Source organism: Hypanus sabinus, chromosome 12 (genome assembly GCF_030144855.1).
Source record: "Hypanus sabinus isolate sHypSab1 chromosome 12, sHypSab1.hap1, whole genome shotgun sequence".
In the NCBI taxonomy this organism is placed as follows: Eukaryota; Metazoa; Chordata; class Chondrichthyes; order Myliobatiformes; family Dasyatidae; genus Hypanus; species Hypanus sabinus.
The window spans coordinates 4,690,696-4,796,878 of NC_082717.1; the positions used below are offsets into that span (position 1 = coordinate 4,690,696).

A 106,183-nucleotide genomic window follows, 5' to 3' on the forward strand; every position below is an offset into this window, starting at 1 on the left:
GCCTGAGGATATTCTCGGGGCAGCCCAGAAGTGTTGCCACGATTCTGGTGCCAACGTAGCTTGGCCACAACTTACTAATTCTAACCCATAAGTCGTTGGATGTGGAAGGAAACCAGAGCACCCCGAGGAATCCCACACAGTCACGTGGAGAATGTGCAAATTCCTTACAGACACTGGCCAGATTTGAAGCTGGATCTCTGGTGCTGTGATGGCATTGGGCTATTACACCACAATGACAGCCCATCTCACAGGTCAAGCTTTGCCTGTCCATCTTAAAGTGAATGGGAGGAAATTATCCCCTTCATCCCTCCACACTGACCATAAATCCTCAGTAAGAACATTAGAGGTACAGCATCACTAGAGTGTGACCATTCCAGAGCACACTGGATACTAGAGAAGTCACAGAGTAGGCAGGCCTTCCTAGTACAAGAGGGCAAATCTCTCTGTGCTGGATACTAGAGAAGTCACAGAGTAGGCAGGCCTTCCCAGTACAAGAGGGCAAATCTCTCTGTGCGATGAAGCTTCAATTAACAGCATACTGACCCAGTATCAGGAAGCAAATGGGACAAACTGTATTCACCCCGGGGCCTGAAATGTTTCTGCAAATTACTTGCAAGAGCAGCAATTATCATGTCTCCATGGCAACTAGGACTTGGGGACTTGTGGACGATCACACATGACTGAGTTACTAGAGGTCACACAAGAGCAGCATTTTAAAAGTGAAATTGTCACCTGATTTATCTCCACTGCTTCCAGCTACGTAGAGAGAGAGAGAATGTGTGTGTGTGTGAAAGAGAGAGATGGAATCTTACAGCACAGACAAAGCTCAGTGAGACCTCATAGAAACATACAGCATTGAAACAGGTCCTTCAGCCCATCAAGACTATAACTACCATCAGGTGTCCATCTACACTGATCCTGATGGCCAGATCTGAAGGAAGGAATCCACAGAAGTTCTCAACTAAATCACCAACGATTCTTTATTGAAAAGAAATGTACATTCTTAGAAAAAGGTTTTCTCCAGAAAGTTGTTGAGGAACATTCCCAAAGGATCCAGCTTCTCACGAATGGAGCAGAAATTCTGGAAAGCGGGATACATCTGTTCAAAGTCCTTGTGGGCACAGCTGTTGGCCTGGATAGTTAACAAAGAGCAGAGATTAGAACTAACACGGCAAATTCTGTAATTAGCCAGCAGGTCAGGCAGCATCTGTGGAGGGAAGAGCAGAATTATCCCCCCAAATTGATCAGCTTCCCTTTTGGAGGTTTTGACTGACTTAAGGGGCATTTGATAGAAATATACAAGATTATGAGGGGCACAGATAAGGTAAATGCAAGCAAACTGTTTCCACTCAGGTTGGGTGAGATTACAACTGGAGGTCATGGGTTAAGGTGAAGGATGAGGGGAACATGAGGGGAGCTTCTTCACTCAGAGGTTGGTGGGAGTATGGAATGAGCTGCCAGGAGGAAGTGGTGGATGTGGGTTCGATTTCCACGTTTAAGAGAAATTTGGATGGATATGGAGGGCTATGCTCTGAATGCTGGCCGATGGGACTAAGCTGATTAATGGTTCAGCATGGGCTAGATGGGCCAAAGGGCCTGTTTCAGTGCTGCAGTGTTCTATATCTGTACCATGTGTCTGCACATGTCTATTTCTCTCCAGTCCCTAACTGTTCATGTGGCTGTATAAATGCCTCTTAAATGCCACCATCATATCTGTCTCCACCACCAACCCTGGCAGCAGGTTTCAGGCACCCACCCCTCTCAGTGCAAAACTAAATCTAGCCCCACATTTCTCTTTTAAACTTTCCTCTTTCATCTTAAAGCTAAGCCCTTTGGTATTTGACTCGCAGAAAAAGACTGTCTCTCTGCTCTATCTATGCCTTGAATAACTGTTTTTATTATTAATTGTGTGTATGTTATGAATGAATAAATTTTTGAAGTTTGTAAAAAGAGTGGATTTTTGTAGGGAATGTTTCTTCTGTGTTGACCTGTCTGCTTTGAGCCTGGCATCAACCAATTCTTCTCCCTTGGGATATGTGAACAGCATCACTCACCTTGGCCCAGTGAGGTCTCCCCCCATTCTTTCTCATGATCTCTTCATATATCGCCCAATACCGTTTTCGGGGCACCTCCTTCCCATAGGGTCTGAGGAAGAGAGAGAATGTGATCATGCTGGTCATCAGGACAGTGGGTAGCACAGTCATCCCACACTCTGGGAACACAATATCCTAAGTGTTGGCTCTGCCCCTTGTCAGAACTATTACCAGTCTATAGATCACTAACTCTTCATCTCTCTACCTCTATCTGTCATTCTCTCTCTGTCTCTCTCTCTCTGCCTCTATCAATCACCCTCTCTCTGTTTCTGTCTGTCTGTCTGTCTCCCTCTCCTTTTCTCTCTGTCCGTCTCCCTCTCTGCCTCTCGCACACACAGACACACACACACACACACACACACACTCACACATATACACACACTTGCTCAGAATATACAGTGTCTGACCGACCAGGACACAGATGCACGGACAGCCCCAGATATAGTATCCTGCTGGTGGGGCTGATCTGCCATTTGCTCCCTGTGGCTGCTGCCTCTCCCAATACCTGTACATGATAATGTTGATGAAACAGCTGTCTCGCTTGTAGCACGGGCTGAGGAAAATCTCATCGGCACGAGCGAACCGGATCTCAACCGGGAAATGGACGCGCACCTCGGGGTTCCTGTCCAGCCACTCCTTCAGCTGCCCCAGCACTGCACCCGTCTTCTCACTGTAACCAACAAAGTGTGCATCAGACTCGGGCTGACGGGATGCCCTGGGAATACCGCATCCAAGTCTCCTCAGACAAAGTCTGGATGTAACAGGAGGCAAATACAGACAGGGATGGGTGTGACAGGGGAGAAGGGATGTGGCAGAGAGGTTAAGCTGATCTTTGTATATGGCTTCACAATATAATACAGCAAAATCACAGGGTGGTGGAGGGCCTGATAGGAAACCTATCGAATGCTGAAAGGCCCCAATAGAGTGTAGCAGATGTTTCCATTGGTGGGGGCATATGAGACCAGAGGACAGAGCCTCAGGGTAGATGGGTGGCCTTTTAGATGGAGATGAGGAGATCTTTAGCCAGACAGTGGTGAATCTGTGGAACTTGTTGCAGCAGGCAGCTGTGGAGGACTAGTCATTTAAAGCAGAGCTTGATAGATTCTTGATTGGTCAGCACATGAAAGGACACGGATTGGGGCTGAGAGAAAAAATGGATCAACCATGATGTAATGACAGAGAAAACTCAATAGACGATAGGTGCAGGAGTAGGCCATTCGGCCCTTCAAGCCAGCACTGCCATTCAATGTGATCATGACTGATCATCCTCAATCAGTACCCCGTTCCTGCTTCTCCCCATATCCCTTGACTCCGCTATCTTTAAGAGCTCTATCTAACTCTTTCTTGAAAGCATCCAGAGAATTGGCCTCCATTGCCTTCTGAGGGAGAGCATTCCACAGATAGGCCAATAGGCCAAATGAGTTAATTCTGCTCTCATACCTTATGGTCTTGTGACACATGTACACCTCAGTGACCCACATTCTATACTGACCTCAGATGCTTTCTCTGTGGAGTTTGCACGTTCTCCTGTGACTAAGTTGCTCCAGTAGAACAGTATAGCATTACCTTTGGCCCACAGTGTTGTGTTGACCATTGAACATACTAACTCTTCCACCCCACATAGCCGTTCATTTTTCCTTCATCCAGGCATCTATCTCAGATTTTCTTAAATGTCCCTAATGTATCTGCCTCTACCACCACCCTCAGTAGAGCATTACACGCACCCACCACACTCTGCGTAAAAAAACCATCTCTGACATCCTCCCTGTTCTTTTCTCCAAACACCTCAAGCAAATGCCTTCTCATATTAGCCATTTCTGACTTGGGAAAAAGTCTCTGGCTGTCCACTTGATCTACGCCTTTTATCAACTTGTACAACTCTATTAAGTCAGCTCTTTCCCTCTTTCGCTCCACAGAGAAAATCATAGTTCACAGTTGTGTAAGAAGCATTGTTACATAGATCGGCTCATTTCACTGTGTGAAAGATACAGACTGCAGACTTATGGAATCTGCAGTAATCAGGAGCTAAACTCATGGAGAAATAGAGCAGAAGGAATTTACTGAAGCTGTCTGGCGCATGCCTCTTATCATCTTGTACACCTCTGTCAAGTGACCTTTCATCTTCCTTCATTCCAAAGAGAAAAGCCATAACTCACTTTGTCTTTCCTCATAAGACTTGCTCTCTATTCCAGGCAATATCCTGAGAAATCCCAGAAATGTGTTTTTTTTGGTGTAATCGGTCTCCGAGAATTCCCCCTAGTGTCTGGATGAATACTTGATGGAATGAAAGATTTATCATAGAAGGTGTCTGATAGTCAGTGTGGAGTTGTGGGAGTTGTAGCAGCCAGAGGAAGCCCCCACAATCACAGGGAGAATGTATTAACTCGTTACAGACAGCAGTTCAAATCGAAAGGGAGAGGGAGGGAATTACCAGAAGTTGCAGAATTCAATGTTCATGCACACCTCATATACCGTCTGGGTAGTCTCCAGCCCCTTGGCATGAACTTTGAATTCTCCAACTTCCAGTAATTCCCTCCCTCTCCCTTCCCCCATCCCAGTTTCACTCTGCCTCCTCCTCCAGCTGCCTATCACCTCTCTCATGATTCTGCCTTCTTCTACTACCCATAGTGCTTTCCCCTTACATTCCTTCTTAACTTCTCCTGCCTATGCCCTCCCTGCTTCCCCTTCCCCACCCCTTGATCTTTCCTCTGATTGGTTTTTCACCTGGCACCCACCAGCCTTCTCCTTCCCACCCTCCCCCAACCTTCTTTATAGGGCCCCTGCCCCCTCCCTCCAGTCCTGACCAAAGTGTCTCAGCCCGAAACATTGACTGTTCATTTCCACGGTTGCTGCCCGACCTGCTGAGTTTCTCCAATTTGTTTGTGCATGTCACTTTGACCACAGCATCTGCAGTGTACTTTGTGATTAAATTGGGAGATTGCTAGCCAGTATGACTCGAAAGGCTGGAGTGCCTTTTCTGCACGGTATCTTAATAAATAAATAAAGTGAGTGAGAGATCCGAGGGAAAGATGGATAGGAGTCACTTGGCCTGAGAGCTGGTACCACTCAGTGGTAAGAAGGAAAGAGGATGGGAAGGGACTGAGCGAGGCGCAGGCAAGGCAGAAACATGCTGCCGCAGATGGGTCTGGATACTTACATGGGGACAGCCCAGTCCGATACGTGCTGCTTGAAGAGACACTCGAAGTTGAAAGCTTTGTCACTCCGTTTGACCTGTGTGACCTTTGCTGAATAGACCAACCAATAGAAGAAGCGGATGATCCAGGGTACCAGGCGGGGGAAGAAGGTGCTGCAAGAGAAGGTCAGAGGTCAGTGATTAGGGTTTGACCCAGGCACCCTGCTGAATCCACAGCCTGTGGGTTGGAAACCAAAAGGTAACAGAGGGCATTCTCATTTAAAATGGATACATTAGCTTTATTTGATACTTGAACATTGAAAAACTGTCATTAGCATCAATCTAACCCATCCCTCCCTCCAGTTTTATGTCATCCATGTAACAATCTAAAAACCTCCTAAATATCTCTAATATATCTGCCTTTATCGCCACCACAAGTAGCACATTCCACATACCTACTGCTCTGTAAAAATATAACTTACCTCTGACATCCCCCTATACTTTCCGATAATCACCTTAAAATTATGCTTTTTCTTTTAAGCCATTTCCACCACAAGAAAAGTCTCTGGTTGTCCACTTGATCAATGCCAATTATCGCTTTGACTTTATCAAGTCACTTTTCATCCTTCTTCCTTCCAAAGAGGAAAGCCCTGGCTCACACGACCTATCCACATAAGACATTTTCTGTAATCCAGGTAGAATCCTGGTAAATCTCCTTTGCATTCTCTAAAGCTTCCATATCCTTCCTATAATGATGTGACTGAGACCGGACACAATACTCTAAGTGTGATTTAACCTGGGTTTTATAGAACTCTAACATTATCTTGCAGCTCTTGAACTGAGTCCCCTGCCTAAAGACGGCCAACAGTGCATAGGCCTTCTCATCAACTTGTGCAGCAACTTTGAGAGAAGTATGTGAATCTGGGCTCATTGTGATGTGACCTGTCAGGTGGAGCCCTGGAAAATGACAGGGAGGGGTCCGTGATCTTTGACCCGGGGGACCTGGTGAGTAAAGGAATGGCCGCTGACCTCTGAGACCATGCAATGGCTTGGGCAGCGTCGAACTGACCTGATCCACAACAGCAGTTCCAGCAGGTAGTAGCCGATAATGTAGTCCTTCAGCCAGTTTGAGGTGGTCTTGACTGGCTGAAAAACACAGGGCACACAGTTAGAGCAGCAATTATGGAAATGTGGAGGGAACTGATGCCCATATCCAGTTCATCCCTGACGCTGGCATTGGCGTTGAAAGAATTGAGTTACCCGAAGGTGGGTTTACCTGCTGAGTAATTATGTGACTGGGTGTTTTTGGCCCCTCTACAGAAGTTCAAAGTAAATGTACTATCAAAGCAGTTAGTGTGATGGTAATGCTGCCGGGGGCATCGGAGTTCGGAGTTCAATTCCGGCACGATCTGTTATCAAGTTTGTACATTCTCACCATGGTGCTCTGGATTTGTCCCACAGTCCAAAGATGTACAGGTTATGGTCGTTATAAATTCTGCTGGGATTGGGCTAGGGTGAAATTGGTGGGTTGCTGAGTGGTGTGGCTCATTGAGCTGGAAGAGCCTGTCCACATTATATCTTTAAATGAATAAAGAAGTACAAGCATATATGGCACCATTTCCTACCCCAAGGTTCATTTTCTTGTGGGCATTTACAGTCAGGTCCCTTTACTACAGGTGATACAGAAACTCACAGAACAAAAGCACAACACACTGCACCTTGTCTGTGCGGTCTCCGTAGAAAACAGCTGTCTTGTCCGTGTGAGGGAACCAGAAAAAGCGGAAGTACTCCGATCGATGCAGGTGGCTGTCCAGGTCATTCAGAACCTGCAGAAATTCAATGAGAGTCATTCTCATCTACAATGAGACTCTGCATTCAGGATGAATTAATGAGTCAATATTTACACAATACCTGGCACTGTTGAATAGAGTTCCACTCATCAGCTTCATTGCTCCTTGTAGGAATTCATAGAGTGCAGAACAGTACAGCACAATGCAGGCCCTTCGGGTTACACTGACCTTTTAAACGATTCAAATTCTTCCCACCCACATAGCCCTTCTTTTTTTAATCATCCATCTACCTATCTAGGAGTCTCTTAAATGTCCCTAATGCATCTACCTCTATCTACTACCACTCTTGGCAGGGCTTTCCACGTACCCAACGCTCTGTGTGAAGAACTTAACTCTGACATCCCCTCTGTACTTTCCTCTAATTACATTGAAATTGTGATCCGCCCCCATATTAGTCATTCCACTATCTGAGTAAGTCTCTGTCCACTCGATTTGTACCTCTTATCAACTTGTTCACCTCTATCAAGTCACATCTCTTCCTCCTTCACCGCAAAGAGATGCTACACAACATTGCAGGGCTGTCTATACAAGAGGATCACTCCATGCCTGATTGATGTCCTGTGACTGAAGAAAAACTGTGGGATGAAATGTTCTCTTCTCGTTGCTGATGAAATTTCACACCTCATCTACCAGTCAGGGTCAGGTTTAGTATCTCTGGCATACATCATTGCAGCACTACATTGCAATACATAAGAAAGCACTGTAAATTACAATAAGAAATATATATATATTTATATATGAAATTAAATAAGTAGTGCAAAAAGAATGTAAAAGAGAAAAATGAAAGAATGATGCAGTGTTCATGGGTGCATTGTCCATTCAGAAATCTGATGGCAGTGGAGAAGAAGTTGTTCCTAAAATGTGGAGTATGTGTCTTTTGGCTCCTATACCTTGATGGCAGCAATGAGAAGAGTAGGTGATGAGGATCCTTAATGTCAAATGCTGCATTTTTGAGGCATCGTCTTTTGTGGATGTCCTCAATGCAAGGGAAGCTAGTATACATGTTGAAGATGGCTGCGTCTATAACCCTTTGCAGCATTTTCCGACCCTGTGTAACGCACCCCCCAGCCCCATACCAGACGCTGATGCAACCAGTTAGAATGCTCTCCACAATACATCTGTAGAAATCTGTGAGGGTGTTGAGTGCCATACCAAATCTCCTCAAACTACTAATCAAATATAGTCACCGTTGTGCCCTTGTAATTGTATCAATTTGTTGGGCCCAGGATAGATCATCAGAGGTATTGACTTGAAACTTGAGACAGTTCACCCTCCAGCACCAGCACACAGTGGCTGCAGTGTGCGCCTTCTACAAAACACACTACAGCCAATCACCTAGGCATCTCCCAAACCTGGATCTCCACCACTTGGGAAGAAGCCAACATCAGATGGGGGTACAGAAGTCTTTAGACCCATGCTACTAGGTTCAGGAAAATCTGTTCCCCTCAACCATTCAGTTCAACCTGAATCTCTACAGTTCAGCAACAGTATGAACCAAAGAAGGGTCTTGGACCAAAGTGTCGACTGTTTTTTTATTTCCATAGATGATGCTTCCTGACCTGCTGAGTTCCTCCAGTGTTTTGTGTGTGTTGCTTTGGATTTCCAGCATCTGCAGACTCTCTCATGAGTGTTACCATGATTATTGCAAACTCTGATGCCCCACAAATTTATATCCTCATTTCCCCCCCCCCCCCCATATGCTCACAACTGCATGGCCAGAACTTTATCTACAAGTTTGCAGATGACACCACTATAGTGGGCCACATCTCAAAGGAGTCAGAGTACAGGAAGGAGATTGAGAACTTAGTGACATGATCACAACCATTCCCTTGATGTCAGCAAAAACAAAAGAGCTGTCACTGACATCAGGAAGAGCTGCACATGCACACTAATGGTGTTAAGGCTAAAAGGGTTGAGAGCTTCATGCCCTAGGAGAGAACATCATCTCTCTATTGATAGGCCTTGATAGAGCGGGTGTGGAGAGTTTCCTATAGTGACAGGGTCCAGGACCAGAGGGCACAGCTTCAGAATACAAAGGTGTCCCTTTAGAACAGAAATAAGGAGGAACTTCTTTAGCCAGAGGGTGGTGAATCTGTGGAATTTGTTGCCACAGGCAGCTGTGGAGCACAGGTCACTGGGTGCATTTAATGTGGAGGTTGATGGGTTCTTCATTAGTCAGGGCGTGAAAGCTTATGGGGAGAAGGCAGGACAATGGGGTTGAGAGGGAAGTGGATCAGCCATGAATAAAAGGTGGAGCACTCGATGGGCTGTTCCTTTGTATTATTGTCTTATGGTCATTCTACAAGTGTGCAGTTAAAAAGCATCGGAACGAACTACATCACTACATGGTACAGAAACTGCGTTGCAATGGATAGGAAGGTTCTACTCTCCAGTAGAACTCTCCAGTACCACTCTATCCACCATATATACAGAAATGTGCTGGAAAAGAGCCAGTAACATCATGAACTTCCTACCCACTGTTTGCTCCACTCCCATCAGGGAAGAGGCTATGTAGAATCGACACTAGGGCCACCAGGTTCAGAAATAGTTACTTTCCCCAAGCAGTAAGTCTGATCAACACCTCCAGCCACTAACCCAACCCTTCACACTCCCAATCACCACTAATTTATCATTTCCTGTCAGTCACCTTATGTACGGATGCCTCTGATGTCCAGCGTCACTTACGGGCATACAATCAATTTTCGTATTTAAACGATCTGACGTATTTACCTTCACCGTGATTTTTTTATTATTATTAATGTGCTGCATCAGATCTGGAGTAACAATTATTTTGTTGTCTTTAAACACTTGTGTACCAGAAATGACTTTAAACAATGTTGAATCTTCTTTTATTTAACTGATGCTGTCTCTGGTAGAAATCATGTATAATTCATGTCTAATGTGTGTTTTTCATGTGAATACTACTTATCTGATGCTCTGTGCCTCTGATGCTGCTGCAGGTAAGTTCTTCATTGCCAATGTGCAGACCCAAACTTGTGCACAATGAAAATAAGTTTGACTTTGATGTTGACTTTCAGCTCTGATAGATAGAGGATGAAAGGAACATGTCCATGGGAATACCTGCAAGTGTACCATCATCCCAACTTGAAAATATATCCCCTTTCCTCTATATTTGTGGGTCTGAACCCTGGATCTCCCTGGTGTGCCAGGGTAGTGTAGCAGATAGCATGATGTTATTACAGCTCAGGGCATCAGTTCCCTTGCTGTCTGTAAGAAGTTGGTATGCTCTTTTTGTGAAGTGTGTGGGTTTCCTCAGAGTGCTCCGGTTTCCTTTCACATTCCAGAGGTGTAACAGTTAGTATGTTAATTGTTCTTTTTAAACTGCTCTGTAACCAGGCTAGGGTCAAATAGTGCTGCTGGGTGGTGAAGTTCATTGGGCTGCAAGCATCTGTTCCTCACTGTATCTCAGAATACAGTACCTCCTCAAGTCAAAGCCTCTTCACAGAAATTCTGTTGTGGTTCATCATCACTTTTTGGAGCCCAGTCACTAGAGGATAATGAGAAATGGACATGCCAGTGATGCCTGCAAATCAGAAGTGACGGGAGGGTGTACAGGAGTGAGATATGTCAGCTGGTTGAGTGGTGTTGCAGTAATAACCCTGTACTCAGCGTCAGTAAGACCAAAGAACTGATTGTGGACTTCAGAAAGGATTAGACAAGGGGACACACACCAGTCCTCACAGAAGGATCAGAAGCAGAAAGGGAGAGCAATTTCAAGTTCCTGGGTGTTAACATCTCTGAGGGTTTATCCTGGACCCAACATATCGAATCAGCTACAAAGAAGGCATGAGTGGGGCAATATTTCAACAGCAGGAGTTTGAGGAGACTTTGTGTGTCACCAAAGACACAAATTTCTACAGATGTACCATGGAGAGCATACTAATTGGGTGCATCACCATCTGGTATGGGGGGCGGTGGGTGGTGTGGAGATGCTACCTGCACAGGTTTGAAATAAGCTGCAGAGTTGTAAACTTAGTCAACTCCATCATGAGCACTAGCTTACACAGTATCCAGGACATCTTCAAGGAGTGATGCCTCAAAAAAGTAGAGTCCATTATGAAGTCCATTACTAAGGACACCATCACTCACGTCATGCCTTGTTCTCATCACTATCATCATAGTGTTTGCTCCACTCCCACACCCTGAAAGCACACACTCAATGATTCAGGAACAACTTCTTCCCCTCTGCCATCCGATTCCTAAGTGGACATTGAACTCATGAACACTACTTTTTTTAATTTCTACTTTTGCACTACTTATTTAATTTCACTATTTAATATATTTCTATACTTACTGTAATTCACACATTTTTCTACATTATCATGTATTGCACTGTACTGCTGCTGCAAAGACAACAAATTTCATGATACATGCTATGGATATTAAACCTGATTTTGATTCTAACGTACTTCAGAAGCCAGAGCCCATTCCCCACATTTGGGAAGTCAAGAACTAGACATGGGCTCAACATGAGATGGATATGGTTACGAGGACCTGAGAGGTAATGTTTTCACACAGAGAGTAGTTGCCACAATGAGCTACCAGAGGAGGTGGTGGAGACTGGAATGGTAACAAGATTTAAGAGGCATCTGTTCAGGTGTGTGAATAAGCAAGGCAGAGAGGGATCTACAAAGCATGCAGGCAGATGGGATCACTATAGAAATTTATAATGGTCAGCATGGAGGTGATGGGCCAAATGGCCTGTTTCTGTGCTGTACAGATCTGCTGGGCTGGGCGGTGGCAAGGTCTGTCACACAGTGATGAGTCGCTGTGTTAGAACATCGAACAGCACAGTACAGGCACAATGTTGTTCTGATCTTTTCACCTGCTCTCAGAGCAATCTAGCCCTTCTCTCCCACATAGCCTTCTATTTTTCTCTCATCCATGTGCCTGTCTATGAGCTCTTTAGATGTCCCGGTTGTATCTGTTTGTACCACCACCCCTGGCAGGGCATTCCATGCATCCACCACTCTCTGTGTGAAATTTCTACCTCAGGCTGCACCCCCCTCCCTTTTTCCAATCAGTTTAAAGTTATGTACCCTCGTATTAGCCACTTCCACCCTGTGAAAAGTTCTCTGGCTGTGCACTCTATCTTTGCCTCTTATCGTCTTGTACACCTCTATCAAGTCATCATTCACCCTCCTTTGCTCCACAGAGAAAATCAAAGCTGACTGAAGGATAAAGACTGCAGACTTCTGCAATCTGCAGTAACCAGGGGCTAAACTTGCAGAGAAATAGAGCGGAAGTGATTCAGTGAAGCTGCGTGGTGCAGACTGAGACCTCTCCTCATGTGGGTCACTCTCCTCAGGCAGACATGGTTGTAATATATACACACACACTCACGCTCTCACACAGGCAGACAGACAGAAACACACACACACACACTCCCTGCACCACCACTATCCTCAGGAGACAGGATCCGGCACCCAGCACTCCTCTGTGTTTATAAATACACCCCGCACATTTCTGTTAAACTTCTTCCCCTCACCTGAGTCATTGGTTGCTGTGTGACATACCGAATCAGGAACAGTGGGTTGGAACTGAGGCCAATCTCACACTTGCGTGATTCATCATTGACTGTTCCCTCAGATTTTCCCAGCTCTTCTGAGATCCCCACCTCCAGGGACTGGACTGTGCCCCACCCTATCACACCCCCAGAAATGGTAGGTTGGTGAGGGTTCCCACAGGCAGCTTTGGGGACATCATTTGCACTGGATGGGGGTGGGAAGAGCTCTGAAACCAGTTTTGGGTTACATAGCAAGCGATTTAGATCAGGCAGCTCTTCCCACAGGAGTTGGGGAGGCCAGGCTGCTAAGGATATCCTTTGAGAGCTGAATCCAGCACAACCTGAGACTGTGCTGGCCATTAATGAAACAATGCATTGATATACATGTGACAAATAAAGCTATTCTTTATTTAATCGTTATACTTTGGGAGGAACTGGGTAAGTTCCTAAATCAAACATCCACAGGATATGAGGACAGAGCAGAAAGATGGTTGTTAACTATGCTTTTATCAGCCTGAGTTTTATGACATCTGGTCATCGTCGGGACACTACTCATTGTGGGACACTGGTCCCTGCTGGTCACGCTGCTCGCTTTTGGGACACACTGGTCATTATTTGGAACCCTGATCACGTTTAGGAACCCTGGTTATTGTTGACAACATTCTGGTCACTGTCTCTGCTATAGAGATTTGATCTCCATACTGAGGTGTAAACTCCCGGCTGCTGTGGTGATATTCCGACTCCTGTCCCAGGACTGTCGGACTGGGACTGTGAATCCCTGTGCAGTACCCACCACCACAAAACCCTATCTCTATTTATCTATCCCTCCCTCTCTCATTCTATTTCTCATTTTTTCTCTCCTATTCTCATTCTCTCTCTCTCTCTCTCTCTCTCTCTCTCACACACACTCTTCGAATTCTCTCTCTCACAATCTCTCTCCTTCTCTCTCCCCCACTCTCTCTCCCTCCCTCTGTCTCTCAGTCTATCCCTCCCTCTCAACTCTGGCCCTTGACTGCAGATATTAGTGAAAGGTTGTCTTGGTCTGGGGTTCAGGTAAACGGATGTCCACACAAGAGCTTGGGACAGTTCCTCTCTTCCCAGCACAGAGAGGCTCTACCAGACCGAATGTGGCCATTCTACATAGAGTTGGGACAGGTGTACATGAACATAGTGTCTTCAAAGTGCAGGTCCAGTGAAAACTCCTGGTGTTCATTAGCAGAGGCTTAAAGAACGGAAGCAATGCAGTGTTTTGTGCAGAAACTGGATACATCAGAGCTGGAACAGAGTGTCCGGTTCTGATAAGACCATAAGCCCATAAGACAGAGGAGCAGAGTTAGGCCATTCTGCCCAGCAGTTCTGTTCTATGGTTCCATCTTGGCCCATTTTCCTGCCTTCTCCCTGTAACCTTTGACACCCTGATAATGAAGAACTAATCAACTTATCGCTTTAAATACACCCAATGATTAGTACCCCACAGGCATCCATGGTAATGAATTCCAGAGATTCATCATTCTTTAACTAAAGAAATTCCTTCTCATCTCTGTTCTACAGGGACATCCTTGTATTCTAAGACTGTGCTCTCTGGTCCTAAACTCCCCCACAATAGGAAACATCTTCTGCATATCCACTGTCGAGTGAATGTTGGAGAGGGTGCAGAGTAAATTTACCAGTTAGGGCCAGGGCGAGGGACTTCAGCCACAGCAAGAGCTGGTTGTCCTGCTTGGAGCACAGGAGCCTGGGGGAAGACATGTCAGAGAGATGGATTCACAGTGCGAAGCTGTGAGGTGTGAGCAAATGCAAGGGAAAGCTTACCTGAAATGTGAGGATGATTCTGTCACAGCTGGAGTTTGTGTAATTTGTGGGAATGTGGGGTAAAAGAGGGGAAATGGATCTGGCAAGATTAGTCTAGCAGGGGTCAGAATATACTGAATGGTCCTCAGCTATAACAGTGCAGAAAGAAACTGCCAGTACCAAGTGATAATTAGCAATGGTGCCAGAGGAAGATGATTGTTATGTAATGAATGGATTTCTTTCTCTCTCCCTCTCTCTACACACATCTCTCGCTCTGTCTCTCTCTTTCTCTCTTTCGCTCTCTCTTTCTCATGCCTGAAATCTACTCTGTTTAAACCACGATTAATTCACCTTCTTATTCTTCAAGAACCATTGTTATCTATTGTGAGGAAATGTAATTTGTTTTTTTCATTTAGAGATTACAATTGATCTTGCAGATGTGGTATTTAATTCCTCCTGTAAACCTTTGCTTTGTTACAGTTGAGCTGTGAGGTTAAGATTTATTGATTGTGATCTTTGCTGCCCACAGGCCCATTGATCTGAGGAGGAATTTAGTTTTCTCATTCATTTTCAGGAACCTGACCCACTGACAGCACCAGTGTTTGTCGCCTTTTGTGCCTCCAGTTTCTGAATTCACTCCTTGTTTAGAAAATAGTCTCCATCTTTATTCCTTCTAACAAAGTGCAGGAAATCATGTTACAGCTGGGTAAGGCTGAACTTAGAGAATTGTGGGCATTTCTGGTCACCCTGTGCAGAAAGGGTGTGAATGATTTGGAGAGGGCGCAGGAGAATTTCAAACAGTTCCCAGAAGGACTGGGACTGATTAGGGGAATGAGCAAGGAAGTGGAAAATGGAATACAGCATAGGAAAAGGTATAGCATATGGTCATGCATTTTGGTGCAAAGGGTCCAGGGTGGTGGCAGGTACAACAGGGATGTTTGAGAGGTTTTAGCTAACATATGAAGGGATTGGAGTTTATGGATACAGGTGGAAGGGATTAATTTAATTTCCAAGTTTGAAGTAAATTTATTAGCAAAATACATATATGTTACCATATACTATTGTGAGATTCATTTTCTTGTGGGCATTCCAAATTAATGCATCAAAAAACCCCAATATAATTAATGAAAATACACCCAAAGACAGACAAGCAATCAATATGCAAATGGAGACAAACTGCAAACACAAAAAAAAATAATTAATAACATCAGGAGCATGCGCTGTCCTTGAAAGTGAATGCATAAGTTGTAGAATCAATTTAGAGCTGAGGTGAAAAAAGTTAATGCAGACAAGTGTGAGGTGTTACACCACCAACCAAGAAAGATCGAAATAAGACTGGAAGAGAGCAGAGGAGAATGTACAAGGTTGATGCTGGGACTTGAGGACCTAAGTTCATGGGAAAGGTTGAATAGGTTAGGACTTTATTCCTGGGAGTGTAGTAGATTGAGGGGTGATTTGATAGAAGTAGACAAAATTATGGGGGGTATAGACAGAATAAAAACAAACAGGCTTTTAAAATTGAAGCTGGGTGAGACTAGAACTGGAGCTCATGGGTTAAGGCTGAAAGGTGAATTGTTCAAGCGAAACCTGCAGGGTCTCGGCCCAAAACGTCGACAGTGCTTCTCCTATAGATGCTGCCTGACCTGCTGTGTTCCACCAGCATTTTGTGTGTGTTGTTGAGGAAACTTTTCTTAGAGGATAGTAGAATGAGCTGTCAGCATAAGTGGTTTGATTTCAACTTTTAAGAGAAATTTGATAGGTAAGTGGATGGGAGATTATATATAGAGTGCTAAGATCTGGCTACAGGTCAATAGGGCAAAGCAGATTAATGGTTTAGCATGGACTAAATGGGCTGAATGGCCTGTTTCTGAGTGGTAGATTTCAATTACTCTATGGTTCTGGTTCAGGAGCCTGATGGTTGAACTGTTCCTAAACCCGGTGATGCAGGTCCTGAGGCTCCTGTACCTCCTAGATGGCAGCAGTGAGAAAGAGCATGACCTGATGGTTGGGGTCCCTGATGATGGATGCTGCTTCCTTGTGGTCGTGCTCCTTGTAGATGTGCTCAATGGTTGGGAAGGCTTTTCCGGTGATGGACTGGGCTGCATCCACTACTTTTTGTAGGCAGAGACATGCTGGGCCAATGGTTCTGCCTATGCTGTATTCTTCTTTACCTTCTGTGGGAACACACTTCGTCAGTCCATCCATTCTTCCTTCATCCTGTCTCTCCATCATTACCTGTCATCTCCAACAAACAATGGCCAACCCAAAAGGAATTATCCCCCTTCTCAATCTGAGAAATCCTTAGGGGCCATTAGAGAATGGTGCAAGTCTGGAGTTTCACTTGCCTGTGGCTACACTTTTTAACAGAGCGGTAAGCTAGAGAAACTAGGCTAGCTGTCTTTCCAGACGCTCATCAGTATTGCCAGGGCCTGAGTTATAGGGAAAGGATGAAAAGGTCAGGATTTCAATCCTCCAGAGCGTAAGAGAATGACGGGAGATTTGACAGAGGTATACAAAATTATGAGGTGCATGGATAAGGTAAATTCAAGCTGGATTTTTCCATTGAAGTTGGATGAGACTAGATATAGAGATCATGGGTTAAGGGTGAAAAGTGAACTATTTAAGGGAAACATGAGGTAGAACCTTAATGCTTAGAGGACAGTGAGAGTGGAATGAGCTGGAAGCAGGTTTGATTTTGACGTTTATGACATGTCTGGATAAGTCCATGGATGGGAGGGGTATGGAGGGTTAAGGAGCCAGTGCAGGTTGATGGCCGTAGGCAGAGGATCAAGCTGTCATCTGATGGGCTGGATGGCCTGTCTCTGTGCAGGACTGCTCCCTGACTCTGTTTATGAACACAGAATATACAGTGAATCACTAGAGCACAGTACAGGCCCTTCAGCCCATGATGTTGTGCCAATCTTTAAATCTACTCTAACATCAACCTAACCCTTCCCTCTCACATATCCCTCCATTTTCTGTACCTACCTAAGAGTCTCTTACATGCCACTAATGTATCTGCCTCTAGCACCACCCCATGCACCCACTGCTCTCTGTGTAAAAATCCTACTTCTGATACCCTCTCTGCACTTTTCTCCAATCACCTTAACATTCGGTTCCCTCATATTAGTAATTTCTGTCCTTGGAACAAGTCTCCGACTGTCCACTTGATCAATGACTCTTATGAAAATGCAAGTGGTTTTGTTCCCTAATAGGACAGTTCACCCAGTGGGGTCACTCCACAATATCACCCAACTGATTCCAGCCCTGTGTCAGAATTATGACCCTGGTCACCCATACATGATCACAGCACACTGCTGTCCTTGGTACCATACCTCTGTCAGAGTCTGTGGGAACTGCTGCAGTTCTATGTGGAAGGCAGGCACACACTGGATGGTGACGGTTAGAACCACACCCAACGCACCAAGGTGCAGCCTGGCGGCCTGGAATATCTCCCGGTTTACTGACTCCGAGCATTCGAGGACCTCGCCGGCAGCTGTCATTAGGGTCAGAGACACCACCTGGGGATGCAAAGCCAAATTAATGGTTTACGAGCTGTATAGATAAGGTAAATGCAAGCTGGCTTTTTCCATTGAAGTCGGGTGAGACTGGATCTAGAAATCATGGGTTAAGAGTAAAAGGTGAAATATTTAAGGGAAACATGAGCTGGAACTTGTACACTCAGAGGGTGGTGAGATTGTGGAATGATGCAGGTTTGATTTTAACATTTATGACAAGTCCATGGATGGGAGGGGTATGGAGGGCTATGGACCCAGTGCAGGTAGACAGGAGCGTGAAGTCCCTGGGACTTTATGTCAACAGCCCAGCGCTGGTAGCAATGGAGGAGCTGCCACTGCCATCCTGGTCAAGGAGCTGTACCAGCCAGAGCTGGTCATTGACTTCAGGAAGGGGGCAGTGAGCACGCTCCTGTCTCCATCTATGGTGCTGAGGTAGAAAGGGTTGAAAGCGTCCTGAGAGTGAACATCTCCAGTACTGTCCTGGTCCAACCCTGTAGATGACACAGCCAACATGGCTCACCAACACCTGAGGCTCAGGAAAATTGGCATGACTCTGCGGGTCCATTGACACAATGTAGTGAACAGCCGAGCCAGATGCATCACAGCTTAATATGGTAACTGCTCTACACATGACCACAAGAAACTGCAGAGAGCTGTGGACACAGCTCAGCGGATCACTGAAAACATCCTCCCCTCCATGGACTCTGACCTCACTTCTCACTGACTCAGTAAAGCAGCCAGCATCATCAAACCATTCACGTTCTGACATGTTGGTCCATGGCACCCTCAGGGTGGCAGAGAAACACCTTATATTCATTCTGGTTCACCTCCGGCCTTTTGGCATGAATATCAGTTTCTCTTTCTGGTAAAAAATGTATTCCACCCCCTTCCCTCTTCTTCTATTTCTCACTCTGGACTTTTACTTCTTCTCACCTGCCTAACACACCCCCCAGGTCCCTTTCTTCTATGATCCACTTTCTCCTCCCATCAGATTCCTTCCTCTCCAACCGATTACCTTTCCCACCCACTTGGTTTCACCGATCACTTTCTAGCTAGTCCTCCTTCCCCTCCCTGCATCTCTTTATTCTGGCATCTTTCCCCCTTCCTTTCCAGTCCTAAAGCAGTCTCAGCCTGAAATGTCGACAGTTTATTCATTTCCATAGATGCTGCCTGACCTGCTGACTTTCTCCAGCACTTTGTGTGTGTTGCAGTGTAATCAAAGACCGTACTCCCCCTGCCCATCAGGAGGAGGATACAAAAATCGGAATGCATATATCCTGCCCAGGACTGCTTCTACCCTTTTATTGTAAGACTTTTGATTACTTCCCTATACAATAAGGTGGGCCCTTGACGTCACAATCTACCTCGCTACGATCTGCACTTTATCAGTTACTGCTGCACTCTCTCTGCAACTGTAACACTCTATTCTGTTACTCATTTCCCTTGTACTCCCTCGGTGCAGAGACATGAGGAAATTATCTGTACAAAACAAAGCTTTTCTCTGTAGCTGGGTACATGTGACAATAGCACAGCAACTGACAGCATGCCTGGACTCTGGTGGGTCAGCAGGACTGAGTACAACTAGACCCCGAATCCTCCTAACCTGCACTCGTGGCAATATCGCTGGACAACCAAGATTGTTTCCTGAATACTTCTAAGTGTATTTTATTGATTTTGAGCTGCTGATCATGAAAGTCATCATGAAATTTCCCTCTCACACACCTTTTTTGAAATAACCTACATTTGATATTTCAATTCATAATTCAAGTCAGAATATGAGGGGTGATTGATAAGTTTGTGGCCTAAGGTAGAAGGAGTCAATTTTAGAAAACCTACCACATTTATTTTTCCTACATTTACACACTTAGTCCAGCGGTCGTGGAGCATACGGATCCCTTCTTTGTAAAAGTCAGCGTCTTGGACCTTCAGAAGAGGTCCACGGCAGGGGTGATTGTTAAGGTCGTGGCCTAAGGTAGAAGGAGATGAGTTATTAACTTCAAACTTTCTGCATTTTCACTCAAAGAGTTGAACTGCATGTGCATGTAATGAGAGCTGTATAACTCATCTCCTTCTACCTTAGGCCACAAACTTATCAATTACCCCTGCTGTGGACCACCTGGATGTTCAAGACGCTGTTACATGCATCTAAATGATAATGCAGAAAGTTTGAAGTTAATAACTCATCTCCTTCTACCTTAGGCTACAAACTTATCAATCACCCCTGCTGTGGACTACACCCGTATGCTACACGACCACTGGACTAAGTCTGTACATGTAGGAGGGGACTATGTTGAAAAATAAATGTGCTAGGCTTTCTAAAATTGACTCCTTCTACCTTAGGCCACGAACTTATCAATCACCCCTTGTAACTGATGCTAGGATTATGGAAGGTATTTTAGTTGGTCCAGAAATCAGACAGGCCATTAATGACAGAAAATTAAATGATTTTCTAGTGGAACTGGAGAAAATCACATGAAGGCATTCAAGGGAGTTGTTGAAAAGTTTCTTGGCAACTACAGAGCACCAAACTACATGCAAAACCTTTAAGCACAGCATGTCACTAAAAGTTCATTTTCTGTATTTTCATTTAGACTTCATCCCTGTGACTCGTAGCACTATCAGTGATGAGCAAGGTGGAAGCCTTCACTGTGGTCATGGAGAAACCATATCAGGGCAGCTAGAATCCTTCAATGTTGTCTGATTATTGTTGGACACTTAAGCAAGAAGCCTCAGGGACTAAGAACAAATGAAATCATCAACAAAGCATTTAGCTTAGTAAAACTATTGCTAAGTATCAGCACCATTATGCAATTAAAATTACATTCAATAAAAGTTAATTGGTTTCTCCAAATTCCAACATGATAAAAGTAGTCTGAACTTTTATTTTTGTTCAGTTTTAAATGTTCTATTATAAACAAAAACATTCTGAGGAAGCAACACTTTTGAAAAACCTTGTCCAGTGTGGTCACTCATCTCCGTGAGGCTTGGACTCACAGAGATGTGGAAACCTCCGGTGACTGAGTTGGTCCTGAGCAACCAGCATCACCAGCTGTTTCTCCCTCTACAGCCACTGCTCAGCCTGCTGTGTGCTTTCAGCATTTGCAGCCTTGGCTTTCAGAGACCTCATTGCAGAAAGAGAGAGTGAGATGGGTAAATATTGTGGTGGTATCTGGACTATGTTGCTGATCAATTGCCCTTGGGCAGAGCCAGTACCTGGGTTGCCAGAATGCCATGCTTGATGCCAGTGTTGTGGGTTCCAGTTCCAATCACTCCAGCGACAGACACATCTGACACCGCGCCAATACTACGGGGTAAAGACATGGTGTTAGTGTAAATACAGGCACAGTCTCACAGCACACTCACACAGAGTAAGCACACAACGCCTTAAAGCACACAGAACATACATGGACAGAGCAAATGCACAGTACATAAACAGCACACACAAGCACAGAACAGACAACTGCATTAGGCAAGGTCCATAGATACATCTCACACAATAGACAGATACTGTACACACAGAATGTACATACCAGACACACTTGTATACACACATACGCAAAACACACAAGCATGCAGACATTGGACATCCCTACACCTATACACAAACATCAGTAAACATATACATATATAGCACCACATCCTACACACGCACGCGTACACACTCACTCTCTCTCTCTCTCTCTCCCCCCCCCCCCCCCCGCTGATCTTGTCCGTGTATAATCACCCTGTTTATGTGAAAACTCTGCTGAAAAGCCCACTTATCAAGACTGATCAGCACTCAAGGATTTTAATGAATCCTCAGGAGAGCAGAAGTTGATTCTTGTCAGACTGTATTTCAGATCTTGTTCGAAAGTCTTTGTGCTGTTTCATGAGCTGTCAATTAACTCAGGGATGAGAGAGGGATGGGGGCAGGGCTCCTGGCCGGTTGTCATCCGGGGCTGGCAGGTTAGATTAATAATGTGCTTTACTTGTCGGATGTACATCGAAACATGCAGTGAAATGCACCATTTGCGTCAAATCAAATCAGTGACAATTATGAGGTCACTGCAATTCCGGCACCAATGTAGCATTGCATGGACCTTTAACCCTAACCTGTACGTCTTTGGGCCGTGAGAGAAAACCCACACGGTCACGGGTAGAGCATACAAACTACTTGCAGCCAGCGGATAGAATTGAGTTGTGGCACTGCACCAACCGTTGCACTACAGTACCAGACTGCTCCGCAGTCACTCTCACCTCCTGACAGCCAGACTCTTGTGTGTCCCTCTCACTGGTCCTCTATGTTTCCATCTGGATTTACCCCTCACCTTCTCCGTTTACCCTCTTTATCTTCCGCCCTCTGTCTTATTTAAGACAAATAATGACAGGCCAGCCCCACCTCTGTGTGATACGTTAGTGCCAATGTCCCCTATCTATACCCTCCGCTACTTCTCTCCCCCACTCCCCATCTGAACTGCTCTGCCATTCCATCATGGCTGATTTATTATTCCTCTCAACCTTATTTTCCTGCCTTTTCTCTGGAGCCTTCGACACTCTGACTAATCAAGAAGTTATCAACCTCTGTTTTAAATGCACCCAAAGGCTTGGCATCCACATCTGTGGCAATTCTTTCCAGAAATTCACTGCTCTCTAGCTAAGGAAATTGTTCCTCATCTCTGTTCTAAATGGACATCCCTTTATTCTGAGGCTGTCGTAGACTCCCCCTCTATAGGAAACATCCTCTCTATCTAGGCCTTTCAACATTTGATACGTGTCAGTGGGATTCCACCGTCATTCTAAACACCAGCAAATACAGGCCCAAAGCCAGCAAACGCTGCTCATATGTTAACTCTTCAATTGCCAGAATTATTCTCGTCAATCTCCTCGGACCGTCTCCAAATGCAATGTATTTTTTCACAGGTAAGGGGCCCAAAGCTGCTCACAGTATTCCAAATGTGACCTGATGAAATAAAGTGTAGGGAGGGAGATTTATAATCTGGGCAAACATAAGGAAATCTGCAGATGCTGGAAATTAAAGCAACACACACAAAATGCTGGTGGAACTCAGCAGGTCAGGCAGCAACTATAGGGAGAAGCACTGTCAACATTTCGGGCCGAGACTCTTCATCAGGGCTAACTGAAAGGAAAGATAGTAAGAGCTTTTGAAACTAGGGGGAGGGGAAAATGTGAAATGATAGGAGAAGACTGGAGGGGGTGGGATGAAGCTGAGAGCTGGAAAGGTGATTAGCAAAAGGGATACAGAGCTAGAGAAGGGAAAGGATCATGGGATGGGAGGCCTAGGGAGAAAGAAAGGGGGAGGGGAGCTCCAGAGGGAGATGGAGAGCAGGCAGAGTGATGGGCAGAAAGAGAAAAAAAAAGGAGGGGGGAAGAAACGAAATATATCAGGGATGGGGTAAGATGGGGAGGAGAGGCATTAACGGAATTAGAGAAGTCAATGTTCATGCCATCAGGTTGGAGGCTACCCAGCCGGTATATAAGGTGTTGTTCCTCCAACCTGAGTGTGGCTTCATCTTGACAGCAGAGGAAGCCATGGATAGACATATCAGAATGGGAATGGGACGTGGAATTAAAATGTGTGGCCACTGGGAGATCCTGCTTTCTCTGGCAGACCGAGCATAGATGTTCAGCGAAACGGTCTCCCAGTCGTCGGGTCTCACCAATATATAGAAGGCCACACCGGACGCAGTATACCACACCAGCCGACTCACAGGTGATGTGTCACCTCACCTGGAAGGACTGTCTGGGGCCCTGAATGGTGATGAGGGAAGAAGTGTAAGGGCAGGTGTAGCACTTGTTCCGCTTACAAAGGTAAGTGCCAGGAGGGAGATTGGTGGGAAGGGATATGGGGGACAAATGGACAAGAAAGTCGCATAGGGAGCGATCCCTGCAGAAAGCAGGAAGAAGAGGGGGAGGGAAAGATATGCTTGGTAGTGGAATCCCGTTGGAGGAGGCGGAAGTTAAGGAGAGTTATACGTTGGACCCAGTGGCTGGTGGGGTAGTAGGTGAGGACAAGGGGAACCCTATCCCGAGTGGGGTGGTGGGCAGATGGGGTGAGGGCAGATGTGCGGGAAATGGGAGAGACGCGTTTGAGAGCAGAGTTGATGGTGGAAGAAGGGAAGTCCCTTTGTTTAAAAAAGGAAGACACCTCCTTCGTCCCGGAATGAAAAGCCTCATCCTGAGAGCAGATGTGGCGGGGACGGAGGAATTGTGAGAAGGGGATAACATTTTTGCAAGAGACAGGGTGGGAAGAGGAATAGTCCAGGTAGCTGTGAGAGTCTGTAGGCTTATAGTAGATATCAGTAGATAAGCCGTCTCCAGAGATGGAGACAGAAAGATCAAGAAAGGGGAGGGAGGTGTCAGAAACGGACCAGGTAAATTTGAGGGCAGGGTGAAATTTGGAGTCAAAGTTAATGAAGTCAACGAGCTCAGCATGCGTGCAGGAGGCAGCGCCAGTGCAGTTGTCGATGTAGTGAAGGAGAAGAGTGAGATGGATACCGGTGTAGGTTTGGAACATGGACTGTTCCACAAAGCCAACAAAAAGGCAAGCATAACTGGGACCCACACGGGTGCCTACGGCTACACCTTTGGTTTGGAGGAAGTGGGAGGAGCCAAAGGAGGAATTATTGACAGTAAGAACTAATTCCGCAGACAGAGTAGAGTGGTGGTAGAATAGAACTGGTTAGGTCTGGAATCCAGAAAGTAGCTGAGAGCTTTGAGACCTTCCTGGTGGGGGATGGAAGTATATAGGGACTGGACGTCCATGGTGAAAATAAGGCGGTAGGGGCCAGGGAACTTAAAATGATTGAAAAAGTTCAAAGCGTGAGAAGTGTCACGAACATAGGTGGGAAGGGATTGAACAAGGGGGGATAAAACAGTGTCAAGGTATGCAGAAATGAGTTTGGTGGGGCAGGAGCAAGCTGAGACAATGGGTCTACCTGGACAGGCAGGTTTGTGGATCCTGGGTAGGAGGTAAAAATGGGAAGTGCAGGGTGTGGGAACTATGAGGTTGGTGGCAGTGGATGGGAGATCCCCAGAGCTGGTAAGGTTGGTGATGGTATAGGAGACAATGGCCTGGTGCTCCTTAGTGGGGTCATGATCAAGGGGTAAGTAAGAGGAGGTATCAGAGAGTTGTCGCTGTGCCTCGGCCAGGTAGACGTCAGTACGCCAGACAACAACAGCTCCCCCCTTAGTAGCGGGTTTTATAGTGAGGTTGGGATTGGTGCGGAGGGAGTGGAGAGCAGAGTGTTCAGAAGGAGGGAGGTTGGAATTGGAACAGGGTGTGGTGAAGTCAAGATGGTTGATGTCCCGTTGGCAATTAGCAATAAAGAGATCCAGAGCAGGCAGAAGACCAGAGCGGGGTGTCCATGAAGAGGAGGAGGGTTGAAGATGGGAGAAGGGATCATCGGTGAGGGTAGGAGAGTCCTTGCCAAAGAAGTAAGCTCAGAGACGGAACCAGCGGAAGAAGGGTTCAGCATCATGGCATAAGCAGAACTCACTGAGGTGTGGGCAAAGGGGGACAAAGGTGAGGCCCTTACAGTTGAAGGTTGGAGGGAATGGTAAAGACCCAGCACGGGATGGGATCAGAGGCGTGGAGAGGCTGGTGGTGTCGGTGGAGAGGGGAGTGTTGGGGCAAGAGGAAGATGGAGTCTCTGAGGGCCCAGGAGCTGACAATGGGATCTGAGGGAGAGGGGGTTGCAGAGTGGTGGTGGGGGAAGTGGAGACGGGAGTCACAATTGCAGCATGTGAAGACCCAGCCTGGAGTTCAAGGCTGGAGTCGCAGTTGGAGGCTGTGCAATCGCTTTGAAGCTGTCCATGGTCATTGGAACCCGTGTTGATGGTGCTGGAGTCTGGGTTTTGAATATGCCCTGGGTTGCTGGGGCAGTCGAGATCGACGGCCAGGCCCGGGGTCGCGATACGAAGTCCATGCCTGTTAGTGGTGGAGCCAGCAGGCTCTGGGGTCTACAGATGGAAGATCTTGCAATCCTTGCAAGATGTGATAAAGTGAAAGAAACTGCAATTGCAGGCATGGATCCAATGGAGGATGAAATAACGGAGGATCCAATGGAGGATGAAATTGCAAATCTGGGGATAGGTTCTTCCCACAGAATGGGTGGTATCTGCAACTCCCCTTCGATAGAATGAGTGGAATCAGATACAGTCAATACCTTTAAGAGGCATTTGCATGGGCACTTCAGTGGGCAAGGAACTGTGGTCCAACAGAATTAGTGTAGATGGAGAAAGTTAGAATGGATTTTGTGGGCCGAAGGAGCTGTTTCTCTGCTGGACAACTCTATTACTCTATAACAACAACCCCTCAGGTGTGACATGGAGGCTGGTGAAAGGACAAACGTTCTCCAGTGCATCAGATTACAAGCTATGTGAGCAGAATTAGGCCATTTTGCCCATCAAATCTGCTCCACCATTTCATCATGGCTGATTCAATTTTCCTCCCCCCCTCAATCTTCTGACTTCTCCCTGTATAGCTTCCTGCCCTGACCAGTCAAGAATCTATCAACCTCTGCCTCAAATATACATAAAGACTCGGCCTCCACAGCTGCCTGTGGCAAACAATTCCACCACTTCACCACTCTGGCAAAAAAAAATCCCTCCTCCTCTCCATTCTAAAAGGATGGCCCTCTATTCTGAGGCTGGGTCCTCTGGTCCTTGCCTCTCCCTGTGCATGTTTACTTGTCTGTGAGAGTGTCTGGTGACCTGCCCCTGGAGTTAGTTGGAACTCAGTGGTAAATAATGTATAAATTGCTTGTACTCCGTCACTGAATTCTTGCAGGTAAGTGACCTTACTGCACAGTGAGTGAGTGATTAACGTGTGTCATGTAGTGAACCTGGTGATTACAAATGAGGAAACACTTGTGAGGTTAACAGCAGTGGAACCGACAGTACCCCGTGGTACTGTACCAAGCCCTCTTATTCATCAACTTGTGATTTTGCAGAAATCTCACAGCGGGCAGACAATAAACAACCTTTATTTAATAACCTCACTGTTAAATATTGATAGTTGCTGAATGCAGTTTTGTTGCGTGCTGTGATAATTAATTTGCAGAGTTTCACTGTGCTGTTAACCTCACAAGTGTTTCCTCATTTCTAATCACCAGGTTCACTACATGACACACGTTAATCACTCACTCACTGTGTAGTAAGGTCACTTACCTGCAAGAATTCAGTGACGGAGTACAAGCAATTTATACATTATTTACCACTGAGTACTGACTTGATCCTGCTCAACCTCCAGTTTGATCACCACAGTTCTGGTCACCACATTAAGGAAAGAGGGTGCAGAGCAGATTTACCAGGATGCTGCATGGAGTATGTCTTATACTCTGCATGGAGTATGCAAGAGAGCATGTCTTATAAGGATAGGTTGAGTGAGCTAGAGTGTTTCTCTTTGGAGTGAAGGAGGATGAGAAGTGTCTTGGTAGAGGTGTGCAAGATGATGAGAGGCATAGATAGAGTGGACAGCCAGAGACTTTTTCCCAGGGCAGAGATGGCTAATACTAGGGAGCATCATTTTAAGGTAGCTGGAGGATATCAGAGGTAAGTTATTTTACACAGAGAATGGCGGGTACATGGAACACCTTGCCAGAGGTGGTGGTACAGGCAGATACCTTAGTGGTTTGTAGAAACTCTTAGGTAAGCACATGGATGAAAGAAAAATGGAGGGCTGTGTGGAAGGGAAGGGTTAGATTGATGTTAGAGCTGGTTCAAAGGTTAGCACAACATTGTAAGCTGAACAGCCTGTACTGTACCGTAATGTTCACTTTATTTATTTATAAATTTATGTGTTTATATATTTATTGAGATACAATGGAGCTGGTGGTGGGGGGGGTCGATGCTTTGCTGCTGCTTCTGCGTGGGAGGGAGGAGCTGGGGGGGACTTTGGGGTTCTAACATTTAACTGTCATTCATTCTTTGGGGCCCTGTTTTCGTGGATGTTTGTGACAAAAAGGAATTTCAGGATATATATTGTATACATTTCTCTGACATTAAATGTACCTATTGAATAGACTCTTCTGTCCCTTCGAGCCACGCCGCCCCGACATAATCCCAGCCTGCTTGCAGGGCAACTTACAACGACATCTTTGGATTGTGAAATGCAATCAGAGTACCTGTAGAAAACACACCCATTTCACGGGGAAGACATACAGACTCCTTTCAGATGACATCGGGATTGAACTCTGAAATCCGACACCCTGAGCTGTAATAGTACCCCGCTAACTGCTGTATTACTTGCACCCACTGAACGTTCTGTGTTCTCAGGGAGAGTATGTCCCTAGGCTGCGTCATGCGGTTGCTTGAACTCTGAACTCTCACCCCAAACTTAAATGCATGTAAACATGACATGGGTCAGCATGTTCAGATATCTGTGAGTCCAGGTCAGGAAATGGAGTTTGACGACTCATTAAGTCTGGGACCAGGGATTGGAGCTCTGAGGCTTGGGGGGGTGTGCAAGCAGGTCGGGAAAAGGGTTTGCTTTTCAGTTGTTACTTATTTTGTTGCTCCCGTTGTTTGTGCCATTCTGTTGAACATTGTGGCCATGCTATGTTGGCGCCAAGCTGGAATGTGTGGCAACAGTTGCGGGCTCCCCCCAGCACACCCTTGGTCGTTGAAACAGACAATGCATCTATATTAATGATTTGGATGAGGGAATTAAATGCAGCATCTCCAAGTTTGCGGATGACACGAAGCTGGGCGGCGGTGTTAGCTTTGAGGAGGATGCTAAGAGCATGCAGGGTGACTTGGATAGGTTAGGTGAGTGGGCAAATTCATGGCAGATGCAATTTAATGTGGATAAATGTAAGGTTATCCCCTTTGGTGGCAAGAACAGGAAAGCAGATTATTGTCTGAATGGTGGCCGATTAGGAAAAGCGGAGGTGCAACGAGACCTGGGCGTCATTGTACACCAGTCATTGAAAGTGGGCATGCAGGTACAGCAGGCTGTGAAAAAGACGAATGGTATGTTGGCATTAATAGCAAGAGGATTTGAGTACAGGAGCAGGGAGGTTCTACTGCAGTTATACAAGACCTTGGTGAGACCACACCTAGAGTATTGTGTGCAGTTTTGGTCCCCTAATCTGAGGAAAGACATTCTTGCCATAGAGGGAGTACAGAGAAGGTTCTCCAGATTGATTCCTGGGATGGCAGGACTTTCATATGAAGAAAGAGCAGATCGACTGTGCTTATACTTGCTGGAATTTAGGTTGAGGGGGGATCTTATTGAAACGTATAAAATTCTAAAGGGGTTGGACAGGCTAGATGCAGGAAGATTGTATCCGATGTTGGAGAAGTCCAGAATGAGGGGTCACAGTTTAAGGATAAAGGGGAAGCCTTTTAGGACCAAGATGAGGAGAAACTTCTTCACACAGAGAGTGGTGAATCTGTGGAATTCTCTGCCACAGGAAACAGTTGAGGCGGTTCATTGGCTATATTTAAGAGGGAGTTAGATATGGCCCTTGTGGCTAAAGGGATAGGGGGTATGGAGAGAAGGCAGGTGCAGGGTTCTGAGTTGGATGATCAGCCATGATCAAAATGAATGGCAGTGCAGACTCGAAGGGCCAAATGGTCTACTCCTGCACCTACTTTCTATGTTTCTATGTTTCTATTTCTCTGTATGTTTCGATGCACTCTGACCAGCTGCATCACCATCTAGTACGGAGGGACCACCGCACAGGATCAGAAAAGGCTGCAGGAAGTTGCAAAGCTCAGCCAGCTCCATAACAGACACTAGCCTCTCCAGTATCGAGGACACCTTCAAAAAGCAATGCCTCAAAAATGTGGCATCCATCATTAAGGACCCCCATCACCCAGGACATGCCCTCTGCTCACTGCTACCATCAGGAAGGAGGTACACAGTGAACGATTCAGGAGAATGCTCCTTCCCTTCTGCCATCCGATTTCTGAATGGACATTGAACCCATGAACACTGCCTCACTACTTTTGCTCTCTTTCTGCACTACTTACTAATTTTTTATATTTCTTTTTGTAATACACTCAGTGACCACTTCATTAGCTACACCTGTACACCTGCTCAGTGATGCAAATGTCTTATCTAGTCACATAGCAGCAACTCAATGCATAAAAGCATGCTGACATGGTCAGAGCTTCAGTTGCTGTTCAGACCGAACTTCAGAATGGGGAAGAAATTCCACAGACAGTGACCTTGACTCTGGAATGATTGCTGGTGCCAGATGGGGTTGTTTAAGAAGCTGCCGACTCCTGGGATTTTCGCACATAGCAGTTTCTAGAGCTTATAGAGAATGGTGCAAAATAAAAAAAAAATCCAGTGAGTGTCAGTTCCGTGGGCAATAATGTCCTGTTGATGAACGAGGTCAGAGGAGAATGGCCAGACTGATTTAAACTGACTGAAAAGTGACAGTAACTCAAATAACCACATATTGCAACAGTGGTGTGAAGAGGGGAATCTCTGAATGCATGGCACATTGAGGCTTCAAGTGGATGGACTTAAGCAGCAGAAGTCTACCAACAGACAACTAGTGGCCACTTTAGATCCCTAGTAAAGTGGCCACTGAGTGTATATTTTATGTATTGAATTGTACTGCTGCTGCAAAACAACTCATTTCTCAAAATATGTCAGTGGTAACAAGCTGGGCTCTGAGCCTGATGAATAAGTGAATCTGACTCTGCCCAGCCACCCTGCTGCCTCAACCGAGTGGTGTTGGAAACCAGGCAGCTCAAATGGTTGGAGCAGGTTGCTGGGAAGGTGTGTGGGGTGAGTGTGCAAGTTAACCCTCCAGCCCCGGATGCACACTCACTTAGACAGAGCCAGTCCGAGCGATGCCAACTCTTCATTCAGGTCAGTCAACTTCATCCCTGCCTCCACCGTCACCTGCAGCTTCTTTTTATCCACCTGCCAAGAAAGGACCATTGGACTATAAAACACAGGGTTGGAGTTAGGCAACTTGGTCCATTGAGTCTGCTCTGCCATTCCATCATGGCTAATTTATGTTCCCTCTCAATCCCATTCTCCTGCCTTTTCTCCATAACCTTGATGCCTTGTCTAGTCCAGAGCCTATCGGCCACCAAAGATGTCCACTGCAGTCTGTGGCAATTAATTCCACACATTCACCATTCTTCTGATAAAGAAGTTCCTCCCTCATCTGTGTTCTAAACGGACGTCTCTCTATATTAAGGCTGTGCCCTCTGGCCTAGACACCCTCATTATTGGAAGGATCCTCTTCACATCCACTCTAGCTAGATCTTGCAATATTCAATAGGTTTAATACGATCCTCCCCCATTTTTCTAAACTTCAGACCCAAAGCCATCAAATTCTCTGCACCCTTTCATTCTCAGACACAGATCAGTTCTCTCAGAAGGCTAAAGAAATTGGGGATATCCCCACCAATCCTTGGTTATCTATATTGAGAAACCATACTACATTGATACACACAGCTTGGTAAGGCAACCACTCTGCCTGTAACCATAAGAAACAGCAGAAAGTTGTGGACACAGCTCGGCACATCATGGAAACCGGCTTCCCCTCCACGGACTCTGCCTACACTGCTCACTGACTCAGTAAAGCTGCCAACATGGTCAAATACACAAGTAGTCTTTTCAAAGTCTTCAAGTTCCCTGGCCCAGATTGACTCATTTTCACAATGGATGGCCAGTCCCTATACACTTACATCTCCTATCAGGAGGGCTTTCTGGACATCAGACCAAACCAGTTCCTCTTCCACCAGCATTCTATTCCATCAAGCAGAATTTCTCCTCCGGCTCCTCCGACATCCTTCAAACAGAAGACGTAGCCATGGATGCTCGCATGGGTCCCAGCCTTTCCTGCCATTTAGTTGGCAATGTGGAACAGTCAATGTTCCAAGCTTACACTGGTATCAGTCCCCAACTTTTACTGTGCTGAATCGATGCTGAGCTCGTCGACTTCATCAACCTTGCCTCCAACATTTACCCTGTCCTCAAATTTACTTTGTCCATTTCTGACACCACCGTCCCCTTTCTGATCTCTCTGACTCTCTCTTTGGAGACAGTTTATCTACCTATAACTTTTATAAACCCACTGATTCTCACAGCTACCTGGACTATCCTCTTCCCACTCTGTCACTTGTAAAACTTCCATCCCCTTTTCTCAGTTCCTCTGTCTCTGCCACATCTGCTCTCAGGATGAGGTTTTTCATTCCAAAACTAATGAGGTATCCTCCTTTTCAAAGAACGGAGTTTCTCTCCACTGCCATGAACGCTGTCCTCACCCACATCTCTTCCATTTTGCCTTCACCCCACCACTCCAGCAGGGATAGGTTTCCTCATGTCCTCACCATCTTCCCCATCCAACACATAATTCTCTATAGCTTCTTCTATCTCCGACAGGATCCCACCACCACCTACGTCTTTCCTTCCCCCCCCACTTTCCACTTTCCACAGGAATCACTCCCTATGTGACTCCCCTGTCCATTCACCCCTTTGCACCATTTCCCTCCTGGCACTTATCGTTGCAAGCAGAACAAGTGCCCCTACACCTCCTCCCTCACCACCACTCAGGGCCCCAAACAGTCCTGCAGGTGAGGCGACACTTCACCTGTGAGTCTGTTGGGGTGATATAATGTGTCCGGTGCTCCCGGTGTGGCCTCATGTACATCAGTGAGACCCGACGCAGATTGGGAGACTGTTTGCCAGGAAAAGCACTATCTTCTGGTATCCACTGTTACAATTCTACTTCCCATTCCCATTCTGACTTGTCAGTCCACTGCCACGATGAGGCCACACTCAGAATGAGGAGCAACTCGGACTTGATGGCATGATCATCAATTTCTAGAACTTCTGGTAATTGACCCTCCCCTTTTCGCCATTCCCCATTCCTGCTTCCAGCTTTCACCTTATCTCCTTACCTGCACATCACCTCCCTCTGATGCTCCTTCTCCTTCCTTATTCTCCATGGTCTCCATGGTCCTATCAGATTTTCTCTCCTCCAGCCCTTTATCTCATTCACCAATCAACTTCCCAGCTTTTTACGTCACCTCCTCCCCTTCTCTCAGTTTCACCTATCATCTCACACCTTGTACTTCTCCCTCCCCTCTCCCCACCTTTTACTCTGACTTCATCTTTCTTTCCCAGTCCTGATGAAGGGCCTCAGCCTAAAACATCAACTCTGTACTCTTTTCAACTATTTACTCAATTCTGTAATATTTTTTTATCTTACTCTAGCTCAGTGCATGAGTAATGGTCTGATCTGTATGAACAGTATGTAAGACCGTATCTTGGTACATGCGACAAATATCAAGCAATTCCCAATTCCTCCCCATAGCTGGGTAAATGATGGACAGCAACACAAGGGCATAGCCCACACAAAATAGTCACAGGACAAGGCCACAGCCTCTCCCACCAACTCTATCGCTCAGTGAGAACAAGATGGAGCTGCCAGCCCAGTAACAGTTCTTGCCTTATTCAACAATACAAGGTTTCAAGATTGTTTGATGTCATTTCTTGTACACAAATGTAAGGAGAATGAAATAACTGTTACTTTGGATGCCACGCAGCACAAAACACACACACATACACACACACACACACACACACACAAACATAATAATAACACAGAGTAAATATAAATACATCCAAACATTTGTAGATTGATTGGATGTCCATAAAATGACGGTAGGCTACACACAAGGTGACTGACAGGAAATAATAAAGTAGTGGTGATTGGAGGTGTAGTGGTGTCAATCAGGCTTACTTCATAAGGAAAGAAAGCGTCTTTGTGTTTGGTGGGCCTGATGCGGATGCTTCGTAGCCTCCTCGCTGATGGAGTGAGACAAGCAGTCCATGAGCAGAGTGGCTGTGACCCTTCAAGGCCCCTGTCCAATACCTTTCTGTATATAAGTCCTTGATGTCAGGTGGTGCTGGTGGTGTGTTGGGCAGTTTTGTCTACCCACTGTCGCGTCTTCCTGCCCACCCCAGTGCAGTTACCACACCATACAGTGATGCAGTTTCTTAGGCGCCCTCTGCTGCACATCTGTAGAATGACGTGAGTATGGATGTGCAAAGTCCCCTCTCTTCAAATGAAGGGACGTTGGAATGCTTCCTCGAATGCATATCCCCATAAACCTGCATTCCCCAAGCACCCAGAAGTTCACCAAACAGAGACCTCATTGCAGTTCAGTTCAGGAATTGAACTGGACTCACCTTACTTAAGAAAGAGTTGAATATGTTGGGGTTCACATTCAAAGATCTCTCAAGTTTGGAGTGGAAATTGATGGGGTAGTTAAGAAGGCTTATGTTGTGTTGGCCTTCGTTAGTCAGGGGATTGAGTTCTAGAGCCACAAGGTAATGTTACAGCTTTATAAAATGCTGGTTAGACTACCCTTGGAGTTCAGTTCAGTTCTGGTCGCTTCATCCTTTGAAGGATGTGGAAGCTTCAGAAAGGGTGCAGAGGAGATATACCAGGATGCTGCCTGGATTAGAGAGCATGCCTTATGAGGATAAATGAGTGAGGTAGGCCTTTTCTCTCTGGAGTGAAGCAGGATGAGAGGCAATTTGACTGATATGTACAAGATGATAGAGTGGACAGACAGAGACTTCTTCCCAGGGTGGAAAGGTTTATATAGGAGGCCACGTGGTAAATGTTGAGGTGATTGGACGAAAGTGTAGAGGTAACCCAGAAAATGGTAGATGCATGCAACCTGCTGTGTGGTGGTGGTGGAGGCAGATACATTGGAGACATTTAAGAGACTCTTCATGGATGAAAGGAAAGTTGAGGGCCATGTGGGAGGGTAGGATTAGATTAATCTTATAGTAGGTTAAAAGGTCGACACACTATCTTAGGGTGAAGGGCCTGTACCGTACTGTGATGTTCTCTGTCCTATGGTCCATGCCAACAAAGATCTATCTAATCTGGTCCCATTCGCATGCATTTGGCCCATATCCCTCTGACCCTTTCCTATCCATGGACCTTTTAAGTGCTGCTAATGTAGTGTACCTGTCACAACCACTTTCTCTTGCACTTATTCCGTATATTGACCAACCTCTGCATTAAGAAGATGACTCTCAGATAGCTTTTAAATCCCTCTCCCCTTACCTTAAACCTGTGCCCTCTAGTTCTTGATTCCACAATCTTGGGAAAAAGACAGGACACATTCACCCTTTTTCTTGCCCTCATGATTCTGTATCCTAAACTCCAATGAAGAAAATCCCAATTTGCTCAACTTCTCCCTATCACTCAGTCTCTAGTGTCCCATCTATGTCCTTGTAAATCTCCTCTGCACTTTCTACAGTTTCGAGACACCTTTCCTGTAGTATCCTTGCTCCCATCATCAGAGATCCTTGGACTGACCATCTATCTATCTGTCTGTCTGGGTTTCTACTTATCTGTCTATCTATCCATCTATCCACCTATCTGTCGATCTGTTTATCTATCTATCTGTCTATCTATCATCTATATATCTATCTGGCTATTTATTCATGGATACGGCATGAAATAAACATGGCTGGCCTTTGAAACGCATTGCCTCCAATCCTTCAATTTACCCCTAACCTAATCACAGAATAATTTACAATGACCAATTAACTTCTCTGTTGCATCTTTGGACTTGGGAGAAAACCGGAATGCCCGGAGGACCCCTACACATTCCATGCAGAGTTTGTACAAACTCCTCGCAGAGGATGCGGGGACCGAACTCTGAACGCCACCCCCTCTCTCAAGCTGTAATACAATTGCACTAACTGCTACACTACCACAAAAAAAATATATTTTGTAACTTATAGTAATTTTTATATCAAGCTGCCACAAAACAACAAAGTTCATTGATAATAATTCTGATTCTGATTCTGATCCTGATCTGATATAATCTGTCCCTCAGCATACCTCTCACCGTTCACTGTTTAAATTCTATATATATCTGATTTCTCCAACATGCATTACTTGACATTTCCAAAGAGCAGGTTCCATCTGCCCTCCCTGCCCATTTTCTGAGGGTAATCTGGACATGAGGAATAAGGTTCATCTGCCATGAAACCTTACCTTGAGCAGCTTGTTGAGATGGTTGAGCCTTATGAGGTAGCCGTCAGTGCAGACAATATCTGAGGGTGAATGCCCACAACCCACAATCTTCACTCGCTTGCTGCGTTGCTTGGCCAGTTCCAGGATCTACAGGGAGTAAGACACAGGCAGCATGATGGGCAACTGTCTTATTCTTCCAGGGACCTGGAGCAGGACCTTGTCTATCCAGGGGATACACACTCTCTCCCTCACTGTCCCAATGTGTACACATTCTCCATCACTGTCCCAGTGTGTACACACTTTCTCTGTCACTGTCCCAGTGTGTACACATTCTCCATCACTGTCCCAGTGTGTACACACTCTCTCCCTCACTGTCCCAGTGTGCACACACTCTCTCTGTCACTGTCCCAGTGTGTACACATTCTCCATCACTGTCCCAGTGTGTACACACTCTCTCCCTCACTGTCCCAGTGTGTACACGTTCTCCATCACCGTCCCAGTGTGTACACACTCTCTCTGTTGGTGTCCCAGTGTGTACACATTCTCCATCACTGTCCCAGAGTGTACACATTCTCCATCACTGTCCCAGTGTGCACACACTCTCTCTGTCACTGTCCCAAAGTGTACACATTCTCCATCACTGTCCCAGTGTGCACACACTCTCTCTGTCACTGTCCCAAAGTGTACACATTCTCCATCACTGTCCCAGTGTGTACACACTCTCTCTGTCAGTGGCCCAGTGTGTACACACTCTCTCCCTCACTGTCCCAAAGTGTACACATTCTCCATCACCGTCCCAGTGTGTACACGTTCTCCATCACCGTCCCAGTGTGTACACACTCTCTCTGTCAGTGGCCCAGTGTGCACACACTCTCTCTGTCACTGTCCCAAAGTGTACACATTCTCCATCACCGTCCCAGTGTGTACACGTTCTCCATCACCGTCCCAGTGTGTACACACTCTCTCTGTTGGTGTCCCAGTGTGCACACACTCTCTCTGTCACTTTCCCACTTTCCCAGTGTGTACACATTCTCCATCACTGTCCCAGTTTGTACACACGCTCTCTGTCAGTGTCCCAGTTTGTACACATTCTCCATCACTGGCCTAGTGTGTACACACTCTCTCCCTCACTGTCCCAGTGTGCACACACTCTCTCTGTCACTGTCCCAGTGTGTACACATTCTCCATCACCGTCCCAATGTGTACACACTCTCTCTGTTGGTGTCCCAGTGTGCACACACTCTCTCTGTCACTGTCCCAAAGTGTACACATTCTCCATCACTGTATAGTGTGTACACACTCTCTCTGTCAGTGGCCCAGTGTGTACACGTTCTCCATCACCGTCCCAATGTGTACACACTCTCTCTGTCACTTTCCCACTTTCCCAGTGTGTACACATTCTCCATCACTGCCCCAGTTTGTACACACGCTCTCTGTCAGTGCCCCAGTGTGTACACACTCTCCATCACTGGCCTAGTGTGTACACATTCTACATCACTGTCCCAGTGTGCACACACTCTCCATCACTGTCCCAGTGTGTACACATTCTCCATCACTGTCCCAGTGTGTACACATTCTCCATCACTGTCCCAGTGTGCACACACTCTCTCTGTCACTGTCCCAATGTGTACACATTCTCCATCACTGTCCCAGTTTGTACACACACTCTCTGTCAGTGCCCCAGTGTGTACACACTGTCCATCACTGGCCTAGTGTGTACACATTCTACATCACTGTCCCAGTGTGCACACACTCTCTCTGTCACTGTCCCAATGTGTACACATTCTCCATCACTGTCCCAGTGTGCACATTCTCTCCATCACTGTCCCAGTGTGCACACGCTCTCCATCACCGTCCCAGTGTGTACACACTCTCTCTGTTGGTGTCCCAGTGTGCACACACTCTCTCTGTCACTTTCCCACTTTCCCAGTGTGTACACATTCTCCATCACTGTCCCAGTTTGTACACACGCTCCCTGTCAGTGTCCCAGTTTGTACACATTCTCTATCACTGGCCTAGTGTGTACACACTCTCTCCCTCACTGTCCCAGTGTGCACACACACTCTCTCTGTCACTGTCCCAGTGTGTACACATTCTCCATCACTGTCCCAGAGTGTACACATTCTCCATCACTGTCCCAGTGTGCACACACTCTCTCTGTCACTGTCCCAAAGTGTACACATTCTCCATCACTGTCCCAGTGTGTACACACTCTCTCTGTCAGTGGCCCAGTGTGTACACGTTCTCCATCACCGTCCCAATGTGTACACACTCTCTCTGTCACTTTCCCACTTTCCCAGTGTGTACACATTCTCCATCACTGCCCCAGTTTGTACACACGCTCTCTGTCAGTGCCCCAGTGTATACACACTCTCCATCACTGGCCTAGTGTGTACACATTCTACATCACTGTCCCAGTGTGCACACACTCTCCATCACTGTCCCAGTGTGTACACATTCTCCATCACAGTCCCAGTGTGCACACACTCTCTCTCTGTCACTGCCCCAGTGTGTACACATTCTCCATCACTGTCCCTGTGTGTACACATTCTCCATCACTGTCCCAGTGTGCACACACTCTCTCTGTCACTGTCCCAATGTGTACACATTCTCCATCACTGTCCCAGTTTGTACACACACTCTCTGTCAGTGCCCCAGTGTGTACACACTGTCCATCACTGGCCTAGTGTGTACACATTCTACATCACTGTCCCAGTGTGCACACACTCTCTCTGTCACTGTCCCAATGTGTACACATTCTACATCACTGTCCCAGTGTGCACACACGCTCCATCACTGTCCCAGTGTGTACACACTCTCTCCATCAGTGTCCCAGTTTGTACACATTCTCCATCACTGGCCTAGTGTGTACACACTCTCTCCCTCACTGTCCCAGTGTGCACACACTCTCTCTGTCACTGTCCCAGTGTGTACACATTCTCCATCACTGTCCTAGTGTGCACACACTCTCTCTGTCAGTGTCCCAGTGTGTACACATTCTCCATCACTGTCCCAGTGTGTACACACTTTCTCTGTCAGTGTCCCAGTGTGTACACATTCTCCATCACTGTCCCAGTGTGTACACACTCTCTCCCTCACTGTCCCAGTGTGCACACACTCTCTCTGTCAGTGTCCCAGTGTGCACATATTCTCCATCACTGTCCCTGTGTGTACACATTCTCCATCACTGTCCCAGTGTGCACACACTCTCTCTGTCAGTGTCCCAGTGTGTACACATTCTCCATCACTGTCCCAGTGTGTACACACTTTCTCTGTCACTGTCCCAGTGTGTACACACTTTCTCTGTCAGTGTCCCAGTGTGCACACATTCTCCATCACTGTCCCTGTGTGTACACATTCTCCATCACTGTCCCAGTGTGCACACACTCTCTCTGTCAGTGTCCCAGTGTGTACACATCCGCCATCATTGTCCCCGTGTGTACACATTCTCCATCACTGTCCCAGTGTGTACACACGCGCTCTGTCAGTGCCCCAGTGTGTACACATTCTCTCCATCACTGTCCCAGTGTGCACACACTCTCCATCACCGTCCCAGTGTGTACACACTCTCTCTGTCACTGCCCCAGTGTGTACACATTCTCCATCACTGTCCCAGTGTGTACACACTTTCTCTGTCACTGTCCCAGTGTGTACACACTTTCTCTGTCAGTGTCCCAGTGTGCACACATTCTCCATCACTGTCCCTGTGTGTACACATTCTCCATCACTGTCCCAGTGTGCACACACTCTCTCTGTCAGTGTCCCAGTGTGTACACATCCGCCATCATTGTCCCCGTGTGTACACATTCTCCATCACTGTCCCAGTGTGTACACACGCGCTCTGTCAGTGCCCCAGTGTGTACACATTCTCTCCATCACTGTCCCAGTGTGCACACACTCTCCATCACCGTCCCAGTGTGTACACACTCTCTCTGTTGGTGTCCCAGTGTGCACACACTCTCTCTGTCACTTTCCCACTTTCCCAGTGTGTACACATTCTCCATCACTGTCCCAGTTTGTACACACGCTCCCTGTCAGTGTCCCAGTTTGTACACATTCTCCATCACTGGCCTAGTGTGTACACACTCTCTCCCTCACTGTCCCAGTGTGCACACACTCTCTCTGTCACTGTCCCAGTGTGTACACATTCTCCATCACTGTCCCAGAGTGTACACATTCTCCATCACTGTCCCAGTGTGCACACACTCTCTCTGTCACTGTCCCAAAGTGTACACATTCTCCATCACTGTCCCAGTGTGTACACACTCTCTCTGTCAGTGGCCCAGTGTGTACACGTTCTCCATCACCGTCCCAATGTGTACACACTCTCTCTGTCACTTTCCCACTTTCCCAGTGTGTACACATTCTCCATCACTGCCCCAGTTTGTACACACGCTCTCTGTCAGTGCCCCAGTGTATACACACTCTCCATCACTGGCCTAGTGTGTACACATTCTACATCACTGTCCCAGTGTGCACACACTCTCCATCACTGTCCCAGTGTGTACACATTCTCCATCACAGTCCCAGTGTGCACACACTCTCTCTCTGTCACTGCCCCAGTGTGTACACATTCTCCATCACTGTCCCAGTGTGCACACACTCTCCATCACTGTCCCAGTGTGTACACACTCTCTCCATCAGTGTCCCAGTTTGTACACATTCTCCATCACTGGCCTAGTGTGTACACACTCTCTCCCTCACTGTCCCAGTGTGCACACACTCTCTCTGTCACTGTCCCAGTGTGTACACATTCTCCATCACTGTCCTAGTGTGCACACACTCTCTCTGTCAGTGTCCCAGTGTGTACACATTCTCCATCACTGTCCCAGTGTGTACACACTTTCTCTGTCAGTGTCCCAGTGTGTACACATTCTCCATCACTGTCCCAGTGTGTACACACTCTCTCCCTCACTGTCCCAGTGTGCACACACTCTCTCTGTCAGTGTCCCAGTGTGCACATATTCTCCATCACTGTCCCTGTGTGTACACATTCTCCATCACTGTCCCAGTGTGCACACACTCTCTCTGTCAGTGTCCCAGTGTGTACACATTCTCCATCACTGTCCCAGTGTGTACACACTTTCTCTGTCACTGTCCCAGTGTGTACACACTTTCTCTGTCAGTGTCCCAGTGTGCACACATTCTCCATCACTGTCCCTGTGTGTACACATTCTCCATCACTGTCCCAGTGTGCACACACTCTCTCTGTCAGTGTCCCAGTGTGTACACATCCGCCATCATTGTCCCCGTGTGTACACATTCTCCATCACTGTCCCAGTGTGTACACACGCGCTCTGTCAGTGCCCCAGTGTGTACACATTCTCTCCATCACTGTCCCAGTGTGCACACACTCTCCATCACCGTCCCAGTGTGTACACACTCTCTCTGTCACTGCCCCAGTGTGTACACATTCTCCATCACTGTCCCAGTGTGTACACACTTTCTCTGTCACTGTCCCAGTGTGTACACACTTTCTCTGTCAGTGTCCCAGTGTGCACACATTCTCCATCACTGTCCCTGTGTGTACACATTCTCCATCACTGTCCCAGTGTGCACACACTCTCTCTGTCAGTGTCCCAGTGTGTACACATCCGCCATCATTGTCCCCGTGTGTACACATTCTCCATCACTGTCCCAGTGTGTACACACGCGCTCTGTCAGTGCCCCAGTGTGTACACATTCTCTCCATCACTGTCCCAGTGTGCACACACTCTCCATCACCGTCCCAGTGTGTACACACTCTCTCTGTTGGTGTCCCAGTGTGCACACACTCTCTCTGTCACTTTCCCACTTTCCCAGTGTGTACACATTCTCCATCACTGTCCCAGTTTGTACACACGCTCCCTGTCAGTGTCCCAGTTTGTACACATTCTCCATCACTGGCCTAGTGTGTACACACTCTCTCCCTCACTGTCCCAGTGTGCACACACTCTCTCTGTCACTGTCCCAGTGTGTACACATTCTCCATCACTGTCCCAGAGTGTACACATTCTCCATCACTGTCCCAGTGTGCACACACTCTCTCTGTCACTGTCCCAAAGTGTACACATTCTCCATCACTGTCCCAGTGTGTACACACTCTCTCTGTCAGTGGCCCAGTGTGTACACGTTCTCCATCACCGTCCCAATGTGTACACACTCTCTCTGTCACTTTCCCACTTTCCCAGTGTGTACACATTCTCCATCACTGCCCCAGTTTGTACACACGCTCTCTGTCAGTGCCCCAGTGTATACACACTCTCCATCACTGGCCTAGTGTGTACACATTCTACATCACTGTCCCAGTGTGCACACACTCTCCATCACTGTCCCAGTGTGTACACATTCTCCATCACAGTCCCAGTGTGCACACACTCTCTCTCTGTCACTGCCCCAGTGTGTACACATTCTCCATCACTGTCCCAGTGTGTACACATTCTCCATCACTGTCCCAGTGTGCACACACTCTCTCTGTCACTGTCCCAATGTGTACACATTCTCCATCACTGTCCCAGTTTGTACACACACTCTCTGTCAGTGCCCCAGTGTGTACACACTGTCCATCACTGGCCTAGTGTGTACACATTCTACATCACTGTCCCAGTGTGCACACACTCTCTCTGTCACTGTCCCAATGTGTACACATTCTACATCACTGTCCCAGTGTGTACACACTCTCTCCATCAGTGTCCCAGTTTGTACACATTCTCCATCACTGGCCTAGTGTGTACACACTCTCTCCCTCACTGTCCCAGTGTGCACACACTCTCTCTGTCACTGTCCCAGTGTGTACACATTCTCCATCACTGTCCCTGTGTGTACACATTCTCCATCACTGTCCCAGTGTGCACACACTCTCTCTGTCACTGTCCCAGTGTGTACACACTCTCCATCACTGTCCCAGTGTGTACACATTCTCCATCACTGTCCCAGTGTGTACACATTCTCCATCACTGTCCCAGTGTGCACACACTCTCTCTGTCAGTGTCCCAGTGTGTACACATTCTCCATCACTGTCCCAGTGTGTACACACTTTCTCTGTCAGTGTCCCAGTGTGCACACATTCTCCATCACTGTCCCTGTGTGTACACATTCTCCATCACTGTCCCAGTGTGCACACACTCTCTCTGTCAGTGTCCCAGTGTGTACACATCCGCCATCATTGTCCCCGTGTGTACACATTCTCCATCACTGTCCCAGTGTGTACACACGCGCTCTGTCAGTGCCCCAGTGTGTACACATTCTCTCCATCACTGTCCCAGTGTGCACACACTCTCCATCACCGTCCCAGTGTGTACACACTCTCTCTGTTGGTGTCCCAGTGTGCACACACTCTCTCTGTCACTTTCCCACTTTCCCAGTGTGTACACATTCTCCATCACTGTCCCAGTTTGTACACACGCTCTCTGTCAGTGCCCCAGTGTATACACACTCTCCATCACTGGCCTAGTGTGTACACATTCTACATCACTGTCCCAGTGTGTACACACTCTCTCCATCAGTGTCCCAGTTTGTACACATTCTCCATCACTGGCCTAGTGTGTACACACTCTCTCCCTCACTGTCCCAGTGTGCACACACTCTCTCTGTCACTGTCCCAGTGTGTACACATTCTCCATCACTGTCCCTGTGTGTACACATTCTCCATCACTGTCCCAGTGTGCACACACTCTCTCTGTCACTGTCCCAGTGTGTACACACTCTCCATCACTGTCCCAGTGTGTACACATTCTCCATCACTGTCCCAGTGTGTACACATTCTCCATCACTGTCCCAGTGTGCACACACTCTCTCTGTCAGTGTCCCAGTGTGTACACATTCTCCATCACTGTCCCAGTGTGTACACACTTTCTCTGTCAGTGTCCCAGTGTGCACACATTCTCCATCACTGTCCCTGTGTGTACACATTCTCCATCACTGTCCCAGTGTGCACACACTCTCTCTGTCAGTGTCCCAGTGTGTACACATCCGCCATCATTGTCCCCGTGTGTACACATTCTCCATCACTGTCCCAGTGTGTACACACGCGCTCTGTCAGTGCCCCAGTGTGTACACATTCTCTCCATCACTGTCCCAGTGTGCACACACTCTCCATCACCGTCCCAGTGTGTACACACTCTCTCTGTTGGTGTCCCAGTGTGCACACACTCTCTCTGTCACTTTCCCACTTTCCCAGTGTGTACACATTCTCCATCACTGTCCCAGTTTGTACACACGCTCCCTGTCAGTGTCCCAGTTTGTACACATTCTCCATCACTGGCCTAGTGTGTACACACTCTCTCCCTCACTGTCCCAGTGTGCACACACTCTCTCTGTCACTGTCCCAGTGTGTACACATTCTCCATCACTGTCCCAGAGTGTACACATTCTCCATCACTGTCCCAGTGTGCACACACTCTCTCTGTCACTGTCCCAAAGTGTACACATTCTCCATCACTGTATAGTGTGTACACACTCTCTCTGTCAGTGGCCCAGTGTGTACACGTTCTCCATCACCGTCCCAATGTGTACACACTCTCTCTGTCACTTTCCCACTTTCCCAGTGTGTACACATTCTCCATCACTGCCCCAGTTTGTACACACGCTCTCTGTCAGTGCCCCAGTGTATACACACTCTCCATCACTGGCCTAGTGTGTACACATTCTACATCACTGTCCCAGTGTGCACACACTCTCCATCACTGTCCCAGTGTGTACACATTCTCCATCACTGTCCCAGTGTGCACACACTCTCTCTGTCACTGTCCCAATGTGTACACATTCTCCATCACTGTCCCAGTTTGTACACACACTCTCTGTCAGTGCCCCAGTGTGTACACACTGTCCATCACTGGCCTAGTGTGTACACATTCTACATCACTGTCCCAGTGTGCACACACTCTCTCTGTCACTGTCCCAATGTGTACACATTCTACATCACTGTCCCAGTGTGCACACACTCTCCATCACTGTCCCAGTGTGTACACACTCTCTCCATCAGTGTCCCAGTTTGTACACATTCTCCATCACTGGCCTAGTGTGTACACACTCTCTCCCTCACTGTCCCAGTGTGCACACACTCTCTCTGTCACTGTCCCAGTGTGTACACATTCTCCATCACTGTCCCTGTGTGTACACATTCTCCATCACTGTCCCAGTGTGCACACACTCTCTCTGTCAGTGTCCCAGTGTGTACACACTCTCCATCACTGTCCCAGTGTGTACACATTCTCCATCACTGTCCCTGTGTGTACACATTCTCCATCACTGTCCCAGTGTGCACACACTCTCTCTGTCAGTGTCCCAGTGTGTACACATTCTCCATCACTGTCCCAGTGTGTACACACTTTCTCTGTCACTGTCCCAGTGTGTACACACTTTCTCTGTCAGTGTCCCAGTGTGCACACATTCTCCATCACTGTCCCTGTGTGTACACATTCTCCATCACTGTCCCAGTGTGCACACACTCTCTCTGTCAGTGTCCCAGTGTGTACACATCCGTCATCATTGTCCCCGTGTGTACACATTCTCCATCACTGTCCCAGTGTGTACACACGCGCTCTGTCAGTGCCCCAGTGTGTACACATTCTCTCCATCACTGTCCCAGTGTGCACACACCCTCTCTGTCACTGTCCCAGTGTGTACACACTCTCTCTGTCAGTGTCTCAGAATCTACACATTCTCCATCACTGGCCTAGTGTGTACACACTCTGTCTGTCACTGCCCAATGTGTACACCTTGTCCATCACCAAAACAGTGTGTACACATTCTCTATCACAGTCCCAGTGTGTACACATTCTCCGTCAGTGTCCCAGTGTGTACACATTCTCCATCAGTGTCCCAGTGTGTTCACATTCTCCATTACTGTCCCAGTGTGTACACCTTGTCCATCACCAAAACAATGTATACACCCTCTCCCATGTGCGTGCATGCTCTCTGACTGTTTCAGTGTGTGCTCGGTGTACTGCCTCTCCTCCCCTCTCCACTGCCCTTTCCCTCTAGTGCTGCCCCTGTGTGGCACTATTGCTATGCACAGTGTATGGACAGTGGTCTCCAGGTCACTCACCAGTCGAACCTCCTCCATGGAGTTGGGTTCGAAGTATAACTCCGGCTGGCAGGCATATGTCTCAGCCCAGTTCCAGAACTTGTAGCCTTCAATGCCTTGGACCTGAACATAGTGACAGATAGAAGCTGAGTCTTCGAGCCAGACACATCAGGCAGCCATAAACAACCCAGGCTGAATTTGGCCAGAGCCCGCACTGTGCTCACATCACTGATGGACCTGCCCTGGGTCCCAGCCGTGGAGAAACACACCAAGTTGAGTGGAACTCTGCAGAATGAGCTGATGAATTGGGGGGTGGGGGCAAGTAATTGTTAGCATTTCAGGTCGAAGATCTCCATCAAGGGTTTCAACAGTTGACTTAGGGAGGGTGTGTGTCTATAACAGTGGTCCTGAGGACAATAAGGTAAAGAGGTTCAAGGACTTTGGAGAAAAAGTCACCAACAGCCTGTCCTGTTCCAACCATACTGATGTCTCAACCAAGAAAACTGACCAGCAGCTCTACTTCCTCAGAAGGCTAAAGAAATTTAGTATGTCTACTCCAATTTTTCTCAATACACTATGGAACGTGTCCTGTCCAGCAACTGCTCTGTCCGAAACCACGAGAAACTGCAGAGAAATATGATGCAACTGAGCACATCACTGAAGCTAGTTTCCTCCCCACAGACTCTGTCTATCCTTGGCTCTGCCTCGTAAAGCAGCCAGCATAATCAAAGACCCCATCTGCCTGGACATTCTTTCTTCTCCTCTTTCCCGTCGAGCACAAGGTACAAAGCTTGAAAAGCACATAGCAGCAGGCTCAAGGACCACTCCTACCCTTCTGTGATCAGACTTTGAAACGGTTCCCAGGTACAATAAGATGGACCCTTGACCTCACAAACTTCATTATGGCCTTGCACCTTATTGTCTGCCTACACTACCCTTTCTCTGTAACAGTAACACTTTATTTTGCATTCTGTTATGGTTTTCTATTGTTCCATAGCGTATACAATACCCCAAGTCAACTATTGAAACCCTCGATGGGGATCTTCAATTTATTTATATATATATATGCATTGTTTCTCTCTGTTATTATGCATTGCATAGTACTGAGGCCACAAAGACAACAGATTTCATGACAGCATACACAAGATGCTGGAGGAACTCAGCATGTTTTATGCTAAGGCCCTTCATCAGGACTGAGACCCTTTCTGCTATGGACCACGCTCCTCTCCTATATGGTTCTTCCTATTCCAGTCTTGACTTTTCCCCCACCTAGCCTCACCTATCACCTTTTTGCTATTGTTCTTCCCCTCCCCCACCTTTTAATTCAGGCATCTACCCCCCTCCCCTTTGCTCTATAACATTTCAAGCTTCATCAACTGTTCATTTATTTCCATAAATGCACCCTTACTTGCCGAGTCCCTCCAGCATTTTGTGTGCATTGGTTTAGATTTCCAGCATCTGCATATTTTCTCGTGTTTGAAATTTCATGACATAAACTGGTGATATTAAACATGCTTTTGATTCTGACTAATAATAATAAGCATCCAATTCAATTACTTCACATTTCCCTGGACTAGCTTCCAATTGCTCAACTTTCCATTTAATCAAAAACGCAAGAGTGCAGGTGCTGGAAGTCCAGAATAACACACACAAATTGCTGGTGGGACTCAGCAGGTCAGGCAGCATCTATGGAGGGGAATAGATTTTGCCTAAGTTGCCATTCCACCTAACCTATGTCCTGCTGTATCATTGGATATCCTTCTTCACAATCCAAAGGCTTCCAATTTTTTGTGCTATCCGTAAACACACAGAAACCAGCCTTCTTCCCACAGTAGGGCACCGCACTAGCATAGTGAGCTGCTGCAGTAGCAAAGCAGTTAGCGTGACACTACTGCAGATCGGAGAATTGGAGTTCAGAGTTCAAATCCGCCGCTATCTTTAAAGAGGTTCTACATTCTCGCTGTGGCCACCTGAGATTCCTTCAGGTGCTCTGCTTTCTTCCCACATTCCAAACATGCAGAGTTTAGTGGGTTAATTGGTCACGTGGGTGTAATTGGGTGGCGTGGGATCATGGGCAGGAAGAGCCTGTTGCCGACCTGTCTCTCTGAATCAATAAATACATACATAGAAGGATAGGTATGGGTGACATGCTAGCATAGTGGTTAGCACAACACCGTACAGTACTGGTGACCCTGGTTTCATTTCTCAACATGATTACAGCTTGGGCTATCAGAGTTTCGAGTTCAATTGCGACATCACCAGTAAGGAGTCTGTATGTCTTCCCGGTGGAATGTGTGGGTTTCCTCCAGGTGCTCTGGTTTCCTCCCACTGTCCAAAGATGTACTGGTTGCTGGGTTAATTAATCATTGTAAATTGTCCTGTGATTACACTAGAGTTAAATCAAGGTTTGCTGGGTGGTGCAGTTTGAAGGGCTGGAAGTGCCTAATCTCTACGGTGTCTCAGTATGAACAAAATACACGCATACCACTTACGTATTGCACTGTACTGCTACAACAAAACAACAAATTTCATCACTTATGTCAATGACAATAAACCCTGATTCCAATTCTGCTATAAGGGAAGATGTTAACAGGGGAAAGCAAAAGGTATCCTTATCAGCATTTCTAAACTTTTGGAGATGTAATGAGCTTCAGCTGAAGAGTGCTTCTTGGGACTGCGTTCTTGGATCCAGTCCCAGCAGTAAGAGCAATGTGCTCCATTTACTGGACAGAATGATGAGTGCTTCTGAGAGTCTGTGCAGGAAATGAAAGATCAGAAACTGGAAGTGTTTTTTTTCTCAGTTTATAAATCACACTTGGCACCTGATCCATCTTCAGAGATGTGATTAAATGACAGGGAGCTCCTTGGGTGGCCGCTTGCTCAAGTTCATTTCACAAATGTTTCCTCTGCTAAGGTTATAGAAATCTGGGGCAGTATTCACCAGTGCATCTGAGCGATACAGAAAGCAATCCCAATGCACTGAAGCTTGTTCAGTTAGAACTAATCAGACTCAGTATTCACGGAGAATAAAATAATTCAAAACTCAAAACTGGGTATCAAAGTAGAAAAATCTCAACTAAGAAAAGTGACACACAAAATGCTATTGAAAACAGGTCCTGTCGAAGGGCCGAAGACCGACGCAGCAACTGCACTCTTCTCCATTGACTCTGTCTGTTCTGCTGAGCCCCCCCAGTGTTTTGTATGTGTTGCTTGGATTTCCAGCATCTGCCGATTTTCTCTTGTATGTGGTAAGAAAAGTGATGCTGTCCGGTTGCACATTTCCCGGACAAAATTAAGTACCCTTTCTACATCGTTCCAACACTCACCCCCAGGAACAGACACAGAGTGAAGCTCCCTCTCTAGTCTACACTGTCCCATCACAAATGCCTCTGCCGGAGGGAGTTGACCCCAAGTTCTCCTGTTCCTTCCAGAACCTTGGAACTTGGTTCACCCAGACCAATGGTTGCATTAACCCACTCTTCACTGCCATATGCATTAAGTCTCACCCTCCGCCACACAAGTTCTTGAGCACTTACCATGATTAATGAAGGTGCTGTGAGAGCAGAGATCACGTCCGTCATAGGAAGGAGAGAGACAAACAGTGATGCACAGTCCGTGATGTGTATGAGATATACGTGCAAGAGGTATGTGACTGAAATTCCTGTTGGTGATAATGGGGGTAATGATTAACTAGTCTGCTTAATCCAGTACTGGGATTTTGTCTCGAATTTGATAACCAGTTTTAAAGAAGTGAAGGCTGAGCATGTTTGAGCAGGATGGGTAGTTGAGCCCTGTCACGCATGTAAGTCTGTCTTAAAGCTCTGATCTTGTCATCTGTAGCAACAATTTGGATGAGAATACAGGGCTGTAGGCTCAACCATCTTCATCATGGGTACAACCCTCCCCACCATTGATGACATCTTCAAAAGGTGGTGTCTCGAGAAGGTGGCATTTATTACTAAAGACACACACCTTCTGAGAGCAGCGCTTTTCTCATTACTACCAACAGCAAGGAGGTACAGCAGCCCTAGACTCACACTCAATGTTTAGGAACAGCTTCTTCCTCTCCCCCATCAGATTTCTGAATGGACAATGAATCCATGAACACAATCTCACTACTTTGTTCTATTTTTGCAATATATATATTGATCTTTATATTTCTTATTGTAATGTATAGTATTTTATGTATTGTAATGTATAGATTTTTATGTATTGCAAGGTACTGTACTGTATGTCTTGCACTGCACTCCTGCTGCAAAGCGACAAATTTTATGACATATATCAGCAATGGTAAACCTGATTCTGAGAGCTTGTTTAGTAAGTGAAATTCATTTCAATACATGCTGCTGATCTGCTGACCACCTCCAGCATTTTGTGCTTGTTTTTTAGTAAGTTTGCTGATGAAGCTAAAGCAGTTGATATAGTGGACAGTGAAGAATATTATTAAAAAATTACAGGAAGATTTGTATCAGCTGGTGAAATGGGCTGAGGAATGGCAAATGGAGTTAATTTTGGATTTATGAAATGCTGCATTTTGCAAATTCAAATCCATTTAGGGCCTTCATAGAGAATGGTCTGGAGAAGAACAGAGGGATCTTGGTGTACAAATACATGGTTAATCGAAAGTGTGATGTGTGATGAAGAAGTCTTTTGGTGTACTAGCCTTCATAAGACACGGCATTGAGCTAGAAGCTAGAAGGTCTGTAGTGATTGTACAGGATGCATTTGGAGTATTGCATTCCACTTCGGTCGCCCTGAAACAGGAAAGAAGTGATGAAACTGGAAAGAGCGCAGAAAAGATTTACAATGATGTTGCCACGACTTGAGGGTATGGAGAGTTTGAACAGACTCGGACTTTATTCTTTAGAGCATAGGAGACTGACAGGTGCCCTTATGGAGATGTATAAAATAATGAGGGGGGTAGATATAGTGAATGCACTCAGTTTGTGTCCCAGGGTTGGGGAATCATGAACCAGAGGACAGAGGTTTAAGGTGAGAGGGGAAAGATTTTATTGAAAGTTCAGGATTAATTTTGTACACCAAGGGTGGTATCTATGTGAAATTAGATGTCTGAAGAAGTGGGTGAGCCAGACACAATAACAACTGTTTTAAAGATTAAAGAGCAGCTTTATTTGTCAAATGGCCACCGAAACTTACAGTGAAATACGCCATTTACTCACTGGAGTTTAGAAAAATAAGAATATTGAAAGGGATTGATAGGGTGGATGTGGAAAGGATGTTTCAAATCATGGGAAGGCTCTGACCAGAAAAATGTCCCTTTAGAACAGTGATGAGAAGGAGTTTCTTTAGCTAGAGTGTGGTGAATCTGTAGAATTCATTTCCACAGATGACCCTAGAATCCAAATCATTGGGTATATTTAAAGTGGAGATTGCTAGATTCTTGATGAGTTAGATACAAAGGTTACAGGGAGAAGGCAGGAGAATGAGGTTGAGAGGGTAAATGATCAACCGTGATGGAATGGTAAAGCAGACACAATGGGTTGAATGGCCTAATTTGCCCATTTACTCTTATATCTTATGGTCCTGTGGTCTTAATTGCACATACACACACACACACACACACACACACACACACACACACACACACACACACACACACACACACACACACACACACACAGTTTAGTTTAATTTGTTATTCATACATCTAAGCATTGAAAGATACAGTGAAATGTATCATTTGCACCAAATCAAATGAGGGTTGTGCTGGCAGCTGGTGTGTTGCCCAGCTCACTAAACAGAGGGCTGAATCCAGACGAAGGCATAGATGACCAGTGTGAGGAACAAGCCAGTACCTGGGTGCCAGGAAGTCTGAGTCACTGCAGCCTGGCATGGTGAGGGCACACTGGATTGTTGCGTTTAATTTTGGTTCCCCTACAATAGGGAACATGTCACTAAATGGGAAAGAGTGCAGTGGACATCTTCAAGGATGCTGCCAGAACTTGTGGGACTGTATTATGGAGGAAGGTTGGGCAGTTTAGAACTTTATTCCTTAGAGTGTAGGAAATTAAGCAGTTATCTTATAGACGTGTATAAAATGGTGAGAGCATGTTAGGGTGAATGCAGTCAGGACTGGAGAATGAAGAAACTGTGGGTACGGGCAAGAAGTGAGAGAGTTGCTTTAAGCAGTCCTTGATTCCTCCTCGGAACTTTGCTGATATGTCTGGGTCCTGCCGCAATCTGGGGTGAGATCTGGCTCACAGACAGTGAATCAACTGTGATGCCAATTCAGTTGTGATGCACATTCACAATGAGAAAAGCACACCCTCAGTCCCCATGTACACCCCCACTTTTACACACACACTCACTCCACTCCACTCCATCATGTAATCCACACCTGTAATCTCTCCCTGCAGGTGCCTGGGGTCCTGGTTCCCTTTTGGCACCAAGTTAACTCAGAATTGCTCTTATTGTGTAACAACAAACAGAAGGGGAATTAAAGTGAGAGTTACTATATAACTGCAGTAACTCTATCAGAGGGTTATTGTATAACTACCAAGCCATGTTTTCCCTGAATCACCTCGGACACTTTAACCAGCCATAAGCACAGGCAGAATACCTCCCTTCCATCTGCTGTCCAAAGAGAGAGGGTCAGAATCAGAATCACTTTAATGCCAGTGTGTGACACAAGCTAGAATTGATTGTGGTTCGGTGCCAAGAATAAAATGCAGGACATTACCTTAACAGACAACACAACAGCAGCCAACAATTTACAGGACAACAGTGCAAACAGCCATGAGCAAGCAACAACACAAAATACTGGAGGAACTCAGCACTCCAGGCAGCATGTATGGTAAATTCAACATTTCAGACTGACACCCCTTTTCAGTATCTTCTGTTCCACAGATGCTGTCTGACCTGCTGAGTTCCTCCAGCATTTTCTGTGTGTGGCTCTGTGTTTTCAGTATCTGCAGAACCTCTTGTGTTTATTCATTTCCACAGATGCTGCCTGACCTACTGAGTTCCTCCAGCATTTTGTGTGAATGGCTCTGTGTTTTTAGTATCTGCAGAACCTCTTGTGTTTATTCATTTCCACAGATGCTGCCTGACCTACTGAGTTCCTTCAGCATTTTCTGTGTGTTATTCTGAGTTTCCAGCATTTCCAGAGTCTCTTGTTCCAGGTTTCCTTGTAGCTTCAGAAACCTCTGATTGGGCTACGCCTGGAGTATTGCATTCAGTTCTGGTGCCCAGTACAGGGAGGATGAGGGTGAAGAAGAGGTTCACCTTAGGGGCATGTGCTGCTCAAGAGGTTTGACAAATGTGGGTTGTTTTCTCTGGAGTAGCAGAGAATGAGGGGAGACCTGACAGAGGTGTATAAGATTATGAGAGGCATAGATAGAGTAGACAGACTATATTGTTTTCCCAGGATTGAAATGTCTAGTAGTAGAGGAAATGCATTTAAAGTGAGAGGGATAAGTTCAAAGGAGATATTAGGTTCATTAGTAGAGATATGGCGGACTATGGTTGGGTGTAGGCAGTTTAAATGGTTTTTGGTATGGACTAGATGGGCCAAAAGGCCTATTTCCTGAGCTGTATTTCTCTATAACTTCATGACTCTTTTACATCTTTTTTCTTCCAAATATGGTTCTGGTACTGTTTGAGCCTGTGATGTACATTTTGGTGGTGTGTTTTTCAGGTCGATTGAGCGATCTGGTGCTTTGCTCTTTCTGAGGATGTTTTGAGTGAAGCGTGAGGCCTTGTAGCCACAAAGCCTGGAAGCAGCGCAGAGGCCCAAGACCGACTCTGTGACTCGACTAGAGCCCTGAAGTAAGTGTGTGTGTGTGTGTGTGTGTCTCTCTCTCTCACCCCCCCCCCCGCCCCCCTCTGTTGCTATCAGAGGATGATGCTGGAGTTCTGGGTCTTGGGCAAGGTTTAATCTACACAAATTATGGATTGAACTCTGTAATTCATATTGTGACATGTTTCAGGGTTCTGCGTGATCATTGCTTTTCCCTGTAACTTTGAGCAATTTTGATTTGGGCCAGCCTGAAGAAACAAACACTGAGATGAACTAAATACAGACTCTTTCAATTTTGTGTTTTAAATTCTATGTTTTTTGCTTTCTCTTGTTGCTGTTTGCATGATTTTTTTTGTGCATGGGGCATTTGAAGTTTCTCTTCTAATGGGTTCCATAGTTTACTTTGTTTTGTGGCTGTCTGTGTGGAAGATAGATCTTTGAATCAGGACTGGAGATACTTAGCTACAGTATAAGGCAAGACCTGCTATTCCCTGGAATGAAGGAGGTTGAGAGGTGACCTTATAGAGGTTAATAAATCATGAGTTTGATGGTCATTATCTTTACCCGAGGGGACTGGAGTTGAACTAGAGGGTTTAAAGTGAGAGCTGAAATGATTCAGAGGGATCTTGAGAGGTAGGTTTTTCAGACAGAGGGTAGAAGGTATGTCATGATGTGCACTGGCAATAGCAGAACCCAAATGCAGAGGAAAGGCTGACTCTGATGTAGAGCCAGCAACCAGAATTTATTCAGAACCATTCCAGCTGAGCAACACCGCGAGAAGAAACACTCGCAAAACTGGGACCCCATGATCGGTGCTCGTCGAACATCTGCCCAAGTCATACAAGTAACACAGAATCCCCCAGCCGATCAAAATAAACTTAACAAGCTTAAACAGATAGCAACAGGAGACGGCATTGCAACGAGGAAGTTCCTCAGGAAGGACAAAATGAACTCTAAACGATTAACAACTCGCGTTAAACAGCAGCTAACCAACTATGGCTCTAAAAGCCTTAGTGCCCAATGTTATTCGGTGTTCCACGCAGGCCTGAAGAGCTCATTACAGTTGGAGTGGGTACAATTACAAATTATAAAAGACATTTAGACAGGTACATGGATAGAAAGAGTTTAGAGTGATATCGGCCAATGGGACTAACTTAGGTAGACATGTTGGTCAGCACAGATGAGTTAGGCCCTTCTCCGTCCCTGACTTCACTTCAGGAGGGAGAAGCAAGCAAGGTCACAGAGAGAGGAACCCCACCCACCCAGTGAGACTGGCAGAACAGCCCCTATCGGTTCACAGAGTGAAGGCTATTCTATGGAACTTTATGGAGAGAGGAGTATTATTCAGGACTAGTCTGTCCTTTTTGAAAGTCACAGTGCCCAGCCACCCAACCCGGGGAAAATCAGAGCTTGAATCAGAATCAGGTTTAATATCACTGACACAAGTTATGAAATTTGTTGTTTTGCAGCATCAGTACAACACACTACATAAAAATTACCAAAAATTACAGTAATAAATGTATAGATACATAAAATTATAAATAAGTGATGCAAAAAGAGCAGAAGTAGTGAGACAATGTACATGGGTTCATTGTGCGTTCAGAAATCAGATGGTGACGGGGAAAGCGCTGTGTGTCTTCAGGCTCCTGTACCTCCTCCCTGATCATAGCAATAAGAAGAGAGCACCCTAGGTAATAGGATGCTGCCTTTTTGAGGCATTATTGCTTGAAGGTCCCCTCGACCCTGGGAGGCTAGTTCTCCTGTTGGAGCTGGCTGTGTTTATAATTTTCAGCAGCTTTTTCCAGTCCGGTGCAGTTCCCCCTCCCCCTCCCTCACTTCACACCAGACGACAATGCAACTATTTAGAATGGTTTCCCTGGTCATCTGTCCAAATTTGGTAACCTACCAAATCTCCTCAAACTCCTGAAGCGTAGCCACTGGTGTCCTCTTCGTGATTGCGTCAATGTGTTGAGATTGAGGTGGAGTGGGCACAACTGTGGGTCTGGTTCCTGGACCTCTCCTCTGGATGGAAATCAACCGGTGGGCCGTTGTCGATGGACAATGTAACTACAGTGGTCTATCTGTATCCAGCTATTCCCAACACCCTGGGGAGTGAAGACTGCACTGAGATTGGGGAGGGGTGGTATTAGTGAATAGGGTGAGGAGATGGATACTGGGGAGGAGAAGCACAGAAGACTCCTTGCAAAGGATAAGTGGCCCCTTAACCAGCTGGTTAATGTTCTTTGCCCAATGACCTTACAGGATAAATAATTAAGCTTTGCTTTCTTTCAACTTTGGAATCAATTGAGGTAGAAGATATGGACATCTCCAACAAACCAAGTCACTGATTAAACCTGCTCTGTTCTCAATATGTGACCTACATAGAAAATGGAAAACAGCCATCCGAGAGGGAGCTGCATAACTCACATGTATCAGTATCACAGTAGAATAAAGGGAATTACAGAGGCATGAAAGAGGAGTTTGCCCAGAAAGATTGGAAGGGGATACTGGTGGGAATGACAGCAGAGCAGAGGTGGCTGACGTTTCTGGGAGTAGTCACAAAGCGCAGGATAGATATGTCCCACAGAGGAAGAACTTCTCAAATGGCAAGGGTAGGCAACCGTGGCTGACAAAGGAAGTTAAGGACTGCATAAAAGCCAAGGAAAGGGTATGTGAGGTGGCAAAAGTGAATGGGAAGTTGGATGATTGGGAAGCTTTTAAAATCCAACAAAAGGCAACTAAATGCTAAAAGAAGGGAAAAGATTAAATATGAAGGCAGACTAGCCATTAATATAAAACAGGATACCAATTTTTTTTCAGTTATATAAAGAATAAAAGGGAGGCAAAAGTTGATATTGGACCACTGGAAAATGATGCTGGTAAGGGAGTAATGGGGAACAAAGAAATGGCAGATGAACTTAATGGGTGCTTTGCATCTGTCTTCACCATGGAAGACACAGCAGTGTACCAGTGACCGTGAATGTCAGGGATCAGGAGAGAATGTCTTTGCTATTACAAAGGGACAAGTGTGAAGCAAACTCAAAGGTGCTAAGATGTATAAGTCACCTGCACCAGATGGGCTACATCCCAGTGTCCTGAGAGAGCTTGCTGAAGAGATAACAGATGCATTGGTCATGATCTTTCAAGAATCACTTGATTCTGGCTCGGTGCCAGAGGACTGGTAGATTGTAAGTGTTGCTTCACTCTTTAAGAAGGGAGGAAGGCAAAAGAAAGGAAATTATAGACCAGTTAGCCTGACCTCAGTGGTTGGGAAAATGTTGGATGCTATTATTTAAGATCAAGTTTCAAGGTTCTTGGAGACTAATGATAAAATAAGTCAAACAGCATGGTTTCTGTGACTGGGGATCTCACCTGACAGATTTGTTAGAGTTCTTCAAGGAAGTAATAAGCAGTGTGGACTAAAGAGAGGCAGTGGATGTCCTTTACCTGGATGTTCAGAAGACATTTGATAAGGTGTTATATATGAGGCTGCTTACAAGATCAAATTTGATGGCACTACAGGGAAGATACTGGCATCAATAACAGAATGGCTGACAGGCAGGAGGCAGTGAGTGGGAATAAAAGGGTTTCTGGTTGGCTGCCAGTGACTAGTGGTGTTCCTCAGGTGTCAGTATTGGGACCGCTACTTTTCACATTGTTTGTCATTGATCTGGATAATGGAATTGATGGCTTTGTGGCAAAGTTTTGTGGATGATACAAAAATTGCTGAAGGGGTGGGTAGTGCTGAGGAAGCAATACAAATATAGCAGGACTTAGACAAATTGGAAGAATGGGCAAAAAAGTGGCAGATTGAATACAGTGTTGGAAAATGTATGATTATGCATTTTGGTAAAAGGAACAAGAATGCAGACTATCATCTATATGGGGAGAAAGTTCAAAGATTAGATGCAGAGGGACTTAGGAGTCCTTGTGCAAGACTCCCAGAAGGTTAATTTACAGGTTGCGTCTGTGGTAAAGAAAGCAACTGCAATGTTGGCATTTATTTCAAGGGGAATAGAATAGAAAAGCAAGGAGAAAATGCTGAGCCTTTATAAGACACTTGTTAACTGTTTTGGGCCCCATATCTCAGAAAGGATGTGTCATAATTGGAGAGGTTCACAGGATGATTCTGAGAATGAAGGGGTTAACATATGAGGAGCATTTGGCAGCTTTAGGCTTGTACTGATTGAGATTTAGAAGAATGCAGGGAGATCTCATTGAATATTGAATGGACTCGATAGGGTGGATGTGGAGAGGATGCTTCCTATGGTTTGGGGTATCCAGAACTGGAGGGCACATTCTCAAAATTGAGGGGCAACCCTTTAGAACAGAGATAAGGAGGAAGTTTCTTTAGCCAGAGAATAGTAAATCTGTGGAATGCTCTGCCACAGACTGCGGTGGAGGCCAAGTATAGTTAAGGGGGAAAATTGATCATTCTCTGATTGGTCACGGCATCAAAGGATGTGGTGAGAAGCTCAAACAGCAGAAAATCTGCAGGTGCTGGAAATCTGAAAAACACACGGAAGATGCTGGAGGAACTCACCAGGCAAGGCAGAAACTAAGAAAAAGAGTACAGTCAACATTTCGGGCCAAAACCCAAAGTCCTGCCAAAGGGTTTTCACAGTTGTAGCCACCAGGGACACTGGATGTCTCCCTACCTTCCACATCCCGCAAGAGGAGCACTCCACTATCCGGCCTGGCATCTCTGATGTCCTAGCTGAGCTGAGCGGATATAAAGAAGGGAAGGAAAAAGATAACCTAGAGTTTTTCTTTCCTTTGCTTTCTCTGACTGAAGCTTTGCAGAGAGGGAGAGACACAAAGGAAAGGAGATAGTAAGCCAGTTAGTCTGACCTCACCTCAAAGAGAACAAAAGCTTTGTCATGATTTGGAGGCTTGCATACTTCAATGATTTGGAGAGCTAAGTTGACTGAAATCAGGGCTTTATGCTTTGGTGCTTTGTAGGGGTACCCATGCCAAACAAATCAAAGGGTAGAGGACAGACTAAGAGTGCTCCACCAGTCCTCCAGGTTCAGGGCTAACAACCCTGACTGGTGAAACTAAAATTTTACAGCAACAGTAATGAAGAATCTAGTCTTGACTGTCAGCAAGGTGGAGATGTTATTAGCAATCCTCACAGATTGTGGTCTTCTGGTATGGAAGTTGAGGATTCAATTTCAGAGAGAGGTACAGAGGCCCAGGTTCTGCAGCTTTTCGATCAGGACTGTAGGAACGGTGGTGTTAAATGCTGAGTTACAGTCAATGAACATTATCCTGAGATTGATGTTTGTATTGCCCAGGTGATTTAACACCGTGAGGAGTCATTGAGATCATGTCCACCGTAGACCTATTGTGGCAACAAGTAAATTGCAGTGGGACCAGTTCCTTGCTGAGGTAGCAGTTGATTCTAGCCATGACCAACCTTTCAAAGGACTTCATCACTGTAGATGTGAGTGCTACAGGATGATAGTCGTGAAGAGAGCTCACCCTGCTCTCTTGGGCATTGGTCTAATTGTTTCCCCTTTGAAGCAGGTGGGAACTTCAGACTGTAGCAGTGAGGGATTGAAAATGTCTCTGACCTGTTGGTTGGCACAACTTTTCAGAGGCTTACCAGGTACTTCCCTTTGAGCAGCCACTTTGTGAAGTTTTACCCTCCTGAAAGACAGGCTGACATCAGTCTTTGAGACAGACAGGGTCACTGAGTGCTGCAGGGATCCTCATGGCTGTAGCTTTATTCTCTCTTTCAAAGCGAGCGTAAAAGGAGTTGAGCTCATCTAGTACTGAAGCATCACCGTCATTCATGATGTTGGGCTTCACTTTGCAGGGAGTTACATCTTGCGAACTCTGCCAGATTAGATGTGCATCCAATGTTGCCTCCAACCTCACTTGGAATTGTTTCTTTACTCTTGGTGTTTGATAAGGTGCTGCATAAACGACTTATCCAGAAGATAAAGATACATAGATTTGGGGTGATGGATTATCATGGGTAGAGGATTGGTTAACTAATAGAAAGCAGAGAGTAGGGATACATGGGTGTTACTCTCGTTGGCAATCAGTGGTGAGCGGAGTGGTACAGGGGTTGGTGCTGAGCCCACAACTGTTCACGATATACATTAATAATCTGGAAGAGGGGACTGAGTGTTGTGTATCTAAATTTGCTGATAATTCTTAATGGAGTGGAAAAGCAAATTGTGCAGAGATACAGAAAGAATGCAGAGAGATATAGATAGATTAAGTGAATGGGCAAGGGTCTGGCAGATGGAGTACAATGTTGGTAAATGCAAGGTCATCCTATTTGGAAGGAAAAATCAGATTTTTTTTAAAAGGTAAAAAATTGCAGCATGCTGCACTGCAGAGGGACTTAGGAGTGCTTGTGCATGAATCACAAAAGCTTGATTTATAGGTGCAGCAGGCTATCAAGAAGGCAATGGGAAGATATCCTTCCTTGCTAGAGAGATTGAATTTAAGAACAGGGAGGTTAAGCTGAAACTGTACAGGGCACTGGTGAGGCTGCACCTGCAGTACTGTGTGCAGTTCTGGTCTCCTTACTTGAGGAAGAATATACTGGCTTTGGAGGCAGTGCAGAGGAGGTTCACGAGGTTGATTCCTGAGACGAGGGGTTAGATTATGAGGAGAGATTGAGTCGCCTGGGACTGTACTCACTGGAATTCTGAAGAATGAGAGATCTTGTAGAAACATATAAAATTATGAAAGAGATAGATAAGGTAGAGGCAGGAAAGTTGTTTCCATTGGTGGGTGAGATTAGAACTAGGGGACATAGCCTCAAGATTCAGGGGAGTAGATTTAGGACAGAGATTAGGAGGAATTGCTTTTCCCAGAGAATCTATGGAATTCCCTGCCCAATGAAGCAGTGGAGGCTACCTCAGTAAATATATTTAAGTTAAGGTTAGATAGATTTTTGTGAAGCAGGAGAATTGAGGGTTTTGGGGAAAAGGCAGGTAGTTAGAGTTGAGTCCATGGCCAGATCAGCCATGATCTTATTGAATGGCGGAGCAGGCTCGATGGGCCAGATGGCCGACTCCTGATCCTACTTCTTATTAAGTTCTTATGAAATAGCTCTCTGCGCGTCATGCCTGGTTTTCTTGTATAAGCCTGGGTCACCTCTGGAAAACTAGCACACCTCAGGGATGTGAGCTTAGCCCACTGCTCTATTCTCTCTAAACCCATGATTGCGTGGCTAGGTATAGCTCAAATGCCATCTATAAACTTGCTGATGATGCAATCATTGTTGGCAGAATCTCAGATGGAGATGAGAGGGTGTACAGGAGCAGGATATACTAGCTAGTTGAGTGGATTGGCTGCAGAAACCTTGCAATCAACATCAGTAAGACCAAAGAGCTGACTGTGGATTTCAGAAAGGGTAGGATGAGGTATAACAACCCAATCCTCATAGAGGGATCAGAAGTAGAGAAAGTGAGGAAAGTTCATGGGGGTAAAGCAGTGGATGTTGTCTATATGGACTTCAGTAAGGTCTTTACAAGGTTCTGCACGGAAAGTTAGTTAGGAAAGTTCAATCGTTAGGTATTAATATTGAAGTAGTAAAATGGATTCAACAGTGGCTGGATGGGAGATGCCAGAGAGTAGTGGTGGATAACTGTTTGTCAGGTTGGAGGCCGGTGACTAGTGTGTGCCTCAGGGATCTGTATTGGGTCCAATGTTGTTTTAATGATCTGGATGATGGGGTGGTAAATTGGATTAGTAAGTATGCAGATGATACTAAGGTAGGTGGCATTGTGGATAATGAAGTAGGTTTTCAAAGCTTGCAGAGAGATTTAGGCTGGTTAGAAGAGTGGGCTGAACGATGACAGATGGAGTTTAATGCTGATAAGTGTGAGGTGCTACATTTTGGAAGGAATAATCCAAATAGGACATACATGGTAAATGGTAGGGCATTGAGGAATGCAGTAGAACAGAGTGATCTAGGAATAATGGTGCATAGTTCCTTGAAGGTGGAATCTCATGTGGATAGGGTGGTGAAGAAAGCTTTTGGTATGTTGGTCTTTATAAATCAGAGCATTAAGTATAGGAGTTGGGATGTTATGTTAGAATTGTACAAGGCATTGGTACGGCTGAATTTGAAATATTATGTACAGTTCTGGTAACCGAATCACAGGAAAGATATCAACAAAATAGAGAGAGTACAAAGAAGATTTACTAGAATGTTACCTGGTTTCAGCACTTAAGTTACAGAGAAAGATTGAACAAGTTAGGTCTTTATTCTCTGGAGCGTAGAAGGTTGAGGGGGGACTTGATAGAGGTATTTAAAATTATGAGGGGGATGGATAGAGTTGACATGGATAGGCTTTTTCCATTGAGAGTAGGGGAGATTCAAACAAGAGGACATGAGTTGAGAGTTAGGGGCAAAAGTTTAGGGGTAACACAAAGAAGGCAAGGCGGTGGGTATATTTCATTAGGAGTTTGAGGAAATTTGGTTTTTCATCTACAACATTCAAAATCTTCTACAGATGTACTGTGGAGAGCATTCTAGCTGGCTGCATCACCGTCTGGGATGGTGGGGAGGGGTGCAGTGACAGCACAGGATTAAAGTAAACTGCAGGGAGTAGCAAATATAGCCAGCTTCATCAGGCATGAGCCTCCATAATATCTAAGAGATCTTCAAGAATCCGTGCCTCACAAAGGTGGTGTCCATCATTAAAAACCTCAACCAACCAGGACATGCCCTTTTCTCACTGTTACCACCAGGCAGGAGGTACAGAAGCCCGAAGGCACACACTCAGTGATTCAGGAACAGCTTCTTCCCCTCTGCCATCCAATTCCTAAATGGGCACTGAACTTGTGAACATGACCTCAATACATGTTTTTAAATTTCTGTTTTTGGACTACTTACATTATTTTAACTATATATTATAAATATGTTATCTTACTGAAATTCAATTTTTTATCTGTACAATCAGGTATTGCATTGTACTGGTGTTGCAAAGTTAACAAATTTCATGACACATGCTAGTGATATTAAACCTGATTCTGATTCTGAAGAATCTGAGTGGCCAAGGACAGGGAGATGTAAAGGACCTTCATTACTGCCCTAAACTCCAGCGGCCTAACAGGTAGGAAGTAACTAAGTAAGTTAATCTGACCTCAGTGGTTAGGAAAATGGTTGAGTCAATTATTAAGAATGTGGTTTTGGATGTACTTGGAGGCACTTGATAAAATAGGCCATAGTCAGCATGGTTTCCTTAAGGGAAAATCTTGCCTGGCAAATCTGTTCAAATTCTTTGAAGAAATAACATGCAAGATAGACAGAATAGAATAGGTGGGTGCCGGGTAATTGGATTTTCAGAAGGCCTTTGACAATGTGTTATATGAGGCTAACAAGTTAAGAGACCATAGTAATACAGAAAAGATGTTAGCATGGTGTGGTAAACTATGTATACCAGTCTGGACAGGCCCCCCCGCCCCCCGCTGACTGCTCCTGTGGCTCCTCCCACAGACCCCTGTATAAAGGCGATTGGGGGCACTGCTCCTCCCTCAGTCTCGACATGGTCGTGGTCCCTTTTCGCTGTTAATAAAAGCCTATCATTCACTTCCAGTTATTGATGGTGCATCACATGGATGAAGCATTGGCTGATTGGCAGGATGTTTCTTTTGGTGCAGGAGTCTATGATCAGAGGACACAACCCCCGAATAGAGATGAGGAGGAATTTCTTTAGCCAGAGAATGGTGAATCTGTGGAATTGGTTGCCACAGCTAGCTGTGGAAGCCAAGTCATTGGTATATTTATGGTCTCTCAGACAACGGACACTGCGCTGATGTTTGCTGTCCTTGCCTCTGCCTTCCTTTAATTTGTGTTTGCTTATTAAACTCAAGCACAAATTGGTCACTGGTCAAAGCTCTATTACACTGCCATGACTACTGCTGCCTTTTCCTTCACCGGCATTTATAGGGAAAAGCTGAATGCAGCAGGATTTGTTTTCCCCGCAGTGTAGGTTGAGGGGAGCACTGATAGAGATGTACAAAATTATGAGGGGTGTATATATAAATATAGGGTTAACAAAAGCAGGCTTTTTTCAGTGAGTTTGGCTAAGACGAGAACTAGAGGTCATGGGTTTAGGGTGAAAGGTGAAATATTAAAGAGCAAGTGTGGAACAAGCTCCAACTTGAAGGGATGGATGTGGATTCTGTAACATTTAAGAGAAGTTTGGAAAAGTACTTGGATGCGAGGGGAAGAGATCCGGGGGCAGATTGATTGGACTAGGCAGAGTAACAGTTCAGCCTGCATTAGATGGGATGAAGGGATTGTTTCTGTGCTGTAGTGCTCTAACGACTCTCTGACTGTTCACATCACTGCATGTTCCAGTTGACAGTATTAATTACATACTATGGTTCTGAGCAGCCTGTCACGGTCTGTTGAAGCATGGCGATTAATCAGCTCCTCAGTTTATTTATATTTTGTTCCCATCCCTGTTCCTGATCATTGTAACCAGCACTGAGCTCAGGGCCTCCAGGGCTCTCAAGCATGTCTCCCTGAAGTCACGGGTCAAGGAATCTGCCTCCTGTCACTTCTTATCCATCACTGCTGTAGTTCTGTCATTTCGAACACTTTGACAACTGACGGGACTAATTTAACCATCAATTTGACAAACTAGATCTCTTGGTTACTAGCCTTTTTCATTTCCATTCCCTCCCCCCACCAGAACCCACCATTTCCCACAGTAGCATAAGATCAAAAGATGTAAGAGTAGAATTTGGCCATTTGGTCCATCACATCTGCTCCGCCATTTCATCATGTGTGATCCAATTTTTCTCCCTGCCCCAATCTCCTGCCATCTCCCCGTCTCCTTTCATGCTCTAACCATGTCTACCCTCAGTCTCCTTTACCAGCAAGGTGAGGCCAAGCACAAACTAGAGGACAATACCTCATAGTCTGCAGCCTGACTGCACAGCAATGAATTCTCAAATTCTCCAAGGAAATGGTGGATAACCCTCCACAATCTTCACTGGAGAAGACACTAACAGTATACCAGAAATTTGAGAGTGAGTGTCAGGGGGCAGAAGTGAGTGAAGTTGCTATTTTTATTGTGAACGTGCTTAGGAAGCCGAGAAGTCTGAAGTTCAAAGGTCAATGTACATTTATCATCAAAGTATGTATACGATACTCAACCTTGGACCTGTCTCCTTACAGGCAGCCACCAAGCAAAGAAACCCGATAGAACCAGTTACAAACAAGAACTGGCAAACATCCAGTGTGCAGAGAAACCAAACAAATTGTGCAAACAATGAAAGTAAGCAAATAACATTCAGAACTGAAGTTTATGAAAGTGAATGCACAGGCATGAAGCTGGTCACCAGAGCAGCCGATCCAGCCATTAGTTGCAGACCACACCCTCAGTTCAGCTCAGAGACGAGTAAGCCTCAGAGCAGTGAGCTAAACACCAGCCTGTCCCTCTCCTCTAACCCCAACACTCTGATCTTCTCAACCTGGGCTGCTGTTAAATTGAGTCATTTCTTGCTCTTAGACCCAGACCCTGTTGCTTTGATACACTCTCAGCGCTGGGCCCCATCAGCCTGTACCCAACTTTTCCAATTTTCCCAGTGCTTAAATTAGCAAAAACAGCAGGTAGTTTCTCAAACTCAGGCTCATCCCCCGTCACCACGACTCTGCAGCACCTTGCCTCAGTACTACTGCTTCAAATCGCGCTCCAACAGAGCCCAATTATTGGTTCAATATCCACTCTCAGGCCTGGGCCCCACCACCTTGATTTGTTCCGTACCTACCATGCTGTGACAATCCTGTGCCTTTGACCAGTGAGAATGGCTCAGGGACTGGGTTTTGTTAGCATACAGTTAGACCAGTGAGAATGGCTCAGGGACTGGGCTTTGTTAGGGTACAGTTAGACCAGTGAGAATGGCCCAGGGACTGGGCTTTGTTAGGGTACAGTTAGACCAGTGAGATGGCTCAGGGGCTGGGTTATACACTTCGTGTGACATATGGGAATTCTGGGAGACCTACTGTATCCCTGGCAACCACATCTGCATCAGTTGGGCTGATCTGCAGTTCCTCAGAGAACGTGTTAAGGAACAGGAACTGCAGCTCAATTCCCTTTATCTTATACGAGAGACTGATAAAATGTTAGATAGGAGCTATAGAGAAGTATTCACCCCTTTGTTGCAGAAATTAAGAGTGCTGAAGAGGACTTTATTAATGGTAGGAGATTCCACAGTTAGTGGAATAGAAAACATATTCTGTAGACATGATATGAACATCCAGATGGTCTGTTGCTTCCCAGATGTCTGGCTCAGGAAAGACTTGGATCAAGTCCATGGCATTCTAATGGGGGAGGGTAAGAAGTCTTGGCAATGTAAGAGGCAGACAGAATCAAAAAGGGTGATGAATACAGGACTGAATGTGTTAAACTTAAAGGCATGTGGTATACAGAATATGGGAGATGAAGTAGCACAGTTAGAGATTGGCAGGTATGATGTTGTGGCCATCACTGAGTCATGGTTGAAAGATAATTATATCTGGGAGCGTAACATCCAAGGATACACATTGTATCAAAAGGGCAGGTAGGTAAGCAGAAGGGATAGTGTGGCACTGTTGATAAAAAATGAAATTAAATCCTTAGAAGCAGGAGACATAGGATCGAAAGATATAGAATCATGGGTAGAGCAAAGAAACTGCAAGGGTAAACAGAGCAGCTTGAGGTTTTGCCCATGAGGGCATCACCTATTCTGGATTAGGTGTTGTGCAAGGAACCAAAATAGATCAAAGAGCTTAAGGTAAAGGAACCCTTAAGAGACACTAATCAGAACATGATAGAATTTACCCTGAAATTTGAAAGGCAGAAAAGTCAGATGCTTCACTATTACAGTGAAGTAAAGGAAATGACAGAGACTGGAAAGAGGAGTTGGCCAAAAGTTGATTACAGTATAAGGGAACACTAGCAGGAATTATGGCAGAGCTGCAGTACTGGAATTTCTGAGAGTAATTCACGACGAGCAGGATAGATACATCTCGAAGAAGTAGTATTTTAAATGCAGCATGATGCAACTGTGGCTGACAAGAAAATTCAAAGACAACATAAAATTCAAAGAGAGGGAGATAGAGGACTGGGAAGCTTTTAAAATCCAACAGAAGTCAACTCAAAAAGACATAAAGATGGAATACAAAGGTAAGCTAGTTATTAACATTAAGAAGGATACCATAAGTATTTTCGGGTACATAAAGAATAAAAAAGAGATGAGAGTAGATACTGGACTGCTGGAAAATGATGCTGGAGCAGTAGTAATGGGGGACAAAGAAATGGTGGGTGAACCAAATAAGTAATTTGCATCAGTCTTCACTGTGGAAGACAGAAGCACTGTTCCAGAAGTTTGAGAGTGTCAGAGGGCAGATGTGAGTGAAGTTGTCATTAATAAGGGGAAAGTGCTTGAGAAAATGAAATCTCTGAAGGTTGATAAGTCAGCTGGACCAGATAGCGTACACCACAGGCGTCTGAAATAGGAGGCCAAAGAGATTGTAGAGGCATTAATGATCTCTTAAGAATCCATAGATTCTCGCATGGTTCCAGAGGGCTGGAAACTTGCAAATGTCACTCTACCTTTCAAGAAAGGAGAGAGGCAGAAGAAAGTAAATTATAGATCAGTTAGTCTCACCACAATTGTTGGGAAGATGTTCGAGTCGATTGTTAAGGATGTGGTTTTGGGGTACTTTCAGACAGATGATAAAATAGGGTTTCAAAGCTGTTGCAAACCTCTATGCTGAGAGAGTTTGGTATGACTGAGAGATCATATCTGACTGGTGGTTTTGCTCATTTTACGTTCCTAACCCTAAGCTTTATTTTGGCCAATAGCAGTTGATGATCAGTATCACAGTCAGCTCCCCGACATGTCCTACACTTCAGAATATTTGATTTCCATCTTGTGTTGGTGAGGATATAGTCAATCTGGTTCCTGGTTTTACCATCAGAGGCTGTCCATGTGTATTTGCACCGAGGAAGTTGATCAAACATTGTGTTCATTATACAGAGATGGTTTTCTTGACAGAACTCAACTAGCCAAGTCTCCCATTCATTTGATCTTCCTAAACCATTGTTTCCCATGGCTTCCTTATTCAGAGATATTTGACCTACTTTTGCATTGAAATCACCTAAAATGAGCACATCAGTACTCGGAGTATCATCAATGAGGCCTTGTAGGTTGCTGTAGTGTCCCTCAAGCTCTTCCTCCTCTGCATCGCTAGTTGGTGAGTAGTCGACGATGAGTGTGATTGGGAAAGGCTTGCATTGTATGTGGATGGACATTGGTCGTTCGTTCAGTGGGTCGTAGCCTAGTACTGCGCAACACCTGCTCTCCCTCCTTTCTCAGATCCAGGGAGTAGCTGTTCTTTGTTGTAAAGTGACTCTGTCAGACCATCTGATCTCTGTTATTCCAATGATATCAGCCGATTCTGCCGATTTCATCGATGAGAAGGTGAAGTTTCCTTGTGCTTCTCAGAGAGCAAACATTCCAAGTGTCAATATTGATGTAATATTTGTTAAGTCTGAGTGTCTTCATTCCAGCACTCTTTGTGTCAGATTCTGGGGTTCCTGGAGGAGAATTTCCCCCAGAGTTGTCATTATGACCAGAGGTACAGAAGTGCTGTCAGCCTCTTCCCCAGTAGCATTGATACCATGATACAGCCTGTGGGTCCCTCTGGCCACGGAAAGGTTTTTGCCATTCATTAGTCCCGTCATAGAGTGAAAGTGGCTGTCCTGGAGGAAAGAGGATTTTCTGAGTAGTCCCTCATGCCCTTCTCACAGCACAGTGGTCGCTCGCTGACCAAATTGCCCAGCAGTTGATGCCATTATGCCATTATGCCATGATGCCATTCTTCCACCTGCGCAGTTGACATTATTGCCGTTGACCTGCTGAGTTCCTCTGCCGGTGCTGTCATCCAACACCCTGCTGCCAGTGTCTTCACCGTAACCCTGGTAAGGGAGGCTGACAGGTGCTAGTCCTTGCCCAAGGGACACCTAGGAGTACCAGCAATGGTTAAGAAGCATTCCATCATCCTCATAGCCTTTGCGGACACCTACACCTGGATGCAGTCTTACGTCTTGCCCAGGACATAAAATAGGAGGAAGAACCATCTGTAACTTGAGATACACAGATAACACAGCCCTGCTAGCCACAACAGAAGATGACCTACAAGCACTACTCAACAATGTTGCAAAAGTCTCTGCTGAATTTGGATTGCTGATAAATGGCAAAGACCAAATGGTGATAAGCAAAACTGCAATTCAAGCTGACATCTACATTGGAAGCAACAAGATCAAACAAGTGTCCTCCTTTCTATACCTTGGTGCAGAACTAAATGACAAAAATAAATGCAGCAAGAAAATAAGTTGAAGGCTAGCAATGACACGCACAAGCACTACCAAACTCTGAAACATCTGGAAAGATTGATCTGTGAGCACTGACACAAAGATACGCCTCCTCAAGAATCTCAGCTGGCCAGTAGCTCTATATGGCTGTGAAACATGGACCCTAAAAGCAGCTGATGAAAAGAAGTTGACAGCATTTGAGATGTGGACATACAGATGGATCCTCAGGGTATGATACATCAGAAGGAGATCCAACAATTTCATCCTAGAAAAGATTGGCGCAAAACCAATACTTCTAGAAACGGTTATCCAAAGGAAACTTCGCTATTTTGGACACATCTCAAGAATTGATGACACACTGTGCTTGAAAGTAGAAAGAAGCTGCTTCTGAGGCAGACAGAACAACCTGGATTGACAGCATCAAGAAGTGGACCAGCCTCACCGCCACAGATGCAAGAGGTTTGACTGCTGACAGATCGCAGTGGAAGTAAGTGGTCGCCGAGGCTCTGGCAGAGTGTGGCACATGATGATGATGATGATGATAAAATAGGCAAAAGTCCACATAGTTTCCATCAGAGAAAATCTTGCCTGACAAACCTGTTGCAATTCTGGTTGCCTTATCTGGTTGGCTGCTGGTGACTAGTGGCGTTCCACAGGGGTCTGTGTTGGGGCAGATTGTTTTAATGCTTTTTGATTAACAAAATCTTTTTGTCAAAGATTTGGATGATTGAATTAATAACTTTGTGGCCAGAGTTGTGGAAAATTTGAAGATGTTTGGAGAGGCGGGCAGTTTTGAGGAAACAATGAGATTTCAGAAGGACACAGATTTGGAGAATGTACAAAGAAATGGCAGTTGGAATACAATGTGGGGAGACTTAATAAGGCACTGATGATGCCTATTCTGAAGTATTATGTACAGTTTCGGACCCCTTATCTAAGAAAGAATATGCTGACTGAAGAGGGTTCAGAGCAGGTTCATGAGAATGATTTTAGGAATGAAGAGGTTACCATACAATTGATGGCTCTGGGCCTGTACTCACTGGAATTCAGAAGAATGAGGAGTGACCTCATTGAAATGTATTGAATGGTGCAAGGCCTTAATAGAGTAGCTGTGGAGAGGATGTTCCCTCTGGTGGGTGAATCTAAGACCAGAAGGCACAGCCTCAGAATAGAGGGACAACAATTTAGAATGGAGATGAGGAGGAATTTCTTTAGCCAGAGTGGTGAACTTGTGGAACTGTTGCCACAGGCAGTTGTGAAGGCCAAGTCATTGGGGACATTTAAGGCAGAGAATGAGAGATTCTTGATTTGTCAGGCCATGAAGGGTTATGGTGGGGGGGAGGGGGTGGAAGAGAGGGAAGGTAGGAGATTGAGGCTGAAGGAGAAATAGATTGGCCATGATGAAATGGTGGAGCAGCCCGGATGGGCCAAATGGCCTAATTCTGTTCCTATATTCTGGACATGGTATTCTAAGGGGCTCAAAAGAGCTCCCAATACTCCAAGTGTGGTCTAGCGTTAGTCCTGCATTTCCAGGCTTCTGTGAAGCTGATGACACTTGTGGCTGACCCCAGCATAATCCTTGCTGATCTGACTTGATTTGACACAAAATGTTGTATTTCACTGTATGTGTGAATGTACATGTCACAAACACAACTCATCTGAATCTTAAAATTGAGGTTGCAGAAAAGATTTAAGGAGTGATGTGTCTAGGAGTGGATAGATTGGGACATTTATTCTGAAGAATAACTGATGGCCATGGAGGCCAATTCATTGGGTGTATTTAAATAAGAGGTTCATAGGTTCTTGATTAGTCAGGGCATCAAAGGTTATGGGGAGAAGGCAGGAGAATGGTATTGAGCAGGAAAATAGATCAGCCATGATCAAATGGTGGAGCAGATACAATGGGCCAATTGGACTCATTTTGCTCCTGTGCCTTATGGTCCTATGGTATTGCCAGATTGACTGCATTGTCTGCCTGTGGTGCACTTTCTCTGTATCTGTTATTCTTCATTCTGCATTGTTATTGTTTTACCTTGTTCTACCTCAATACACAGTGTAGTCTGATCTGCATGAACAATACTGAAGACAAGCTTTTCACTGCATCTTGGTACACGTGACAATAATAAAACAATTCCAATTATGTATAAGACCACAAGATATAGGAACAGAATTTGGCCATTTAACCCATCAAGCCTGCTCTGCTATTTCATCAATGCTGATCCATTTTCCCTCTCAGCCCTGATCTCCTGCCTCCCCCCCCCCCCCCCCCCCCCCCCGTATCCCTTCAGGCCCTGACCAATTAAGAATCTATCAACTGCCTTAATTATACAGAAAGACTTGGCCTCCACAGCTGCCTGTGGCAAAGAACTCTAATGACTCATAACTGACTAGCTAAAGAAATTAGTCATCAGCTTCATTCCAAAAGGACACCCCTCTATTCTGAGGCTGTCGTCTGGTCTTATACTCTCCCATCAAAGGAAATATCCTCTCCACATCCAATCTAACAAGTCGTTTCACCACTTGATAGGTTTTAAATAGGTCACCCCTCATTCTTCTGAATTCCAGTGAATACAGGCCCACAGTTATCAAATGTTCTTCATATGACAAGCTGTTCAATCCTGGAATCACTTCCATGAAGCTCCTTAGAACCCTCTCCAGTTTCAGTACATCCTTTCTAAGAGGCCCAAAACTGCTAACAATACTCCAAGTGAAGCCTCCTCAGTGCCATATAAAACCTCCACATTACATCCTCTTGAAATGAATGCGAACATTGCATTTGTCTTCCTCACCACAGACTCAACATGCAAATTAACATTTAGGGAATCCTGTGTGAGGACTCCAAAATCCCTTTGTACCTCAGAATTTCATATTTTCTTTCCATTTAGAAAACAGTCAACCCTTTCATTTCTGCTACCAAAGTGCATGACCATATACTTCCAGACACTATTTTATCTGCGTCTTCTTTGCCCATTCTCTGAGTCTATGTAAGTCCTCCTGTAGCCGCTCTACTTCCTCAGAAGCGCCTCCCCCTCCACCTATCTTTGTATCATCTGCAAACTGGGTGCTGTGGTTTCCTCCCAGATTCCACAGATGTACAGGTTAGAAGGTTCGATGATGTCATCACGCAGCATGGTCTCACTGGGCTGAAAGGCCTTCTTACTTGCTGTATCTCTTAAAAATTAATATATAACTGTGGGGCCTACCATTCGCTCTCATTCCTATGTTCACACTGGGTCAAGAACAGGACAGATGAAGAATCTGCAAGATTAAAAACAGAACTTTTACCGGGTGTTGGAATTAAAATTTGTCTGGATAATGTCAGCTTGTCCAGGAACACACACTCTTTCCAGGAAAGATGCCAACATTCCAACAGCAGACTGTTTGGTGGGACTCAAGTTGGTTTCCCTGGGATACCTCTTGCCCTTCATCACACTGGGACATTTTGCAGCTATGGATATTTGCAGACCTCGGGCCCCATCAGTGAAACACTGACCTCTGTATCAGGCAGTTGGATTTTAACCCTATATTACAACACAGAACACAAAACATTGAACATTACAGCACAGTACAGGCCCTTTGGCCCATGATGTTGTGCTGACCTTTTAACCTACTCTAAGATTAATCCAACCCTTCCCTCCTACATAAACCTCCATTTTTCTATCATCCATGTGCCTATCTAACAGATTCTTAAATGCTGCTATGTATCTGCCTCTACCACCAGCATCCCTGGCAGAGCATTCCACACACTGTCTTTATAAAGAACTGTGGTGAACTACATATACCTGGCTGGACAAGCCCCTCTGCTGACTGCTCCTGTGGCTCCTCCCACAGACCCCTGAATAAAGGCGGTTGGAGGCACTGCTCCTCCCTCAGTCTCCAGGATGTTGTGTGGTGGTCTCTTGCTACTAATCGTGATCTCTTGCAGATAATAATAGCCTATCATTCACCTCCTGTCTCCGAGAGTTATTGATGGTGCATCAAGAACCTACTTCTTGATTCCCCCTATATTTTCCTCCAAACACCTTAAAATGATACCCCCCCCCCGTATTAGCAATTTCCACCCAGATGTCCACTCGATCTACACCTTTTATCATCTTGTGCACCTCACTCATGTCACCTCTCATCCTCATTCATTCCAAAGAGAAAAGCCCCAGCTCACTCAACCTTACCTCATAAGACACGCTCTCTGATCCAGGCAGCATTCTGGCAAATCTCCTCCTCACCCTCTCTAAAGCTTCCACATCCTTCCTATAATAATCCAATCAGAACTGAACACAATATTCCTATCACTATTGTTTCACATGGCTCTACCTCAGTGCACTGTGTAATGATTTGCGTGAACAGTATGCACGATGAGCTTTTCACTGTACCTTGGTAGAGGTGACAATAATAAACCAATTCCAATAACAATACCAAGTCAAAAAGGTAAAGAGAGAAGAAAGTGAGGTTTCAGCAGGGAGCTCAGAATTTTTTCGTTCAGGGATATGAAGCTACCGGAAGAGGGACTGAATTTGGGAACAAGAGGGCGCTGGAGGATTATAGGGTAAGGGGTTCAGGAGAGGGAGAGACAATTGGTTTATCATTGTTATACTGAGACAGAGTGAAAAGCTTGATGTGTACACTTTATTGCAGAATAAAGTGTTACAAGTTACAGAGAAAGTGCAGTGCAGGTAAACAATAAGGTGCAATAAAGGATCTTGTACTTTCCCGGCACGTATGTCAAATAAAGTCTCTGGATCTTCCAGCATGTCCAAGAATCAATTTTAACTGACACTTCGATGATAGAGAGGTAATGTTACCCTGGTCAGACCCCACTTGGAGTACTGTGCTCAGTTCTGGTCACCTCACTACAGGAAGGACGTGGAAACCATAGAAAGGGTGCAGAGGAGATTTACAAGGCTGTTTCCTGGATTGGGGAGCAGCCTTATGAGAATAGGTTGAGTGAACTTGGCCTTTTCTTCTTGGAGCGACAGAGGATGAGAGGTGACCTGATAGATGTGTGTAAGATGATGAGACGCATTGATTGTGTGGATAGTCAGGAGCTTTTTCCCAGGGCTGAAATGGCTAGCACGAGAGGGCACAGTTCTAAGGTGCTTGGAAAAAGGCAGAGGAGATATAAGGGTTAAGATTTTTTTTTTACGCAGTGAGTGGTGAGCCCATGGAATGGGCTGCCAGCGACAGTGCTTTAGGCGGATACGATAGGGTCTTTTAAGAGACTCCTGGATAGGTATCTGGGTAACCCCAGGTAATTTCTCAGGTAAGAACATGTTCGGCACAGCTTTGTGGGCTGAAGAGCCTGTATTGTGCTATAGGTTTTCTCTGTTTCTATGACAGACTCCACCTTCTCATTGGGGATTATGCCTGGGCATGTCCAATCCAGTGTTATTTATATCCTTGTAGCCAGTCCCTCCTACAAAGTTTCTGGACACATTTTCTGCTGCGTGTTGTATTGCTGAGAGCAGGTCTGTGGGACAGGTAAATGTCTTGCTGCTGCCACTGGGAAGGAGGTACATGTGCCTCAGGTCCCACACCACCAGGTTCGGGAACAGTTATTACCCCTCAGCAACCTGACCCCTGAAACAGCATGGCAACTTCACTCTGAACTGGTTGCACAAACTATGGACTTAATTTCAAGGACTTTACACCTCATACACCCAGTATTATATTTACTTGCAGTCTGTCTTCTTTTGTCAACCTTTGTCCTAATGTATAGTTTTTTGTAAAATTCTGTTGTATTTTATTTTTACCCGATAAATGCTGCAAGAAAATGAACTTCAGGATAGTATACAAGTCCATCAGACCTTGATACTGAGCTTAGTTGAAATTTGAAATTTGAACTTTGAGAAAAACCATGTCAAGACCACAGTGGGAAATATCCAGGGCTCACGCTGGCACTCATAGCTTTTCCAGTGACATATTTATTTATAAACATGTGCTTCTGACGCTGGGCCTTTAAGAAATATTTGGCAGGCCAGTGTTTGTTGTTCTTTGGTCTGGGCCAGCAGTCCAAATTGCCAGTCATTAACATATCACAGATGTTCGGGAACTGAACCATAAACATCCAAAAGGAAATAAATCAACAAGGAGCAGGAGGCTAGAATCACTCAGCATCAACACAGGAGAACGGAGCCATTCCCCAGCAGCCATCGGCCGGCTTCAGAGGGACTGAGGAAGGAGAAGGGAGGTACCAGCAGGGAACGACTGCAGGGCAGGAGTGGCTGGGAGACAAGGGTCTGTCTAATTCATAACTCTGTGAGTCCAAGGTAATATTCTGCAAGTGAGGGAGGGAGAGCTCGAGTGAGAGAGAGAGTGGGAGTGAGGGGGAGGGTGAGGGAGGGAGAGTGGAAGGGGAGAGATGGAGTGAGGGAGAGGGTGAGAGAGGGAGAGATAGAGTGAGAGAAAGAGTGGCAGTGAGAGAGGGAGAGGGATTGAGGGAGAGGGAGTGAGAGAGGGTAGGATAGAGTGAGGGAAAGAGTAATAGAGTGAGAGAGTGTGGGAAAGATGGAGTGAGAGGAAGAGATGAAGATCGTGACGGAGAGATGGAATGAGAGAGAGACTGGGAATGAGAGAGGGAGAGCTGGAGTGAGAGTGAATGGAAGGATTGAGGAAGATGGAAGGAGTGTAACAGTGGGGTGGGGGCTGCCCTGAGCCAGGTGATATGTGCTCTATTGTGGGTTTCTTGGATAAATACTGCCCCGAGTTGGTAATAGAGGAAGATACATTAGAGACATTTAATAGAATATTGGAGAGACACATTGATTAAAGAAAAAATGAGTGTTCTGTGGGAGGGGAGGGTTAGTTTGATCCTGGAGTAGGTTAAAAGACTGGTACATCATGGTCTGAAGGCCCTTTTCTGTGCTACATTGTTCTATGTAGAGAGGGAGTAGATGTGATTTTCAAGTATAACTGTCCTTCCCATCTCTAGCCCATCATGAGGTTCGACTGGTGCCTGCGGTGGGCTCTTGCAACAGTGTTTCTCCCTGGCTCCTGCGGACAGAGCGGAGAACGTCATGGATCAGAGATCAATCCCGAGGATTTCATGTTCCCCCTGATGTTAAATGAATCGGTCCTGGCTGATGACGTGACCTGGCTTCTGGTGCCGGGCCAAGACCAGGTCTTAGGCTCCTGCTCCATCACCCTGCTGACCAGCACAGTGACCACACCCGGTGGGCAGCAGGGAGCTGATTTGGCCACCCAGGAGGACCTGAACCCTCTGAAGGGATTGATGGATGGCACCGGCTCTGCCTTGGAGAGTCTCATGGTGGCGGTGGAGGAGGATATAGGGAGGGGCAGCTATCAGTCGGTGATTTCCAAAGGCCTGCTGGATATCCAGCAGCAGAATGAAGTGTCCGACAACATCATGGAGGAGATCAGGGCAAGCCTTGAGGCACAGCAGCCCACAGAAAGTCTTCTTAGCAGGTCAGTGCTGGCTACTGCCATGAACGCAAACCAAAGGATGACAGTTCATTACTATCTGGGTTTATCACCAGGTGGGTGAAAGGATTTCCAAAAAGTAAGAGTGCAGGTTAGATACACTGTCCCATCACACACTTCTGGATTAGCCCAAGAGTGAAGATCACTCCACACCATCTCATCACACACTCCTGGGACAGACCAAGAGTGAAGATCACTTCACACCATCCCATCACACACTCCCAAGATCAGAAACAGAGTGAAGATCACTCCACACCATTCATCACACACTCCCAGGACAGACCAAGCGTGAAGATCACTTCACACCATCCATCACACACTCCCAGGACAGACCAAGAGTGAAGATCACTCCACACCATCCATCACACACTCCCAGGACAGACCAAGAGTGAAGATCACTCCACACCATTCATCACACACTCCCAGGACAGACCAAGCGTGAAGATCACTCCACACCATTCATCACACACTCCCAGGACAGACCAAGAGTGAAGATCACTCCACACCATTCATCACACACTCCTGGGACAGACTGAGAGTGAAGATCACTCCACACCATCCATCACACACTCCTGGGACAGACCAAGAGTGAAGATCACTCCACAACATCCCATCACACTCCCAAGATCAGAAACAGAGTGAAAGTCACACCACACCATCCCATCACACACACCCAAGATCTGAAACAGAGTGAAGATAACTTCACAACATCTCATGACACACTCCTGGGACAGACTGAGAGTGAAGATCACTCCACACCATCCCATCACACATTTCAAGATCAGAAACAGAGTGAAAATCACTCCACAGCATCCAATCGCACACTCCCGTACAAAGAATGAAGATCACTCCACACCATCCCATTACACACTCCAAAGATCAGAAACAGAGTGAAGATCATTCCACACCATCCCATTACACACTCCAAAGATCAGAAACAGAGTGAAGATCATTCCACACCATCCCATTACACACTCCAAAGATCAGAAACAGAGTGAAGATCATTCCACACCATCCCATTACACACTCCAAAGATCAGAAACAGAGTGAAGATCATTCCACACCATCCCATTACACACTCCAAAGATCGGAAACAGAGTGAAGATCATTCCACACCATCCCATTACACACTCCCAAGATCAGAAACAGAGTGAAGATCATTCCACACCATCCCATTACACACTCCCAGGACAGACCAAGCGTGAAGATCATTCCACACCATCCCATTACACACTCCAAAGATCGGAAACAGAGTGAAGATCACTCCACACCATCCCATTACACACTCCAAAGATCAGAAACAGAGTGAAGCTCCCTTTAAGTTTTGACCAGTGATCAATCCGGACACTGGAAATTTTGAGAAGAAAGGATTTCACTCAGGTCCATAACTCCAGTAGAAAAGGGAGCAGTGGGTTGCTTCAGCAAAATAGAGGTTTAACAGTGACAAATTGGTGTTTGGGATTGGTGAGTAAGAGCAAATTGAAGGAAGGCAGGGACAAGTGCAGCACTATCGTCTGAGAAGACAGAGTTAGAGTGGTGATCTTCAGGCTTTAGATCATTGAGACTTCAGTGAAGAGAGGGTTCAGTCAGAGAAAGCAAAGGAAATAAAAGCTCTAGGTTCAGTTCTTTCTTTCTCCTTCCCCTCTTCTTCTCAGTTAGGACACTAGATATTCCAGGCAGGAGAGCACAATGCTCCTCTTCTCGGATGTGAGAAAGCAGGGAGACCACCAGTGTCCCTGACCACTACAACTGTGTGAAGTGCATTCAGCAGTAGCTTCAAGCAAACCTTGTTAAGGAGTTGGAGCTAGATCTGGATGAAATCCGGATCATTTGGGAGGTGAAGAGTGATAGATGGGACATATAGAGAGGTAGTTACACCCAAGGTGCAGGACACAGGAAACTGGGTGACAGTCAGGAAGGGGAAAGGGGTTAAGGAGCCATTGCAGGTACCCCTGTGGCCATCCCCTCAATAACAGGTATACCATTTTGGATACTGTTGAGAGGGGTTGATCTAACAGAGGAAAGTCACAGTGGTTGGATCTGGCACTGAGTCTGTCTCTGGGACTCAGAAAGGAAGTGGGGAGAAACGGCACGCTGTGGTGATAGGAAAATTGTTAGTTAGGGGAACAGCCAGAAGGTCCTCTGGGTGAGAACAACATTGTTGGAAGGTATTTGCAACCCTGTTGCCAGGGTCAAGGATATCTCAGATTGAGTTCTCAGCTTTCTTAAGTGGGAGGGTGAACAGCCAGACGTCATGGATAGGACATGTGACAAGGTTCAGCATAGGGAGTTCAGGGAGTTAGATGCAAAGTTAGAGGGCAGAACGTCCAGGGTTGTGATCTCAGAAATGCGAATATTGTGTTCAGCTAGAGAAGCCAGAACCAGGAAGATTATACAGGTAAACTTTATTATACAGTGGCTACATAGTTGGTGTGAGAGGGAGGGCATGATGTTTTTGGATTATTGAACTCTTTTCCAGGGAAGGAGGGACTTGGTCAGAAGGGACACTTTGCACCTGAACTGGAGGGGGACTAATATCCTAGTGGGAAAGTTTGTTAATGCTGCTCAGTGAGGTTTAAACTAGTTACTGGGGATTGGGAACCAGACTGCCAGAACAGCTAAAGGAGAGGTTGTGGAGACAGATGTTGGTAAGAGTGCAGACATATTTAAGAATCAAAAGGTTGAGCGTGATGTGACTGGTGTCCTGAGCTGCAAATATTTCCATGCAGGAAGTACCCTAGGAAAGGCACTATGTTTGAATTACACACAGTATAACAAATAAGGCAGATAAACTTGTAGCACAGTTGGAGAATAGCACTCATAATGATATAAGTATCACTGAATCATGGCTGAAAGAAGACTATAGCTTGGTGCTTAATGTCCAAGGATACATATTGCACCAAAAGGACAGGCAAGAAGCAGAGGCAGCAGAGTTGCTCTGTTGGTAAAAACTGAAACAAATCATTAGAAAGAAGTGACAGAGAGTCAGAAGGTGCTGAATCATTGTGGTATGAGCTAAGGAACTGCAAGGGTGAAGAGAACTTGATGGTAGCTGTATAAAGACCCCCATTTGTAGGATGTGGTCTACAAATTACAATGGGAGATAGAAAATGTATGCCAAAAGGGCAATGTTATGATAGTCATGGGGGATTTCAACAGTCATGGGTAGATTGGGAGATTCCAACAAAAAGGCTTAGTGTGCAGGAGTCCATGAGGTCACAAAGACTCAGACTCAACTTAACAACTGAACAACAAAGTGGGAAAATCAGGTTGGTGTTAGATTCCAAGAAAGGGAACTTCTAAAAGGCTTATGAGGTGCCTTTTTAGAGCAGCTCATAGTTGAGTCCACTAGGGGATCAGCTATTCTGGATTGGGTGTTGTACAATGAACCAAAATTGATTAGAGAGCTGAAGGTAAAAGAACCCGTAGTGGAGAGTGATCAAATTTATCCTGAAATTTGAGAAGGAGAAGCTAACATCAGATGTTTCAGTATTACAGTGGAGTAAAGGGAATTACAGAGGCATGAGAGAGAAGTTGACCAGAGTTGACTGAAAAAGAACACTGACATGAATGATGGCAGAGCAGCAAAGGCTGGAAATTCTGGAAGCAATTCAAAAGGTACAGGATATATACATCCCAAAGAGGAAGAAGTATTCTAAAGGAAAGATGACATAACGAGAGAAGTCAAAGCCAAAATAAAAGCCAAAGAATAGAACAATAATAGAACAAAAACAATAGAACAAAAATTAATGGGAAGTTAGATGATTGGGAAGCTTTTAAAAACCAACAAGGCAACTAAAAAGTAATTAAGGTAAAAATGGAATAGGTTCGATAGGTTCAATTTAATGTCAGAGAAATGTATACAATATAATCCTAAAATTCTTTTTCTAGCAAACATCCACGGAAACAGAGAAGTGTCCCAAGAATGAATGACAGTTCAATGTTAGACCCCAGAGCCCCCCTCAGCTCCCCCCCCACGCAGAAGCAGCAGCAAAGCACCGACAGCCCCACCCCACCAGCAAAAAGCATCAGCACCCTCCACCGAACATTCAAGCATGCAGCAAAGCATCAAAAAAGACACAGATTTTCTGTACCTCAAAGACTACTTGTTAACCCAGTATTCGACATACCACAGGCTGTCTCTCTCCCTAATAAGAGAAAAAGAGGTGTCCCCGTTTCACAGCAAGAGGGGAGACATAACAAAACAGCTCACTGATTTATGGTGTTAAAAGTCTGCTGTGTCGCTTCTTCCAAGCTCTGTGCCCAAAGATCTTGGGTCTCTGGGCACACAGCCGGCTCGCTGCTTACAATCTTCCGTTTCCCACAACACACCAGTTTTCTGGGGCAGCACTGACCTCGAATCTGCTCACTTCTAGAGCCATGAAAATCCGGCACCCTGAAGGCGCGCTAGTCTTCTAGTCTTCATGAGGACCTGAGAGTGGGTTCCACTCCCACAATGAACTGGTGTCAGCATGTAACTCCTGGTCAGGGTCTTCAAAAGAACCCTGAACGAGGAGAAAAAACAGATATTAAAGTTAGACATAGAGCTGGTTCTGAAGACGCAAGCAAAGGAGTTGCAGTTAGGCACCGTCATCCTCTGAGCACAAAAGTAAGCTAGTTAGAAATATTAAAGAGGATACCAAATTTTTTTTTCAAATACATAAAGGTTAAAGGAGAGGCCAGAGTGGATATTGGACCTTTCAACAATGATAATGGAGAGCTAGTAATGAGGAACAATAAAATGGCAGAAGAACTGAATAAGTATTTTGCATCAGTCTTCACTATGAAAGACACTAGCAGTATGGTGGAAGTTCCAGGTGTCAGATGTCATGAAGTGTGTGAAGTTACCATAGCTGGAGAGCTGTTTCTTGGGAAACAGAAAGGTATGAAGGTAGCTAAGTCACCTGGAACAGATGGTGAACACTCCAGGATTCTGAAAGAGGTGGCTGAAGAGATTGTGGAGGCATTATTAATGATCTTTCACGAATCACTGAATCCTGGAATGGTTCTGGAAGATTGGAAAGTTCCAAATGTCATTCCACTCTTCAAGAAGGGAGAGATACAGAAGGAAGTGAGCTGTAGGCCGTGGTGTACAAAGACTGTTGTACATCTAGTCAAGAAGACAGTGCTGTACAACGGCTGTTATAAATCTAGTCAAGAAGAAGAGCTTACAAGAGGTTAAAAAAAAAACTAGGTAATGATAGAGATCTAGAAGATTGTAAGGATAGCTGGAAGAAGCTTAAGAATGAAATTAGGACAGCCAGAAGGGGTAGGTCTTGGTGAGAAGGCCTTGGTGAGCAGGATTAAGGAAAACCCCAAAGCATTCTACAAGTATGTGAAGAGCAAGAGGATAAGATATGAGAGAATAGGACTAATCAAATGTGACAGTGGAAAAGTGTGTATGGAACCAGAGTAGATAGCAGAGATATTTAATGAATACTTTGCTTCAGTGTTAACTACTGAACAGGATATTGGCTATTGTAGGGATGACTTACAGTGGACTGAAACATTTGAGCATGTAGATAATAAGTAAGAGGATATGCTGGAGCTTTTGGAAAGCATCAGTTGGTTAAGTCACCAGGACCGGATGTGATGTACCCCAGGCTACTGTGGGAGGTGAGCAAGGAGATTGCTGAGCCTCTGGCATTGATCTTTGCATCATCAATGAGGATGGGAGAGGTTCCAGAGGACTGAAGGGTTGCCGATGTTTTTCCTTTAACAGACAGACATACTTTATTGATCCTGAGGGAAATTGGGTTTCGTTACAGTTGCACCAACTAAGAATAGTGTAGAAATATAGCAATATAAAACCATCAATAATTAAATAATAATAAGTAAATTATTCCAAGTGAAAATAAGACCAGGACCAGCCTATTGGCTCAGGGTGTCTGACACTCCGAGGGAAGAGTTGTAAAGTTTGATGGCCACAGGCAGGAATGACTTCCTATGAAGCTCAGTGTTGCATCTTAGTGGAATGAGTCTCTGGCTGAATGTACTCCTGTGCCTAACTCCTGGGCCTTACAAATGAGTTTTTTGATTCTGTTTGTGTATGCTACCCTCAGTCTGCTGGCCCAGCACACAACAGCCAACATGATAGCACTGGCCAACACAGACACATAGAACATCCTCAGCATCATCCAGCAGATGTTAAAGGACCTCAGTCTCCTCAGGAAGTAAAGACGGCTCTGACCCTTCTTGTAGACAGCCTCCGTGTTATTTGACCAGTCGAGTTTATTGTCAGTTCCTATCCCCAGGTATTTGTAATCCTCCACCATGTTCACACTGACCTCTTGGATGGAAACAGGGGTCACCCATGCCTTAGCCCTCATCAGGTCCACCACCAGCTCCTTTGTCTTTTCACATTAAGCTGCAGATGATTCTGCTCACACCATGTGACAAAGTTTCCCACCGTAGCCCTGTACTCCGCCTCATCTCCCTTGCTGATGCATCCAACTATGGCAGAGTCATCAGAAAACTTCAAGAAAGAGAGTAGAGATAGCCCAGGAAATTATAGATTATTGAGTTTTTCCTCAGTGGTTGGTAAGTTGATGGAGAAGATCTTGAGAAGCAGGATTTATGAACATTTGGAGAGGCATAATATGATTCAGAATATTCAGCATGGCTTTGTCAAAGGCAAGTCATATCTTACAAGCCTGATAGAAATTTTTGAGAATATGACTAAATACATTGATGAAGGTAGAGCAGTAGATGTAGTGAGTATGAATTTCAGCAGGGCATTTGATAAGGTACCCCATGCAAGGATTATTTAGAAAATAAGGAGACATGGGATCCAAGGGGATATTTCTTTGTGGATCCAGGACTGGCTTGCCCATAGAAGGCAAAGTGTGATTGTAGATGGCTTATATTCTGCATGGAGGTCCGTGACCGGTGGTGTGCCTCAGGGATCTGTTCTGGAACCCCTACTCTTCATGACTTTTATAAATGACCTGGATGAGAAAGTGGAGGGATGGGACACAAAGGTTGGGGGTATTGTGGATAGTGTAGAGGGCTGTCAGAGGTTACAGCGGGACATTGATAGGATGAAAAACTTGGCTGAGAATTGGCAGATGGAGTTCAACTCAGATAAGTGTGAGATGGTTCATTGTGGTAGGTCAAATATAATGGCTGAATATAGTATTAATGGTAAGACTCTTGGCAGTGAGGAGGATCAGAGGGATCTTGGGGTCCGAGTCCTTAGGACACTCAAAGCTGCTGTGCAGGTTGGATCTGTGATTAAGGCGGCATATGGTACATTGGCCTTCATCAACTTGTGGGATAGAGTTTAAGAGCTGAGAGGTAATTTTGCAGCTCTCTAGGACCCTGGTCAGACCCCACTTGGAGTACTGTGCTCAGTTCTGGTTGCCTCACTACAGTAAGGATGTGGAATCCATAGAAATGGTGCAGAGGTTACAAGGATTTTGCCTGGATTGTGGAGCATGCTTCATGAGAATAGGTTGAGTGAACTCAGCCTTTTTTCCTTGGAGTGGCGGAAGATGAAAGGTGACCTGATAGAATGAGAGGCATTGATCGTATGGATGGTCAGAGGCTTTTTCCCAGAGCTGAAATGGCTAACACAAGAGGGCAGTTTTAAGGTGCTTGGAATTAGGATAGAGGAGAAGTCAGAGGTAAGTTTTTTTTTGTTTTTTTTTTGTTTTTTTTTACACAGGGAGTGGTGAGTGTGTGGAATGGGCTGCGGTGACTGTCATGGAGTTAGATACAATAGGGTCTTTTAAAAGACTCCTAGATAGGTACATTGGGCGACCAAAGTAATATCTAAGGTAAGAACACGTTCAGCTCAGCTTTGTGGGCTGAAGGGCATGTATTGTGTTGTAGGTTTTCTATGCTTCTCTATGTTGCTATGTAGGCCAGTTAGTGGGAAGATATTGGAGTCGATTTTCAAGGACGAGTTATCAGGGTACTTGTACGCAAATGCTAAAATAAGCCATAGTCAGCTTGGTTTTCTCAAAGTAAAATTTTGCCTGATAAATCTGTTGTAAGTGTTTGAAGAAATAAGTAGGTTAGACAAAGGAAAATTAGTTGATTTCTGTATTTTGATTTTAAGAAGACATTTGATAAGGTGCCACACATGAGGCTGCTTAACAAGCTAAGAGACCATGGCATTACAGGAAAGATTCTAGCATGGATAAAGCAATGGCTGACCGGCAGGAGGCAAAGAATGGGAATAAAGGAAGCTCTTTCTGTTGGTTGTCAGTGACTAGTGGTGTTCCACAAGAGTCAGTTTTGGGACTGATTCTTTTTTTACATCATATGTTGATAATTTGGATGATGGAATTGATGGTTTTGTTGCAAGGTTTGCAGATGATATGGAGATAGGTGGAGGTGCATGTTGGTTTGAGGAAATAGGCTTCAGAAGGACTTAGACAGATAGGAGAAAGGGCAAAGAAGTGGCAGATGGAATACAATGTAGGGAAGTGTGTGGTCATGCACTGTGGTAGGAGAAATGAAAATGTTGACTATTTTCTAAACAGAATGAAGATATGAAAAACTGAGGTGCAAAGGGACTTGGGGATCCTTGTGCAGAATTCCCTAAAGGTTATTTGCAGGTTGAGTCTTTGGTGAGGAAGACAAATACAATGTTAGCATTCATTTCAGGAGGACTAGAATATAAAAGCAAGAATGCAATGTTGAAACTTTATAAAGCACTGTTGAGGCCTCAGTATTGTGAGTAGTTTTGGGCCCCTTATCTGAGGAGGGATGTGCTGAAACTGGAGACGGTTCAAAGGTGGATCATGAAAATGATTCCAGGATTGAATGTCTTGTCATATGAAGAGTGGATAATGGCTCTGGGCCTGTATTCACTAAAATTCAGAAGAATGAGGGGTGACCTCATAGAAGCCTATCGGATGGTGAAAGGCTTTAACAGAGTGGTTGTGGAGAGGATGTTTCCTATGCTGAGAGAGTATAATACCAGAGGTCACAGCCTCAGAATAGAGGGGTATCCTTTTAGAATGGAGGTGAGGAGGGATTCCTTCAGCCAAGGAATTGGTGAATCTGTGGAATTTTTTGCCATATGCAGCTGTAGAGGCCTAGTCTTTATGTATATTTAAGTCAGAGGCTGATGGATACTTGATCTGTCAGGGAATGAAGGGATACAGGGAGAAGAGGGCTAAGAGGGAAAATGGATCAGCCATGATAAAATGGCAGAGCAGCCTTGATGGGTGAAGTGGCCTAATTCTGTTCCTATATCTTATGGTCTTTTAGGACACCATCCCAGCACACACTCCTGGGATCAGAAACAGAATGAACCACCTCCTCCATCATCCCATCATACAGTCCCTGGGTCAGACACAGCATGAAACTTCCTTGACACTGTTTGATCAGACACTGCTACAGTCAGGCACAGAGTGAAACTCTCCCAACATCAATCCATCACAAATCACCAGAACAGCAATAACATGGATTGAAGACAATTTCAAACACACTCAGTGCTGTCCTACTTGAAAAATAAACAAGTTAGCTAAGATTTTTCATGACATATTTTCTAAGACTGCCCAAAACATGAATGAAGCCCTCGGTATTGCACCAGTTTTAAAGTATGGGCGGGTTAACTTTGTGCTGCCTATGTAAGATTCAGGATTGGAGCTGTGGATGATGTATGTTTTCTGATGGGTCCTCCTTCCCAGGTTCAAGGAGAAGGTGGGGAAGATGGAAACAATGCTCCATGCCATGCGTTGCCTTTCAAGCCAAATGGAGCAGACATCAGATTTATTAGCCTTGGAGCTGGGAAAGTCACACCACCTGGAATCTGCACTCGGCAAAGAGTCATAAAGAAGGGATGCCCGGCCCCTGTGTGGAATCCACACTTGGACCATGTCCAGCTGGAGTCTCTCGCTTGGCAATGAATGGGTTCAGATTCCACAGGGAGAAAGCAGCTTCAAAAATCCAGTGCACCCTTTTAAAATACAAGGTCAAAATCCAATATTGTTTAATATCATCTCCAGAACACAAATGTAAAGGAGAATGAAATAAATGTTACTCCGAATCCAATGCAGCACAAAAAAATACAGAAAGATAAAGAACACAATAATAATAAAAAAACACATTAAATACGTAAGGGCGAACAGAGCCTGGGTTGCAGTGTTCCACCAGCATTTTGTGTGTGTTGTTAAATACATAAGATAGCTTCTATTCACAGATTGATTGTAAAGTGATGCTAGGCACAGGAGTGTCCATACATAAGGTGACTCTAACAGGAAGTGATAAAGTAGCAGTGGTTGGGAGTGTGGAGGTGTTAATCAGCCTTACTGCTGGGGGAAAGTACTTGTTTTTCAGTTGATGATCATGGTGTGGATGCTAATTATGCCTCCACCGTGATGGGAGAGGGATAAACAGTCCATGAGCAGGATGGATGAGCTCCTTAATGATGTTACACTACCTTTCCATCACCTTTCTGTATGGAAATAATTCAGAACACGTGTATCTTGGGTGGGTGAAGGCTGGGTCGAGTTGTTCTCTGATCTTAGCAATTTAGTTGCAAAAATGCACACTGACAATGTCCCCTCATATGGAGACACTTGCAAGTAAATTGGCAGGATCGGAGATCAGCTCAACCCAACCACCTTTCTGTATAAATTGGTAAGTTGATTTATTATTGTCAAAGACACCAAGAAACAGTAAAAAGCTTGTATTCCATATGTTCATACAGATCAGATTACACAGTGCATTGAAGTAGAACAAGGTAAAACAATAACAGAATGCAAATATAGTGTTCCAGTTACAGAGAAAGTGTAGTGCAGGTAGACAATAAGGTGCAAATCAAGACTCTGCATATCATGCTGTTCTGGGGACTGTTCCACAGTCTGAATACAGCCGGATAGAAACCGTCCTTGAGCCTGGTGGTACGAGCTTTCAGGCATTTATATCTTCTGCCGGATGGGAGTGAGGAGATGAGAGAACATCCAGTTGGGTGGGGTCTTTGATGATTACTAAGGCAGTAAGAAGTCTAGTCAGTCCACAGAGGGGAGGCTGTTTTCTGTGATGTGCTGAGCTGTGTCCACAACTCTATGCCATTTCTTGCAATCACAGACAGAGTGGTTGCCATTGCAAGCTATTATATATCTGGAAAAGATGCTTTCAATGGTGCATCGATAAAAGTTAGTGGGATTGACAGGGAAATGAAAAATTTCTGAAGCCTCAGTCCTGAGAGTATAGGCACTGGTGAATTTCCCTGGCTGTGGCAGCAATATGGTTGGACTGGAACAGGTTGGTGATAAACTCCACAATGAAACCTGTTCCTTCAGTTCTTTGTGTCACTGACATAGAACACAACAGCTTAGTGTTGTGCCAACCATTTAACCTACTCTAAGATCAATCAAACCTTTCCCTCCCACATAACACCCCCATTTTTCCTTCATCCACACACTTATCTAAGTCTTTAAATGCCTCTACCACCAACCCCAATCCATGCACCACCATACTACATAGAAAAAAACCTACCTCTGACATACCCCTATACAGTACTTTCCTCTGATCAATGTAAAATTATGCCTCGTGAATTTAGCCATTATGCTGTGAGGTTGCTCAGATCCTCAGCTGTGATTAGAGGAAGGATCTTGTTCCCCCCCCCCCCCAACAATTACAGAGTGTTCTGCTTAAACATTCATCTGAAGGAACCACCTTCCTTAGGTTGCCAGACCACTGGACCTTGCCCACTTTACCCACTGCTCCCATCCCACCCTCTCCACAGTATCCAGAGATTGGAGCACAGTGTTTCCAATCGCCCTCCTGTGCTCAGCTCACTTGCTGTTCCCTGCGATACCGCACTTGTAGACACAGAGCCACTGCACACACATTCCTGACGTCTCATGAGCTGATCCTAGCTCCTATCCAGCCTGTTCCGTGAAGGAATGCTCACACACACGGACCCTTCACTCACCCTGACACTGTCCATTACAGGACCTCACCCACTCACACACCATTCAAGTTCAAGCTCACTTTCATCTGAGCACATACAAACAAGCTGGATGATCTCAGCAGGTCGGGCAGCATCTGTTGAAATGAGCAGTCAAAGTTTCGGGCCGATACCCTTCGTCAGGACTGAAGGAGGGAGCAGGGGCCCCAAAAAGAAGGTGGGGGGAGGGTGGAAAACCGATCAGAGGAAAGATCAAGGGGTGGGGGAGGGGAAGCAGGGAGGGGATAGGCAGGAGGAGTGAAGAAGGAATCTAAGGGGAAGGCACTATGGGTAGTAGAAGGCAGAATCATGAGAGGTTATAGGCAGCTAGAAGAGGAGACAGAGTGAAAGTGGGATGGGAGAAGGGAGAGGGAGGGAATTACCAGAAATTGGAGAATTCAATCATCTGCCTGTACATGTATACAACTAAATGCAACAATGTTCCCCGGAGCACGGTGCACCCACAATACATACATCACACACAGCACATAAAACCAAATATTGCCATCAATACATTAATAAAATATAAGGCAGTTTCCATAACACAATGATGCAGTCAGCCAGGCAGAGCACTCTCAATGGTGCTCCTATAGAAAATTCTTAGAATGGCGACGAGAAGCCTCGCTTGCCTCAATCTCGGCAGAAAGTGTAGACACTGCTGTGCCTTCTTCATTAGTGAGGAAGTGTTGTGGGTCCAGTTTAGATCATTCATTGTGTCCACACCAAGGAACTTTCTGCTCTTCACTCTCTCCATGGCAGTGCCATTGACATGCAGTGGAGAATGGTCAACATGTGCCTTCTTAAAGTCCATAATCATCTCATTTGTCTTGTCCACGATTGTTGTTAATGCACCATTTGACAAGCCTATCAACCTCCTCTTGGAATGCTGAGTTGTCATTGTTGCTGATGAGGCTATCCACTGTGGTATCAGCGAACTTGATGACGTGGATTGAGTTGCATCTGACAGTGCAGTCTTGAGTCAGTATTGTGAGTGCATGCCTTGCGGGCACCAGTTCTCAGCATGATAGAACTTGAGATGTTGCTGCCAACTCGAACTGACTGGGGTCATTCCATTAAGGAGTCCAACATCCAGTCAAAGAGAGGGGTGTTGAGTCATAGCGAGGATAGTTTACCCACCAGCTTCAGAGAGATGACCCTGATCAATGCCAAGCTGAAGTCAATGGACAGCATCCAGGCATGTGAGGCATCACTTTCTTGATGGACAGGACAATGTGTGTTGTGGGGAGGGGGGGTGATGAAGCCTATGGCCTAATCAGTGCACTAGTTTGCACATTAGGCACACTGGAAAGGGTCCATTACAGGACCTCACTCATTCCTTCACTGCCACACTGTCCATTTCAGGAACAATCCCCAACCCCCTCCCCCCCCCCCCAAGACATATACTGTTTATTAGATACACATACACTCTTCATTCCAGGACCACCCACATATATTGTCTATTACAGGACCTCATCCACCCCTACACTGTCATAGAACAGTACAGCACAGGAGAAGGCCATTCAACCCAATGTTGTGCTGAACCAGCCGAAAAGCAAGTCAAAAAGACCCAGACACTAATCTCTCCTACCTACACCATGTCTGTATCCCTCCATCTTCCTTAAAGCCACATGCCTATCCAAACATCTCTTAAAAACCTCTGATATATTTTCCTCTACAACCATACCAGGCAGCACATTCAGGGTATCCACTACTGAGGAAATAACTTACCCCTTGAACCTATTCCTCTCACCTGAAATGCATGCCCTCTGGTATTATACATTTCTACTCTGACAAACAGATACTCTCTGTCCACTATCTATGTCTCTCAAAATCTTGTAGACCTCTGTCTTGTAAATGACCCAAGCTTATCCAGCCTTTCATTGCAGCATGTGCCCATTAAAACAAACATCATCCTGGTAAACATCTTCTCCATAGCCTCAACATCTCTCCTACAGTGGGATGATAGAACTGTTCACTGCTGGAACACCCACAACTGCACACTTCCCATTACAGAAAGTCACCCATGCACACTGTCCATTACAGGCACATCCACCCATACGTTGCCCATTACAGAGCCTCACCCATCCCTCCATACTGCCCATTACAGACACATCTACCAACACTGTCCATTACAGGACCTCACCCACCCATCATTACAGGACTTCTCACACCCCACCACACTCCTCATTGCAGGATTCCATCTACCCACTGTCCTTGTGCACCTCCACTGAACCCTCTCCTATGCCAGTACATTTCTTCTAAGATGAGGAACCCAAAACTGTTCACAATACACAAGCCTTATAGAGCCTCAGCATCACATCCTTGCTCTTGTATTCTAGTCCCCTTGAAATGAATGCTAACATTGCATTTGCCTTCCTCACCACCAAGTCAACCTACAATTTAACTTTCAGGTTGTTCTGCTCAAGGAGTCCCAAATCCCTTTTGTATCTCAGATTTTTGGATTTTCTTTCCATTTAGAAGATAGTCTGCATATTTATTTCTACTACCAAAGTGCATGACCATGCATTTCCCCAACAGTATATTTCATTTGCTACCCTCTTGCCCATTCTCCTAATCCAAGTCCTTCTGCAGCCTTCCTCTTTCCTCAACACTACCTGCTCCTCTGCCAATCTTCATATAATTTGCAAACTTGGCAGCAAAGCCATCTATATCAATATCTAAATCATTTATATACAGCATAAAAAGTGGTCCCAACACCAACCCCTGCAGAACACCACTAGTCACTGGCAGCCAACCAGTCAAGGATCCTTTTATTCCCACTCGTTGCTTCCTACCAATCAGTCAATACTCTAACCATGTTAGTATCTTGCCTGTAATACCATGGGATCATAAGTTGGCCAGCACCCTCATGTGTGGCACCTTGTCAAAGGCCTTCTAAAAGTCCAAATATACAACATCCACTGTATCCCCTTTATCCATCCTCCGTGTAATCTCCTCAATGAATTTCAACAGGTATGTCAGGTATGATTTTCCTTTAAGGAAACTTTGCTGACTTTGTCCTATCTTGTCCTGTGCCACCAAGTACTCCATAACTTCATCCTTAACAATTGACTCCAACGTCTTCCCAACTAACTGGCCTATAACTTCCTTTCTCCTTTCTTAAAGAGTGGAGTGAGATTTGAAATTTTCCAGTTTTCTGGCACCACACCAGAGTCCAATGATATTTAAAAGATCATTAATAATGCTTCCACAATCTCTGCCACAACCTCTTTCAGAACCCTAGGGTGCAGTTCCTCTGGTCCGGGTGACTTACGTAACCTTGGATCTTTCAGATTTTTGAGCATCAGGCTTGTTAGACATGATCTGCCCTTCAACACAGCCATGCTGACTGTCCCTGATCAGACCATGATTCTCTAAATGCCCATAGACCCTATCTTGAAGAATCTTTTCCAGCAGCTTTCCCAACACAAACGCAAGGCTCACTGGTCTATAATTACCTGGATTATCCCTACTGCCTTTTTTGAACAAGGGGACAACATCTGCCTCCCTCCAATCCTCTGGTACCATTCCCGTGGACAACGAGGGCATAAAGTTCCTAGTCAGAGGCACAGCAATCTCTTCCCTTGCCCCATGGAGCAGCCTGGGGAATATTCTGTCGGGACCTGGGGACTTATCCGCCCTAATGTATTTTAACAACTCCAACACCTCCTCTCCCTTAACGTCAACATGCTACAGAACATCAACCTCACTCATATTGTCCTCACCATCATCAAGTTCCCTCTCATTGGTGAATACCAAACAGAAGTATTCATCGAGGACCTCGGTCACTTCCACAGCCTCCAGGCACATCTTTCCACCTTTATCTCTGATCAGTCCTGCCTTCACTCCTGTCATCCTTTTGTTCTTCACATAATTGAAGAATGCCTTGGTGTTTTCCCTTACCCTACTCGCCAAGGTCTTCTCATGCCGCCTTATTACTCTTCTCATCTCCTTCTTAAGCCCCTTTCTTGCTACCCTATATTCCTCAATAGACCCATCTGATCCTTGCTTCCTAAACCTCATGTATGCTGCCTTCCTCCACCCGACAAGATGTTCCACTTCACTTGTTCTTTCACCCTACCATTCTTTATCTTGCTCACCAGGACAAATTTATCCCTAACATCCTGCAAGAGATCCATAAACATTGACCGCTTGTCCATAACACATTTCCCTGCAAAAACATCATCCCAATTCACACCCGCAAGTTCTAGCCTTATAGCCTCATAATTTGCCCTTCCCGAAATTAAAAATGTTCCTGTCCTCTCTGATTCTATCTTTTTGCATGATAATGCTAAAGACCAGGGAGCGGTTATCACTGTCCCCCAGATGCTCACCCACTGACAGATCTGTAACCTGACCTGGTTCGTTACCTAATACTAGATCTAGTATAGCATTGCCCCAGTTGGCCTGTCAACATACTGTGACAGGAATCCATCCTGGACACACTTAATAAACTCTGCCCCATCTAAACCCTTGGAACTAATCTGGTGCCAATCAATATTAGGGAAGTTAAAGTCACCCGTGATAACAACCCTATTATTTTTCCACCTTTCCAAAATCTGCCTTCCAATCTGCTCCTCAGTGTCTCTGCTGCTACCAGGAGGCCTATAGAATACCCCTAATAGAGTAACTGCTCCCTTCCTGTTCCTGACTTCCACCCATACTGACTCAAGAGAATCCTGCTACATTACCAACTTTTTGTAGCTATAATAGTATCCCTGACCAGTAACGCCGCCCCTCCTCCCCTTTTTCCTCCCCTCTCTATCCCTTTTAAAGCACTGAAATCCAAGAATATTGAGAATCCATTCCTGCCCTGGTGCTAGCCAAGTCTCTGTAATGGCCACTACATCATAACTCCATGTATGCATCCAAGTTCTCAGTTCATCACCTTTGTTCCTGATGCTTCTTGCATTGAAGTAAACACACTTTAGCCCTTCTACATTACTAGCTTTACACCCTTTATTCTGCTCCTCTTTCCTTAAAGCCTCTATATGTTATACCTAGCTTCACTCCATGCACTTCTTTCACTGCTCTATTACTCCAGGTCCCACCCCCCTTGCAAATTAGTTTAAACCCTCCCGAACCATGCTAGCAAACCTACCTGCAAGGATATTTCTCCCCCCTTGAGTTCAGGTGCAACTCATCCAATCTGTACAGGTCCCACCTTCCCCAGAAGAGATCCCAATGGTCCAAAAATCTAAACCCCTTCCCCCTGCACCAACTCCTCAGCCATGCATTCAACTGCCATCTCCTCCAATTCTTACCATCACTATCACATAGCACTGGCAGCAATCCTGAGAACGCCACCCTTGAGGTCCTGTTCTTCAGCCTTCTGCCTAGTTCCCGAAATTCACACTTCATGACCTCATCCCTCTTCCTGTCTATGCCATTGGTACCGATGTGTATCACAACTTCTGGTTGCTTTCCCTCTCGTACCAGGATGTCATGCACCCGGTCAGAGACATCCCGGACCCTGGCACCCAGGAGGCAACAAACCATGTGGATGTCCTTCTCACCTCCACAAAATCTCCTGTCTGCTCCCCTGACTACAGAGTCTCCAATGACGACAGCTCTCCTCTTCTCTGTCCCACCCTTCTGCACCACAGGGTCAGACTCAGTGCCAGAGGCCCTGCCACCGTAGCTCACACCTGGTCAGTCATCCCTGCCAACAGTACCCAGGATGGTAATCTTATTATCCAGGGGAATGGCTACAGGAGTGGTCTGCACTACCTGTCTACTCACCTTCGCTTCCCCCCCCCCACAGACTGTCACCCAACAACCTGCTTCTGGCAGCCTAGGTGTGATGACCTCCCTGTAACTCTCATCTACGACTGCCTCATTCTCCCTCATGAGATTGTGGGCGTCCTCACCTCTGCCTCTATTCCCCAGATCACTGGAGCAGCGATACACGAGTGAGGAAGAATGGGCTCTGGATCAGCATTGTCCACTGATCCATTGAAGTACCAGGACAGAGCGTCAGCCTTCGTGGTCTTGCTGCAGGGGCGATGAGTAACGACGAACTTGAACCATGTGAAGAGAGCCCACCGGGCTTGATGAGTTGAGTCTCTTTGCATCCCGAATATGGGAGAGGTTCAACTAATCTGTCCAGACTAAGAATGGATGATCTGCCCCCTCCAGCCAGTGTCACCATTCCTCCAGGGCATCCTTGACGGCCAGAAGCTCCTGGTTCCCAGCATCATTATTCCTCTTGACCGCAGTTAAGTGACGGGAAAGAAAGGCACAAGGGTGCGGCCGGCTATCCGCAAACGAGCACTGAGAGAGGACAGCCCCAATGCCTACATCGGATGTATCCAGCTCGACAATGAATGGCTGAGCAAACAGGAGGAAATCTGCAGATGCTGGAAATTCAAACAACAACACACACAAAATGCTGGTGGAACACAGCAGGCCAGGCAGCATCTATAGGGAGAAGCGCTGTCGATGTTTCGGGCCGAGACGTCGACAGCACTTCTCCCTATAGATGCTGCCTGGCCTGAGGTGTTCTGCCAGCATTTAATGAATGGCTGAGATGGGTTGGGTATTGCAACAGCAGGGCAGTGGTGAAATGGCACTTTAGCTCAGAAGATACTTGGTCGCCATTGTCCGCCCAGTGGAATCCTGCTGAGGACTTCTTGGTGACTGCATTAATTGGAGCCGCGATAGAGCTGAAATTCCGGATGAAGTGGTGATAAAAGTCAAGTCTCTTTTTATTGTCATTTCAACCATAACTGCTGGTACAGCACACAGTAAAAATGAGACAGTGTTTTTCAGGGCCATGGTGCTACATGAAACAATACAAAAACTACACTGAACCAAGTAAAAACAGCAAAAACTACACTAGACTACAGACCTACCCAGGACTGCATGAAGTACACAGAACAGTGCAGGCATTACAATAAATAATAAACAATAGGCATAGCAGAGGGCAGTAGATTGGTAGTCAGGTGGCTTGGGGGAAAATCTGTTAAATAAATAAACATCTGAATGGCGGGGATTCCGTCCGTTTCTGTATTCCCGCCAAGTATTTCGTTGGCGCAGATGTAGTCAATTTAATGTCCATTTGAGAGCAAAATTGACGGGAGAGCCGGCCGATTAGGGCTTTCTATCTTCCTGGCATGGCCTGCACGCTCGCCTCGCTTCCGCTTCCTCACACACCGCTTACGCAGTCCCCACCTCCGGCCGCCGGCATCAGGCGACTCCGAGGACTGCAGGCCCGATTCCCTCAGCAAGCCGAGGTCGCGCAATCTAACCAGCAGATTTTCATGAAGGTTTGTTTTTAGGCGATCTCTATATTGTAGCAGTATCTGGCGATGGTAGATAGTTGCTCTGTTATCCATTGCCCTAAACCCTAATTGCGCCTTAAAATTAAATTAAAAACTAAAGTATCACCAGATCCGAAAGACCGCTGCTGCCGTGGGCACTCTGCAACTGCCTGAACTTTACTAGGGTCTATTTGAACACTGGATGGGGCAAGTATACAGCCCCAAAACGACACCTTGTCTTTATGGAATTCACATTTTTCAGGCTGGGCGTACAGGTTATTTTCAAGACGCTGAATTCGAGGCGTTGGTTACCGATGCGCTCAGGGACGTGTTGAACTGGTTTGTGTATTTAGAGGACATCCTTATCAATTCGCTCACGTCAGGAGCACGTCCAGCAAGTCCGGAGAGTTCTCAGACACCTGCTCCAAAATGACCTGTACGCCAAGCCTGAAAAACGTGAAAATATGGTTGCGCCCTGGAGATGTTTAAACGCAGGCGCCAGCAAGGGAAGAGGGCAGCGGTTCTTCAGTGATGTTCAAGGGCCGATAATCGATGCAGGGGCGGAGATTGGCATCTTTCTTGCTCACAAAAAAAGAAACCTGCTCACACAGGCGAGGTTGACGGATGGATAAACCCCATGATCAATGCCCCCTTAACGTATTCCTCCATGGCCGTCGTTTCAGGACGAAAGAGAGAAAAGAGGCGGCCCCGGGGAGGACCAACGTAGAGTAGGAGGCCTATGGCACAGTCGTATGGCTGGTGGTGGCCTTTTTTTTACTGAAATCCTGAAGGAGATCCGCATATTCAGGCGGAATTCCGGACAGGTCCACATCCTTAGCTGACACAGGAGGGGATTCATGGGATGGAGCTTGAGCTGGACCCAGACAGGTAGACAGGCATGCCGGTCCCAGACTTGGACTACCTTCCGAGACCAGTCGATCTATGGGTTATATCGGGATAACTAGGGGAGACCAAGTACCCGTGGTAGTTCAGGTGAATTAACCAGATAGAACTACATTTCTGCATGATGGTTGCCTTTGAGCACCAGTTGGAGGGGTTTCTTGGAAAGGTGGATCTGGCCGGTTCCACGAGGTCGACCGCCCAGCGCCTTGACGTTGATCTTTTCTTAATTCCTGAGTTTAAACTCTCCATCTTTGAGCGAGGGAGATGTCTGCAAGAGTCCCCGCTGCACCGGAGTCCATAAACACTTCAAGTTCGTGGGTCTGAGAACTCCACGACAAGGAAGCTGACTGAAGAGAGAACCGACTCGTTAGGATTCCCCTGCCTGCTGACGGGCCTTCCCTTTTACTGGACGCTTGGGACATGCCGCCCGGAAGTGTCCTGGATCACCACAGTAGAGGCAGGAACCTGTTCTCTGACGCCGCTCTCATTCCTCCTGAGACAGGCGCATGTACCCCCACTTGCATCAGCTCCTCCTTGAGCTGGGTGGTGAGGGAGGGGGAAGAAGCGAGGAACGGCGGCGATCAGATAAGGGAGTGGGAGAGGACAAGGAAAGATGGTGATCTAGGAAGTTTGAAACATTCTTTCCCTGCGCCACTCTGTCAGCCGGTTATCAACTCGAACAGCCAGATTAATCAGGTCATCCTGCTCGTCCCGGACAGTGATCTCATGCTGGACCCCTGCATTCAGTCCACGCTGGAAGGGAGTGATGAGATCTCTCTCATTCCACCCCGTCTCTACTGCTAGGGTACGGAATTTGATTGCATAGGCTCTCACCGTTCCTCTGCCTTGGCGCAGGTCTAAGAGTCGGTGGGCAGCTTCCTGACCCCGTCCTGAAAGATCAAAGCCCTCCTTAACTCCGCCACGAAATGTCGGAACGACTGGGCTGCGGTGTATCCCGGTTCCCGTAAAGCGTTGACCAGTTTGAGTGGAGGGCCGTCAAGAAGATTAAGCACGTCCTCAAATTTTCGCGCATCATCACCAAAACGACCAGGCTGGGCTTGGAATGTCACCTCGCATTGGTAATAAAGTTCCTGCAACCATCCGGATCACCAGAATATCTACCTGGAGGTGGAGTGCTCGGTTCCTGAACGGTCATGGGAATCGGATCGGGTCCGCGCGCAGGAGCGGGAACATGAGTAGCAGAGATTGTCTGGTGGGTCTCTCTGCTGGGCCCATCTTTGTTGTTCTAGACTTCTTGTTGCCCGGTTCGCATATGGCCCGATTGCGGAGTGAGAGACACGGAAGTAGGTCGATAGTTCACAGACTGATACGAACAGTTAAAGGGCAAATAAAACAATAAACGCTAACAGGGCCGTTAACAAAAGCTCAGGAAAACAAAGCCTACTCTGCAGCAGAAAAGAACATCTAAACATTAAACGAATACCGCTAGTCTGCAGAGTCAGTTGACTTAAAGTCCAATGTCTCAGGGAAGGCCGAAAGTAGACAGGCAGCGAAGCTTTGCTGTGCGTGTCCAAGTCTCCACAAGCACTACGATGATAAGTATGGAGTTAAATACTATCACCATTAAATAATAACTAGCTGCCACTTGCAAATTCACAAGCACAATTGCCATATCTACTGCGCTGCCGAATTCTCGGTTGTGACAATTGGGGGCGTCTGTATTACAATCCCATCTCTGTGATTGCGCTCTTCCAATTCCTTTGTTCTCCCCAATGGACTCTGACAGCTCCGTTATGTCTTCCCTGTGATATTGTCACTGGTTTGTAGTGCACCTCCCTCCCCCCCCCCCCCACCCTCACACACACACACAACTCTTCCCCGTTTCTTTATTTTTTCTAAAGTTTCAGAGCCTGGTACATTAATCACCCATTCCTGTCCCACTCTCAACTAAGTTTCAATAATGGCCAAACCATGGAAGTTTTACATAATTGATCCATGCTCCAAGTTCATGATGCTTACTCACAATAGTCCCAGCATTAAAATATACACACTTCAAACTGTCTGAACCATCACATCCATGATTTCAATGTTGCATTTTAGTACTTTCCTTGATGCTGCCTGAGCAGCAGAGTTTCTCCAGCATTTTATGTGTATTGCTCTGGATTTCCAGCATTTTCAGAATTTCTTGTGTCTATAAATCGGAAGTCCCAGCTTAGGTTAATGGTAGGATTTTGTGGTGTTCAGGAACAGAAAGATCATGGGTTCCATGTCCAAAGATCCTTCAAAGTTGCCGTGCAATTTGATAGGATTGTTGAGAAGGTATATGTTGTGTTGGCCTTCATTAGTTAGGGGACTGAGTTCAAGAACTATGAGGTAATGTTGCAGCTTTATAAAACCCTGGTTTTATTCTTGGAGTCTTGTGTTAAGTATAGGAACTTCATATAGGAGGTATCTGAAAGCTTTAGAGGGGGGGTGCAGAGGAGATTTACCAGGGTTAGAGAGCATGACTTATAAGGATAAGTTGAGCAAGCTAGGATTTTTCTCTTGGAGCAAAGAATAAGAGTTGACTTAAGGGAGGTGTACATGATGACAAGAGGCATAAATGGAGTGGATAGTCAGAGACCATTTCCCAGGGTAGATGTAGCTAATACGATGAGGCATAATTTGAAGTGAGTGAAAGAAAGTATAGAGGGAATATCAGTGATAGGGTTTTTTAAGCAGAGAGTGGTGCGTGCATGGAAGGCGCTCCCGAGGTTGGTGGTAGAGGTAGTTACATTAGGGGCTTTCAAAGGGAATCTTATGTAGGTGCATGGATGATGGTAAAATGGTGGGCTATGTGTAAGTGATGGGTTAGATTGATCTTGGAGTACAGCAGAACAGAGTGGGCCAAAAGGCCTGTACTGCATACTACCGTTCTGTGTTTTATTTGCTCAATCTGTCCTAGCCTTCAGTCAGTTTCACATTGGACTGAGGGAATGATAGATACAATTACAATGTTTAAAAGGGAGTTACATTAGTAGGAATGATTTAAAGTCAGGCAAATAAGACTAGCTCAGGTGGGGTCGGCTTGGATGTGTTGGGCCAGAAGGTTTTGTTTCCATGCTGTGACTCTGTGATGTTAAATCCAAATTGTGACATTAACTGCTTTTGATTTTTTTTCACAAGGTAGGGAATTGTGTGGAAAGAGTGGGAAGGGCAAAGGTGTGGAGATGGGCAGAGGTGTCTCACAGCGTGGGGAAAGGGAGACGTTCTGTTGTGGATTACAAAGCCTCAGGTGTGGAGAACAGACAGAGTGTAATACCTCTATGATTAATGAGTGTTTCCCAGCAATATTCTGGAAGCTGAGGTTCCAGGCAGAGATTGGGAAGGCTGGGACTTCATTTCTTGAAAATTAGCAGATGGAGATACAAAAATATATAAAATCATGAGGGTGGACATTCACAGTCTTTTTCCCAGGGAAATAGAGCCAAAAATCAGGAAGTACATGCTTAAGATGAGTGACTATAAAACCAAAAGACATAGGAGAAGAATTAGGCCATTCAGTCTGCTCCACCATTCCATCATGGCTAATTTATTATCCCTCTCAATCCCATTCTCCTGCCTTCTCCTCATAACCTTTAACAAGCTTTCTAATCAACAAGCTCTCAATCTCCACTTTAAATATGCCCAATGGCAAAGAATTCCACAGATTCTCCACCCTTCGTCTAACTACTTATTTAGTTCATCTGCCATTTCCTTGCCCATGAAGTGCATCTAATTGCAGTTACCTAAGGAACTGGATCTGCAGGTTCATGACCTTTGGATCATATGGGTCAACGAGGAGGTGATAGATTGGAGATACAAGGAGGTAGTCACCGCTATGTTACAGGAGGCAACACCTGGGTGACTGTCAGAAGAGCAAGAGGTAATGGGCAGCCAGTGCAGAGTACCCCTGTGGTTGTTCCCCTCAATAATGCTTTCGATACTGTTGGGAGGGATGACATACCAATGGGAAGCTGGTTCAGAAGGGAACGGGGAAGAAGAGGAATGCAGTAGTGCTAGGGGATTCCATAATTAGAGGTGCAGAAAGCTGACTCTGTGGTCATGAAAGGGACACCTGGATGGTATATTGCCTCCTAAGTGCCAGGGTCAAAGATGTCTTAGATCAAGACTATGATAATCCAAAGCAGGATGGTGGAAAGCCAGAATTTGTGGTGCATATTGGCACCAATGACATAGGCAGGAAAAGGGAGGAGGTCCTGTAGAGAGAATATAGGGAGTTAGGCAGACATCTGAAAACCAGGACCTCCAGGGTAGTAACCTCTGGATTGCTGCCTGTGCCTCATGCTAAAGAGGGCAAGAATAGGATGACCTGGCAGATGAATGCATAGCTGAAGAATTGGTGCAGGGGTCATTGCTTCAGAGTTATAGATCATTGGGATTTGTTTGGGGAAATTATGACCTATACAAAAGGGATGGGTTGCTCCTGAAACCAAAGGTAACCAATATCTTTGCGGGCAGGTTTTCTGGAGCTGTTTAGGAGGGTTGAACCAATATGGCAGAGTAATGGGAACTGGTATGATAGGGCTAAGGATGGGCCAGTTGATATACAAGTAGATGCAGTGTACAGTGAGACTGTCAGGAAGGGCAGAAAGATAATCGAGCAAAATTGCAGTCAGCAAGATGTGTTAAAGTGTAGAAGGGGACTAAAATTCAAAGATAAGATTCAAAGATGAAAAGTGTGAGGGATACAGGACTGAAAGTGTTATATTTGAATGCACATGGTAATATGAAATAAGATGAACTTGTGGCACAGTTAGAGTTTGGCAGGTATGATATTGTGGGAACCTCTGAGTCATGGCTGAAAGAGGATCTTAGTTGGGAGCTTGACATCCAAGGATACACAATGTATCAAAAGGACAGCATAGGTGAATGAGGGGTGATTTTATAGAGGTGTATAAAATTATGATGGGTATCGATAGAGTGAATGCAAGCAGGCTTTTTCCACTGAGGCCAGGGGAGGAAAAAAAAAAGGTCATGGGTTAAGGGTGAAGGGGGAAAAATTTAAAGGGAACATTGGGGGGGGGGGGGCTTCTTCACACAGAGAGTGGTGGGAGTGTGGAATGAGCTGCCAGATGAAGTGGTGAATGCGGGCTCACTTTTGACATTTAAGAAAAACTTGAACAGGTATATGGATGAGAGGGGTTTGGAGGGATATGGCCCAGGTGCAGATCAGTGGGACTAGGCTGAAAAATGGTTAGGCACAGCCAAGAAGGGCCAAAAGGCCTGTTTCTGAGCTGTAATGTTCTATGGTTCTATGGACAGGCGGCTAGTCAGAGGGATTGGGGTGGCTCTGTTGGTAAAAAAGATAATGAAGTCAAATTGTTAGAAAGAGGTGACATAGGATTGGAAGATGTAGAATCCTTCTGAGTAGAGTGAAGAAACCGCAAAGGTAAAATGACCCTGTTGGGAGTTATAAGCAGGTCTCTGAACAGTACCCAGGATGGGGGATACAATTTACAATGAGAGATAGAAAAGGCATGTCAGAAGGGCAATGTTGCCATAACCATGGGGTTTTCAATATGCGGGTAGATTGGAAAATCAGGATGGTGCTCAATTCCAAAAGAGAGAATTTGTAGAATGCCTAGGAGATGGCTTTTTAGATCAGCTTGTAGCTGAGCCCACTAGGGGAACAGCAATTCTGAATTTGGTGTTCTTAATGACCTAGATTTGATTAGGAATTTTAAGCTAAAGGAACCCTTAGTAGGTAGTGATCATAATATGATAGAATTCACCCTGTAATTTGAGAAGGAGAAGCTAAAATTGGATAGAACAGTGTACAATGTCCTGTGTATGTTACTCAAAATGGCTTCTTTGGTTTGTTACGAGCAGGAATGCTTCTCTGTCGGATAAGTGTTTCTCTCGCCGTTGTTTCGCTTCAGAATGGCTGATATGGTAATTGTATTCATTTGTTAATCAATGGGGAATGTTATTGTGTCCTGTGATGCTGGGAACTTGAGGGAGGGGTTTTTGCGGGATTTTGGTGTGAGGGGGAGGCCGAGGAAGGTGGACGTGCGCTGGACTGCTCGTAAGACCACCGGGGTGGTCCCAGGTGCGACGGCGTGGCGGTCGGATGGGTCGATTGGTTCGTTGGTTGAGCTCCAACGAGTGCACTAAACAGACTGAACTTTGATAAGTTGGCGCCTTTTGTTTTTTTCCATATATATATATATATTGTATTGCCTACTACTCTTTTAATTTTAGTAAACTCTTTAAAGTGTATTTCATAACGGTATTTGTTGTGGGTTTGATATTGTTAGCGGGCGCGAGGCATAAACTCGATTCTCACAGCACCTGCGTGTACAGGAGGTGGGTTGGTGAGTTGCTGGAACTCCGTTTCCCCTAGACATATACCAGCCTTTTGAGTAAGTGTACAACAGTATTACAGTGGAGTAAAGAGAATTGCAGAGACATGAGAGAGGAGCTGGCCAAAGTTGATTGGAAGTTGATTGACCCTAGCAGGGATGATGGCAAAACAGCAATGGCTTGTGTTTCAGGGAGAAATTTGGAAGGTGCAAGAAAGATGTATCCCTAAGATGAATAAGTATTCCAAAGGGAGGATGTGGCAACCATGGCTGATAAAAAAAAATGTCAAAGATGACATAAAAGCTAAATATAGTGTATAATTGAACAAAAATTAGTGGGAAGGTAGAGGACTGGAAGCTTTTAAAAACCAACAGACAGCAACAAAAAAGCCACAAAGTAAATAAAATATGAAGGTAAGCTAGTTAATAATATAAAAGAGGCTACCAAAAGTTTTTTTCCCCAGAAAAAAAGAGTGAAAAAGAGATGAGTGTGGATATCAGACCACTGGGATCTTATGTGGGGTGGTAGTAATGGGGGACAAAGAAATGACAGATGAATTGAATGAGTATTTTGTATCTGTCCAGCAGGATGCCAGAAATTCTAGTGTCAGGGGGCAGAAATTAGTATCATTGCTATTGCGAAGGACATGGTGCTTGGGGAGGTGAAAGGGCTGAAGGCAGGTAAATCGGTAAATCACCTGGACCAAATGGAGTACACCTAGGTTTCTAATAGATGTAAATGAAATGATTAAGAGGCATTAGTAATAGTCTTTCAAGAATTGCTAGGTTCTGGAATGGCTCCTGAGGAATGGAAAATTGCAAATGCAATGCCACTCTTTCAGAATGGAGGGAGGTAGAAGAAAGGAAATTGTAGGCCAGTCAACTACACCCTAGTGATATTGGAGTCAATTGTTAAGGAAGAAGGCCAAATTCAGCATGGCTTCCTTCAGGAAAAACCTTGCTTGACAAATCTGTTGAAATTCTTTGAGGAAATAACAGGCAAGATAGACAAAGGAGAATCAGTGGAGGTTGTTTATTTGGATTTTCATAAGGCACCATTTCACAAGGTGCCACTCATGAGACTGCTTAACAGGTTATGAGCAAGATTGGGTGCTGGCAGGAGGCAAAGAATCAGAATAAAGGGGTCCTTTTCTCATTAGCTGCCATTGAATAGTGGTGTGTCGCAGGGGTCAATGCTGGGACCACTTCTTTTCACATTAAGTGTCAATGATTTGGATGAAAGAATTGATGGCTTGTGGCCAAGTTTGTAGACAATATGAAGATAGGTGGCAAGGCAAGTAATGTTGAGGGATCAGTGTGTCTTGAAGAAGGAATTAGACAGATTGGGCAAAGTGGCAGATGGAATAGTTTTGGGGAATGCATGGTCAAGCACTTTAGCAGGAGGGATAAAGGCATAGTCTATTTTTCTTTCTCAATCTTTTTATTAATATCAACACTGTAAGATTGATACATAATTATTTGGATTACAAAATTAAAATGAACATAAAAGGATACATAAGCAATAAGTACAATATAGTTAAGTCTCTCCAAATCATACATGATATGAATATAGTATGAACAAGGCAAAAAAACCCCAATAAACTAGGTATATCAATATGAAAAATCACTGGGTATTTGTAAAGTGGAGGTTGATAGATTCTTGATTAACCACAGTGTCAAAGTTTACAGAGAGAAAACAGGAGAATGGGTTTGAAAGCGATAATAAATCAGCCATGATGGAATGGTAGAGTAGACCGTTAGTGTGAATGGCCTAATTCTGCTCCTATTCCATACAATCTTACGGTCTTTGTCATAGGAAGCTAACACCAAGAAAATGAGATATACCAGGGAACAAGTTTTTGTAAGTAAGTAATGAGATCTTCCCTCATTCTTGTAAACTACATAAAGTAGAGGTACAGTGCCATCAAGTGCTCCTCATAGGTTAAAATTTTCATTCCCCAAATCATTCTTGTTTGATCTTGGGAGGGTAAAGGCTAGCTTAGATGTGAATCTTGGCTAGCATGAAGCAGACAGGCCAAAAGGACTGACTCTTTACTCTATGCCACTAAGACTTTGTGATTATCACCTCCCTTCTGCAATACATTTGTCACCTGGAGAGTTTCTAAACTATGCTGGTGATGAGTGAATGTGAAATTTATAAAGTGAGTGGGACCTGTCGGGGCTTGAGATCATTGAGCAATTAGGCACTTGGCAAGAACCAATGAAAGGAAGTGAGGTTTAAACAAAGCAAGCATTATAGGAGTGGCCACAGTGTGAGTGGGACAGAATTAAAGTGGGCCACTTGAGGCTTTGGTGAGGAGAGGTGGAGGCTAAATTAAGTTTCTGTTAAGATTTTTTTCTTTTTTGTTGCACAGTAGAAGCAGAGGAAATGCTAGGCAGAACAGTGGAATGCTCCTCTAGCAGGATGTGGGAAGGCAGGGATACTTCCAGTGTCCCTGATGACTACCCCTGCAAGAAGTGCATCCAGCTGCAGCTTCTTTCAGACCACGTTAGTGAACTGGAGCTGGAACTGCATAAACTCCAGATCATTCGGGAGGCTGAGGGGTTGATAGACTTTTCTAAATTTCTATTAAATATTGAAATCAAACTTGCACCCACAACTTCCACTGGCAGCTCATTCCACACTCACACCACACTCTGAATGAAGAAATTTCCCCTCCGCTTCCCTTAACCATTTCACCTTTCACCCTTAGCTCATGACCTCTAGTTCTAGTCTCACCCAACCTCAGTGGAAAAGCCTGTTTGCATTTATCCTATCTCTACCCTCACAATTGTGCATACCTCTATTGAATCTCCGCCCATTCTCCAATGATCTAGGGAGGCAAGTGTCACAATGTGGGGGCAAGGGTGCTGGGGGAGGACCCAAATGCAGGACACAGAACACTGTTTTGTGGGGTTAACTAAATAAAGTTTATTACTAGTTACAAGGAGAGCTGTGAAGCAAGGATAGAACAGAGAGAAATCAAGGAGAGCAAAGTGGAAACAGGAATAGGCATAATGGATAAGGGCTCAGGTTCTGGACTAGGCCAGGGCTCAGGTTCTGGGCTAGGACTCGGAGCTCGGGGATCAGAACCAGGACTCGGAACATGGACTTGGAGCCTGGACTTGATACTTAAACACCAGAGCCAGGGCTTGATACTGGAACCTCGGAGCCAGGACTTGATACTGGAACCTCGGAGCCAGGACTTGATACTCAAATACAGAACATAGAACACTGAGCCGGGATACCTCAGACACAGAGCATGGAGCCCAGACTTTTCTTATTCACAGGACAGGCTCAGACACAGAACATAAAACACTGAGCTAGGAATCCTCCTTAGACACAGGATGGAGTCAGGACTCTTC

At 45.5% G+C, this 106,183-nt stretch overlaps 2 protein-coding genes across 7 annotated transcripts; one reads left to right on the forward strand and one right to left on the reverse strand.

Annotated features, from left to right (window-relative positions):
* Positions 1–962: 962 nt before the first annotated feature.
* Positions 963–55,664, reverse strand: LOC132402579 (L-gulonolactone oxidase-like). The gene is made up of 13 exons (XM_059985470.1): positions 55,565–55,664; positions 49,436–49,560; positions 45,921–46,022; positions 35,915–36,040; positions 30,701–30,795; positions 21,126–21,216; positions 17,730–17,915; positions 6,945–7,052; positions 6,296–6,372; positions 5,251–5,400; positions 2,599–2,763; positions 2,055–2,145; positions 963–1,132 (listed from the first exon to the last, which is right to left on the reverse strand). The coding sequence occupies exons 2-13, from the start codon at positions 49,478–49,480 to the stop codon at positions 1,004–1,006; spliced, it is 1,365 nt and encodes a 454-aa protein (XP_059841453.1). The 5' UTR covers positions 49,481–49,560; positions 55,565–55,664; the 3' UTR covers positions 963–1,003.
* Positions 53,557–94,771, forward strand: LOC132402580 (uncharacterized). 6 transcript variants are annotated; one of them, XM_059985475.1, is made up of 3 exons: positions 53,557–53,687; positions 75,928–76,421; positions 86,081–87,089. In XM_059985475.1, exons 2-3 carry the CDS (start codon positions 75,934–75,936, stop codon positions 86,223–86,225), a joined length of 633 nt encoding a protein of 210 aa, XP_059841458.1. In that variant the 5' UTR covers positions 53,557–53,687; positions 75,928–75,933; the 3' UTR covers positions 86,226–87,089. The 6 variants fall into 6 exon arrangements, with proteins under 6 accessions (XP_059841458.1, XP_059841457.1, XP_059841459.1 ...); XM_059985474.1 differs by lacking the exon at positions 53,557–53,687 and adding an exon at positions 75,034–75,186; XM_059985476.1 differs by lacking the exons at positions 53,557–53,687; positions 86,081–87,089 and adding exons at positions 75,039–75,254; positions 94,237–94,771.
* The last annotated feature ends 11,412 nt before the right edge of the window (positions 94,772–106,183 follow it).

Bases quoted from the DNA above. Each gene is read 5' to 3' on its own strand.
- LOC132402580 (XM_059985475.1), top strand. From the start codon at position 75,934: ATGAGGTTCGACTGGTGCCTGCGGTGGGCTCTTGCAACAGTGTTTCTC. The intron at 76,422-86,080 runs GTCAGTGCTGGC...CCTCCTTCCCAG, and splicing joins ACAGAAAGTCTTCTTAGCAG to GTTCAAGGAGAAGGTGGGGA.
- LOC132402579 (XM_059985470.1), bottom strand. From the start codon at position 49,480: ATGACGGACGTGATCTCTGCTCTCACAGCACCTTCATTAATCATG. The intron at 17,916-21,125 runs GTACTGGCTCTG...TTGCATCCCCAG, and splicing joins ATGGCATTCTGGCAACCCAG to GTGGTGTCTCTGACCCTAAT. The intron at 2,146-2,598 runs GTATTGGGAGAG...TCTCTTCCTCAG, and splicing joins ATCAACATTATCATGTACAG to ACCCTATGGGAAGGAGGTGC.